At 42.5% G+C, this 144,179-nt stretch overlaps 5 protein-coding genes and 1 non-coding gene across 11 annotated transcripts; 4 read left to right on the top strand and 2 right to left on the bottom strand.

The window, feature by feature from the left end:
• Positions 1-1,105: 1,105 nt before the first annotated feature.
• On the top strand, positions 1,106-25,906 carry sf3b3 (splicing factor 3b, subunit 3). 2 transcript variants are annotated; one of them, XM_034288363.1, is made up of 27 exons: positions 1,106-1,222; positions 1,773-1,898; positions 2,590-2,745; positions 5,440-5,610; positions 5,759-5,931; positions 6,217-6,358; positions 6,618-6,730; positions 6,859-6,996; positions 7,213-7,316; positions 8,441-8,606; positions 10,609-10,704; positions 11,376-11,448; positions 12,084-12,235; positions 12,438-12,593; positions 12,732-12,887; positions 13,143-13,286; positions 14,039-14,161; positions 14,501-14,655; positions 14,949-15,123; positions 15,370-15,575; positions 16,080-16,236; positions 21,386-21,511; positions 22,931-23,143; positions 23,321-23,419; positions 23,802-23,945; positions 24,181-24,285; positions 25,149-25,906. In XM_034288363.1, exons 2-27 carry the CDS (start codon positions 1,829-1,831, stop codon positions 25,287-25,289), a joined length of 3,654 nt encoding a protein of 1,217 aa, XP_034144254.1. In that variant the 5' UTR covers positions 1,106-1,222; positions 1,773-1,828; the 3' UTR covers positions 25,290-25,906. The 2 variants fall into 2 exon arrangements, with proteins under 2 accessions (XP_034144254.1, XP_034144255.1); XM_034288364.1 differs by having other exon boundaries at positions 1,116-1,222; positions 1,776-1,898.
• Positions 25,907-32,909: 7,003 nt separating this feature from the next.
• Positions 32,910-41,803, top strand: il34 (interleukin 34). The gene is made up of 7 exons (XM_013138989.3): positions 32,910-33,570; positions 36,134-36,268; positions 37,551-37,651; positions 37,773-37,850; positions 39,043-39,219; positions 39,550-39,712; positions 40,571-41,803. Exons 2-7 carry the CDS (start codon positions 36,229-36,231, stop codon positions 40,624-40,626), a joined length of 615 nt encoding a protein of 204 aa, XP_012994443.1. The 5' UTR covers positions 32,910-33,570; positions 36,134-36,228; the 3' UTR covers positions 40,627-41,803.
• A 1,837-nt stretch (positions 41,804-43,640) lies between these two features.
• lonp2 (lon peptidase 2, peroxisomal) lies at positions 43,641-68,229 on the top strand. Of its 2 annotated transcripts, none has more exons than XM_013138995.3 (15): positions 43,641-44,019; positions 44,931-45,183; positions 45,544-45,675; positions 45,829-45,951; positions 46,105-46,271; positions 46,460-46,554; positions 49,413-49,671; positions 50,983-51,124; positions 55,717-55,867; positions 57,066-57,192; positions 59,493-59,641; positions 62,397-62,545; positions 64,487-64,694; positions 64,914-65,104; positions 67,241-68,229. In XM_013138995.3, exons 1-15 carry the CDS (start codon positions 43,787-43,789, stop codon positions 67,469-67,471), a joined length of 2,610 nt encoding a protein of 869 aa, XP_012994449.2. In that variant the 5' UTR covers positions 43,641-43,786; the 3' UTR covers positions 67,472-68,229. The 2 variants fall into 2 exon arrangements, with proteins under 2 accessions (XP_012994449.2, XP_012994450.2); XM_013138996.3 differs by having other exon boundaries at positions 62,412-62,545.
• Positions 68,230-69,002: 773 nt separating this feature from the next.
• Positions 69,003-87,599, bottom strand: siah1 (siah E3 ubiquitin protein ligase 1). Of its 4 annotated transcripts, XM_010867684.5 has the most exons (4): positions 87,400-87,599; positions 81,127-81,256; positions 76,562-76,618; positions 69,003-71,128 (listed from the first exon to the last, which is right to left on the bottom strand). In XM_010867684.5, exons 3-4 carry the CDS (start codon positions 76,569-76,571, stop codon positions 70,278-70,280), a joined length of 861 nt encoding a protein of 286 aa, XP_010865986.1. In that variant the 5' UTR covers positions 76,572-76,618; positions 81,127-81,256; positions 87,400-87,599; the 3' UTR covers positions 69,003-70,277. The 4 variants fall into 4 exon arrangements, with proteins under 4 accessions (XP_010865986.1, XP_010865985.1, XP_010865984.1 ...); XM_010867683.5 differs by lacking the exon at positions 81,127-81,256; XM_010867682.4 differs by lacking the exons at positions 81,127-81,256; positions 87,400-87,599 and adding an exon at positions 77,909-78,008.
• A 3,386-nt stretch (positions 87,600-90,985) lies between these two features.
• On the bottom strand, positions 90,986-99,513 carry n4bp1 (nedd4 binding protein 1). Its single transcript, XM_010867681.4, has 7 exons — positions 99,013-99,513; positions 96,076-97,583; positions 94,478-94,608; positions 94,054-94,150; positions 93,453-93,560; positions 93,251-93,352; positions 90,986-92,870 (listed from the first exon to the last, which is right to left on the bottom strand). The coding sequence occupies exons 1-7, from the start codon at positions 99,322-99,324 to the stop codon at positions 92,495-92,497; spliced, it is 2,634 nt and encodes an 877-aa protein (XP_010865983.2). The 5' UTR covers positions 99,325-99,513; the 3' UTR covers positions 90,986-92,494.
• Positions 99,514-106,760: 7,247 nt separating this feature from the next.
• trnal-cag lies at positions 106,761-106,843 on the top strand. The gene has a single exon. It is a non-coding gene; the product is annotated as a tRNA-Leu (tRNA).
• The last annotated feature ends 37,336 nt before the right edge of the window (positions 106,844-144,179 follow it).

The following is a 144,179-nucleotide window of genomic DNA, read 5'->3' on the forward strand; positions in this document are numbered from 1 at the left end:
CTAAGGGTTTTCTGCTTTGGATAAGAGTGCTAAATAACTTAAAAGTAAATGTTTTGTAAGTTTCATGCTCAACCAACTGAACAAAAACTTTTTTTATATAATAACCTTGGTATATAGGGTCTTATAAAATGGGTGGTTTGATTCCTAATCAGCTAATTGGCTGATAACTGTGGTATATGTAAGCAATAAGGCACGAGGGAGTGTGGTATACGACTAATATACCACGGTTAGGAGCTGTTCTTAGTCACAATGAAGACAGCACTTAGTCGTAATATACAGGCAAAATACCATGAACCCCAGACTGGGCTGTGCACAGACTTTTCTAGAGGCATGTGCTGAAACTGGAAAAACAGGTGGAGTTTTCGTCTCACACGGACATATGTGTGTGACACACCTAGTGATGGACTTTGCATTACCATTGGTGTGCGTGACGCATGGAGACGGACGGGCATATGTCAACTGGAAAGGGTTATATATAACACAGGGCATGTGCTCTGCACAGGGTGAGCCATACCTGTGCATATGCCTGACCCCCTAGATGCCTTATGGCTCTTATAAACTGGTTACCAGGGAAAATAGAGCAGTTAAAAGTTTCCAGGGTTATTTGTCAAGTGCACCGAACAACACAGCACCAGCCTGCACAATGAAATTCTTGGGACATGGCACCCGACAGCTACGTAGTGAGAGTAAAGTGATGTGATGTTACAGCCGTGTTATATGGTCTCATATGCCATGGATTTTAGCCGTTCAGTGGCCAAGGTTTGACCCACCCTGTTTAAAATTGCAAGTTCTCTTTCTATCTCTATGGCACAAATTACTTCCATCTGCATCTTTTATCCAATTCAGCCACTTCAATTGAGTAGTGTGCATTGTCGCCCCCTAGTGTTAAAACTTGTTGGCTGTAATCGAATGGGTTGGTCGCCTTTTCATTATAATCTAAAGACAATTAAAGACGAAATTTCAAGTGATACGTAAATTTTATATTTTATATACGTACATTAGATAAAACGTATATGGATTAACTTCTTCTTAATCCTGTTACCCCCTATTATTGTCCAGGTATGTGTCAGGCACAATGTGGACATATTTCTGATGACGTCGTAAATCATGAAGGACCCACAAGCGACACACAGGCGTTTGTCGTCGAAAGTATCAACAAATCTTGAGTGTGAATACAATTCACCATCCACTTTATATCAGCTTCATCCTAACTGCTACACCGGTAAAGCATTATTATACACTATCGGCACAATACATTATGGAAGATAAAATATGTATCTATTGAAACATGATTACGTGTAATGAAATTGTAGAGATGAATGGCTCTGAGTAGGCAGAGTGAATGAATGAAAACATTTGCTAGCGAGTGCTAATGTTAGCAAGTACGCCAAGTATTACGATATTTAGTTTTTTAGTTCGTTTACTATTTCGCAATGATATGTTACTGTTATTCGTGTGTTTATGATGATAAAGTTGAACCTGTCTAGTTTCAGCAGCGACAAGTTGTTTTGTGTACAATATACTTTACCAAGTTCGCTAGTTAGCTAGTTCCATGTAGCGTTAGGTTGAACGCAGCGAGAGAAATTAGTTTGTAGTCAACGTTGATTAACTACCTTGCTAACATTAACTTTTTTTTGCATGTAATCATTAATGTGAGTAGCTAACTAACTCACCAGTTTAGTTATACGACTAAGATACTTGCAGAAAGAAAAGCTAGTAAAACCTTGTTTGTGTGCAAGTGTGTAATGTTACTCTTTCGTTTTTTTCCATAGCAGCTGGTGTTGCTGTGACCTTTTTTACCTGCACCTAATGTTGAGAAACAGCCACCATGTTTCTGTATAACCTGACACTGCAGCGTGCCACTGGCATCACCCATGCAATTCATGGGAACTTCTCAGGTACTTTTCATTTTTTGCCCCCTTTTGGGCTCTTTGTCTACATACAATGCATAGGGTCACCCATTAGATGGAAGGAGGGCTTGTTACTCCATTGAAATAAAGTATGCTGTTCAACTGCAGTTTGACCCATTACTCCAACAGAATGTTGAAGATTGAAAGATGGCAATTTGTCGAAAGCAACCATTTCTGTCCACAAACTAGGTAGCAGCGAAGTACTGCAGCTGTTTTGGTATGCTCAACAAGGGAAAGTTATCAAATCAGGCCCCTTGTTTTTTAATACGACAGGGATTCCAAAATTTGTTTCTAGTGTTTTTCTGCACAGCGTGTGTACATTAAGTGGAACTTTCTGGAAAACTTTCCCATCAGTCAATCTTCTTTCTGTACCAGCCAGTGCTTCATAGGGCAACAGTGTCTAGAACTTGGCGTTAGTGCCAAAAAATATTTCTAGTGTTTTGGTCATTACGTTTATTTATTAATGTAATTTGTGTTATGCATGTTTTTAAATATAACCGGTGACTACAAATCCCAAGTGAAAAAAATCTCTAAAGGACAAGTGATTAAAGCAATGGTGAATACATTACAATTGTGGAAAAACTCAACGTCCAAGAATAGGCCATCTCCCAGATAAGTTCTGTCAGTCTGTATGCTGTTATCTATGGTCTGGTGGGATCCTCATGGTCTTCCCTTGCAGGAACCAAGATGCAGGAGATTGTAGTGTCCAGAGGGAAAATAATTGAGTTGCTGCGTCCAGATGCCAACACCGGGAAGGTTCACACCCTGCTGACTATGGAGGTGTTTGGGATCATCCGCTCCCTGATGGCCTTCAGGCTGACAGGAGGGACTAAAGGTGGGTGATGTTGTGTGCCTTTGTTAGCATATACAGTGATGACAGAGTTTGTGAACTCTTGAATGTTCTGCCTTTCTGTATACATTTGACCAAAGTTCATCAACTAATTTTGACATCAACAGTATTCACCAAATTGTTAATGACCTAATTAAAAAAGCCAACATTATCTAGTACTTTAACTCGTCAGCTCCATGAGTTAACCTTAAATCTGCTGTCCTTTCTGATGGGAGACTGCATTTTTAAGGCTGCCAAACTCACACGGCTAACGTCAATGACTGAAGCCTTACATTGCTAGCTGGTCAGCTCCACCAGCTATTGTTACATCCATATCCTTCCTGGTGGGACAAGGCTGCGAGCTGACGTAAACAGTAACCTCACCATGCCTCCGTGAATCCATGGTTCTGTTTCAAGTCTTTCAGCATTGATGACATGCTCATGAATAATGTTGACTGAAAAAGAAGCTACAGAGAAACATGCTAGTCTCTCGCCAGCGATGTGGATTGTTGTTCCTGTAACCTTTTCACATGATTATTCACAATCCTTTTTTTTTGCACTGTCGTGAGGAAACTGGCAAAGAAATATATTGTTAAAGTGATAGTTTGTCCAAAATCCATATTTTCCAGAAATTATACTTACCAATAGATATTCCAGAAGGCCCATGGAGTCTTTTTATCAAAGAATACATTATTTCCACTGTCGCAGACTGTAATTAGTGTTATTAGCATTATCCAAATTCATTAATGGAAACGTTTCGTGCCGCTATCGCAAAGCTGCACTGCAAGGGGAAAACTACTCCAAAACACTTTCAGTTATCTGTCGCGGGAGCATTGTTTTTTATTTATTTTTTAAACTGTACACTGACGAACACAGCCAGCAGAATTGGCTGAATTCAAATGGGGACTAGCAAACTATTTCCTATAGCCACCTTACATAGCTTCTGTTCTTAGCCAGTGATGTCATTGAGGTGATCGTGAACTTTAACCTCAACAAGCTATATGAAGACAGGTTGCTTTGCCTAGCTTAAAATTCTTTTTTTACTTATCTTTGCTATAATTTTGCCTTATATTTCTTAATTCTTACTACGTAGATGTCGTGCCATGTCACAAGTATTTCATTGTGCAGGATGACATTGTTATTCGGTACATTTGCATTTGCCTGCTTGTGGATCTTGAGTTAATTAAATTCTACCCGTTCTGCAATTGGGACAATACCTCTGCCTCTCCTGAGTCATATCATGGGAGAATCAATGGATCAACTTTGCCGACGAGACATAACATTTTTGCAAGAAACATTTTAATACAGAGGATTGTGACCCTTAGTTCTATTAGAAGAGGTCTAAAGGTGAATGCAATTCCATTAAGTTAACCAGTTCAAACTGTGGAGACCAGACAGAATGTAAGTTATAATACAAAAAGTACACATTGCCTCCGGATATTCTGGGCAAGTGTTGGCGATTGTGTTCACCATTGCAGAGGTGAATATCAGAGACGAAATAGGTAACTTGCTTTCTAGCTAGCGAATACTAACTTTGATATACTGTGTATAAACTTTCTGAACAAACGCATGGATTAATACTGATTGTGAATAAAACTGACCAGTAAACACAGGAAGTACCCGTTAATTTGAAATGAGAATTATATTGCGAAAATGTAAACCTTATTTCAAGGAATACAACATCCTCATGTTCTTTGAGGTAAACAACACCACTTGTCTTAGTTTGCAGTGTTTTCAACAGCTTGCAATGCAGCTTTGTGATAAGGGTATGTATGGTTTCAATTCATTAATTTGTACAATGCAAATTACTGACTGAGACAGAGCTGAATAATGGATGGTTAAAAATAAAAGACTGTCTGAAGGACCAACTGGGAGTAAGGGGACAAAGTCATCCCTTCCATGGCTATCCTGTTCACATGACATAGAATTGCGTGATTTTTCGTAATTACGGTAGCGTTCACGTGAATTTGGTGTTCGGGAAACATTTTATTTATACCTGCAATAAGATACCACGAGTTGCACATGCCGTTATTTGTCATTGAGTTACTATTGGACAAAACAACCCAACGTTGTCAATGCAGAGTTAAGAGGTCCACAGACATCAAGTGCATAGATCCACCAACCATTCAGGCAGTGATAACCGAGCTATAGAGGGCTATCCAGCATTTTGCTGGATATATGATTATTTTTGCCAGACCGCATAAGGGGAGCCGGCCAAGAAGAGGGAATGTCTCTTACTGAGTGACTGACTGACTGAGTACCCTTTGTTAAATAGCGTGGTGGTTAGAGAAGTGGACCTGTAAACTATAGGTTTGTATGCATTATTCCGTATAGACAGCTCTGGCTAAAACCATTCAGTATCTACATTATAGTACCACGGGGGCGACCCGGGTTCGAATCTCGAGAGGGCAGCACTTTTAGGCAGCACTGCCTAACACTACCTTTTTTTATTGCGGGCCGGCTGAACTAGGCTAGCCTGGTTTCTTGTTTTAAATGCAATGGCAAACACAACATGTACTCTCCTGTGTCACTTATTACATTACGCCACTTCCAGGTTGATTTGCTCCTTGAATGTATCAGCTATGAAAATGCTGTCTAATGTTATGTTTAGGTCAAAGAGATAAGACTGAAGCCAAAACATCAGTTGTTGTTTCTAATGCAGATGGAGGTGTTTGAGACGTCTGTGTTTTTCATCCCTAGACTACATTGTGGTGGGCAGTGACTCAGGGCGCATCGTGATCCTGGAGTACCACCCTTCCAAGAACATGTTTGAGAAGATTCACCAAGAGACCTTCGGCAAGAGTGGATGTCGCCGCATCGTCCCTGGACAGTTCCTCGCCGTAGACCCCAAGGGCAGGGCAGTCATGATAGGTAAAAAAAAGACTAGGGAGATGGGAACTGAAAAAATACAGCTGTGCAAAGAGTTCCTCAAAGTTGTCAAGTCCTTGTCTTGATTGAGTCCCCTATTGCAATGGTCAGTTCATGTCTGTGGTAGTTCAATGAGTATCTCTCTGTCCAGGTGCCATTGAGAAGCAGAAGCTGGTGTACATCCTGAACAGAGATGCAGCAGCTCGTCTCACCATCTCCTCTCCTCTGGAGGCACACAAGGCCAACACACTGGTCTACCACGTTGTAGGAGTGGACGTGGGTTTTGAGAACCCCATGTTCGCCTGCTTGGAGATGGACTACGAGGTGAGAGCCCGGCACTGACTCCATGTGTCAAATGACCTGGGTGCACTAGTCACTTACTAAACCAAACCTCTATGCTTCTGTTTTCTCTATTCTCTACAAACCAAAGTGTTGTTGTAATGAATAGTCCTCATGTCTTTTCTCTGACAGACCAATGGAGAGAGTCTGTACATATCTTATCCCAACACAGTTGTCGTTGTAATGACCTCTCTGCTACTGCAGATGTCTTGTAAGTCCTCTTCACGTGCACCAACCCATAATGTGACTTACCCCCTACCCGCATTCCAGGAAGCCGACAACGACCCGACTGGTGAGGCTGCCGCCAACACCCAGCAGACGCTGACCTTCTATGAGCTGGACCTGGGTCTGAACCATGTGGTGCGGAAGTACAGCGAGGCCCTGGAGGAGCATGGCAACTTCCTGATCACAGGTAGTGGCTCCGTTTCTCTCCAGCAGAGGGCAGCCTGAGCCTGGTCCCCAGCTGTCTTCAGCCTTTTTGTCCCCTCTGCTCATTAGGTCGTACTGGCAAGATGCCCCTTTCTTCCACTCATGTTTTTTAGTTTGACAGACTGCTCCTCCATTGGCTGAGCTGTTAGAACACTGATGTCCCCCTCAACACAGATGGCCCGTCTGTCACTGAGCCCTCTGAGAATAAACCTACTTTGACCCTTTCCACTGTTTCTGTCTAGTTCCTGGAGGCTCTGATGGGCCCAGCGGAGTTCTCATCTGTTCAGAGAATTACATCACTTACAAAAACTTTGGAGATCAACCGGACATTCGCTGTCCCATCCCGCGCAGAAGGGTGAGTTTCTGTTATGTTGTGTAACCACTGACCCGAACAGTAATTGGGTTTCTATGGATATATGTTGGTACAGGGATTTGTGCTGTCACACTGTGCCCTTAATAGTTTTTTGTGTGTCCTGAACGCAGAATGACCTAGATGACCCAGAACGAGGCATGATCTTCGTCTGCTCAGCCACCCACAAGACCAAGTCCATGTTCTTCTTCCTGGCCCAGACTGAGCAGGGGGACATCTTCAAGGTCACGCTGGAGACTGATGAGGAGATGGTGAGTGCAGCCTGGGCCGGCAGTGGTCTTCCAGTGTGTGGAAGACCGGTGGACATAGAACAGGACTGTTGAAGTGATGAGTCTACATGTCTCTTCTCTGACAGCCCACATGGAGAGAGCTTTAACACTTCTGATACCAACAGGCGCACACCACTCAGCGTTCACATTATGGGATACTATGGGATTTCTTCTCATTCACTGCTTGGTTCACTGCAGGTTACGGAGATCAGGATGAAGTACTTTGACACCATCCCTGTGGCCACAGCCATGTGTGTGCTGAAGACTGGCTTTCTGTTTGTGTCCTCTGAGTTTGGCAACCAGTAAGTCATTAATTGCACTGTAATCCCTATCAATACCACACATTACCTCAGTAAGTCATTAATTGTACTGTAATCCCTGTCAATACCAAAGACTACATCAGTAAGTCATTAATTGTACTGTAATCCCTGTCAATACCAAAGACTACATCAGTAAGTCATTAATTGCACTGTAATCCCTGTCAATACCACAAATTACATCAGTAAATCATTAATCGCACTGTAATCCCTGGCAATACCACACATTACCTCAGTAAGTCATTAATTGTACTGTAATCCCTATCAATACCACAAATTACATCAGTAAGTCATTAATTGTACTGTAATCCCTGTCAATACCACAAATTACATCAGTAAATCATTAATTGCACTGTAATCCCTGGCAATAACACACATTACCTCAGTAAGTCATTAATCGCACTGTAATCCCTGGCAATACCACACATTACCCCAGTAAGTCATTAATCGCACTGTAATCCCTGGCAATACCACACATTACATTAGTATGTTATTAATCGCACTGTAATCCCTGGCAATACCACACATTACATTAGTATGTTATTAATTGCACTGTAATCCCTGTCAATACCACACATTACATTAGTATGTTACTAATTGCACTGTAATCCCTGGCAATACCACACATTACATTAGTATGTTATTAATTGCACTGTAATCCCTGTCAATACCACACATTACATTAGTATGTTATTAATTGCACTGTAATCCCTGGCAATACCACACATTGCATTAGTATGTTATTAATTGCACTGTAATCCCTTTCAATACCACACATTACATCAGCATGTTTCATCATCGGTTTGCAGTACTCTTTTTCGGTAGTATTTTTTTAAACTCCTGCTAGTGTACAGTGTTATGTCTATTGTTGCTTTTTTTATTATAATTTTTTATCTGGCTATATTTTTGCTTATATATTATTCCTAATTTTCACTACATAGTTGTCGGGTGCCATGTCACAAGAATTTCATTGTGCAGGATGACGCTGTGTTGTTCGGTGCTTTTGACAAAAAAAACCCTGAACCAAGTCTTTAATTGCACTGTAATCCCCATCAATACCACACATTACATCAGCAAGTTTCATTGTGCGCTCTCTCTCCTTCTGCTAGTTACCTGTACCAGATAGCCCACCTGGGAGATGATGATGAGGAGCCAGAATTCTCCTCTGCCATGCCCCTGGAGGAAGGAGATACTTTCTTCTTCCAACCGCGCCCCCTCAAGAACCTGGTGCTGGTGGATGAGCAGGAGAACCTTTCCCCCATCATGTCCTGTCAGGTGTGTGGTTGTGTGTGGGTGGTGCTGGTGGATGAGCTGGAGAACCTTTCCCCCATCATGTCCTGTCAGGTGTGTGGTTGTGTGTGGGTGGTGCTGGTGGATGAGCAGGAGAACCTTTCCCCCATCATGTCCTGTCAAGTGTGTGGTTGTGTGTGGGTGGTGCTGGTGGACGAGCAGGAGAACCTTTCCCCCATCATGTCCTGTCAGGTGTGTGGTTGTGTGTGGGTGGTGCTGGTGGATGAGCTGGAGAACCTTTCCCCCATCATGTCCTGTCAAGTGTGTGGTTGTGTGTGGGTGGTGCTGGTGGATGAGCAGGAGAACCTTTCCCCCATCATGTCCTGTCAAGTGTGTGGTTGTGTGTGGGTGGTGCTGGTGGATGAGCAGGAGAACCTTTCCCCCATCATGTCCTGTCAAGTGTGTGGTTGTGTGTGGGTGGTGCTGGTGGATGAGCAGGAGAACCTTTCCCCCATCATGTCCTGTCAAGTGTGTGGTTGTGTGTGGGTGGTGCTGGTGGATGAGCAGGAGAACCTTTCCCCTGTCAGGTGTGTGGTTGTGTGTGGGTATTGTTGGTGTTTGAAGGTAGTTCAGTAATCAAGGTCAGGTTTACATTCCAGGGGATGAGATGCTTTATTGAAATAGGAATGCGCATGCAACAGCGAGCAGACAAGGCACCTGGAGTTCTATTGTTTTCTCAGTCACAGTATTATGCATCTAAGAATTATAGAGGCATTTTCCCATGTTAAGCAAAACTGTCAACTCAGACAAATCACCACCACTCATTTGTTATTAAAATGAGGTTATGGTGCAGAAAGCTGGTTAAAGGTTTTCGATTGAAATCATGTGACTGGAGTACACAAAGGACCTAGGCTCGATTGGAAAAAACAGTTTGTCCCTGTCAGTGGTTTTATATTTCAAATTCCATGGATTGTGCAGTGGATGAATTGAGTGTAGAGATTCCTCAGTTTTAGTTGGGAGAAAGGAGTTTTTCCACTGTTTTGAAAAGGCTCACCACAATCAGGCCTGCAGGTCTGGACTCCTATTACATAACTTGCATGCCTGTCGAAGTCTAGGAATCCTTGAACAATATCAAGCCTAAGACTACTCAAATTTGTTTGTATGTATATCAACAGTGGCATAATGCAATATTCTTTTTGACAGTCCTAAAATCAGTTTTTCGGGTATTATTTGTTTAAGCCATCTACTCCAGATTGCCAGATCAGCCAGTCAGTGGTAACCAAAATATTCACATTTTTATTAAGTTATTTTGGAAGAATATTGTCTTTGTAGGCATAATTGAACTGCTTAGCATAGTCTAATACAGAAATTGCTGTACATATAGAAATTGAGAATTGCAATAAATGTGTAATCACCTTAGTGTCGTATTGCAAGGGCCCATGCAATTCCCTGCGCTACAGATTTGGAGCCATGCATTTTTTTTTATTTGATTTGGCTGCTGCTCAGTGGTTCTCTTCTGCACTTATCTGAAAGCTTTCGCCTGTGAGCAACAGGTGTGTCTTAACCAATTAGAGTCATAGGACTGGCTGTTGCTGCAGGGTCTGTGTGTCTCTTAACAAATCAGATTCATGGGACAGGCTCTTGCTGCAGGGTCTGCGTGTTTCTTAACCAATCAGATTCACGGGACGGGCTGTTGTAGCTGCCTAAATGATGACTCTTCATGTCCTTACTCTGACTACATCACCCTGATCGCAGAACTATGTGCATGTACACCATCTGTGAGACTAGGACATTTTGCACATCAGTCTCCTACTTCCACATATTCACATATCAGCAGTTACAACTAGCTGTGCAACGAAACCACAATGTAGAAACTACAGGATTAACTTACCACACAGTGCGTGTGCCTAAATGTGACTGTGTGAAACGTGTGGTTTTACCACCTAACCGTCTTAAAGTTCCACGAACTGTGAGTGGCTCTGGGTAAGAGCGTCCGCTATGCGAGTGTATTGTTGTTGTTTTTTTTAAAACATGTCTTCCTGTTTAGATTGCTGACCTGGCCAATGAAGACACACCTCAGTTGTATGTGGCCTGTGGCCGGGGACCCAAATCCACCCTCCGAGTCCTCCGACACGGCCTGGAGGTATGTGCACCAGAGGCACAATACTATAGTAGTATTTCAAGAAGTCATTCCTTTCCTCATCTGTGTTATACAGGGATATGGCTGGCACAAAGCCTCCAGAAACACCCAAAAACCTCCTTTTAGTAATGGAAATGTACTCTGCATCTAGGATTTCTGTAATACACATGAAATATCTTTCTTAACCTAATCCACAACTTGAACAATATGTAACCAATACCTCATCGGCAGGATAAAGACCATGGAACAGCTGGATAGGGAAAACTGATGAATAACCATTCAATATTTAGACATTTCATGTATACTTCATCTAAATACCTTGCGTTACTATACTGAGAGCCTTTACATTTCTAAGAGGACCTATTTGACTGTTATTTTGGAAACTTCTGCTCAATGTAGATGATTGAGTTGCAGGGCGAGTACCCAGAAAAAGAAGTCCAACCCAGAAATATTTTATGCCCTTATGTAACCAGTCTGAGGATGTTTTTTTATTATTCTGTTCCTTTCTGCATTTTACACCAGTTCAAATGAAATTGCTTCGGTATGTAGAAACTATGAAAGGGATAATTTGTCACAATCTGACAGACTCTGACTTTGGCATAGGAAGTGTGTTAATGCAGAGACATCTATGCTAGGGCTGACTAAGTGTTAGTGACACTGCTTCTTTCCCCCAGGTGTCAGAGATGGCTGTGTCTGAGCTGCCCGGAAACCCCAATGCTGTGTGGACTGTGCGCAGACACATTGAAGGTATAATAGCTCATGTAAAAAAAAAAAAGAATAGCTATGAAACAAAGCTCTTTGAATACATATTCTAAGCCCTGCTCCCTTCTACCTCATGGCTCATTTGGCTGAGGTTGTGTGGGATTATGTGCCATGGTTTTAATAATATTGACTTTGGCCTAATCTGACTTCTGCCCTTTTGGTAAGCATCTCACTGCCAGACTTCTCAGAAATCATGTGATTTCTCGTTCCACTGCTGTTGCCTAGCAGAGTGCTGAACAGAGTCTCATTCTCACCCTCCTTACACAAGCCTTGTCACATACAGCTTGTTAACCTGCCAAACTCAGGAATCCCTATTCTCACTGTCTTGCACATGTCGATTATAAAGACGTGCTGTTTCTGTAGGCTTTTGTAGCATATTATGGTATATCCATGTTGACTTGTGTTGGGGTTTGAGGAGAAGGATGTTCTGCTGTTGATGAGCATTATACATGAACACACTTGGATTAAATGTTGTCTATCTTTGTTTCAATTGTTTTGTTTCACGTTAAGAATTGCTTCAGGTATGAAAGGAATACTGTGTGATGGGTATTTTGCACATCATTTACTGTTCATCAGTCCTCTTGGTCTGAAACAAATGTTCCTTTTACCATGTCCTCCAGATGAGTTTGACGCTTACATCATCGTGTCTTTCGTCAACGCCACCCTGGTTCTGTCTATCGGCGAGACTGTGGAGGAGGTGACAGATTCTGGCTTTCTGGGAACCACGCCCACCCTCTCCTGTTCTCTGCTCGGGGAAGATGCCCTGGTTCAGGTCAGTTCAGCAGCCCCACTACACTTGCCCTGTCGAAGGCTTGTACGTGGGCTTTCTGAGGGGGATACAATGCTGATGATAACAGAGATTAAGTCACATGGTAAATGTCACCGGTAAGCGTTCATGTGGAGGCACCATGCCCAGGCATGTCCTGCCTCATTCCTCCACAGATCTGTGTGACCTTAATTACCCTGTCATACAGGTTTATCCTGATGGGATCCGTCACATCCGCGCCGACAAGCGTGTCAATGAGTGGAAGACCCCGGGGAAGAAGACCATTGTGCGCTGTGCTGTCAACCAAAGGCAGGTGGTCATCGCTCTGACCGGAGGGGAGCTGGTCTACTTTGAGATGGACCCCGTGAGTAGTGTGCCTGCATTTCCTGGTGGGGAGGGTATTTCCAGCCTCTCTCGGTTTCACTCTGAATCTTCTGTCTCTGGATATCTGGTAGAGACCTTGGTGATCAGTGTGACATTTGTCCTGTGAATCTCTCCCCAGTCGGGCCAGCTGAATGAGTACACGGAGAGGAAGGAGATGTCTGCTGACGTGGTGTGTATGAGCTTGGCCAATGTCCCACCTGGAGAGCAGCGCTCCCGCTTCCTGGCCGTGGGCCTCGTGGACAACACTGTTCGCATCATCTCCCTGGACCCGTCGGTATGATACAGAGTGTAATGCTATGGGCCTCCTTCATACTGACTCCTCTGAGGCATTAAGAAGCATCGAATGTCCTTGAATCACATCCCCTAACGCTTTTCCCCATCCCAATTCCAGCAACAGCGGGGGAGACGAGTTGAAATCTAAATGACACCATGTCACATTGTTGATTCTGCCCTGTGTTTAGCATGCGTTCCCATTGTCTCTGTAGGCTGTGTGTGTCACCACTAACCCCCTTGTGTATCTGTGGTGCAGGACTGTCTCCAGCCTCTCAGTATGCAGGCCCTGCCCGCCCAGCCAGAGTCTCTCTGTATAGTGGAGATGGGAGGAGTGGAGAAGGAAGACGAGCTGGGAGTGAAGGGCACCATCGGCTTCCTCTACCTCAACATCGGACTGCAGGTAGGAGACATTGGGTGTCTCACGTGCAGGATTTGAATGGAGGAATGCCACGCCGTAGCTGTTGGAGTGATGAGTGTTCATGTCTCTTCTCTGTAGCCAGTCGTATCTGTGTTATGTACACAACCCATCTGAGAGTCGGTTTACTTCTGGCTCTGTTATCTGGGGTGCGTTAGTGAACTCACCATGACACCCTACTCTGATTTCAGGGCATGGGTTTGAGAGTTTCAAAGCTGACATTTTGGAATTCAAATGCCCTTTACTTGGTTATAATGGGTGTGAGTAAACATAGGCAAGAAAAGTGGGTTCAATTGTTGTGGTTCATTTTTGTTATCCCTTGAGAACACGAAAACAGCACATCTTGGTAAGAACAAGTGAAATGGTCTGAGTGAAGTGTTCTCACTTGGCTATTATTAGCAATAACAGCTTGACTGCTGTTGTGAGGTGGGAAGACTCTAAACAGTCATTATACTCCAGGCACTCTGACAGCGCTCAGGCTTTACAAACATCTGCTGTCTCCAGTGGTCCAGCCATCTATATGGCTGCCTTCTGTGCCCATGTACTGGATGGGTTCCAATTCACCAACTGCTTTTTCAGCAAAAACACTTTCACCAATGTCTCTAAAATTAAGAATGCCCCAAATGACATCTTAAAATAAACAAAAAGAGAATTCAGAACATGGCAAAATATTTTTTCCTCCGCTGCGTTCGAGCAAATACCAGAGCTTCGGTTTCTGACTTGATGTCTTTCCTCAGAATGGTGTGTTGCTCCGGACGGTGCTGGATCCGGTGACCGGAGACCTGTCTGACACTCGTACTCGGTACCTGGGGTCGCGACCTGTCAAGCTCTTCCGTGTCAGGATGCAGGGACAGGAAGCTGTAAGTAGAGCGGTGTTCTGTTGGTCTGTTTTGGCAGCTATTGGGAGGGGAAAACATCAATGTTGAGGAAATGGCTGAATTCCAGGTACTTATCTACTCAGGAATGGAACTGGCTTGCCACTATTTGTTCAGGCCTTGATTTTCTTAAGTATAGTCACCATTTCAAAGCCAATGGTTTACAAGGACGTTTGGATGAGGGAGGAAAGGTGGTGGTGGGGGGTGGTTCTGAGCTTTTCCTGGGTTTTGGGGATTTCCCTTTGGGAATATCTTATTTACTTTAGCAATCAGAATGAAATGTGTGCGTACCCTCACTGACCTCTAAGCTGTTATTTTGTTCAGGTTTTGGCCATGTCTAGTCGCTCCTGGCTGAGTTATTCCTACCAGTCTCGCTTCCACCTGACGCCCCTGTCCTATGAGACTCTGGAGTACGCCTCTGGCTTTGCCTCTGAACAGTGTCCTGAGGGCATTGTAGCCATCTCCACTAACACCCTGAGGTACACACACACACCCACGTCATCAGAAACCTCAACACCGCTTTTGCCAGGAAATGACATAATCGACATGATTTGAAGCTTAAGACAGGTGTTGTTGAAGTGATGAGTCTTCATGTCTCTTCTCTGATTAACCAGTGGAGAGTCTAAAACACCTCTGTTTTCTTAGAAAAACCCTGCAACCCGTCCCCATTCTCCATTGTAGCGCTGCATTACCTTTTCTTAAGTGTATTCCTTTTCCCATGATGGTCGTGTTGTGGCTTCTCGTGTTGAACCTACCTTCCCCATCTCCTCAGGATTCTGGCCCTTGAGAAGCTGGGTGCAGTGTTCAATCAGGTGGCTTTCCCACTGCAGTACACACCTCGCAAGTTTGTCATCCACCCAGAGACCAACAACCTGATCCTCATAGAGAGTGATCACAATGCATACACAGAGGCCACCAAGGCCCAGAGGAAGCAGCAGATGGCGGAGGTAAGTCTGGGGGGGGGGGGGGGGGGGTTGTACACTTCTGTCCCAGAATGCTTTTTGGCTGAATGCTTTGTTATATCAGACAGTCTGTATAATAATGCAGAGAAATGGTAAACACCTTTTGATCTCAGCAAATACACTGATGTCAGACTGGGCGTATAGATTGATACAGTGATTAAATGGACTATGTCAACCTCTCATCCCCTTTAGTTTCCCTGCTGACACCCCGTCTTTTGTCTTCCTCTGTAGGAGATGGTTGAGGCAGCTGGCGAGGATGAAAGGGAGCTGGCAGCAGAGATGGCAGCGGCGTTCCTCAACGAGAACCTGCCAGAGGCCATCTTCGGGGCCCCCAAAGCCGGTTCTGGCCAGTGGGCCTCTCTGGTGCGTCTGGTCAACCCCATCCAAGGCAGCACTCTGGACCTGGTCCAGCTTGAGCAGAACGAGGCTGCCTTCAGGTGAGGAGAGGACTGGGGCCGCTGGGGTGGTGGGGGGGTTCGTTTGACCACCTGGCGTAATTGCAGATAGAGGTGATGTGAGAGCGGTGTGCTGCGGTGGAAGGGTAGTGCTACTCATGTCTCTTCTCCAAATACTAACGTCTAATACTGGAGAACCTGAAGGACCAGCAGCACACAGGTCCCCCATCATTTTTTAATGGGAAAGCATTTTTATGCTGTCTCCTTCTCAGAGTGGGTTAAATCTGAAATTTTTCTTTTAACTTTTTTATGTATTAAATAATTTTTATGCCCTTTTTGTGGATTTATTGATTTTTGTAATGTGTTATTGTGCAGAGTTTTTGTGGGGTTGACGGGTGGGTAGGGGAAAGGTATGGAAAGTGGTGACTTGTAAACCCGGCATTGTATTATTTATTTTTTTGCTTATGCTTTTCGCCAGTAAAACCTGTTTTGGGAAAAGCAGTACCTTGTTTATCCATGCTAATTCCTTCTTTTCCCTTTGTCTAGTGTGGCTGTGTGTCGGTTTGCTAGCGGAGGTGATGACTGGTATGTGCTGGTGGGGGTGGCTAGGGATATGATCCTCAACCCCCGCTCTGTTGGAGGAGGTTTTATCTACACCTATCGGCTGGGAGGGGGAGGGGACAAGCTGGAGTTTATGCACAAGGTGAGTGACTGAAAGAGGATGTGACAAATTCTAATTATAAAAGTAGTTTTTTTTGCTTCTTGTTGACCGTAGTGTACACTGGAATTCCCCGTTATTTATTTCATAATCTGCCTGTAAGACTAACATTCTTGCCCCAGCCCCTCACTTTCCTATGAGACAATGGGTTCTTTATAGAAGTAGCCTGTCATTTTCCTGTTCCATTAAATAGCCTACCAGCGAAACACTGCTGAGAATGTGACTTTGTCGTGTGTGTGTGTGTGTGTGTGTGTGTGTGTGTGTGTGTGTGTGTGTGTGTGTGTGTGTGTGTGTGTGTGTGTGTGCAGTGAGGGAAAGTTTTTCATCCCCTGGGGATTTTGTACGTTTGGCCACTGGCAAAGAAATCATCAGTTAATAATTTTAATGGTAGGTTTATTTGAACAGTGAGAGACGGAATAACGACAAAAGAATCCAGAAAAACACATGTCAAAAATGTATAAATTGATTTAGCATTTTAATGAGTGAAATTATTTGATCCCCTGTCAATCAGAAATATTTCTGTCTCTCAGGTTTCTTTTATGAAGGCAATGAGCTGAGATTAGGAGCACTCTCTTAAAGGGGGTGCTCCTAATCTCAGTTTGTTACCTGTATAAAAGACACATGTCAACAGAAGCAATCAATCAGATTCCAAACTCTCCACCATGGCCAAGACCAAAGAGTTGTCCAAGGATCTCAGGGACAAGATTGTAGACCTACATAAGGTTGGAATGGGCTACAAGACCATAGCCAAGCAACTAGGTGAGGTGACAACAGTTGGTGCGATTATTTGTAAATGGAAGAAACACAAAGAACTGTCTCGTTCTGGGGCTCCATGCAAGATCTCACCTCGCGGAGTTGCAATGATCATGAGAACAGTGAGGAATCAGCCCAGAACTACACGGGAGGATCTTGTCAATGTGATCACAAGGCAGCTGGGACCATAGTCATCAAGAAAACAATCGTTAACACACTACGCCGTGAAGGACTGAAATCCTGCAGCGCCCGCAAGGTCCCCCTTGCTCAAGAAAGCACATGTCCATTGGCAAACGTCAGACGGCCTGTACATCTGAATGATTCAGAAGAGAACTGGATGAAAGTGTTGTGGTCAGATGAGCCCAAAATCAAGCTCTTTGGGATCAACTCAACTTGCTGTGTTTGGAGGATGGGCAATGCTGCCTATGACCCCAAGTACACCATCCCCACTGTCAAGCATGGAGGTGGAAACATTATGCTTTGGGGGTGTTTTTCTGCTAAGGCGACAGGACAACTGCACCCCATCAAAGGGATGATGGACGGGGTCATGTACCGTAAAATCTTGGGTGAGAACCTCTGTCCCTCAGCCAGGGCATTGAAAATGGGTCGTGGATGGGTATTCCAGCATGACAATGACCCAAAACACACAGCTAAGGCAACAAAGGAGTGGCTCAAGAAGAAGCACATTAAGGTCCTGGAGTGGCAAACCTTGTGGCCCACTACAAGAAACGTCTGTCCTCTGTGATTGCCAACAAGGGTTTGCCACCAAGTACTTAGTCATGTTTTCCAGAGAGGTCAAACACATTAAAATACAAATAAATTTATAACATTTTTGACATGTGATTTTCTGGATTTTTTTGTTATTCTATCTCTCACTGTTCAAATAAACCTACCATTAAAATCATAGACTGATCATTTCATTGTCAGTTGGCAAATGAACAAAATCAGGATGGGATCAAATACTTTTTCCCTCACTGTATGTATATACAGTGGATATAAAAAGTCTACACACCCCTGTTAAAATGCCAGGTTCTTGTGACGTAAAAGAATGAGACAAAGATAAATCATGTCAGAACTTCTTTCACCTTTAATGTGACCTATAACGTGAACAATTCAATTGAGAAACAAACTGAAGTCTTTGTGGGTGGGGGCTGTGCACTCCTGTGCACAGCCCTCTTCAGATCACCCCACAGATGTTCAATTGGATTCAGGTCTGGGCTCTGGCTGGGCCATTCCAAAATGTTTATCTTCTTCTGGTGCAACCATGCTTTTGTGGATTTGGATGTGTGCTTTGGGTCGTTGTTGAAGGTTTTGTGGCAAAATTGCGTGGTATTTGGAACTGTTCATAATTCCCTCCACCCTGACTAATGCCCCGGTTCCAGCTGAAGAAAAACAGTCCCAAAGCATGTTGCTGTCCCTATGCTTCACTGTGGGTATGGTGTTCTTTGGGTGATGTGCAGTATTGTTTGTGCGCCAAACATACCTTTTGGAATTATGGCCAAGATGTTCAACCTTGGTTTCATCTGACCATAACTCATTTTCCCACTTGCTTTTGGGGGACTTGTTTGTTTTTGCAATCTTCAGCCGGACTTGGATGTTTTTCTTTGTAAGGAAAGGCTTCTGTCTTGCCACCCTACCCCACAGCCCATTCATATGAAGAAAAGGGAGATTGTTGTAGCACACAGCCAGTACTTGCCAGAAATTCCTGCAGTTCCTTTATTGTTGCTGTAGGCCTCTTGGAAGTCTCCCTGACCAGTTTTCTTCTCGTTTTTTCATAAATTTTGGAGGGACGTCCAGTTCTTGGTAATGTCTCTGTGCCATATTTTCTCCACTTGATGATGACTGTCTTCACTGTGTTCCATGGTATATCTAATGCTTTTGAAATTATTTTGTACCCTTCTCCTGACTGATATCTTTCAACAATGAGATCCCTCTGATGCTGTGGAAGCTCTCTGCGGACAATTGTTTTTGATTTGAGATGTAACTTTGTGATTAATCAGTCACTTTAAATGAGGGCAGGTGTATAATGCCTTCTATTTGAATGTGATTTGTTAATTCTGAACACAGCCACACTCTACAGGGTGTGCACACTTATGCAACCAGGTTATTGTAAGGTTTTTCTCTTTTTTTTTTAGATTTAATTGTTCACATTATATGTCACATTAAAGTAGAAAAGTTTCTGACATGATTTCTTTGTCTCATTCTTTTACATCACAAAAACCTGGGGTGTGAAGACTTTTTATATCCTATGTATGTATGTATGTATATTTATATGTAAAAAAAAAACAAACAAAAAAACACACACACACAGGTAAAACCTATACATTTATCAAATATGTAACATGTTAATATGTAGATATAGAATATATTGCTTGTTTTTTGGCTGCTATGAGGGAGCACAATGCATTAGCTGCTGAAGTGGACAACAAGGCAGATTTTACACTATAATTGCTTTCTTTTTTCAAGTGTGTAGCCAGATATTATATATAGTATATCACTGACGGGCGTCAGAGAGCGCAGGGCTTGGGGTACCACATTTGTCTTATTTGGAGCCTGGAAAAACCCAGCCAAAATGTCATAGATGAAGCGGATGTCCGCTGCCCCCGTTAACACTTTAACCACCAAATGCCTACGCCAATTGCTATTTGAGTTTGTTATTAAAATAATAAACTCAAATGCCTACGCCTTAATAGGCGTATATTTAATTGTTCCGTTGTCAGAATTTGAAACTGACAAACGGAAAACTATTTAGAGACTATTTACCTGTTAGCTTTTTTTACAATCATTATTTGACTTAATCCACCATCTGCCCACGCCACTTAGCGTTGGTACCCAAATGGTATTCAGGCGCTAATCACCCCTCACTGAATGCCTGAAGTCAATGGATGAATGTGCGATGCATTGGTGTTGAAATCAACTCGATAGCCCCACTAGAACCCCTTGGAGGGACCTGCAAACATGCGCAGGTCTTATTCATGTCACCTATAGATTGGCTGTGTAATTTTCAATTTGTACATTTGTAGGGCATAATGAACTAATGAAAATATTGCAGCCTGTGTTCTTAGAAATAATTGTTCTTTGTGTTCTTAATCTTTTTTTTCCCCGTATGACAAGACCTTGAATACACAAACCTTTTATTCTTCTAATTCATCAATGATTTTAAACAGTCTGTAATTGATCTGAGTATTCTATATAGTTTGATAACGACCCAGTAGATGAACTGATCCTCTGACTGGACGGTGATGCTGCGGAGGAGAATGTGTATGCTAATAGGGACGTTTCGTATGCTAGTGATGCCAAACGGCCTTCGGCTCTAGCTGATACTGGGGGTCAAAAAGGCCTGGCAGTTCTAGTGTTAAGGGCAGATGATAACTGGTAACAGAGCCAAATGAAGGATTTCTGTCCAGTGGCTAGTGATTTCTGTCCAGTGGCTAGTGGAGTAATCTGACGTCTTTGCTAGCAGCTGCAGTTTAAACTCAAACAAACATTGGAAAACAGCTAAGCATGTGAACAAAACAATGACAATGGCCAAGAAACATGTGGACTGAGCCTCACTTGGACATTTTTGGGTCAAAACTCTTCCGCAGGTCTAACTTGAATCGTTCATCTATCCACTTACCGCTAGGTTACAGTGCTTACAGTCTGCGGTGGCCACTGCTGCTTGTGGTCGGATAAAATTACACCAGACCATGGCCATTGATGTCCCCTGGGAAACTCCGTCCCGGGTGGTCAATCACACAAGAAATGCCGGCCCACACTGACGAACTCGATGAACTTCCCTGAGTTTGCCCTATTCGTTCACGCTATATAGAATCAATTGTTTTTCACTTAGATCAAATCTACATAACATCAGCCACTTTTCAGTGCAACAAAACAAATTGGATAGAGGCAGAGACAGAGTAAAGTTTTTTTTGGAGAGTCGATGAGTGGTCTTTCCTACTCCGTAATTAATGTGCCCATTAGTCTAGAGCTTTGAAAATTGTGATGCAAAGGCACCTTGCAGTGGTGCTCCATTCTCATCCCAGAGGAAGAGTTCAGGTGACTGCCAGATGAGGTTTCTGTGTATCCTCCCCCTTGCAGAAATGAATGTGAATCCCTGTTTGATTCAACACTATCCTGTACAAAATATTTTGACTAATTCCCCTGACCTACAACTTTTCAACTGAAGGTATTTTTTTTAAACATAGTATACTGTCAGACCAACAGTTCAAAGTCCTATTTTTAACCTAGTTTTAAGTGTAAAACTCAAAGTTGCACAGAATTCAAGTTTCTGCTTACAGTACCAGAAATAAGCTCTGTGACTATTATATTTAATAGAGAGTCGCCTGTTAAAGCAGCTGTTGTTGAGATTGTAAAGCAATGTATTTTTCTTTTTTGGCAGACTCCGGTGGAGGATGTTCCCCTGGCCATTGCCCCGTTCCAGGGCCGTGTGCTAGTAGGTGTTGGAAAACTGCTACGAATCTATGACCTGGGCAAGAAGAAGCTGCTCCGGAAGTGTGAGAATAAGGTGAGACCGGAAGCCTGATGTCTCTCACTTACACACATAGAAAGCAGGGGTGTAACGGTACACACCGGCACCGTTCGGTACGCGTGGTGATCTGAGTGAATATAGTCTAGGAGAGGGCAGAACAGCTCCCTATATCTACCAACCAGGAACCCTAAGCTAACATTAGCTAGGCTAAGAATAAGGTCAAACTCTGAGTTAGTGCTTGTTTTTGGAACAGGTAATTCTATTTTTCGTATTATTATTCGGGACTTCTCTATTCTCTATCAGCCATTGGTGTGGAACTGCTTTCTGACCTTTGAGTAAAACGTTATTATTTTATTATTTTTTTACTGAAAACATTCTACTAAATGCAGCTGTAACTAGAGCGGCAATGCGCAAAGTTTGTAACTTTGTAATAAATGAAAAGAAATGTTATGTTTTGCATGTCTTTTTCCACTGGACCGAAATCATACCAAACCATGACTTAACATTTTCGGTACATGCCGAACAGTGACTTTTGCATACTGTTACACCCCTAGAAAGTACTATATTCACCCCTTAATATTCAAATGTTGTTCTGTCCCCTGTGTGTTGTCTCCTGAGATTTTGACAGCAATTACAGCTTTTAGTCTTGGGCATTTCTGTTTTATTTTTGCACATCTGGATTTGGTGATTCTGTTATGTTCCTAGCAGATTTTTTCAAGAATTAAGTTGGATGAGAAGCTGCATTTTTTTAGTCTTTCCACTGATTCTCAGTGGGACTCAACTCTGGCCTTTAGTCAACTCTGGGCCACTCAAGGACTTCTGAGGCCATTCTTGAGTTTCTTTCTATTCTTGGGCTCATTTTCTTGTGTAAATGTAGGTGTTTTCCTATATTTACTTGATAAGGGTCTTATCAAGGATTTGCTGGTATTTAGCTCCATTATTGTTCCTCTCCTTTCAAGTCTCCCAGTCTCTGTTGCTGAAGTGCCATCCCATAAGCATGATGCTGTCTACTGCTGCCACGTGCTTCTCAGGACTGACTTCTGTCTGAAAGCTAGACGAGGATGTAGATGACTATTAACTGTACTAACTATTGACTGCACCAGAATGGCAGGTTGGTAGTTGGCTGGTACAGAAAACATCCAGGCTAAGATTATGAAGTGACAGGTCAGACTCGTGCTTTGGCTGCTGTCTCGTGTTGTAGTTCTATCTTTGGTGGCAGGATTCAGTAATTTACTGTGGTTTAGTGCAGCTGGCAACAATTTCAGAATGTAACATCAGACCTACCAGCCTTTCCAAGTTTTTTTGTTTAGAAAGAAGGCTGCAAATTATTTGCACTTAATTTGCACCCTCTGTAAAGGGCAAACTCCAGGATGAGAGTTGACAGTCCTCTTGCAGGGGAACAGCTTAGATGCAACCTGGTTGTTCAGTAGTTTAACAACAATTTTCTATTTCCAGCATGTTCCCAACCTTGTAACTGGCATCCATACCATTGGCCAACGGGTCATAGTGACTGACGTACAGGAGAGTCTGTTCTGGGTGCGCTACAAGCGCAACGAGAATCAGCTGATCATCTTCGCCGACGACACCCACCCTCGCTGGGTCACCACTGCCTGTTTGCTGGACTACGACACCATGGCTTCAGCTGACAAGTTTGGCAACATCAGCATTGTAGGAGTCCACTTTTATAATTTTGTTCCTCTCTGGCAATTTTCTTTTTTTTTTGATGCTCTATTTCCCTAAATGTTTTGGCAGATACCTCATGGGGTTTTACACAATTTATGTTGGAAAACATCCAGAAGGCTTTAATTGGGGAAGATGTTTACACTACATTATGTATCTTCTCAGGTGCGCCTTCCCCCCAACACCAGTGACGATGTGGATGAGGACCCAACTGGGAACAAGGCATTGTGGGATAGGGGTCTGCTGAACGGTGCCTCACAGAAGGTACAGGCTTGCTGCCCCCTTGTCAAAGCTCTATAGACAGGAGCCTGGGAGAACTGTTGTGTGTCAGTGTTGGTCTGTCTGGACCACTGTGTCTTGTTGGTGTGGTTTGCATCGTCCCTGACCAAGTCTGTACCAGACCTGCTCCCCACCTTGGCAGCTCTCCAGGGCAGTTTGTGGTTAAACATGCCTTTTCCCATATTGATGTTTATTGGAAGCTTTTAAAAGCTAAAAAATGTTTAGGTAGCCAGTGGGAAATTCCCTCCATTTTGAATTGTGTGGGCATTTGGGGGATAAGTGAGCAACATTTTCTGGGTGTGTATCATGAGTGAGGCTTCTGTAATGTCCTGTTTGTTTCTAACCATGTCTGTGCTCCTTGTGTAAGGCTGAAGTGATCATGAACTACCACATTGGAGAGACGGTCCTGTCACTGCAGAAGACCACCCTGATCCCCGGAGGCTCTGAGTCTCTAGTTTACACCACTCTGTCTGGTGGCATCGGCATCCTGGTGCCATTCACCTCCCACGAGGTACCTACTGACACACGTACCGACTCGCTGGAAACCCAATGTACACACCAATCCATATTCAGGACATGCCTTTATTGGCCGGGACCTATGCTGTTGAAATGATGAGTCTTCATGTCTCTTCTCTGACCAACCAATGGAGAGAGTCTAAAACACCTCTGATCACATCATTATATGCCATGTTAACTAGAGAACATCTAATATGATTCATTAATTGTCTTTGACATTGTTTCCTCAGGACCATGACTTCTTCCAGCACTTAGAGATGCACATGCGCTCAGAATTCCCCCCTTTGTGCGGCAGGGACCACCTCAGCTTCCGCTCATACTACTTCCCTGTAAAGGTGCGTACTCACTGATCAGGTTAAATTCCTATTCCAATAGTCTGGCCGGGCCAAGAAACCCACACAATACTTCCTGCTCCTATTGCTTCGGCTGTGTTTTTTTAATTTGCCAGATTTGAAAAATGGCAAGAAATGACTGTCATGTGTCTGTCCAAGTCCAGTAGATTTTTAACAGGTTTCAGTCCTTGCTAAACATTATTACATGGTTGCATAAAGAGCTGTTACAACATTGGGAGAAGAGTGAGATTGGGTGTAATAGGCCTAGTTCAGAAATGATCTGAATGAAGTTGAAAGGGGAAGAAACGCCCAGATTGCTATTTTTAATTAGCCTAGCATTATTTTGCTTCTGTTTGATACAGATTTCTATAGTATAAGAATAGATAAATAACAAGCAATTAGTCGGTGTACTAGGCCAACATGAGTTGACTTGATGGCAGTTTCTATTCTGTTTTCTGCTCCCCTCATCACTCAAACACACTGTGGTTGGCTTGAGATGCTTACTCTGCGTTGCAGCTAATGATCTACAAAAAATGTTTTTGTTCTCTTACTACCATTAAAGTATTGATGCATTGGGTATATTACTTTTTATTTGGGTTATATGGTTTTGTTATTAAGAAAATGGGATCAAGAGATAAGGAACATTGTCCATTTCTCACATACCTTATAACATCTGTGGTTTCACAAGTGGAATATTATTCAACATTTTCAAATTCAAACAGGACCCTTTTTACCATGTTACATAGATTAAGCTGCTATATTTACCATTGTTACCCAGAAATAAATCTGATGCCTGTTTTTTGACCTTCCAGTAGGTGTACCTTCTGTTTCTAACCCCTCCATGTTTCTGGTTGGTGTGTTTGCAGAATGTGATAGATGGAGATCTATGTGAGCAGTTCAACTCCATGGACCCCCATAAGCAGAAGAGTGTTGCCGAGGAGCTGGACCGTACACCCCCTGAGGTGTCAAAGAAACTGGAGGACATCCGCACACGCTATGCCTTCTAAAAAAACTACCAAAAAAAAGTTTTACAAATGCATACTAACTTGGTTAAGGCGAGGACAAGTGGAAAGCTCATGGTTTCCTGCCAAGAAGTAGAATGAACAGTTTTCTGCCTGTTCACCATCTACGGACACTCAGAAACGACCTTTAGTCCCTGGTTCATTAACCCAAATACTTCACCAGTTGTGGCCAATGGTAGTAAGTCTATGGTGAATGTTTACTGAGAGGTTTTCAGTCGCAGGGTGTCATTTAAAGTTTTTTGTAAATTTTTTAACAGTTGATCATGTGTATAGCATCAATCCTACAGCTGAATAAAGGAACTGTCATTTGGTTTGATAGCTTGTATCGTGTGGTCTAGTGAACCCTGTGATAGGTTTAGCTCAACTGTTTTTGCATTGTGTAGTGTTGCAACAATCCGTTTGAGTGTTTTTGCTGTACTTGAGTGCCACAAATTAAATTGACTTTATTTTCTTCACTGTCATAAGAAATGTTATTCTTCAACAGCTGTTTGTGCTTCATTTATTTTTTTTGGGGTTTGAGAAATTGAGTTGACAGGATTGTGTACAATATTTAAGGAATATTGCAGGATTGTGGACCTCAGTGGGGTTTTTTGCCCTAGTCCTGTAAACTCCCAGCATCAGCCACATTTCCCACACTGTAGGAGAGTCATAGCATTCCATATTAGTCATTGGGGCAGGATGTTTTGTAAATAAAGTTTTTTCTTTTTTAAATCTGTTGTACTGCCTTCTGTGTCGCACTAACTCTGTTTAGTTATGTGGGAGGGGCTCCAGATCTCCAAGTTAGGTGACAAGGCCATCTGGCGCTTTCACCATATATACAAAAAGCAAAGTGTGATCAAAGTTCATATTAATTATACTTTTGTGACCTACACAATATTCTTCAATTCCAAAGTAAGCAATTTCTACACTTTGAAATGAATAACTAAAATGGTAGTTGCACCCACCTAAATTAGTTCAAAAATTTATTGTTTCAGATGCCATTTAACACAATTCTATTATAATGACCTGTTTTTTTCATTCGCAACGGGCTGTAATTAGTAGACTGGTAATAACAAATCAGACATTCAGTAGCTCTTCATGAATGGTGAAGTTAATAATTGTACAATGAATGATGTCTTGAACCACCCAGACACAAAATACAGTAATCCTGATATGCACTTTTTGGGCAAAATACAAAGCCTTACTTTTGGGATGGATCAAAAACCATACCTAACTAACTACCTTTTCAAACATGGTGGCGGCTGCATCACGGTCTGTGTCTACTCAGCAAAGACTGTTTTTCAATTAAAAAGAAACGGGATGCAGACAAGCACATGCAAAATTCTACTGGAAAACAATTGTCTGCTTTACACAAATGTACCTTTTAGTATGACAATAACCAACACTGACAGGCTAAATCTACACAGGAGAAAATAATGAAGTGTTGCTGAGTGGATCACTTACAAGTGTTTTTTAACGTTGCAAACAAGACTTCACAATTTCTGTGCAATATAACACTATGACTGTCTCCCAGTACAGTCTCAAGAGCATGGAGGAGATACCAGGAGACGGGCCATTACACAAGGAGAGGTGGATAGGACTGTAGAAGAGCATCAACCCAGCAGTAGGACCGGTATCTGCTTCTTCGTGCGAGGAGGAACAGGAGGAGCACTGCCAGAGCCCTACAAAAAGACCTCCAGTGGGCATGTTTCTGACCAAAGTGTCAGAAACAGACTCCATGAGGGTGGCAGGAGGGCCCAATGTCCTCTAGTGGAACTTGTGCTCACCGTCCAGCACCATGCAGCTCAATTGGCATTCATCAGAAAACACTAGAATTGGCAGGTTTGCCATTGGCGCCCCATTCTCTTTACAAATGAGAGCAGGTTCACACTGAGCATGCGACAGACGTTAATAGCCTGGAGACAGCGTGCTGAATGTTATGCTACCTGCAACACCATCTAGCATGACTGGTTTGGCGGTGGGTCAATGATGGTCTATGGAGGCATATCCTTTGGAGTGTCGCACAGGCCTCCACTTGCTAGTACCCAGACTGCTGTTAGGTGCCGGGATGAAATCCTCAGACCCATCGTCAGAACTTATGTAGTTGCAGGGGGCCCATGATGAAATTCACACAAATTGGAACAGCCTGTGACAATTATTTACAATTATTATTTATAATTTTTTCAATTATTTACTTTGATTTTTGGTGTGACTTAGAATCCAGCCTTCAATCGGTTGGTGATTTTGGTTTCGACTGACTGTTGTTACATCATTTTGTTCTCAACGAATTACAGTGTACTGTGAAGATTTAGATTTTTTATGTATTTTGTTCATCAAGACCCAATGTGTGATTTCAGTTAATTTTGGAGCAGTGCATAAAAAGATGTGTATCCTCTGAAGCACATCTAATGCTGGGATTATGTTTAATATACTCAGGACACAGCTCAAATGCATTTATTCTTCTTTTACAATTTATACTTTAAAAACGTTCACCCGGCACAGCCAGAGAAGGACTTGCCACCCTTCAGAGCTTAGTTCCTTTCTAGGTTTCTTCCTATGTTTAGCCGCTTTTAGGGAGTTTTTCCTAGCCACTGTGCATCAACCCTGTTGTGGCTTGCTCTTTAGGTTTTCAGACTGGGTGTTTTGTGAAAGCACTTCGTAACAACTGCTGATTTAAAAAGGGCTTTATAAAATATATTTGATTAATTGATTGATTGCTGGCATCCTCCCCATGACTCCTGGGTAATCGACGAGCTGGATTCAAACCCTAGTCTCAAAATCTGCTATCTGCAAAGCAATGATTTTACCACTGCACTATTCAGAGCCCCCAGAAAATGTCTTACTGACCTTTCCTGAATGGTAATAGGGCCAACAAAATATAGACTATTCATCATAACATACTGCATCTCTAAATTCATATCTATGTTATTCATATCATATCCAAATCTTTAAGCAAAGAGGGTACTGACCTGCTGACGAGGGTCTGGGCTAACACGGCCCTATGCTTGGGCTTGTCATAAGACCAGATCACAGGTGTGACAGCTTATTCCGAAAAGGCAATGTTCATGTTAGGAATGACTTGGCAAAATCTTACAGACTTGAAATGTGTTTCATACTTAATCATGTTGGTTTAATACTAGTAAGACATATGTTGTTGTGATTCAGGTTTTTGGATATTAAAACCTAATTTCAATATTTGAAAATATTGGGCAAAGATGTACAACATCTGACGCTAACATTGAATGCACCAAGGGTTATGTTGATTCATGTCCTTTTAATTTTTTCAATGTGTCACTAAACAACAGACCATACTATTGTGCCATACTTGAGGTTAGAGTTGTGCCTTTCTTGAGGTTGGTGAAAATGCCAGGAATATAGGTAGGTTTGCGTAGAACATAGAAATGTTTGCAAAGTAATAGTGTGGTATCTTTCTAAGGAACTGTTTATGCATATTTGTGTGATTAGTGTCACACCCCAGTGGATGTTGGTTTGGTTATCAGGGCATAAATAAGACCTTTTTCATTGGAATTCTGAATTCATTGACCACAGTATTTTTTTTACGATAACTCTGAAAGCTGTTGTTTTCAGTGTGCAAGTGAATCTGATAGCTCAGAAGAACATAGGAAAGGAAGTGGGCAGAGCCAAGCACGATCTATCAAGATCCTATAGGAAACCTGTGGCGCACTGTAGCACGTTTAGAAACACTGAAATTGACGTCTACGTAACATGATTCACTCTGTTCATAATAAATTCTAATTTGGGGAAAAGAAAACGGTATCGCGATTAGTTCTGTTTAATCGATATTAGAATAGCTCCATAGCATATATATTTCCTTCACCTGGTCCATCAGTGGTTTAGGGGTGCGGGCCAACATGCTGGCATCAACGACACAAAAGGCTTGATGCCTGAAATGCTAAAATGTCCTCCCTGTTCACCAGTCTCTCTTGATTGTCAACTTGATTTTCTTAACATTATTTGACTATACTGTCTTAAAGTCATTAAAGAGGGTGGGGGGGGTTGGATTTATTACACATTAGATATATTTATTTATATTAGATATATTCTCCACATTAACTTACTTAAACCCTATTTGTCAGTGTGCTCCACTTTATAATATTCTTAACTTTATGTAAAGTATTATTTAAATAGTCAATTGGTTTTGTTTATATTTTTTTCCACATACTTATTTTTTTGAAAATGTTAATACACCCTATATACACCGATCAGCCATGGGGTGGCTGTAGTCTTTTAATACACCGATCAGCCATGGGGTGGCTGTAGTCTTTTAATACACCGATCAGCCATGGGGTGGCTGTAGTCTTTTAATACACCGATCAGCCATGGGGTGGCTGTAGTCTTTTAATACACCGATCAGCCATGGGGTGGCTGTAGTCTTTTAATACACTGATCAGCCATGGGGTGGCTGTAGTCTTTTAATACACCGATCAGCCATGGGGTGGCTGTAGTCTTTTAATACACTGATCAGCCATGGGGTGGCTGTAGTCTTTTAATACACCGATCAGCCATGGGGTGGCTGTAGTCTTTTAATACACCGATCAGCCATTGGGTGGCTGTAGTCTTTCAATACACCGATCAGCCATGGGGTGGCTGTAGTCTTTTAATACACCGATCAGCCATGGGGTGGCTGTATTCTTTTATGATGTTCTGTGCTTTCATAAGGTATCGTGTATACAGTAGATGCCTTGCACGGAGAGGAGATTGCAGCCGATGACTTCACCACCCTCTGGAGGGCCTTGTGATCAGCAGTGGAGCAGTTGCCGTACCAGGCAGTAATGCAGTCTAAGAGGATGATCTCAATGGTGCACCTGTAAACGTTGGTAAGAATTTTTGCAGACATACCAAACTTCTTGGGTCTCCTATAGTTGTTTTAGGGCAGTTTTTACCACCAAGTCTGGACCAAGTGAGGTCATCTTTGATGAACACACAGAGGAACTTGAATTCATAGACTCTCTCCACTTCAGCTCCATCGATGTGTATGGGGGCATGACCCCCCCTCACCTCTTCCTGAAGTCCTCAATCATCTCCTTAGTCTTGCAAACATTGAGAGAGAGGTTGTTGTTCTGGCCCATTGTCAGACCTTACACTGGTGCAGTGGGCCCTGGGTTCCTCCTGGTGCAGGACAATGCCCAGCCTCATGTGACCACAGTGTGTAGGCAGTTCCTAGATGACAAAGGCATTAATGCCATTGACTGGCCCTCACGTTCCCCAGACCTGAATACAATTGAGAACCTCTTGGAAGGTTATGTATTGTGCACCTGATGCCGACAAGTAGCACCACAGACTGTCCAGGAGCTCAGACTGTCCAGATGTTGCCCAGATGTTGTTGGGAGTGCATTCAGGCACATGGGGGCCACACACACTACAGAGTCACATTATGAGTTTGAATCCAACCTTTGATCGGTTGGTAATTTTGGTTTCCATTGACTGTTGTTACATCATTTTGTTTTCAATTAATTACACAATGTACAATAAAAATGTTGATCTTTAATATTTTTCTTTAATTGAGACGTGATATGTGATTTAAGTGTTCCCTTCATTTTTTTGAACAGTGTATATTACAAATATTATATCGTAATACATTTCGGTGTGCAATTGTCACATGTCAATTAGCATTAGCAAGACTGTCTACACAAAATTAATCAACTAATAATACAAAAGCCTGAATGGTAGCATTTTTTGTCTGTTTTGAAATGATCCACCATTTTAATCCACCGTTTTCTGTAAAAAATTGCAAGACATGGAATCCTATTAGAAAAATAGATGTGAAATGGTTGCCTACATAACTAGAATGTACACTAGTCTATGAGAAAGGTCACTTGAACACAAAAGGGCCACAAGGATTCTGTAAATACATTTAATCTTTTTACTTTCACAGGATGTGAAAAATTCATTTTAATATGGGCTTCAAAATACATTTGGTAATGTATTTTCTATACAAAATACATATTGCAATGTGAGCATGTTTTTCAGTGAAATACAAAGGAATAAAATGTGAAATACATTTTGATACCTGAAATGTATTTTGAATAAAGTTAAATGTATTTAATATACAGCTCTGGAAAAAATTAAGAGACCATTGCAACTTTTTCTTTCCTTTCCAAAAAAGTTGTAAAGGAAGGTTTTGAGTGAGAAACCGAAGGGTTAAAATTAAGAGACCAATGCAAATTGAATGCTTCTGTTCCTCACTCAAAACTTTCCCTTTCAACTTTTTTGGAAAGGAAAGAAAATGTTGCAGTGGTCTCTTAATTTTTTCCAGAGCTATATATTCATCATACATTCTACATGCATTTTACATTGCAAAAATATATTTATTTTCCATATAGGGGATATCACCTGAACACAACAGGGTGGTTCCAACTGCCACTTGTTTGAGGGTGTAAGGTAGGAAATCAATGCGGTGGAGATGGACATTTCCGTAATTAAAGAGTCATTGGTCTTCATCTTCTGGGATTTCCCCCCTGACGTCCCTTTGTCTGGACAAGCAGATGGTGTTTGGTTTGAGTATTTGGGGTCTGCATGGAATGCCCCTAGCTTGTGTAATGATGACACAAAGTAGCCTACAATGATTGGAATTTTTTTTAATAAGACTGTAGTATATTTACCCCTGTTTTAGATTTGATCTACTTTTGCACCTCCCCCATAACCCCCCCCCCCCATAAAACCCAATAATTAACATACTGATTTTATGAGTTCTGTGCTGCTCTATTTAGACTAGAATGCCGCCTAAAGAAACTGGTACACCACTACATTACAATGTTACCTATAGATTGGTGCTCTACTACATTACAACGTTGCCTATAGATTGGTACTCCACTACATTGCAATGTTGCCTATAGATTGGTGCTCTATTACATTACAATGTTACCTATAGATTGGTGCTCTACTACATTACAATGTTACCTATAGATTGGTGCTCTACTACATTACAACGTTGCCTATAGATTGGTACTCCACTACATTGCAATGTTGCCTATAGATTGGTGCTCTACTACATTACAATGTTACCTATAGATTGGTGCTCTACTACATTACAATGTTACCTATAGATTGGTGCTCTACTACATTACAATGTTGCCTATAGATTGGTACTCCACTACATTACAGTGTTGCCTATAGATTGGTACTCTAATGCACAGGAATGTATAATAAATATACCGGTAACTGTGGAGCAGACTACAATATTCACTAAAAACATTTATACCCAATAGACTTGAATATTAGCTGAGACTAGTAGCCTAATCTAGTAGACTATGATGTTTGATATCGAGACAGGTACTCTGAAATGTTAATAGCTAAATAGACTGAGTGTTTCAAGTAACTGTTAGCCCAGTGCCCAATCTATACTGGAATGTTAAAGGTGCCTTTAGATGTGAAAACAATATTTTATCAGAGATATAATGGCTTTCACCAGTCAATTGTTTTTTTTACCCTCCTAGGTCAGCTATCGCTCTCTCTGTCTTTGTACCATCAAAACCTCAATATTCTCACAGTAGATCAGCAGCAGATCTGCCTCAAAAATTCGACTAAAATCATCTAACCACACCTGTAACCACTCAGGTATAATTTGCTATTCCTGATATGCCTCAGTACCACAGTAAAAAGCCCAAAGAAAATGGTCATCCACGCAGGCGTTTGTCGCGGGACAGTTTGCTAGAGCAGGCGTGCTTTGTTCACAATGGACTCAGTCCTTAACATATACAAGTAATGTTAATGTCATACGATGATAATAGCCAACGAAAAATGTCTGACATGCCTGAGTGATTGTAGTCCACTAACTTTGAAGCACATCCACGTTTATAAGCCAATGTAGCCTAATGTGACGTCCTCACATTAGGACGACCACGAAAGTGTTCCGTCAAGGACGATATATAATTTGGGAGACGTAGGCTTATGGAAAGTGAAAGTCAAAATCTGACATCATCGTTTGCTAGAAGAGCATGAGCTTGTTCAAGATCGTATCATACGTACCTAGACAAGACGACCACAAGGGCAATTTATAAATATTAGCTCATTTTGGAGAGCTGTCGGCAAAGAAACAAGTTTTTCGAGATTTCATCGACGAAGGCTTTGCTTTGCGTGAATAATCTACGCGATAGAAGACGGACAATTCGTGCAATTTTCATTAACCAGAAACCTACGATCTGTTTCCAAGGCTGGCAAGTTATTTGTGTGACCATGTGTGCTTCTTATATCTGCTGCGCATGGTTATTCTGAAGATACTGGAGTTGTGTCAAGTTTCGGCGGCGTTACAGGTGTGTTGTCGCAGGTGAATATGAAACATTTGTTACAGGTTACACAAATATTGTATATGTGCATAACTCAATTTGCTTAACTCAAACGTTCACCATCGTTCTAAAAAGAAGTTAAAATTATGCATTATTCATCACTAATAAGCATACATCTACAAAATCCTTGTTCAGGTGATTGATATATAGATTAGATAGATATAGATAGACTATATACATAAACTATATGTATATAAACAAAATATATTGTTTAAAGGGTTTAATTTATGTGCATTCATCTTCAATACATTGAATTCATAGTGTTAGTGGAATTTAAAATACGATGGCTCGAATGTGTTATTGATCTCATAGCAGCTTTTTTCTCTAGTAAATTTAGATGGCTTGACTGTTGATTTTACTACTGCAAAGTTAGTGAACTGTTACTAATGACTTAAAATGTGTATGTGAAACTGAATACACTCACTCATTCATTTTAAGTTTATAATGAGGGTTGACATTTTGCATGTACATTGATACTCAGCTACACAAAGATCAAACACATTGTTCTACAATCAAATAATTTAATTATCGTTTTGTTTTTTCACTGCTGAATTCATTGTCCCAATGAAAGACAAAGTTAATCTTGCTGTCAGTGCTAAAGATGTATGAAAACAGGGATTTCCTTTGCAGGCCAGTGATAGTGCAGGTTGGGTTGCACAATTCTGGTAAAGTTCCTGGTTTCCCAGAAATCCCAGTAAATTCTGTAATTATTTTGGAAATCAGGGATTTGGGGGAAAGTTATAAAAAAATTCCACTGTTCCATGCAAATACTTCAAAATAAGGCTTTATAGTGTTTGTAATATATTAAGAGCGAATAATTGATTAATTTATAATGAAGAACCCAGGCATATGTAAACATTTTCTTAAGACTTTACAGGCATGTAGGACTATTATTTGTCAGTGTAAGCCTGCTCCTTTTGCTATGCATTGTTTTAATTTCATATAAATACCAATGTGTATGTGTCATGTCAAATTCTGGCACCGTACTTTACTTTTCTACAAGTTATTACAGCAGTCATGGTGATGAATTTTAGGCCTAGGGCATTAGTCAGTTGTATATTAATTTCCTTAAATATTTTGGGAACTGATCGCTTTACCAGATTTTTAGGTACAAAAATACTATTGAGAAATGGGATTCCATAATTCACCTATGCTTTTGGATATTTTGTGATTTATATCATGTGTGGCTTTTCACACGTCAAGAAACAAGTTGTTTCAAACATTTCTAAAACAATAATAAGCTGTTAAGAAGTAACATCTGAAATGTGACTTTTCTGGCTTTTTGAGCATTATGGAGAGCAATCACTGTGCCTTACAAACAAAACCAATCTGCAAATTATTTTAAATATATTACAAATATTAAACAGAAAATAATTCATTGCATAAGTATTCACCCCTTTGATATGAAACACCTAAATGAGCTGTGGTGAAACCAAATGTCTGTAGAAATCACGTAATTAGTTGAATGGTTCTACCTGTGTGCAGTTAAGGCATTTCACATTATTTCAGATTAAATACACCTGTCTCTGGAAGGTTCCACAGGTGGTCAGTACAATTCCTAAAAAATCTACATCATGAAGACGAAGGCACCAATCAGGGGTAGGATATAAGAACATTTCCAAGGCATTGAATATCCGGACAGTAAAGTATTTTATTAAGAAAAGGAGACAATATGGCAAAACTGTGAATTGGTCTAGCACAAGCCTTGCCATCCTACTGAGTATCTGGCACTAGTTTGGGAGACAACAAAGAGGCCTATGCCATTTCTAAAGGAATTACAGTCTTCCACGGCTGAGATGGGAGCCACTGTGTATAAGGCAAAAATAGCCTGGGTACTTCACAGAGTATTCTTTATGGTGAGAAAGGCAAAAAGAAAGAATAAAACTCAGATAAAATCTCATCAAATTCTAAGACCAAGAGGAAGAAGATTATATGATTTGTTGAGAAGATTTTTTAGATTTTTGGCCTCAATGGTAAGAGTTATGTTTAGCGCAAGTCTAACATCACACATCATCCCTACTCGGGCTGGCGGCATCATGTTGTGGGGATGTTTCTCTGAGTCAAGGCCTGGAAAGCTTGTGTAGGTCGAGGGCAAAATAGATGCAGCAAAGTACAGAGAAATTCTGCAAGAAAGTCTTCTAAAATCTGCCAGAGACCTGGGACTTGGGAAAAGATTAATCTTCCAACAGGACAATGGCTCAAAACATACAGCCAAAGCAGCTCTGGAGTGGCATAAAATCAAAAAGGCCAATGTTCTGGAGTGGCCAAGTCAATGCCTGGACCTCAATCCAATTGATGATATGTAGGAGTAACATTTCTGATGACCAAAGGTCTCCATCCAATGTGACATAGCTTTAGAAATTATATTGAAATCAAAATCAATTTTAACATCATGTCCAGGGGGATGAATACTGTAGCTTTTGATTTCTGTGATACAGCCTAGACTAGGCTTTATGTGGTGTTCACTGGAGGACTATTTATAATTATTAACCAATCTTAATGAAACCAGGGGAGAAAGTGAATGTTGAACTGTCTGTGTTGCAGGTCAACTAGTAGCGAAAAGTTCACTGTCCTCTGAAACAGAGTGTACTCTGAATCCAAGGCCTTCAACGTGTTACAACGGGGACCACAGTTGGAGGATGGTTCAGTCTACAGCCTGGCTCCTAGGGGCCCTATTAGGTAAGAGACGTCTAGGGGTGCATGTGTATTTCTGAAGAATTTAGGCTGGGCTCATGTCACGCTGACCTGCAGCAGCTCCCCTGGGAACTGTGTCAGGCTCAAGGCTCGCATATTATCAGTAAATACTTCCTAATGTAGTTGTGTGAGACCACAACAGAGATCGTTGGTGGGACACAAGTGGTGTTTCTCCCAGTCTTAATAAATTCGGCATGCTTGTGTTGCAATGGACTGAGTGAGAGGCTGTGACATCAGCCACTTATAAGCTCACAGAGCTAAGAGCCCATTAAGAGTTTGAAGAATTGCATCTGTCCACTGACACTGTTCTTAATATAATTGTACATAGTTCCATATATCTAGAAGAACTTTTGAAAAAGAATGTCAAGCTAGAAATTGCCAAAGAGCCGTAGTGTAGAAAACATCTATGGGTTTGATCAGTTCAGGCATTGCGTAAGTCTGTTTCTTGTTGCAAACCAAAGAGCAAGCGGTTTAACCTAGGTATCGTTTTATCTTTCTAACCACATCCTGTAACAGAGAGAGACACACACAGGACTATAAAAGGAGATGAAGAACATACATTGAAAGCAAAAGAGGGGTTGGGGTGACTCAGATATATGGATATCGGATGTTTTAGCTCCCGACTGTAGACTCAGATTGTGCGGTAAGGCGCATTTATAGAGCTTTGGGAAGTGTTTTTAAAAAGTCTTTCGAGACTTTGCTGACTCTGAGTCTCTATACAGTGGTCTCTGTCAAAGCCCTTGACCACAGTATGTAACCACACTGATCAAAAACAGACTGGCCTGGACTGCATGTCACCACTCCACACTTCCAGTCCAGAGGAGGAAAAAAAAACGGCAAAACAACCTCAAATCTGAAGTAGAGGATCTGACGGAATAATCCTGTGTCTCAAAAATGATAGCAACAGTGTTCCAGTGCCGTTGGTGTGTTTTGAAGGTCTCCTGCACTTGACAACATTGTTACTGTGATGAAAATAAGTATTTACTTTGTATGGTAATCCGTCTCGTCGAGATGAGTCCGATGGAAACAGGAGGTAGTGGTTGAGCGTCAGTTATTTTAGCACTGCTGTCAGCCTGCTACCTAGTGGTCTAGCTAGCAGCTACGGCCTTTCTTTTTACTGTGACAGATGTCCCAACATCTGTTTATCATTTGCTTGGTTCTGAAGCCCATATAGCTTTTCTAAACCAGTGCAAAACACCTTCACAATATTCAACAGTGTCAGTGAGAGATTGACATTTCTGATGATGTTGTATGTGTGTTGTCATAGGGTTGATCTGGGTACTGCCTGTGTCAATGACACCTACCACTGCCCAGTGCACGTCTTTGAGGACACTGGAGAGTAAACTCATCTGCAGACGGCGTTACATGGTGAGAAATGGAAAAGAGAGACAGTGACTGGCTAGTCTGGAATATTAATAAAATGATCCATATCTATTAGACGTGACTCTTGTGTGGACAGAGGTGAAAATATTTCCTGTCTTTTTAACAGAAGCACAATTTCCCGATAAATTACACCATCAGAGTTCACTATGAGGAGGTCCTCAGGCTCAGCAACGTCACCAGGCTGGTGAGTGCTTTCCTTTTGTTTCCCAAACTTTAGTGTTATCAGTCAACTTGTACTGCTTTCAGATAGGAAGTATCTAGGCTTTCATACCATTATCCCAGCATACAAATATGGGTACTCCATTGAATATACACCATCTAGAAATTCATGATTATTTTAAGCAGGTATTCATTTACAAGAATACCATATTTTGAGTGTAATTATATTAGGCCTACTATTCTGTACAGTCTAAAGACTACATGGAAGTGCCATGCAAACTATATGAATGGTTTGTAAAAAAAAAAAAAAAAAAACGTTAGAATTCTACAGAACAAAACACTACTGCGTTCTTGATAATGTTATCTTTGAAGTAACTGAGACCGGTTTTGGCATAACAGCAGCGTAGCTTCTGCCCTGGTCCTTCCCCTAACAGTTACACCTGCATAGATTGCATAGGCACTTCATTGGCCCTGCTCTCCCTGATAGGACTCCCACTGGGTTCTTCAGTCCACTGAGTAACTGAAAGCTTAAATTCGTTGTTTTGTTCTTTTAACAAACAAGATAGTACACTTGTGATTTAGGCTATTGCATGCACTGATCATTGATGGACCAGCAAACAAATTAATGGGGTAGGCCTAATTCCCCTACACAGGCTACATATTTGCCCAACCAAAAATGTATTACCAAATATAAGGACATTGATTGTTTATTATGTAGGTTACAGGCATAAGAGTAGGCTACTAAGCAAGTGAAGTGCAAAACTAATACATTTTTCACCTAAACAACAAGTCAGCAAATATAATGTAGTCATTCATATGAGTTAAAAAGCAGTTCAGGGATGTTATATTTAAATCTTAAATTAAGAGGTAAAGGTTACTACCCAGTGATCAAAAATGATCAATTAAGGTCACTGGTTAGTTATTAACTCCCTTTACCCTGGTCATTTACATGTTAATTAGGAACTTCCCATAACTGGTGAACACAGAATGGCAAATTTACTCTGTACCGTTACACATCTGCACAGAGGTTGGTGGGAATTTTAAACACGAGTACAGGAATTGTTGCCAACACTACACCTTGGAAACCTTTCTGATGTACGGAATGTGAAATAGTTGAAACAGGTGTCCTGGTAAAGATGTCGGTATCACCCTATACGCCGACCTGTTCATCTCCAACCATCCCACTATATATCACGTCTTTGTTCTCCTCCCTCCAGAGGGTGAGGGTGGAGGAGGAGAAGGACCTGCAGGATGTGTGGCTGTTGATCAACCAAGAGGTGTTAAAGAGGCTCTTGAGGGTTCTTCCAGAGAGACACCCCTCCTACAAGTACACCGCTGACCTGGAGGATCTCTTCAGGAAGGTCCAGCAGTTGTTCCCGCCGCCGAGTGATGAGGTGTGTATGGGTCAAGCAAAGACAATTTACACAATGCATGCGCCGATGGTGACCGTGCAGCAACTATTACCAGTAAGTAAAAGTATAAAGTACTTAACTGAGGAGTAAAGAAGCCAGAAATTACCCAATTACTGTATTTTACTTTCTGCCAATGCACTTTATAATGGTTGGCAATTTATAGCATTTATTGTCTTGTAGGCAGCAAAGCTGTCAAGACATTAATTTGATGTCACTCCCATTGCTGGTGCAAAATGTTAGAAGAAAGACTGACCGTATTATCACCATCACTACTCTGGTGAACAAAAGTAACAAAATACGTTTATGTTTTAGAGAGAGACACCAGAGCTAATAGAGGAGATCTACAATAGAGTGAAGGACCCCAACTCAAAAGGCTGGAGGTTTGTGACCCCGAAATCCCTGCTGGATAACTGTTATCGGACAATGCACTGTCTCTTTAAAGACTGCTTTCCAAGTCAAGATGGAGAGCAAGACTGTAAGTATATTTTATTCCTTTGCAATGTAAATAACTTGGCCGTACCTATTTGCTTAACCACTTAAAATTCAATTACCCACTGTCCCTCAAGGGTGTACTTTTCCAGGACATTTCTGTATCTCGCCATTGCTACTTTAGCCTTTTCCCCAGAAACACAAACTTACTTAACTGGTTTGACATACTGTGTATGGGCATGTTGTGTTCAAGTGTGTCTTTATAGACAATGGTTTATGGCACAGTTACCTTTGAGGTCTGCGCCCATAAAGGAGAGGTGCTTAGACCTGTACTGTGCATATCAAGTGTTAGGCTATTTATCAGTGTACTTTTCCTAAATATCTAAACAATACTGGGCTATTGCATAATATCTGTATTCAGTCTCTTCGACTGTAATTAAATGCTTAAATTGAGAGAAGCCTCGCTTGCAGATTTCGACACTGTCTTCTAGGGTGAGGTGTTGGATGCTTTCCAAGTGTCTTTGGAAAAGTTTGTTACACAAAATATTGAGTTAGTTTAGGGTGTTGTTTGACAATCCTGTGGTGCATGTTTTAGTTTTTGCCCTAGCACTCAAACACCTGATTCAAATAAAAAACTTGAAGATTGGTTCATTACGTCAGTCAAGTGTCTAAGTGGCGGGGCAACATTTGAATCAGGCGTGGGAGTGCTAGGTCACCCCTTGGGTTCTCTGGACCAGGATTGGGAAACACTGATTGGCTTACTTGATGGCTAAGGTCAAAGAAGGCCAAACGAGTTTCATTTAGTGCCATTGATCATTCAAGGCCGTAATTTATAACAAATATTGACATATGATTTTAAGTGACTGATTATTGATCTTAGTGACTGACACATTTCTCCCTTCAGATTGTAGCTTCTCTTACTGGCGGAAGGGCAGAAAAAGACAACTACAGGACACCTGAGGAGTGCGTTATTTACAAACAGTGCCAGTACATTTCAATATTAAGAGTTCCTGCATGTTAATATCCATTCTTGTGAAGTCTTGATCTAATTGCATGAACCGTATACCCTGAAAAGAGGTACTGGTGATTCAGTGGTATGCAATCTCCACCTGTCATTATGGATTACTGCTGTCCATACATTCTCATCGCAGATTTTTTTTACTCACTTTGAAAGATGCAGTCAAGGTTTTTTAGCCACTGGTTGAAAAAGTGGCACTTGTTGAGCCGAAAAAAATGTGGCCCCTGAAAATTGTGTACCATGTCATCATTGTGTACACGTCAACGTGTGGCCTGTGTGTGCCGATTTGTGACGCCAGTCAAACCACTTGCTTTCCCACTTTCCATTCCATGGCAAACTGATATACGATAGTGATTCTATATGCATATTTAAGCAACACATTAAACATCCAGCCCTGAAAATGGCCGGTTGAAAAACAATTTTTGTTAATTAGAAGTATGCATCTTCAGTGACTTGACCTGCCTACTGTTTTTATTTACACATCATTCATTGCATCCTACCAACCTAGCCTGTCTGTTCGCTGGTGTTTTATTCTAATTTTAATTGTTTTCATGTGTATTTATGATGTACTGTCTGCTCATATTTATTATATCTTCAGATGTTTATGTTCTGAGTTTTGATTGTTGGTATTAAGTGTTTTTAGACAGTTGTATGATATAGGGAAGGTGGTTTATTCTTTTGAGTTATTTGTTTTTTGGAGAACATTTCTAGGTGACATACTGTACATATTACCAATTTATGTATATTTACAAAATAAACAAGAAAACAAGAGCATAGCTACTTTCTTTATAAATATATTGAATGTGTTCAATTGTTAAAACATTTATATTTCTTTGTTCTATGTTTTTATATTTGCTTTAAGGTGTTTTGCTGACTTGCAGGTTTAGTCAGGAAATTCCAACAATGTCCAGCTACTCATGGATTAGGTGTTATTTACATCAATACTGAATTATCTACTTGTGCAAAGCAAATCGAAAGAGTTTATTCTGTTGTATAAAATAATGGATTTTTGGATTTTAATAACAGTCAGATTAAATGAAATTGTTTTTTATATACACGTGTCAAATTATTTATTTTGAAATGTATTATGTGACACCCATTGTGGAGAATAAATCACATTGACTGTCAGCACATTGTGTTCTCATTTTAATATAGTGAAAGATTTTTTGTTTAATATCTGCTAAATAATGAGGCCATTGGGACATGCATTCTAAAAAGAACATTCGATCAATCTCAGTTAATTCGAAACATGAACTGTTCTTTCTAAAATTTCAAATGGCGGGGATTTCGTCACTGCCCAAATTGAATTGATGTCATCACTGTCCTTTAGAGAGCGTCTGTCCCTACCTGCACGCTGTAGTTGTAGTTCATGACGTTTTCAATACTGTTTCCATTACCGTTCTTCCATTCTTGCCGGCTGCTCGATCTTTTTTACATCTTCAAAATAAGAGACCCCTTGCAAAATAATAAAATAAAAATGAGCAAGACTTTGGAAAATACATTTTACACCGTTATTGCAACCACATTTGAATGACTAAATGGGTAATAACCCACATTTATTCAAATATGATATTATTAAAATAGAAACAATATTGAACAATTGACTACAGATATTTTGTATATATATATACACTTTTTATATGAACTGGATTTCTAGGCAGAGAAAAAGCCATACCTCAGACTGGCCAATAAAAATATAAGATTAAGATGGCCAAAAGAACACAGACACTGGACAGAGGTTAATAACTCTGCCTAGAAGGCCAGCATCCCAGAGTCGCCTCTTCACTGTTAATGTCAAAACTGGTGTTTTGCGGGTACTATTTAACGAAGATGTGAGGCATATGTTTCTCAAACTAGACACTTAAATGTATTTGTTCTTCGTGCTTCCCACTCCACTTTCTATTCTGGTTTGAGCCAGTTTGCGCTGTTCTGTGAAAGGAGTAGTACACAATGTTGAACGAGATCTTCAGTTTCTTGCATGGAATATCCTTCCTTTCCCAGAACAAAAAATAGACTGATGAGTTTCAAAAGAAAGTTAATTGTTTCTGGACATTTCTTAGCCTATTGAACCCACAATTGCTGATGCTTCAGATACTCAACTAATCTAAAAAAGGCCAGTTTTATTGTTTCTTTAATCAGCACGAAACAGTTTTCAGGTGTTCTAACATAATTGCATCTAATGATTAATTAGTCTTTTAAAATGATAAACTGGGATTAGGAAACACAACATCCCATTAAAACACAGGAGTGACAGTTGCTGATAGGTTCTGGTAACCTATGTAGATATTCCATTAAAAATCAGCCATCTCCAGCTACAATAGTCATTTACAACATTAACAATGTCTACACTGTATTTCTGATCTTCTCATTGTTATTTTAATGAGAAGAAATTTGCTTTTCTTTTAAAAACAAGGATATTTCTAAGTAACCCAAAATTTTGGAACGTAGTAATAAATGTTAAACAACCCCAACTGAGTATACCGCTTTTAGTGCTGCATATACAGCTCCGGAAAAAATTAAGAGACCACTGAACCTTTTTCTTTCCTTTCCAAAAAAAACTCGAAGAGGATGTTTGGAGTGGGGAACAGAAGTTTACAATTAACAGACGACTGCAAATCGAACGCGTCTGTTCCTCACTCAAAACTTTCCTTTTAAACTTTTTTGGAAAGGAAAGAAAAAGGTGCAGTGGTCTCTTATTTTTCTCTGGAGCTGTAGAATAGTTTTTTTCGCACTACTTTCCAATATTGTAAACATATGTAAACTAACATTGTAATTTCAATAGGATTATTTAAACACTAAGTATGTTTATTATTGTTGTTTCTTATTTTTTCATAAAGTCTTCCTCACATTTGCTTACAAACATAATAAAACCGACACTGATTGAAATGCTCTATACTGTACTTTTGATGTTGTCAACATAAAATGCGAGCTTTTATTTGATGGTTTCCTCATGACCGTCTAACGTTGACGTCATCGTTTGTGCTGCTGGATTGCTCGAAGCTTCCTTTCTAGCTCGTAGAAAGGATCAATCGGTCAACTCGACGAAAGTACATTTTTGGTCAAAACTGACCTGAAGCAGGAAAGCTAGTAAAACGTCAAATAATGTCTTCCAACAGCGGTATCCGAATCCCAAGTCGACTGCCTCTGCTGTTGACCCACGAAGGAGTGTTATTACCGGGCTCTACGATGCGGATCAGTGTTGACACAGCGAGGAACATGCAGCTGGTGAAGACCAGACTGCTGAAAGGCACTTCGCTGAAAAGCACCATCATCGGGGTGATCCCCAACACCCGAGATCCTGAGCTTGATACTGAGGATCTTCCCTCTTTGCATAGGTAGGTAGCAAGCGAGCGAACGTTGATTTTGGTTCTGCATTATTCTATACTTTTATTTGCCGGACAACAAGTTATGTTCTTGACATGCAACTGTTTGCCAAGTGCTGCGTTTATGTTACCTGTGAAGTCGAAGTTTAGTTGGCTGGGGTAACAACCAAGATCATATTGTTATTATTACCTCTTAAATGTCACATTCATTAAGATAACAATAGAAAGCAAGATATGTCCTGCCTATGACATGTTACTTAATGTTCATAATGTTGAGGTATATTATAGCACGATAGCCTCAATAAAGTGGTGTACTTTTTCTTATTCAGAAACATGTTTGATTATTGTAAGACTAACTTAGTAGTCATGCTTCAGAAGTTTTAACTTTTTCTCCACTGATCTCTCCCCTGTTATTTATTAAGGAAAAGTTTGTTTGAACTACAGAGGAACTTTGAACTGCATCCATGTCAACAACTCACTGTAGTTACTGAGGGACAAAGTGGAGTGAACATGTATTTGTCTGGTGCAGAGTTTTACATTTTTTCATATTTTTGACACTGAAAGTTATCAGATTTTCAACAAACACCTAATATTACATGAAAGTGAACCTGGGTGAACAAACAATATGGCTCTGACTGTGGTTTGGTGGAGCCCCAGACCTTTGTAACCTTTTACAGACCGATGTACTGATCTACAACTGTTTTCCACAGCTGTTCTGGAATGGCTTTAGAACCTATGTACAAAAGCCAAAGTTAGGGAGATTTATATTAGGCAGGACTGGACAAAATTAGGCCTGGTAGTTTACCAAGGTATTCTAACCCATATAATGCTTTTCACTGGGTTAAAGTAGCTTGGGGCCAATCACTTTTTCACACGTCAAGATTGCATGTTTGATTACCGTACCGTTATCTCTCCCACGTCAGTATTGGCACTGCAGGACTGGCAGTGCAGGTGGTGGGCAGTAACTGGCCCAAGCCCCACTACACACTGCTCATCACTGGGCTGTGTCGCTTCCGTGTGTCCCAGCTGCTGAAGGAGGTGCCCTTTCCTCTGGCTGAGGTGGAACAGCTGGATAAGCTAGAGCAGTACACCAGCCCTAGAAATACATCTGAGGCAGCTACGCCAGAGGGAGAGCTGGGGGAGCTGTCCCAAAGGTTCTACCAGGCCGCTGTGCAGGTGAGCCAGTCATCAGTACACTACACTAATCTGGGCTATTCGAATATGGAGGATGTTTATTATTTGAAATCCAATGGTTATTAGAATCTCTACAATGTGCACGTATTTTCATGTGAACCTGGGGGAGTTGAACCAAGAACACTGTGGTTGAACTGAGCCACACAGGACCAGAAGCTACTGTACTGTATGATTGATTTAGTTATTTTAGCACAGCCAATTATGATGCTTTCCAATTATGATTCTTGGTAATAAGGGCTGCTCTTCTTTAACTATCATTTTATCCGCTGCGTACTTCCTTTACTTCGGTTTTAGACCACTGTTTCCGCGTCGTGACGTTTTTCCTGTGTGTATGTCTGTTAGCTGGTGGGCATGTTGGACATGTCTGTCCCTGTGGTGGCAAAACTCAGAAGACTCCTGGACAGTCTCCCTAAAGAGACTCTGCCTGATGTCCTGGCTTCTATGATCCACACGTCCAACAAAGAGAAGCTTCAGGTATGGCATTGGGTGTCTGTGGGTGCACATCATCAGGTGAGCTGTAGTCGGTTTTTGAAATGTAAAAGAATTGCGACCTTGTTTGAGGTAGCGAATGATAGTATGTCTCTGTCTTTTTGGTTTCCCCATCACTGCACGTATGTGTATATGAAGGTTCTGGATGCAGTGAGCCTGGAGGAGCGCTTTAAGAAGACTCTCCCTCTGCTTACCAGACAGATTGAGGGTTTAAAATTGCTGCAGAAGACCAGAAAGTCCAGACCTGACGATGACAAAAGGGTAAAGCTAGCCACACTATAGACACTATCCAGACCGACTACTGTTAGAATTTCGAAAAGGAAAACGTCTCGTGCTTGTCGGCATGCTGAGATATCAGATACAATTAACATCAGGATCTTTTGTTTCTTGGTTGTCTCTCTGACTCCCTTTCAGGTGCGTGCTGTAGGTAAAGTCGGGAAGTTTCCCGGACGTCCGTTTTCTTTGGACGAAGACGGCGATGACGATGAGGATGGTGACGACAACACTGTCTTGGAGAGGAAGGTTAAAGGCGCCAACATGCCAGAGGCTGCCTTGCGGGTGTGTCTCAAAGAGCTCAAAAGGTTTGTTTACCTCCTGAGGCATTCAGACTTCCTGGTAATGTGGAAAGCTGGGAACACTTGCAGAGTGTGTGTTTGTAAATACTCAGAATCGAACTGGATGTTGAGGTGCTCACAGCAGTACAACTCACATACTTTAGTTGTCTATAGTTGCAGTGGCATTGACACCAGATGTATGATCATTTACACAGATTGAAGAAGATGCCCCAGTCTATGCCGGAGTACGCTCTGACCCGGAATTACTTGGATCTTATGGTGGAACTGCCCTGGAGCAAAAGTACCACAGGTGCACACAATATGCAGGTGCTAGCAGGCTGTACTGAGAGGCTGTGTGTATGCTCTTGTTTTAATATTTAGTGGTTTATTACTGTGTATTTTTCTAGCAAGGGCCAAATACTGAAGTACTGTCAATCTTCCAAACAGCTTACTACTATTGTGCTGTTATGTGACTCCTTTAGATCTTTTAGCGCAGCTATAACAGTGTGGCAGCATTGTCTCACAACATGAAAGCAAGAATTTCTGGTCTCTGGCAGCATTTAAAAAAGGCCTAGTTTATCTCAGTTTAAGCTCCCCTTTTGACCCTTGACATTTTGCCTCCTGGTGTCTGCCTTTAATTCAAATTCTTTCTTTCCTCCGTTTTCCGGTCTTCTCCCACTCGAAAGGCAGGCCATGTACTTGACCTCATCTTTGATAGATACTGTCTGTCGATCTCCCTGCCACCCATCGGGAGATTCCGGAATAACTACTTCCTGTCTCCTCCTGTCTTTCTGTCTCCTCCAACCCTACCCTCTCAGTGCCTATCTGGATGGTCATGTGCCCCCGCTCTCCCTTACCCATCTCCCACCGTATCATCTCTCCTGTATGCTGAATCCCTTGGTGTCCTCCTTTTCCACATCCTATAAATCTCTCTGGAGACATATTACTCACTTTGCTAATTACTTAATCTCTGGCCACTGGCTGTGTTCACTGGGACTTTGTCTGGGCCAGTCACTCCCTTCCTCATGAAATCAACGCTTGACCTCTCTGACGTCAAAAACTACAGACCGGTTTCCCTTGTCTCGTTCGCTTCCAAAACACTTGAGCGCGCGGTCTCTGACCGTCTTCTCTGTGATCAATTTCACAACTAAAATAACTAAATCTTATATCCCTCAAGACTTGGTCATAGGCCATATCCCACTTCTCTTTATACGCTGTGAACAAGTATTGTCCAAAGGAATTGCATCACCAAGTAATTTGGCTCTGTTAAATCATGGTTGCTCTTATCATTGAAATAACCCCCCCCCCCACACACACAGACACCAATAGGGCAACACATTTTCTTTTCCATGGTTGCATACATGTCAAGCTGAAATTCCCCATAATGCACTGTGATCACTGCCTTTGCCATTCCTATAACTTTACAGAGAATACCAAGCAAACAAGGAAAGTTTAATTTCTTGAGACCAATTGAACCCAAGTAATTATTACTAAGCGGTCCCCTGTAAGACAAGCTGGCTCAGGATTCTACTGCTATCGTTGGCTCAGGATTCTACTGCTATCGTTGGCTCAGGATTCTACTGCCACCGTTGGCTCAAGATTCTACTGCCACCATTGGTTTAGGATTCTACTGCCACCCTTGGCTCAGGATTCTACTACCATCAATGGCTCAAGATTCTGCTGCCACTGTTTGCTTTGGATTCTGCTGCCACCTTTGGCCCAGGATTCTATTGCCACCTGTTGGCTCAGGATTCTACTGCTATCGTTGGCTCAGGATTCTACTGCTATCGTTGGCTCAGGATTCTACTGCCACCGTTGGCTCAGGATTCTACTGCCACCGTTGGCTCAAGATTCTAGTGCCACCATTGGTTTAGGATTCTACTGCCACCCTTGGCTCAGGATTCTACTACCACCAATGGCTCAAGATTCTGCTGCCACTGTTTGCTTTGGATTCTGCTGTCGCCTTTGGCCCAGGATTCTATTGCCACCTGTTGGCTCAGGATTCTATTGCCACCCGTTGGCCCAGGATTCTATTGCCACCCGTTGGCTCAGGATTCTATTGCCACCCGTTGGCCCAGGATTCTATTGCCACCCGTTGGCTCAGGATTCTATTGCCACCCGTTGGCTCAGGATTCTATTGCCACCCGTTGGCTCAGGATTCTATTGCGTAATCGCTCAGAATGCAATGACGACCTTGAGATCAGGGTCCAATAATCCACTTTAGTTTACACACATCAAAGCAAACAGATGGGGTGCGATCCAGGCTTTATGGCTTGTTAGGCTGGTAGATTAGTATGTGGTGAAGGAATGGGCAGAGTTTGGGAGTAATTAGAAGCTTTTTTATGTCATGTTCCACAGGAGGTTGTCTACTGTAGTGGGTTTCTCTTTTCAAAATGCTTTTACTGACTGACTCCAGGAACTGAGACAACCCATTCACTTTTGGTTGAAAAACAGTCCGTTTAGGGCAGGCTATTTGTTTTCAGGTGTGGTTGGGGGAGTAAGCAAACCTAAGGTATTTTTGCTTTCACATTGTCTTTTGCTACATTGTAAAATGCCCTATACTGAACAACACATTTGAACAAAAAGTTGTAAATCATTGACAAACGCTCCTATTCAGTGGGTGTGGTGAAATGTGGGGGTTGAAGGAATGAGTGACATTGACTGTGCTATCCTTTACTTATTTTTGAACCGGTTGATCAGTACAACACTGTTTTTATTCAGCAGAAGGATCCAGCAGATGAGCACAAACCAAATGCAGCTCAGAGTCCCCTTCAGCTCATTCCACATGCACCTCCCTGAATAGAAAAATGTTGCTAGTGAGAAATAACTAAATTAACATTTTCATCTTTGCTTCTACCACAGGAGGGAGCACGGCATGATATTTTTCTTCTGGTTGCCTTGTTTTATCTACTTGGCAGAACCAGCAGAGGGAGCCAGTCGTTAGACACCAGTTTAGGAGTGTTGGTGAAATTGCCTGATATTTTACACATTACCACTTGGGGGAGTCCATAACCAAACATCTGCCTAGTCATAGACATAAGACCTCACTCATCTGTTAGTCAGTGATTATTTAAAAATTTGGTCTAAGTGTTCTTATAATAAGGTCATGACTTGATTAACATTATTTACGGTGTTGTAATGAAACCCTGCACCTCTCTGTCCCTGCAGACTGTCTTGATATCCACTCTGCACGGGTGCTGTTGGACAACGACCACTATGCCATGGAGAAGCTGAAGAGGAGAGTACTGGAGTACCTGGCTGTGAGGCAGCTGAAGAGCACCCTCAAAGGGCCCATCCTCTGCTTCGTAGGACCACCCGGTGTGGGCAAGACCAGTGTGGGCCGCTCCATCGCCCGTACCCTGGGCAGGGAGTTCCACCGCATCGCCCTGGGAGGGGTGTGTGACCAGTCTGACATCCGAGGGCACAGGTACGCAGATGTCCCAGCTGGAAGCTGGAGGGCCAATTATATTCTGCACAAGAAACGAAACAAGCGCTTCCTGGACCTAGCTACTTGATATCCTGACTCAGCAGACTGGGGACCGAAAGGCAGCGTACAGAATGTAGCGGCGGTACTAACATGAAGCTGGCTACGTCCTGATGGGGGAGAGCATGTGTCTGTGAAGTCGCCAGTAGTCATGGATGATGGTGGTGGATGCGGCAGCAGCCGGCGTCCCGTGGATAAGTGCTGCCTGTGTCGAGACCTTACATACTGCCTTCTGCAATGTCAGCAGGCCTGAGAGAGAAGTAGAACTGGGAGCAATGATGTCATGTCTTTATGTCTCTTTGATCTCCTGTCACTATGGAAACGTGGGCAGCAAGACGTTGACATCACTGCCTGCAGGCCCGGGCAGGTCCTTCTTGTGTCTCTCAGCCAGTCTCCCGACTTCATGTATAGCCTGTAGTCTATAGTCTAATGTCTCAAACATGACCCCACTCCATCAACAACTGCGGTTTTGGAAGATGCCTGGTGTGTGTTTTCCATGTTAGGGCCCGGATGGGACCAGGTCAATGGGGTTTGTGCCTGTTAGCATGGTGTAAGTGAAAGTATTGTTAATGGACCTTGAAGCCAGGTACATTTCATTGCAATCCTCTAATCAGGGACTTATTTAGACCTGGGACACCAGGTGGGTGCATTTGATGACGAGGTAGAACAGAAAACCAGCAGGCTCTGGTCCTTGTGTGGTAACAATGGAGTACCCCTGTAGTCATATTCAAATTTGCCCAACAGAACTACCACAGGGTTCATTTTAGATTAATATTTACAATCACTACTGAACCTTTGACCGAAAACAGGCTATCTAGATGTATTACCAAAATAGGTGTTGATTCAAAAACTTGCTGTGTTAGTGTCTGAGTGAAATCTAATCTGCGCTGTGTTGCCCCTGCATGCCTCTAATTACCTTAATGTGCTTCCTGCCTTTCTCCATCCTGTCTGTGGAGCCCCAGGGCCCAACATGTATGGGAAGAGCTCCTTGTGTTACTCTTCCTCTGTGGTTTCCCTCTCACCTCACCGTAGGTGTGGGCACCTTTGTGGTCTGATGCAGCTTTGACCCTTCAGAAATGCTCCTCATGTCAACCTTTAAGAATACCTTCCTCCACGTCTGGTTTTGGTGTTCACCTTTGACTTGGTTCTTTTCTATGTTTCTCTCGTTTTTACCCGCTATTCAGTTTGTTCTTTCTTCCCAATTTGCTTCTCTCATGACACACCGGTCTCTGGTGCGCACGGTTGCGTCTGCAGGAGGACCTACGTGGGCAGCATGCCCGGCCGCATCATCAACGGGCTGAAGGCGGTCGGCGTCAACAACCCGGTGTTTCTGCTGGACGAGGTGGACAAGCTGGGAAAGAGTCTACAGGGAGACCCGGCCGCTGCCCTGTTGGAGGTGAGACACCTGGGTTGGCCAGGTGGTGTCTGATTCAGAACGCATGGGGACGGGGCGGCCTGGTGTTGTCTGGTTCAGAACACATGGGGACGGGGCGGCCTGGTGTTGTCTGGTTCAGAACACATGGGGACGGGGCAGCCTGGTGGTGTCTGATTCAGAACACATGGAGATGGGGCAGCCTGGTGGTGTCTGATTCAGAACACTTGGGGACGGGGCAGCCTGGTGGTGTCTGATTCAGAACACATGGGGACGGGGCAGCCTGGTGGTGTCTGATTCAGAACACTTGGGGACGGGGCAGCCTGGTGGTGTCTGGTTCAGAACACATGGAGACGGGGCAGCCTGGTGGTGTCTGGTTCAGAACACATGGGGACGGGGCAGCCTGGTGGTATCTGATTCAGAACACATGGAGATGGGGCAGCCTGGTGGTGTCTGATTCAGAACACTTGGGGACGGGGCAGCCTGGTGGTGTCTGATTCAGAACACATGGGGACGGGGCAGCCTGGTGGTGTCTGATTCAGAACACTTGGGGACGGGGCAGCCTGGTGGTGTCTGGTTCAGAACACTTGGGGACGGGGCAGCCTGGTGGTGTCTGATTCAGAACACATGGAGGGGACAGGAAGAGAGAGCAGACTCCTGCTAGTAAGAGAAGGGACTGAGAATGACAAGAAGATAGGGCTTATTCACTTTAAGAATTTTATTGAGATTAACAAGGCTTTTGGGGGAGATTTGTGTCAACAAAATTTTTTTGTGATAATCAAAACTATTGCCTGAGTGTTTTGTGCCTGGGAATATTATCACAACCCAATGGCTCTGCACCCATTTCATATTATGTTTGATTCACTGGCTCCGCTCCGCTAGCTAGCTAAGATGACGTTAGCTATCTAGGTAATGTTGGACACATGTTCATTTAAATGGCTGTCAAAACCACACAGCCCCCCCTAGCTTGGCCGACTCTCTGTGCCCTTCCGGTCTCCCTAGGCCCTCCTTCCTACTGTCCTGTCAATACAGATAATAAAATAACCCTTCAAAAATATTGTTAAGCGGAAATATGCTGTCCATTGGTCCACCTGTGGCAGGCAGAGACGCATCATTTTTTCTGTTTGGAGATCGTACTTTGGCAGGGGAAAGCTATGCGCATGTATTGGGCCTGTTGCCAAGCTTTGTTGGTCCAATATGTTCCTGTTGCAAATGTGAATAGAAACATTTATTTCAACATTACTTAAAATTATTCCCAATAACTCTGGTTAATGTGAATAAGATGTGGAGACAGCCCTGCAGGCAGGCAGAGATAATATGCAGAAATACAGATGGAGTTAACAAGGCTTTTCTATTCTAGAAAATACCTAGTAGTCACCTGTCGATAAGTCTGGTTCGCCTGGTGAAATACACACGCTGACTATGTGCAAATCATCTGGGAATCTATTTTTGTAATGGGCCCGAGGAAGGGGGTGGCTTTATTTAGGTGAGAAGTGTAGTGGTGTGACAGCCCCACTGATACCAGGTGAACAAATCTCAGACATCATTACAGTTTGCTCTGATAACCGCTGCTCAAGCCCCAGCTTTATTTTTCTTTCTCCCAACATAAAGCCAATATCACCTGACAACAATTGTTTGAGTTTCAGTGTCTTTTTAGTATTAAATATTAACATAACTTCAGTGTTGCCTTTATAATAAAAAATAATTGAGAATTGGTTATTGGTTTGAAGTCTTTTGCAAGGCACTGCATATACAGTACCCTTCTTTATGGCAGTTGGGTATTAAAACATTATAAAACATCTTAACTCTCCAAGAACATGTCACTCAAGGTCTGTGTCCCTACTTCCAGGCAAAACTATGAAGACCACAATCATTCCTCTTATACTGCCTACTGTGAAAAGGATGTGCAAGTCCAGGGTGCACCTAGCCCAATCAAATTGTAGTGTCATACGAGCACAGAGCCTTTTTTGGTCAACTGTCTGACAGTGAGCCCTTAACAACGTTTTCCCAGAAACATGAGATTGATGTAACCACAAATGATCTGGCCCCGAGAGCACATTTTAGACAGCTGGACTTGGAAAGTGCAGTGACGGAAAGTTAAGGACACTTTCTAATCACCTGACCCAATTAGATTGCCTTTGGGAATGATTCAGACCCCTTTACATTGTCCTCATTTTGTTGTGTTAATGACTTATAATTGATTGAAACTTTGCCATCAAACTACACATAAAACCCCAAAGTTCTCCTTATCTATGCCTAGACACAAATCTATCTTGAAAGTCTATAGGGAGTTCCTTGAACTTAACAGACCTTTTTTTTGGTCTGAATGTGCACTGAAGTGTGGGACCTTACAGTATATAAATCATGTCCAATCAATTGAATGTTGCCACCAGTGGGCTCCCATCGAGGATGGTCACAGGACACAGGATGCATCTGAGTTCAGTTCAGAGGGTCAGAACATGTCTGTACTTCAGTTGTTCATTCTCAGTAAATTGTCACACATTTCTAAAACATTTCTAAAGAAAATCTAAAATGTCTTTCAGTTTGTCATTATGCCATATTGTGTGTAGGTTGATGGCAAAAATATGTATTTAGTCAAATAAATATATGTAATAAATATACATGTCTATAACCCAAAATGTGCAGAAAGTGGAGGCACTGTATACAGGTACTGGTCATAAAATTTGAATATCATCAAAAGTTGATTTATTTCACTAATTCCATTCAAAAAGTGAAACTTGTATAATGTATACATTCATTCCACACAGACTGATATATTTCAAGTGTTTATTTATTTTAATATTGATGATTATAACTGACAACTAATGAAAAACCCAAATTCAGTATCTCAGAAAGTTTCCACAGTCAGTGATGGTTTGGGGTGCCATGTCATCTGCTGGTGTTGGTCCACTGTGTTTTCTGAGGTCCAAGTTCAACGCAGCTGTCTACCAGGAAGTTTTAGAGCACTTCATGCTTCCTGCTGCTGACCAACTTTATGGAGATGCAGATTTCATTTTCCTTCACAGGACTTGGCACCTGCACACAGTGCCAAAGCTACCAGTACCTGGTTTAAGGACCATGGTATCCCTGTTCTTAATTGGCCAGCAAACTTGCCTGACCTTAACCCTATAGAAAATCTATGGGGTATTGTGAAGAGGAAGATGCGATACGCCAGACCCAACAATGCAGAAGAGCTCAAGGCCACTATCAGAGCAACCTGGACTCTCATAACTCCTGAGCAGTGCCACAGACTGATCGACTCCATGCCACGCCGCATTGCTGCAGTAATTCAGGCAAAAGGAGCCCCAACTAAGTATTGAGTGCTGTACATGCTCATACTTTTCATGTTCATACTTTTCAGTTGGCCAACATTTCAAAAAATATTTTTTTTGTATTGGTCTTAAGTAATATTCAAATTTTCTGAGATACTGAATTTGGGATTTTCATTAGTGGTCAGTTATAATCATCACAATTAAAGAAATAAACATTTGAAATATATCCGTCTGTGTGTAATGAATGAATATAAAATACAAGTTTCACTTTTTGAATGGAATTACTGAAATAAATCAACTTTCTGATGATATTCAAATTTTATGACCAGCACCTGTATATTAACTCTTCCCCAAAAGGTCTGGTTACCAAAACAGGGTTAGGGGTTAGGGAACTTGGAGAATCAAGTCCTCATAGAGATAGAAAAACAAATGTGTGTGTGTGTGTGTGTGTGTGTGTACGGTCTTGTTGCAATGGCCATAAAAAAGATTTACATTTCTTTGCGTTTCATGTGTTTTAGTTTGCTCTGGCATCATTGACTAGACATTCATGCCATTAGAAGAGGGAGAGAGTGTGAGTGGGTGAGAGCAAGGTCAAGTCATTTGTATATTACATTTGGTGTAATGAAGTCTGACCCAACAACACACACGTTGTCAGCGTTTCTACGACTGCAGCTGGTAGACATGCAGGTCATTGTGAGGAATTGGTGGCTAATAAGCAGTGTAAAATGAAATATGCTTTCCTTTTGTGTATTCCTATTGTTTATTCCCATGTAGATCATTTAGTCAAGCATGGAGCTTATAACTCCAGGGTTATGGGGTCAGTTTCCACAGCAATGGGAATATGACAGTTTATGACCTCAATACTGTACGACGTTCTGAATCAAATTTAGTTAAATTGAATGTAAATGTAATTTCTAGAAACTGTGATGTAGTCGATTCAATGAAGTCAGACATCAGTCCGGAAAGAAAACAATTAACATGGATAAAGGGTCTTATCTGAATGGTAAGGGATGGAATCAAGCTCTTTTCAGCTTAATCTGGAATTAGGATGCAAATCTAAGACAAATCTAAGGAATAGGGAGATCTGAACATCTAAGTGGACTGTTGTATCATTAACACTCAAGTGTTATTGGTTTTTATTTAATTGAGCAGCTTGTTTCCTAACCAGGCAAAGTATTGCCAAGTTGCCAGCATGAAACCCGGAGACTGGTTAGTTACGTGCATGAGTGTTGTCTGAGGGATTTGTATGGTCAGACCCAGAACCTGTCAGCCCACAGATCCCTGCAGGTCACTAGTCAAACACCCCTTTGTAGTACTAAGGCTGCTCTTTGTCTTGACTCCCAGGTCCTGGACCCAGAACAGAACCACAGCTTCACAGACCACTACCTGAACGTGGCCTTTGACCTCTCGCAAGTCCTGTTCATCGCTACGGCCAACACCACGGCCACCATCCCTCCGGCCCTGCTGGACAGAATGGAGGTCCTCCAAGTGCAAGGTCAGAAGCCAGGGGTCACCTTGCACGGTAAAGGGGTCACCTTGCACGATAAAGGGGTCACCTTGCACGGTAAAGGGGTCACCTTGGTGGTCAGAGAGGTTCACTGAAGAGACACAGTACCCCCAAGACACTTTGGGTTGGTTTTCTCTGAGGTAGATGTTAACTTGGGTAATGATGGTAATGGTCTGTTGTTGGGGGGGGTGTGAGATTGGATCACTGTACATCAAATTCTATACACAACCATTATACATACATTATACACACCCTCAGTTGCCTATTTATTAGGTTCACCAACCCATTCACCTACATGGGTCACTCCTGTGATGGTGTCTCGTCCTCTAAAGCAGGGACACAGGCCTTGAGACATTTAGCTACTGTTTGATTGAACAATAGAATGGGTCAGATGAGTGACCCTAGCTACTTTTAGTGTGATATTGACAGTACCAGTGTCTCTGGTTCCAGTCTCTCAGAAATGGCTGCCTTAGGGTTTTTATGATAGTGGTGCAACAAACATGAACCATCTTGGTCGAAAACTGCACAGGAGAAGGGCAGGAATCGTGCAAGCCTACAAGCAGGCAGCCCACAAGCAAACAAATAACCGTCTCAGAAAGCACAACTTATCTGTCCTTGTCACAGATGCAAACAACCACTGGGTGCCACTCCCATCAGCTAAAAACATGAACAAAAGGCTTTAGTGGGCATGTGATTACCAACACTGGACAATTTGAGAAGCGGATAAATGGCCTGGTCTGACAAGTCTTGTTTGCGTTGACTTGGCTTCCTGCGGTCCCTAGACCTCTACACAATGGAGTGTGTTTGGGGTGATAGGGTATTGGCTGTTAGCAGCATTAATGTCCCGCCTCACAGTCTGCTTTAACACGAGGATGCCGTCGCTTAGTTTGAACCGACATCCCTCCGGAATGTTTCCGACGTCTTGTTGACTCCATGCTGTGAAGGATTCAGGCTGGTTTGGAGGCAAGGCCATTCGACCCAGTACTAGAATGGTGTCCCTAATAAGCCTGCCACTGAATGGTGTGTTTTAATGTATGTGTTTATGTATTAGGGTCATTAAATGTGTAAAAGTTTTAACAACGAGGAAGTTTGTACAGGCATAGGAATATGTCTTGGCATGTGCAAAAGGGTTTTGGCAAATTTGTTTATGGCGTGTGCGTATAATGTGTGTGTAATGTCCACTCAGGGTACACTCAGGAGGAGAAGGTGGAGATAGCCCATCGTCACCTGATTCCACATCAGCTAGAACAGCATGGCCTTACCCCACATCAGCTTCAGATACCTCAGGACACCACACTGGACATAATTAGCAAGTATGCCCACGCACGCACGCATGCAGACAGACTGACAGATATACTTTAGACAAGGTAAGGGAGCAGTAGGTAGCGAAGCTAAGAGGTGTGCTTATTTTTCTAGCAAGACAGAAGAGGGAGATTACCAGAGACAGGCATGTTAAGACAGGTCACAGATGCACACAGACGGATAATTGTACCAAAACAAACTGATAATTGGACAAAAGAAGAATAAACAAATGGACTGAAGCAAATATATTACTGGACCAAAACAAACAGGGCAGTGTGAAAGCTACTATGTCTTCAGACACTGCATTAGACCCAGATGGAATTTATTAAAATAGGCATGTGTGTAATCCAAAAAAATCCAAATAACCTAAACATGTATCATAAAGTATTACAAAGTTACTATAGGAGTTGTCCAAGTTTATACATGAGAACAACAGTCTTGTGTTAAATTACACCTCCTGGAATCCATTTCTGTCACACAGCCCTCCTCAACCAACAGAATGAGTCATACCTTTGAGCTAAATGCCTTCCCTAGTGTTTGAAAGGCAGCTAACCTTCAGTCACTGAACCCCTTAGACCTGAACAAAAGGTCTGTTTCAAAGCCATCAGTGCAAGATTAAATATTGGAAACCCTTTACTTCTTTTATAGTGGAAACCTGTCTTTTTTCTCCATACTGTAAATAAACAACTTTATTTTATATCTGAATGTTTTCCAAAAGGCAAGTCAGCTACAAGGCCAATACATTTGATAAAACAATTTAGAGATCATTTTGTTAAAGTTGCCTTCAGCTGGGTAGAAACAGCCATGATACTGAGGGGGCGTACTGATCACTTGGGTGACCCATCACAAACTTTTATAGAGGTGAAAGTTGTTTTTACTCCTGGACTCTTGGATGTAACTTCAAAATCAACAGGAGTGCTATTAGCTGTGAGTGATGCCCATTCACTGGCAGAATTTGAATTATTCCCCATGCTTGCTTCCAAATAGCAAAATACCAAACTACGTAATAAAACATGATTAATTAATGCCCAGAAGTACATACTACACTTAGCTATGGTGGATGTGAAATGTCTATACCCTTATAACGCCAAAATCAAGTCTTCTTTAAACTATGTTGTTAATGTGCATACTATATTAGGAGAATGATGCCTCAGTTAGATATGAAATTCCAAGTGAAACCGAGTGGTTTTGATAACATGGGGAACATATTACACATACATGACATCGTACACAATTTTCAGGGACCAGTTTTGGATCGACAGCACCACTTTTACCATCAGTAACCAAAAATCTGGGTATGTGTCTTTAAGATCAATGTCGAGCTATGGCCCAATCAGAGACAGGACCTCAATCCAAAAAAAATTGTTGACTGGCCAAAAGTGGTCTGTGCACAGGAGAATCCCCTCGCAATTCAACTTAGCTTCAACACTTCTGTAAAGAGAAAATACATAATTCTCTTCAGTCCAGGTGGGCTAGGTTGGTAGAGACCTATCCAAAAACACTGTAGCTATAATCCAAGCCATATGTCCTTCCACAAAGTATTAATTATGTGGTGTGAACACTTGTGCAACCAGGGCATTGACTGTTTGTATTTTTTATACATAAAATTATATTTAAAAAAAGGTTTTACTGTGAAATAATCCTCTTTTTTTCATTTAAATAATTTGTGTTTCAAGATTAGGTTACAATATTTTGTAATTTAGGTTACAAATTTACTTTACACATTTTTTTTCTTGATTTCAGCATTTACATAAGTTAATGATGTGTATCAATGTTATTCATGCTTGTATAATATAATTTAACATCAGTTGTTATAATAATATTTGCTATTAGCAATCAGTTAGTGGTACCTAGCTAGTACAACTAAGCCAGCATTATGAGGCAGTTACTGGCTCAGTTTTTCATGCACCAGCAACTCATGACAATGAATTGGTGTCAGCTGATTGTGGGAAAAATATACTGCAGCAACAAAAGTTGTGTATGATGTAGTCCTTTATATGTTTTAATGTGTTTTGAGACTGTACTGCTGTTTTGGCCAGACACCCTTGGAAATTCAATCATTAATCTCAATTAGATTAATATAAAACGAATAAACTAATTACATAAGGTGACTTACTGGCTGGCTGGCTGGAGAACAAGGGAGAAGGTCACATCATGTTGCAGAGAGGGCCAGTGCATATCAGACATGGTCTGGGGGAGAGGCTGGTGTTTCGCCTCAAGCGGTTATCTCACACTGAATCGTATGACTCTCAGCCGGCCATTTGAACCATCCTGTTCCCTCCTGACGGTAACTAACCTGTGGGTGTTGCAGGTACACACGTGAGGCCGGTGTTCGCTCCCTGGAGAGGAAGATCGGGGCGATCTGTCGAGCGGTGGCCGTGAAGGTCGCCGAAGGTCACAAGGTCACCAAGTCAGAGGCCGCGCCCCCTGAGAGTGGCCCACAGGGAGCTGAGCAGGGAGGTAGGACCAGAAGGGGAGCAGCACTACTCCTGTCGGTGGGGGTGTAGGGGACTGACCAACTGACACTACTAGCTACAGTACCAGGCCTCCAACCTCCAACACTCTAAAGTGGGAACTAGAGTCTACAGTGTCTCACAGGTCCTGTTATGAGAGACCAGCATTCCCCATGTAAAACACTACCGGCTGGGAAGTCACCACATCTACCCCTGGGTGTATTTGAGCCCCTGGAGGCCATGTTCTAATGCACAGTAGCTTCGTCACCTCACATACTTTCACACATTGCGTACCCTAGTGCCACTGGCCTCTGCACATACCCTTTCACAAATATATAGGCACGCATGCTAAACAGAGTCACCCATACACAGTACACTCACCCACACACATTTGCCCTCTGAATATGGGTCTTTCTCAGGGCTTTGCAGGGGGTTATTAAGCCGGGTATTAAGCCCCCCTCGCCCCTGTGTTCCTCTGCAGCTGCTCTTGTGTAACAGGAGAAATCAGTCTGCCAGTTAACACACCCAGAGCCCAGGGGGAGGACGGGGAGAACAGAGGGGTTTTATTACTGTGTTGCAGTTGGACTGGAACGCTCCGCCCCTCTTTCTGACAGTGTGTTTTGGGAAGTAAATCGGTCACCCATTTAGACGATTTAGCAATGGCTGGCAATAGTGCTTCCAAACCAAAATCTGGTCTGAACCTCCTATTCACAACCTAGTAAATTGCCAAATATTTGTACAAAAGATAAGGTTCCAAAACAATTCTAGTGCCAGTTTGCATCTGGAAATCTAAGTAGCCTACCGAGTCCCCAGACAAGTGGATGGTGACAAATAGGCTTGTTCTGAACACACCTCAAAGTATAATGGAAAGTTTGCTGTTCTGATTGCATCTTTGTTGAGTAGTCTCTTGTGTTTTATAGAATTTCTTTGTGTTTGTTTTTGTGACTGTTTTAAGAACCGTGTCCTCCCACCATCCCCACACACCATTACATTCCCCTGAGGTGTTCCCCACCTTGTCTGCCCCCCGTGGGTCAGGAGTGTAATTGCCTGAATAATATGACACTGTAAGATACAACTAAATTATTAAAGTACTATTAAAGTCACAATGCTGTTAATAGCGGAAAATGCTTATACAGATATCCAGCTTAAAACCCAAGAGCAACCAATAAGATCTTAAATCACAGTGGCTAGTAAAAACATGCTAGAAATGTCGGCAACCTAGAAAAAACCTAGAGAAGAACGGGACTCTGATGGGTGGCCAGTTCTGGAAATTATAAGAATCACCTTTTATGGCCATATCATTCATCAATATAATTACAAAATCAGGTGACCAGCAGGTCAATAAATATATGGGGATAAGATGGTCTTTTGCCAGAGTCTTTAGGTAAAATTCAGATCCGCAAAACACAATAGCTGGAGGACCTGAACATCAGGTCAGGTTGTCCTGAGAAGGGATCCAACCGGACACCAGATAAGTTAGATGGGACATTCCTTAGACCCAACAGTGTGTTAGATACATATTATTTCAGCGTTATTTCAATTGTAATGGTGTCCTGACTTCTGTTAATGTGTGTAGGCCCTTTAAGAGGGTAGTATTCTGGTTGAACATACGTATAGGTGGAGTCAGTTATCACCCAGTGGTTGATGGGAATCGCTTGCATAGAGGAGCAGGGTCAAAGTGCAAAGTCTTGTATGGTGACATAACCTTTTAACAGATGGTGTGATAGCTATGATGCAACCATACACCAAATAATTACATTTTGAGAATGTGTGCATAGTGGACTGACTAGGAAAACATGAGCATATATGTTGTATATGTTGTAACTTTATAGTGGAAGCCCTATACTGTAACACAACAATGTCAAAATATGTGTGGGGAAGATGAGTGTCCATTTGACTTCCAGAACCATGCCCACAGGAGAAGGGTGGGGGGGTGTGGCCTTGTGAGCAGTATTTAATCTGATTGGTGCTGGACCCCCCCACCCTCCCGCTCCACGTGGACACTCCCAGTGAATGAGGAAAAACAGCGGCAGATGAAAAGAGAGTGGGAGAGAATGTCTGGTCGTAACTCATCCTCTGCTCTTTGTGTTAATGTCTGCCTGTTGCCAGGTAACAGTGCCATTATTGGCAGACAGAACAAAGAGTTGTGAGGAGGTGTGCTTTGTGGGCTGGGTGTCTGTCTCTCTGTTCCTCGACCAGCTGCTCCACGACTGGCGGCTGGTGACAGCTGTCACATGACCAGTTAGGAACATGCCTGTTGTTCCTTTGCCCACCTCTCTCCCCTCGTTCTCTCCTCCCTTTCATCTCTCGCTTTGTTTTATCTTTTATGGCAATAAACGCTCCGAGGGAATGGACTGGCAGAGCTGTTTCCTGTTACGCTACACTTTCACCCACACTAATCCTTTGTCAGTCTTTAATGACTGTGTCCTCAGTAATATTAACCAATGGATCTGTTCCTCCCCTCCGCCCCTCTTCTTTTGCTCTTCATTAAGGATCTGTCAAGGGCTGCTGCGCTGTAGGGGAGGGTTAGGATTTAAAGGCCTAGCTCTGTTAAGGAACACCGTGTTCTTTATCCACATGGGATTGATAGTCTGGTCACATGACAACTGGGCAGTAATGGATGTATGCATAATGAACACACACATCTGCTGTATACACGAACAAACATCTTTGTTTTAAGTCCTCCAGCCTTGTGAAGCGAGTAACTCTGATAGAGGTAACGCTGATATTTCTATCGTTCTCTTCCTACTGTGTGCGTGCTGGCGTGCACGCTTCAGAGGGTGAGCAAAGGAGAAGGGGAGAAGAGGCCCAGCGGGTGTCTTCAGACATGGCTTCGCCTCCAGAGATGCCCATTGTCATCGACCACATTGCCCTGAAGGACATCCTGGGGCCACATATCTTTGAGATGGAGGTGAGAGGAGAGTGGTTTGATGACCGATCTGACATGATGATGGGGGGGGGTTGTTATCCTGTTGACGCTGTTGAGTTTAACAAATACAGCAGGTTGATTCTCTGTTGTCAGAGGTACATGCATGAAATACATATTTTTTTATTACTTTAATTACTACAGACCACAAAGGTCTGCAATGATGCAGGTTAGCAACTAGCCGCAAAACATTAATGTGCTTAGCTGAGGCATTTTATAATTAAAGAGTCAATTGAGACTCAATAAAGTGGACTTGAGAAATGACTATATACAATGTATGTGTCACTGTCAGTTAATCTGATCATGCCATTGAATTGGGTTTTATGATCATTTGTTTTTATCATAAAACATATTTGGTAGGGGAATTACATTGAATTACTTGATTACTTCACTAATGTGAAAAAGGGCCATGGGGAAACTGCTTGGTAACCACTGCTCTGTACACTGAAACGGGCCCATGTCTGATTTCAGTGGCGCTCTGCTAACCCTGTTCACTGCAGACTTAAAACAGTGGAGCTGTTACAGAGAAAGTACACACGTATGTTAGTAATGTAGCTTAGCATTCCATTCATACCCATGGGATTTGTGGGTGGAGAGGGGTCGGGTGAGACGGCTCTTGAGCTCTCTCACAGCAGAACGGGAATGTGTCTGTGTTATGTGAACAGCAGGGAGAGGGGGAGGGTTATCTGGACTGGGGACAATCAGGGCTTATGTTGACCACAGCGTTCTGCTAGTCCTCACAAAGTAGGATACTGAGAAGCACAACTACTTTAAAACATAGTAAAGCCCAGTGTGCTAATCCAGTGTTCAGATGACTATAGAAATGGTATGCACAGGAAACTGACATAGCAAAGGACATGCCAACATCACAAGGGGGTTGAAACGATGAAGTGGGACCTGTGTGTTAACCGCTGTATTTTTTGACACGCTACTAACAAGAGATTATACCAAGCTTTGAGATAAAATAACCTAGAAAAATCACGGCAGCTGATCCCGTGCTGTCACTCAGGCTGGCCACATTCTAGTCAGGCACAGTCACTTAATGACAAGACTGATGAAAGTTATAGGGATTGCAGCAACATGTGATTTAAATATCCTCCAACCAAGGGTTTTGAATGTTCCTTTGATAACAAATCCGCCCACCATGAAATAACTGTAGGCCTTCTGGCCTAACCAATGTAGCCCAGTATTAAAACTAGTTTCATTTATTTTAATTTAGTATGTTCTCTCATCTCCTGTGGATGGTGTTATTGTCAACTTGGAAGAGACCACTGTCGTCAGTAATGATTCACCACAGGTTTGCTTCTTTGCGTGTATACACAGTGCCCTGCAGAATTATTGTCACCCTTGGTGAAGATGAGCAAAAAATGCTTTAAGAAATTATCAAGCTTTTGCAATAACCTGTGGGGTGAGCTGAAAGAGAGGAAGTACTCTGAAGGATCTTGGGAGATTCTGTCTGGTTGTCCCAGAACCCTTGTGACTGTATGTGTTCTCCCATCTCATCAGATGTTACAGAAGACTCAGTGCTGTTATCTTGGCAAGGGGAGGCTGCAACAAGCACCTCATGTAGGGTTGCCAGTAATTGGGACACGTTTTGGAGAAATCTGTATTTCTTGATGAAAAAATTTAATTTAACTTCACTTAAAAGGTTAGATTGATAATTTAAAGGCAAAATCAAGCTGCGAAACAAAAATGACTTTTGGCTTAGGGTGTCAAAATGTGGTAAGCTACTATACCTGGCCCAAAGCATAGTAGGAAATGCGTAGCTGCTTAATTAACTCAGCAACCACATTTTTGTGGGAGCACTTGCTTTCCTACTTTGTAGCCCTCATTTTCTCACCTGCATTTTGGCAGTTACATGTATGTGTAAAGGACTGCAGATTCAGACCAGTATCTAGGAGTGTTTCTCTTCCTGGTTGTGTCTAGGTGTCAGAGCGTCTGACGCTCCCAGGCGTGGCCATCGGCCTGGCCTGGACCCCTTTGGGGGGGGAGATCATGTTTGTGGAGGCCAGCCGCATGGAGGGTGAGGGCCAGCTGACCCTGACTGGACAACTAGGCGACGTCATGAAGGAGTCTGCCCACTTGGCCATCAGTTGGCTGCGCAGCAATGCCAAGACCTACCAGCTGACCAACCGTGAGGGATAAAAACACATACAGACACACAGACTTTAAACTTTGGTTATGGGGGTCTGAAATATTATTCCTATTTACAATCCTCTTATTCCTAACCCTAACACAAAATCCTCACCATAGAACTTCAGACCAAAACCAAGTCACGTTCACCATAAATCTAACCCATGTCAAGGCAATGCACCATAACGGCTAAAGGATTGTATCTGTCTGTCTGATCTAGTGGTTGGCGGTTTAGATCCTCTGGAAGGGACAGACATCCATTTGCACTTCCCAGCAGGCGCAGTCACAAAGGACGGGCCGTCTGCTGGCGTCACCATGGTAACGGTTCTGGCCTCCCTGTTTAGTGGGCGCCTGGTTCGGTCCGATGTGGCCATGACTGGAGAGATCACCCTGAGAGGCCTGGTGCTGCCGGTGAGACACAATCAACCACACATCAACATACTCTCAAACCAGCAAACTAACAAACATGTCCACCAGTTGGTTTTCTCTACACCAGGGGTGGGGCAATTTCGGCCTTATAAGGTCCAAAAACGTTTTGCTTCTACCTGCTGGTTTCTACTCACATTGAGAGGTTTTCTAGAAAGCTGAATTAGTGTGAATATAACAGAATTTCCAGTTATATAAAGACAGATCAGAAACCATACTGTCATATACAGGTGCTGGTCATAACATTTGAATATAATCAAAAAGTTGATTCATTTCAGTAATTCCATTCAAAAAGTGAAACTTCTATATTATATTCATTCATTACACACAGACTGATATATTTCAAATGTTTATTTCTTTTAATTGTGATGATTATAACTGACAACTAATGAAAATCCCAAATTTAGTATCTCAGAAAATATGATAATATTACTTAAGACCAATACAAAAAATGAAATGTTGGCCAACTGAAAAGTATGAATATGAAAAGTATAAGCATGTACAGCACTCAATACTTAGTTGGGGCTCCTTTTGCCTGAATTACTGCAGCAATGTGGCGTGGCATGGAGTCGATCAGTCTGTGGCACTGCTCAGGTGTTATGAGAGCCCAGGTTCCTCTGATAGTGGCCTTCAGCTCTTCTGCATTGTTGGGTCTGGCGTATCGCATCTTCACAATACCCCATAGATTTTCTATAGGGTTAAGTTCAGGCGAGTTTGCTGGCCAATTAAGAACAGGAATACCATGGTCCTTAAACCAGGTACTGGTAGCTTTGGCACTGTATGGAAATGAAATCTGCATCTCCATAAAGTTGGTCAGCAGCAGGAAGCAGAAAGTGCTCTAAAACTTCCTGGTAGATGGCTGCGTTGACATTGGACCTCAGAAAACACAGTGGACCAACACCAGCAGATGACATGGCACCCCAAACCATCACTGACTGTGGAAACTTTAAACTGGACTTCAAGCAACGTGGATTCTGTGCCTCTCCTCTCTTCCTCCAGACTCTGGGACCTTGATTTCCAAAGGATATGCAAAATGTACTTTCATCAGAGGACATAACTCCGCAGCAGTCCAGTCCTTTTTTTCTTTAGCCCAGTCGAGACGCTTCTGACGCAGTGTCTTGTTCAAGAGTGGCTTGACACAAGGAATGCGACAGCTGAAACCCATGTCTTGCATACGTCTGTGCGTGGTGGTTCTTGAAGCACTGACTCCAGCTGCAGTCCACTCTTTGTGAATCTCCCCCACATTTTTGAATGGGTTTTGTTTCACAGTCCTCTCCAGGTTATCCCTATTGCTTGTACACTTTTTTCTACCACATCTTTTCCTTCCCTTCGCCTCTCTATTTATGTGCTTGGACAGAGGGCTCTGTGAACAGCCAGTCTCTTTAGCGATGACCTTTTGTGTCTTGCCCTACTTGAGCAAGGTGTCAATGGTCGTCTTTTGGACAGCTGTCAAGTCAGCAGTCTTCCCCATGATTGTGTTGCCTACAGAACTAGACTGAGAGACCATTTAATGGCCTTTGCAGGTGCAGGTTTTGGGTTAATTAGCTGATTAGAGTGTGGCACCACACTCTAATCAGATACTGAATTTGTGGTTTTCATTAGTTGTCAGTTATAATCATCAAAATAATTAAAAAGAAATAAACACTTGATATATATCAGTCTGTGTGGAATGAATGTATACATTATACAAGTTTCACTTTTTGAATGTAATTACTGAAATAAATCAACTTTTTGATGATATTCTAATTTTATGACCAGCGCCTGTATCTGGCCTAGTTTGGCTACTCAACCCCAACATGCTTTTAGTGCTCTACAGGCTTGATTGCTTTGTAATTTTTGCCACTTTCCAATACAATTGTTTGTTGAGCTGTAAGAAGGGTCTCCCCTGTGTTGAAGATTTTCTTTGTTGCATTCAGTGGTTGTCAAGTTACATTTCGGATGACTTCAAGGTGCTACACTTAGGATGATTTACATGAGTGCTACACTTGATTTGTCCTGTGTGTAAAGGGGGTGAATATTTTTAGGTTATATTCTCTACACTGTTTTATGCATATTTTCTCAAACACAAAAGGAAGCCATTTGAACCTAGTGTGTATAAGCTGATGGAGGGTCTTTCTGCAGGTGGGTGGGATTAAAGACAAGGTCCTGGCAGCTCATAGGGCCGGACTGAAGCGTGTTATTATCCCAAAGCGCAACGAGAAAGACCTGGAGGAGATCCCAGCTAATGTCCGGCTGGAGCTGGACTTTGTAGGGGCCAGCAACCTGGACGAGGTCCTCAACGCAGCTTTTGACGGGGGCTTTCCTGGAATCTCCAATCCTGTCACTCTGCCACAAATCACCAGCAAACTATGAGGTCCCTATCACAATACTACTAAGAGACAGTATAGCATGCTAAAACCACTGTGGAAGGACAGGTACTCAGGAATTCTGCCGGACAGAGCTCTTAGCATTTTCTGCCATACAAATGAATGTATGTGGTAGAATCACACTGACCATGTTGTCTTTGAGGTGGATGCATCAATAGGCAAGTTGTCACAACTTTTATTTTGTGACTTATTTTATTTACTACTTCTAATAACATTTCCCTAACTTCGAGTTAATGACTGAGATTTAATAACTGAAATTCAGAGATTTTACAACTTGTAGCACCTGTTGCCTTTCTTTGATGCGGAAGATCTGGATCTGAAATGTTAGTTGTATGACCCAACAGAGCTGATATTTGTGCAGTTCAGACCCCGTGTTTAGGCCATCAGTCGCTTCTTCTGACTGCAGCCCACTGGGCTGTTCTGGCACCTGTCTGAACGATCCACATAACCAGAACCATTGGTAGTACTAGCCAGTGATAATGTTGTTGTAAAGGAACCATAAAGTAGCTGTGTGGTTCTGGCTAAACACAATTTACTTGCATGTAACATGATGACAGAGTTAAAAAGCTATCAGCAACCCAAATCAATATTGCTGGTATCTCGCTTCACTAGTGTGAGTAAATACAGGATAGTCATGAATGCACAATAGTGTCATGTAAAAAAGATGGCGTAGTTTTGCAATGTTCACATGCCTATCCGAAACTGGAGACCTCAGTTAAAATAAACTATTATTTCTGTAAGCTTCCTATTGGTTGACTGTGATACTTTGAACTCAGAGGTCACTTATCTGTTTGGAAATGTCAGCTTCCTAGTTCAGACTTCCAAGTGGATGTTGCGTGTCATAACCCTTCGATCACAGGCGTCAAACTCCTTCCATGGAGGACCAAGTGGCAGCAGGTTTTCACTCCGGTATTGTGTAATAGCTACATCAGTACTTGAAACATGGTCCCCTGAACGGCATCATCTGCATATTTGGCGTACTTAAGTCTCACGACCGTTCCACTGCTTAACAGATGTCATGTCACACTAATTCCAATTGCTGCTTTCACTGAAGCCTGGAAAGAGAACAGAACCAGCAGCCAACGTGACATGAACATGGGACAGTAAATAAAGAGACGGAATGGAATTGGCCTGGGGAGTGACGTCAAAGCAGCAATGTCAGAGAAAGACTGGTCCTTCTTCCCCAGTGGTGGGCTGGAAGGGGGGCTAACGTCCCCTGGTCTGCCCTTGCTCGGGGCCTCTGGTGATTAGTTGTACAGAGCGAATCCTAATGCCCCACAGCCTCCACCCCATACAGGGCTTCAGCTGGGGCCTGGTGGGACAGCTTGGAGCAAGGAAAGACAGGCACACACCCACACACACCCACACCCAACCCTAAGCCTGTCTAATCAGCCATGTTCTGTATGTTTACACCAGTAAATCCAGCTGATGAGCTTCTCATGCTTAGCCAGGAAGATGAAGTACAACTACACCAAGAAGGATGTTGTCTACAGTAAATAACATGGAGGGAGAGATTGCACAAGGTATGAAAAAGATAGATTTATTTAATGACAAAATAAAACAAAAAATAAAATGGAGATGGGAACCAGCAACAGTACTATGTATCCACAGAGATGTTTGGCTTTGCTTCGCCCACTCCTGACAAACAGAATGTAGACAAAGACAGACAAAGACAAAAAAAAAAAGACAAAAAAAATCAAACTTACAAAATAATACAATGAAGTATTCAAAAGAACGACAATTTATCTACAAACACTGAAGATTAGACACAAGGTTACAACAGCCTTTTTCATTCATTAAAATTCATTACAAAAATGATAATTATGATAACAATCTCCATTTAATAATAACAATAATATTATAACTGTAGAAACTGTCCCCATTCCTGGTCAGATATTCAGTGGTTTAGGCTGAAACTGTTGGCCTCTAGAGAGAGACCAAAATAGCTTCTTCTCAGCCAATGTCCGTGCACACAGTACCCGGACCTTCTCTTCACATCCGAGGAGGGGAAAAAACGACGGAACTAAAACCCAGAACTTAAAACAATAATAAATGGAACTAAACTTATTCACTTTGACAACTGAAACGCAATCTCCTTTCTCTTTCTCAAAAAAGAAAATAGATTTGCAGTTGTGTTTGGATGCCCCAGCCTTGCTCAAACAGACTCCTTCCTTCCACTCCGTTTCCCAAGTACCATTTCTCACCTGAGTCACAGTAGTCACCTTTTTGCAAAAACAGATAACAACTGAGCCCACTTGAGGTGTTCACTCCATAGGTGTTCACTCCATAGGTGTTCACTCCATAGGTGTTCACTCCATAGGTGTTCACTCCATAGGTGTTCACTCCATAGGTGTTCACTCCATAGGTGTTCACTCCATAGGTGTTCACTCCATAGGTGTTCACTCCATAGGTGTTCACTCCATAGGTGTTCACTCCATAGGTGTTCACTCCATAGGTGTGTGCTCTGGGCAATGCTGGGTACTTTCTTGAAAAACATGGATACCTGCAATTGAACTAATATTGTATTGAAGCCTAAAATGTATTCCCAGGTACAAAATGCCATTGTTTTCAATTCAGCTTTAACCAATCCGTGACCGTTCTAAATAAACGTACAATGGCAACAGGTTCCCTAGGACAGATCTTACCCCATGCCCCCCCCCGAATCCTCCAGGTCCAACTTCAGGTGTCCTGTAGTGTCTGAAATGTGTGTGCGCGCGTGAGAGAGTGTGTAAGTGTAAGGGTGTGTGTGTGTGTGTGTGTGTGGGTGTGTATTGCTGTCCACCTGACAGTCCTCAGCACATTGATATAGTGACATTGATGCCCAGGTTTCCATTCTCAGCGAACAGTTGCGCAATGGAGGTATCGAACACCAGGCAGTCGCTATTCATAATGGCCGTGGCGATGCCCTCGTGGATCGAGCGAGGCGTGGCCTCCCAAGTTAGCCGTCGCCGGTGCCCATTTAACTCCAGGCGGTAAGCAAAGTTTTCCGCCTGCTTCCGCGTGCCAATCAGCTGCACGATGGCAAAGAACTGCTGGTGGCCGTCGTACTTCTCCTGCTTCTCCAGGACCAGCATGAAGTGGAAGCCGAAGCAGGACTGCATCATGACCCAGTCCACTGCCCCAGGCAGGTTAATGTCCGTGGCCAGGAAGACGATGTCTTCTCCCTGCAGCGTGGTGATGGATTTGTGCTGGTGCATGAGGTGGGGCATGACGGCGTCCAGGGAGCCCTGCCACTTGCAGGAGGCCCCTGGGCAGGGGCAGGAGTACGGCCGGAACTCGCACAGCTCCTCGTGCTCCGCCTTGTCTGTGTGGGGCAGCGTCACCTCGCAGCCCGACGACGCGTACTTGCACGGGAACAGAACAGAGTTGGCCACCTTCTCCATGGCCAGGTTCCGGATGGAGCCAAGCGGGCCCCGGCATGTGGGGCAGCAGGTGAGTTTGGGACGGCAGTTGCTGCAGACCAGGTGGCCACTCTGGCACTGAAGAATGGGGGGCAACACATAGTCGAAACAGACGGGGCACTCAAACAGGCTGGCCAGGTCGCTGTTGGAGGCCGTGGTGCCGGACAGGGTGGGGACGCGCTGGGAGGGGGCGCACTTGGAGGTTCCTGTGGGCAGCGCTGTGGCGGTCTGGCGACTCATTTCTGTAGAGACAGCAGGAGAACACAGAAGTTAGAGGGACACCAGGAAAATACTGAAACATTTGGTGGGGAGAAGGGAGAACAGCAGATAGCAGGATGAGGAGCATGTCAGGACAGCCTGCAGGGTCTAGACCAAACAAGGACTACAAATGTCCTACTGACAATTTAAAAAGGAATTGTTTGGATAGAACAATCTGATAAATTAGTACGAAGGGTATTCAACTCTTACCCTAGGTCTGGACTACTGCTGGTTTTCTGTTCTACCTGGTCATTAGCTGAACCCACCTGGTGTCCCAGGTCTACATTAGTCTCTGATTAGAGGGTTACAATAAAAGACAATTAAGAACGGTCTTCAAGGTCCAGTCTATTATGTTAATAAATGATTTTAAAAAAATAATAATGTGATACTGTAAATGTTTAGGGGTAGTTTACTGGCAACAATCTTCTATTTAAACAGATTTAACCTTTTAAATATGTCCAATCGTTAACAAAAATGCCACTGATTGATTGTAATGTACAAATTGAAGTAATTTTGTAGAGAAAGAAAAACGGGAACTATAAGAACAAGCAAGACAGCTGTCCTTGTAACATTAACTTCTGACAGGATCAGGTGTACGTCAGGAACTAGAAAATTATTCTCAACGTACATCAAGTGACTACGTTAATTTGATTTTTGTAACATAGCTGCCAATCTTGGCGTGACCAGATGCTTTGTGTGACTGTAGTCAGAGCAACACCCATGGTTCTGTTGGTAGCAGTAGATGAGCAGACCACTAAAGCCAACTATCTACACCTTCAACACTGCTGAGAAAAGGGTAATTCTGTTTTGCAATATGTTTTTGCAGTTCTTAATGACTTGTTAAACGGTGATTTACATTATAAAAATAAAATTAAAAAAGTCCTAAATAATAATGCTCAATCTGTGTGGGCGTTAGACACCTAATTTGAAAATGTCAGCACAAAATGTTTTCTTGTTAACTTGAAATCTACTGGTGGATACAGCTTACTTTTTCCTTTTGGCTACTTGTCCATCAAATATTGCAATACTCTATGAAGATCTAAATCTATGAACTGACAGTAATTTGTGTTTGTATTGTCAATAAAATGATATAATGCATTATAATAATGGTTGTTCACTTATGCCATCTAAAGTTGACAGATGAGATATTCATGTTCAGCTGGTATAAAGAGTAACCTTTCTAACACAGGGTTTTCCAACCCCCTTAAAGGATAAAAACACCCAATAGCAAACCTTTTATTTAACAGAGCTAAAGCAGGACCGCAGTCCGTAATGATATTTTATACTTCATCGAAAAACCTACTTGGTTCAAAATTGTGAATTCCTTTAACGTGACACAAGTAGGAGGGTTTCTGCATTTCACTGGTAGAAACTGCCATTTACACACTTCCTGGTTGTAAGCAAACAACATCCAGAATTCATAGCAATGTCCAACTATTCACGTAATTGTTTCTCAATATGAAAAAGACTACCTAGTGAGGACCAGTAAAAACTAGTATCGCCCCAGTTTAGAAAAGCCTACCTTTGAGGATGGAAACAGGACTTCTGTTTGGCCGCAGTCTTTACAAAGCCAGAGAAAATGAGTCAACCTGGCTATCCTTAAATGTCGGGGCCAATAGAAACATGAGAAGTCCATGTCCATCAAGTCAAATCATCTACCCGCAACTAGTGTGATCAAGAAGTTAAAACAAAGGCCACAATAATTGCTTCAAATCAGGACTACATTTTTTTGGTCAGACAGCAGGCACATTCATCCAATGACATGACTGGTTGAACGATCCAGGCACAGAATTTTATAAATACTGCTGCGGAGCATAATCAAGTCAGAAACACCTTAAGTCACTCAACTATGTAGGGGAACTGGGGAAAAACACCCAAAATACAGTGGATTTTCCCTTTAAGCAAAGACAACAGCAGTTGCCGTATTACATTGCATCTACATGTCAATCCCCTGCCATGTCAATGAACAGAGAAATATCACATGGTCAGGCTGCACAGCCTTTAGGGAGTTGTGTCTTCATCCACAGAGAACAGCATGTTCCTCCCCCAGCACAGCTTGAGTGGTCCTGGTGCCCTTGGGCAGTCTCTTTACCTTCTCTCCCTGTTTGAGGGCCAGTCTAGAGGCTCTGACATACACCTATCGGTCTGTTTGCTTAGATAAAGGCTGACCAGCACAGAGCAGTGCAGGGCAAGCACAAACAGCTCAGGGTCTATTTTTGGCCTGGTAGAGCAGCACAGATTTTCATGGTCGCATAAAAGATTCCAGAGAGCAAAGTGGAATGGGATGGATCTCAGAGCAGAGCGCTAGCTTGCTTCCTGTCAGCTGTTCCCATGGTAACAGGCTGCGGTTGAGGGCTTTGTGGACGGGACGGCCCGTCGAGGGAGTGGAGGGAGGGAGGGCCGGAGGAGCTGGGTGTGACCCACCCCATGGCCCTGCTGCTGCTTTATATAACCCACAGCCATAAGACACCATACAACTCGGAGACAGACAGGCAGGAACACAAGCCATGAGGAGGCATCATGCTCCGGCCAAACAGACCAATGATGAGTACAGACTGAGAGGAGGCTTAAGGGAGAGGAAGATGGGTGGTGACACGTTGGGCAGCAGGGCTGTGTGTGTGTGTGTGTGTGTGTGTAGGTGTCACTGAGGCTGCTTGTAAACATCTGCTCTGATAAAGCTCCACCTATTTATAGACCCCTTAGCAACTCTAGAGGTTGGACACAGGCAGCAACTGTGGACTAAATTAGCACAGAAGACAACAGGGACAAAAGCAGAACGAGGTGTGTGGGTGCTGAGAATGCATGTTGTTCAGATGATCGGTGCACCTGGTGGGTGTGTGTGAGGTATGTGAGCCCTATAGCTGGAACGCTCCAGTAGTGACCATAGTGTGTTGCGAAGAAATGCCCTCCAGCTCAGTGTCTCCCAGAGACCTTCCTGGTCCGAGAGTCTCTGTCCTATGCTTTCTGGCCCTGCCTGCCACAGTGTCTGGCTGGACGCAGACAGCTATGGGACTGGCTTCATAATAGCATAATGTTGCTGCTCTAAGAGTATATATACACTATACAGGATATATGGATGAAGCCAAAGACACATGGCATGGTGCAGTTTGGACTCGTCTTGGAAGTGACCCTGAAGGCATGCTTAGGACTGTCCCCCCTCTCTCACACTGACGGCCAATAGGGATTTAGCAGGCTGCCATTAGCAACTAGCTTAAAATCATCCCTGCAACATTGCATGTGCGATTTTCAAGTAAAATTGGTTCAAGGGCATACATCTGGTGAAACAGATGAAAGTATTGGTAGGTCACTGTTAAGATGAGATTTTTTTCTGGAAACACTGCATGCAGTATCACAGTGAGTTTGACAACCCCAACTAACAGTGGCAGTCATACCACAGGGTTTGCTGCAGTGATGCCCGTGTGAGGAACTGGCAACATTACAGTGGTCTCTCTGAAGAATGATTTAGAGCCAAAAGGGGTTTCTAAATACCCATACTGTCTGGCTGAATGCGCACACACACTGGAGCATGGAATGAAGTTCAAATAAATTATGCAAAAACAGTCCACATACAGCAGTTCAGATGAATACTTTGTACGCATTTTGAAGTATATATCTACACAAATCTCAGCTGAAATATTTCCAAGATTGTTGATGGAATGTGACAGGAACATTAAACAGAAACATTCTGTAAAACAGTGGCGTTTGGTTTTGTGCTGAAATTAGGAAGTTATTTTGACTTTGGAATAAGAGGGTGCCCATTCATAACAAATTTTGCCTGACTACCAAATGTTATCTTAGTGTTAAAAAAAGAGCATTCTTTTTGGCAAATTCATCAATACCAGGCTAACTGACAAATTATTGGATGCTAGCTAGCTACCGCCACCTACTAAGAATTCATATTTGGGCCCCCGAGTGTCACCAGGGTCTAAAACACTGCCTCACAGTACAGCTATATTATGTGCCCAGGGTCCCATAGAGTGTGCAAACTGGGGCAGCGGAGTCTGGGGTTGAGTAGTGTGATCTCCAATAGGGCTGCTTTGTCTCATTGTGCGACTACTGGTTGAGCACTATGACAGGCATGATGGTTGGACAAGATGCGCATCCGACATCTAACCCTTCCACACAAGGGCAAGGCTTTAATCGCAAATTGGACATCACAGAATTTGGGAGATAATTGAGAAAAATAGGGGTTATAGTGTATAATTTATAGTGTTGATCATAGTTTGCATTGGCATGACGGTTTGCATAAATCTACACTATAACTGTACTGCCAATTTAATAGCTTGATGTAGCCAGCTCTAGTAAATGGAGAGCTGAAGTGTTAGAATACAATGTGTGCTTGTGGAAGTACCGTTAAGTAACTTAGAGAATGAACTCAGGGCTTAGGTGTGTAGCATGGTTGTATGCACCCAAAGCGTTGTAGGCCAGAGAGTGAGGGAGCAGGTGAGCCAAACCACTGCAAACATCCAAACAAAGCAGTTTCACCATAAATAGTGGAAACCTTCCCAAGGCTTTAGCCCAATGAACTCTTGAATCAGTCAAGCCTTGTGCCTCATTAAAAGGAAATTATCTCCAGAGGACCATTTGACATTATAATGATCCTTCCCTCAAGCTAATGGTTAAGAGGGCAGGGGGACTAAGGCTGGTGAGGGGAGGTGGTGTCTCAGCTGAATATGCAACTACAGTACTTTCTGGTAGGAGGAGCAGCAAGCGCATGTCCAATGTGGTCACTGGTCTATGCAGGGGGTAAGTTGTGGTGCTGTGCCAGTGGACCCTCTAGAGGCATGTAAGTACCTGCTTCACTTCAAGTGGTGGATCTATTTTCATATATTTACATTGAAGGGTTAGAATCAGGTTATGGCCTGGCTGGTACATTTGAAAAATTCTATGCAAATTAGGGCATTTTTATATTAGGAGAATCTCCATGATTTGCACAAGTCACACTTATTCAGCAGGAAAATAAGGTCCTAATTATACTAGTCCATTCATATCCTTGCAGCAAGAAAACTATTACAGATTTGAAAAAAATGTAATGTTACATAACCCCATCTGGTGGGATATTTCAATATCAACTGAAAGTAAAAGAAATAATTTGTTTTTCTCTCTCCAAGTATAAAACAGCCCTTAGATTATGAATGACCAAACAGTAGATTGGGATTAGGTTGTGTTAGCGTTCTATCCCCTTCCGCTGCATGTTGGGAAACTACAAGGAAATTAAACAAGAAGGGGCTCAAGGAAGAGAGTTGACTACACCAACTCAGGACAGTGGCCTCTACCATTCACAGACTGGGCCTTCATTACTACTTCTACAACCCTACAAACACCGTCCCAGAGTTTTCCAACAAAGCTGTTTCCCCGGGTTAAACTAAAATAACACACATTCAGCTCCCAAACACAAAGAAAGAAAGGGTGCTTGCCTTCGTCCATAAGATTCCCAAATAAGGCTTTCTTCTTCTCTTGAAATGTGGGGACCTCTGTAAGGGGAAACAAAACAGAGGTTAACTAGTGGAGTAAAAACAGTCAGATAGCGCAGAGGTGAGGTCTCCTGAGAAACATCAATGAGTATCAGTGCTGACACAGATTTATGGAAAGGCCCATATGCCTACCTTCTGTTCCCGCAGGACAACCATTCAGCTTGGACCAGGGTCAACTGATCAAGCTATAGTAGGCCTATACACAAAGTCTCAGGACCTCTGACCTGCTCAAACTTCATGGAACCAACCTAGTCTTGTTGTACCAGTGAGCTGTAGAGACTGTATTAGCACATGGCTATATTCTGCTCAAAAAAAGCTTCCATTATGCAATGGGTTAACAACACTAATGCAAAATACATTACATGAAACATTGATTTTCCCCTTCAGGGTTCTTCCTCAAATAAAAACTGTAAAATCAATACATTTTCCATCTGAAGGTCAGAGCCACGTATAATTTCACAATATCACACAGTGTCCAGCACTTACGATGATAATACCACAGCTATTCCTTACATACTAGCTAAGTGACAATAAGACAAATATTTACCAAGAAGTGTTCTTCTACAAACCTTATGCTATATAGCATTATTAAATCAAATTTTTTGTACAGCACTGATGCCACATTTCTAACCAACAAAATATAGCCACTGCTACAAGGCTCCCCAGCTAAATCATAGGTTGAATCATGATATTCTGAGGGTAAACATAGGACCAAGTCACTCACTAGCCAGTTAAAATATCGAGGACGACGTCTGGGAAGGAGCACAAAATGGGCAGATGTAAGCTAAACCCAAAACAAAACACACCCTATCATGTTCATCAGCAGGCTCCCCCATGCAGGCGCCTGGCTTAGAGTTTGCCTGGCCTAGGAGAGGACCGGAGAGCCAGTCCCTGCCTGCCCTGGCCCCTTACTGTAAACCCATGCGGCGGTTTACTACCACACACACACACACACACACACACACACACACGGGAAAAACAAAAGCATTTCTTCAACACAAACAAAATGCCATTGTTTGTTCTCCGCTCATGTCCAGTCCCTCGTGCTCCTGCATGCACAGACAAAGACAGACACACAGGATTAGACACTCCCTGCCCATCTTAGGATCTGCCTTGCCGAAACCAAAACCATGACGGGACAGAAGTGAACACTGACAGGTTATTTATGACACCCCAGTTGCACCCCAGGTACAGGAGCAGCCTGGGAAACATTCCATTGTGAGAAGGTTTGTCACAGACACCGATGAGGGGCTTATTGATGAGCCACCGATTGGAAAATAAGACTTTTACCTTTGGGTTTGTTGGCCGTTGTTCTAGCAGCTATGCATGTGAAGAGCTGGAGCACCCCCTTCCATGAGTTCACAGGCTGCACATTCGCTCTGCCCGACATAGGGAGAAAGTGAGGGAACTCTTCATTGCGGTTTTTCCATAGAAACAAAACAGCCCATAACAGTGGGCCGCTCCTTTCCTGTCACTCTCTCTCTTTCTCTGGGTCTCTGCCTAAACCTCCATCTGAAAGCAGTGGTACTGCTGCCCTCAGAGCCTGGGGGTCCAGGACCAGACACCGAGGGGGGCTGGAAGCCACATAGCCACCGATAATCAGTCCCCAGTAGGGCAGAGAGCAGCAGGCAGCAATCTGAAGAGTCCACTATCCTCCAGGGCAACCCAAGGAAAAGGCAAGGAAAGTTGCAGCCCGGGGAAAGCAAATGGAGAGAAATCTAAATAATAAGTGTGCTATAATCCATAAATATATCCAGCTCCCAGAACCTGGTAGGCAGCGGGAGGCCAGGCCAGGGTGGAGTGGAAAGAAAGGGAGAAGGTTTTAGAGGAAGCCAAAGGAAACACTGGCGTTTCTTTCCTTCTCAAAGAGTAGCAGTGCCCTGGCGAATGTAACCACTCCCAGTTCTGTCCCCGTATGCTCTAGTAGATGCAGTCAGCCGGGGGAGAAGGCAGCTGCTCCCAGGCAGGGATCTTCTAGGCGGCTGGGTGAAACAGCCCTGGCTGGAGTCCCTCTCGCCTGATGCCTGCACCGTCACTGCTGCTCCCTGTAGGCCAAAGTCATACAGGAGAGCCTTGCTCATGCTCTCCCTCTCTTTGTCCCTTCTGAGGCATGGGGCCCTTCTCCAGGGCTCAGCCCTTCTCAGATTACACAGGCTGCTCTAACAGCTCCTCCTCTAGCCGGGATGACACCTTCCTGCTCCCGCCCTCCCTCCGATCAGACACACTGGAAAGGGTGATGAGGCTGAAGAACACAACTACCATTACAGACCCTATTGACCCCCAGCCCATAACAGCCTCATAGCAGAGTAGACACCACAGGGCACAAGCCAGACACTATATTGAATATCAAAATCCTCTACACACACACACACACACACACACACACACACACACACACACACACACACACACACACACACACACACACACACACACACACACACACACACACACACACACACACACACACACACACACACACACACACACACACACACACACACACACACACACACACACCTAACTGCTGTATTAAATCTAAATTAGACTTCCCACAAGGAATGTGTGATAAAGCAACGTGAAACTAATACAGCAGCAGAATCAAGTCCAGGAAAAACAAAAATCCAAGTCACTGTTTTTGATAGACAGGTTTCAGCAACCAGCCTAATTCTCATATTAAGTGTTAAAATATAAACAACACTTGAACGTCTGGCCTCATTAACAACCTAATATACTCCCTCTTCCTCCAAAAGACTTGCAAACAAATGGTTACTCTAGCATGCAGAAGCCACACAGAGCATTATAACAGTAGCTGCAGTAGCAACTCACAAAAGAGTATTGCAGCCACAGTGAGTCATTGAGAAAGCCTCTCAATTGGAAGAATGACAACAACAAAAAAGTCAAGCTAATTGTTAAAAGGGAAGGAAGGGCTAAAGCAGTGCATTTCCACCTGAATTACAGAAGCATCATAATATTTAGGCTACATCCAATCTGTAGACAGGATGCATAGAACTCACAGCCAGCAGGAAGCAAAACAGCTTTCCAAGTGGAAATGTACCAAGAACCCATGTTGACAACAATAGAGACACAAAGACAGACAATGACAAAGGCCTTGTGGAAGATGTCTTACGCAGGGATTAATTGGTTGTTTTTAAAAAATAAAACAATGGAGCTTCAAGCTATATTTTAAAGAGAAGATACCAAAATCCAGAAAGTCCCATGTAATTCCATATCTTTCCCCTAGTTCAGTGGAGTTTCATGTAGCTCACTTAGTGGGAACATGGTGCTTGGAATGCCAGGGTTGTGGGTTCCAAGTCCATGGGGAGCCAGTAAGAACACACACGCACCCAGTACTTTAAGGATAAGTGCATCCGCTAAATTACTGAAAAGTTAAACATTTTGCCAGACCCCCCCTTCAATTCAATTAAAGACAGATTTATTGGCATGGAAAACATTGGTTTACATTTTGTGTGAACTGAAAAAGCGGTCACGGCTACCCCAAGAGGAGCACTGGTCTGAGGCAATGCCTTGCATTACAGCTGCGTCACTGCGGCCGGGTGTTAGAATCCTGGTTTCAACATACCCCCCCCCCGACATGGCTGCCTAGAAAGCAAAAATGTAGGACCCTGTGATTTCCTACTGTTTTACTTGAAACAACACTGCAGAGCTCAATGCCAACTGTGTATTTTTAACAATCTGGGCAAACACAGGTATGCTAAATGGTATTGGATATATAATATGAACATAGCTCTAATCCTTGAGGTCAGTGTTTCCAATAGGATGCTATTTTAGCAGCAGGGCCATTGATAGTCTCAGGAGGGGTTTAGGGCAATTATATTTTGTACAGGTCAATAATACAGATATTCGCATGCAAATCGGCATCCCAATGCCGAAAACTGGTCCAGACATTCACATTTGTGGTTCTGAACAACCACAGACAACCTATATGAATGATGCTCTTTCAGAATCCCTTATGCTGAAAAACCATCATGCACCACCAACCCCCCCGATAGACTGGGACATACCTGTGGATTTCACAATCATCCACTCATTATTCCAATAGTCTCTCTGAAGAAAATACATCACTTTTACCACTAAACTATAAAAAAATATATATTGGTCTACCAAAAGCTCAACCACCAAACAATCAACGAGCCAACAAAATGGAGTCAAGCCCGAATGGAAACACCTTCCACGTATACGACTGCAGTGACATCCCCTCCTAGAAACAGGCACAGTCCACTTCTCTACCACAGCAGAGCAAAACCAAGGCCCTACTCTCATCTCACACCAGGGAAAACAACTACCGTAGGAGCGAGAATAAGAAACTAGACCCACTTGTTATACTGACGGAGCATGCAAATGCATCCCTTATAAAACAGGGCTAATAACACACATTACAGAAAAATGCTAAACAGAGCCTAGTTTTCAACTACAAAAGATTCCTGCTTTTTTCAAAAATGTAATAGTTTGCTAGATGACAACAGAAGCAGTAGTCAGTCACTCACATCTTAGTAGACAAGCACAGCATGGAGACTCGGCCAGCTCAGAAAAGCATTATCATCAGCAGCATCAACAACATGTGTTGCCATGGAGAAGATACACTGGGAGATGGAATCTAAAGGCAGAAACACACACCTTCAAAAACACACACACACACACACACACACACACACACACACACACACACACACACACACACACACACACACACACACACACACACACACACACACACACACACGTTAATTCAGCCAGTCTATGCTGCAGAAGAAAACTGACTGATGAAGAAAATGACTGAGGTACACAGACAAGAGACTTGTTAATGATCTAGAATTACCGCTCAGCCTGAAAGCCAGTGAGTGAGTCCCCAAACTGGACCTCCCACTGCCAGAGACGCAGCTGTCACTATCTGGGGGTCACCATGTGCCATTAACTATGCAACTGCCAGCCAGCCAAGGAGGGACAGAGGACAGGCTACTAGTCATGAACCATGCATTTAGCCATTTCACTTCCTAAAGGCCATTCCACCACCAACACTTCCAGTGTGTGGTGTTGTTTCCATGCACCTCGACAGACAGTGCTATGAAAGTCCAGCCCGAGAAGATAAAATACAAACAATACAGGGACATGGTTCTTTGTGGTAGCTAATTACAAATGGACCTGGGATTGATACAATGCACAATACTAAATATGAAAAACCACTGGCAGGACTCCCTCAACAAACCATAGCATACTGAAACACACCAGCTGCATTCACAGATAGATTGGCTGTATCACATGTAGCCTTAGTTGCATTCTTTTTTTATTATTTAAAGCAGCAGGCAGGTAAGGTGAAAACCTGGAAATGTATTAGTTTTGCTGAAGCCCATAAAGGGGTGTGTCTTTAGGTCAGCTTCCTGTTCATCCATCACACCAACTGAGTTTGCAGACGACACCACTGTTCTAGGCCAACAAGGAGGAGTCAGCCTACAGGAAGGGGGTAGGCTTACTGGCACATTAATGCCAGGATAATGTCTCAACGTCAGCAAAACAAAGAGGAGGATTGTTGACTTTAGGAAGCAGACGAGGGAACGTGCCCCAATCCACCTCAGTAGAGAGTCAGCAGTTTTCAGTTCCTTTGCGTCCAGATAACTAATGTCTCATGCTAAGAGGCTATCTTTCTATCTGCTAAACACTTGACCCGTCGGACCACCTACACTTTCATGTTCAATTCAGCACACACACCCACACCCACCTGTAGAATTACAGGAGTCCTTGGTAAAGACAAGCCAAAAAAGGGCTATAAAATATTGTTTATCGGCTTCAATTTTACAGTCAATAAGAGAAATTTAACTTTAAACTTAAAAATCAACTACTATGTATTTTCCTCAGAAATGCGTCAAATCTAACAGATCCATCTTTGCCCTGATTATTTAAGTACCTTTAAATCATTAGAAACTCTTAAGTGATCATCCAAGACTTCCTGTTTCACTAAGGTATACGAGAGGGCACGTGCCAAACTTCCATGTTGATCTACGAACATGAACACAGTCAGAGAACTCGAACTGAAACAGAAAAGTTGATGAAATTCAAATTCAGCAATCTATAAAATATTTTAAAAAATGAATGAACTATCATTCAAAAGTTTGGGGTCACATTTCCTTGGTTTAGAAAGGCAATTCTGTCCATTAAAATAACATCAAATTGATCAGAAATTATCAGCAACCATCACTCTTGTGTTGTAATGGCACGTTGTGCTAGTCCAAGATTATCATTTTAAAAGGCTAACTGTTCATAAAGGATATTCCATTCGAGAAAATGCTAAGAAATTGAAGATCTCGTACAACCCTGAATGAATGAATTCCATGTACAGTATAGTGGGTTGCATTAGTGGTTAAAAGATTGTGTAAATCCAGCAAAACTGAGACCCATGATTTCACATTATATACTTTAAAACTCCTGAGTATTTCGTACAAAACATTCACAGCAGCAATGAATAGTTTTTCCACAAAAAGTATCCCTTGTAAATTATAGTGGGGGGGTGGAAAATAGCATGGTGGGAATTATAACACAACCCCTCTCCAAAGCTAATGAGGACAAGCAAATTAACAACAATGACATAATAGGATATTTTATATTTCATGTTCTCTAAACTTAAGCTCTAACCATTTCTCACTGTTCTCAACATTATAAGTATTATTTAAATAGTCATTTTGTTTCCTTTATAGTTTTCCCTTTGAAAGTTTACACAACACACACTATAGACACACCAGAGAATTATTTTGAAGGCAAAATACAAAAACTTGGTCTTACTGTTGCTGCCGAATCACTAATGTTTCCAGCATGACGCTAATCTATTGTAGCCGATGGTAGCCATTGAGTTATGACAGTTGGTTAGCAACCTTGCTTATCTTTGGTTGTTGCTCAGACGATGGCTACCTTCGTTATATCAATGTCACTGCCACTTACTGACAGTTCAACAACTGACTTCAACAGGCAAATCCTCACTTTTGATGGCCAATTACAAGATAGAGCCTGGTTCCAATCAAAATTCCAATGATGTTTACCAAACCCCAAGGCCTGAAGTTTATCTAGATAAGAATAGAGGCTGTTCTTGTAATATATGTTGCTTGATAGCATCCAATTGACTCAAAGGATTCCACTGACTTGTCGCAGTTAGCCCAGTGAAAACAATAATTTAAGTTATTATATAATATTTGAATATAAGCTCCAATCACCAAGAAGCCAATTACATTTTTAATAAATTCCTTCTGCATTGGCATGCTAGGTTTCAATAGGACTAGTGGTCAATAAGGACTACTGATGGAAAGTTAAACTCTTTACTGACTCTGATCTTTGAATCATTCAGTGAAAAGCACAAATCTTTCAACTGATTTCATTTGAGTAATTAACACCCAGAACAGCCCATGACCCACAGCCGGCAAACAAAATGAAAACTAAAGTCATGATCCTACAGACAAGCCTCTTGTTTAGAATAGAGGTCTTAAATATTTTAAACGGTGGTTTAAACTAGATACATTTATAACTACTGGGCATACATTTATTTTTTTATTTAAACGCATTTGAAATGACAGAAGCTTTTAGCAGCTTTAAAAATAGATTGAAATTATTCACTTGACAGCTGAGGCCGATGAGTGAAGTTTGCGAACTGATGAGCATTATTTACTAACTGTACATCAATAGTAGAGCAACTGACAGGGTTCCCTTAACTTATGATCTACAACTTGTCTGCTATATATTTTTCACTACCATGCCAATAAACTAAGCACACTGTGTTTAGCATACGGTGGACCTAAATAAATTGCGGTAGAATAATTTCTGATTTGAACTTCAAATGGTATATAAGAGGTGTGTTGAATTTCACTGTGATCAGCATCCTTGTTCAGTTTGCGGTTTTGTTCTGCCTCTTATGATGCATAATTTTTTTATTAGCTTGAAAACTTTCATATCTGAAGTTTGCGCTGGTGCAACCAATTTAAAGTAACTTGAAAAAACATGAAAAAGGTTACAAAATTGGTTGCCGTCAGGAGCCCTAATGGATTGACAGGTTATTGCCATCTTATGATCCATTTGTCTCACATTGGTTTGAGAGATATTTCAGTATGTACGGGACGAAACAACTCTATGATGTTTTTAATTGCCCGCTATGATGCCATGACACCAAGCGCATAATGTGTCTTTAACATGTTGGATTAAAAGGGAGTCTGATTTCTTTGAAAAATGGCATGTCTTAACTGGCAATGAAGGCTGTTGCTGAATGTTTGATATCTGCTTAATCGAATAGGTTTGCTCTTTTGTTCTGCCTGTTGTTACTTCATTTATAACATTTTGAATGTGTAAAGAAGATGTTGCCTACCTAGTACGAGTGTCCCACACCAACATCACTCTGTTGTCGCAGTTATTACCCGTTTTGGTGGCAGGACGGAGAGGACATGTCGCTCACACACAGAGACAACTTCTGTGCGAGAAACTCAGGACAAGTGCAGAAGTTGATATATGGACAAGAATGATTCATATTACCTTTTGACCAATTGTTGGAGAAAAGAAATTTTTCTAAAAGTGACAATGATGCAGCCAAATTAAAATTAAACTCAAAAAGCCAAGTAAAAGGGTCACAAAAGACAACCATTAGGTCCCAGTCTGGCGCTAAGACATTAGCAGCAGATCCTTCAAGTCTGCTAAGTTGTGAAGTGGAGCCATCGTGGATCGTACATGCTGGTCCAGCAAACCCACAGATGCCCAAACAGATTGACCTTGAAGTCATGATCCTCAAACCATTCCCAAACAATGTGTGCAGTGTCCACAGTTTGGGCGCATTATCCTGTTGAAAGAGGCCAATGCCATCAGGGAATACCATTGCCATGAAGGGATGTACCTGGCCTACAATGATGTTTAGGTAGGTGGCATGTGTCAAATTGACATCCACATGAATGCCCAGGGTTTCCCAACAGAACATTTCCCAGAGCATCACACTCCCTCTCCCTCATTGGCTTGTCTTCCCACAGTGCATCCTGGAGCCCCAGGTAAACGGCTCACGCATTAATGGCCGTACACGTGATGTAAAAGAAAACAGGACTTACTGAACCAGACGACCTTCCACTGCCCCAAGGTCCAGTTCATGACACTCGTGTGTCCATTGTTTGGGCTTTCGACAGTGGACAGGGGTCATCGTGAGAACTCTGACCGGTCTGTGGCTATGCAGCCCCATATGCAAGGCGAGGCACTGCATGTTGTGACACATTCCTCCTGTAACCATCATTAAAATGTTCTATGACTTCTGCCACAGTAGACCTTCTGTCAGTTCGAACTAGACGGGATAGCCCTCTCACGTCAATGAGCCTTGGGCAATTGTGGTGTGTCCCTCCTTGGACCACCACGGTTGGAAGCAACCCACAAGCCTTGTTATTTCGAAGATGCTCTGACCCAGTCGTCTGGCCATAACAATTTGGCTTATGTCAAAGTCACTCAGGTCTTTACTCCTGCCCATTTCTCCAACATGTTGACTACAAGAACTGTTTGTTCGTTTACCATCTAATCTACCCAGACCTTGACATGTGGCGTTGTTAGTAATGATAAACCTGATTCACCTCACTTGTGAGTCATCATAATGTTTTGGCTCATCAGTGCCTACAACTGTCTACATGTTTACAAGCTTTATAGAACTACTGTAGCTAGAAACCAACAGTGTGTGATCGGCTAATTTACCCAGCCTCTCATGTGTTGACTGTCCTTTCAGTTCTCAAACTTACTAAGGAAAACATACCTTGTTTGTTTGTAAAGATAAATTGTAAACTAATCAGCAGCGGCAATGAGTATTGTTATGTTTGAAGCATGGGGTAAACATCAAGTTAAAAAAGGCTCATAGGCAATAGTTTTATATTATAGACCAAGTAGAAATAGAAACTACAGGACAGACTTACTGCCCTTTAAAGCTAACATTGACAAGTGTTGGTACACCTGCCATACCGGATTGCCACGAACTGGTTCACAAAGTCTAAAACAAACCCATTCAACATTAGCGTCGCAGTAGCATTTGAATGTAGATCGCTAAAATTACATTTTCGAAATATAAATCAGCACATTAGCAAAGAAGTGGAAGGTGTAGTCCATGTACACTCGCTTTCAACCAGCGCCCACACTATGCAAGCAAAGGTTCTGAAAAACGATGTCATCACCATGGCAAACGGGTGCGCTATCTTGCATACAACGTAAACAAATCAATGAAGCGCATACATTTGACGTGCCTAGTTACCGAGCCAACATTATTTAACAAATATACATCACAAAACCGCAGCATGTTAACATGTTGCATCAAAAGTTGGATAACATTAGCTGACAAACTCGATAATGGTATGCCATGAGTTTAATGAGAGATAATGTTGGTATGGGTGCCAGTGGCTCGAGCGCGGCCTAGTGTAACTACTTAGCTAAGAAGCTCAGGCTAGGCAAGGTAGCGCGGCTAGGTCATACATAGAGCTAGTTAGCTGTAATAAGGCCTCCTCTGTAGAGTTATCACATATTACCAACAGGCTAATTAACAAGGCCTGTCTAGCTAGACAACATCATTAAATTAAGATTAGCCCGTAGCTAGGTAACGTTAAATGAACGTGATAGCAAGATGACTACCTATCTAACTGGCTAGTCGGTAGTTACCTAGCCAACTCACAAGCTAGTTGACGACGTTAGCCTAGTGCTTTGGCTTTAGCACTGATGGGGCCGTGTTGTTTATCCGAATACATTATTGTAAAACACCAGCACTCAATTATATACCTCCTTACCTTGGAATAATTATCCGTTTGATATTGTAGCTAGCTAGCTACCGCGACGTAATCCACAAGGGATCCCGCTCCAACTTTACCGTCCTTCACTCGTTAGCTAGCTATAGTGTTTCCACATTCGCGATTTCGCGCTGTAACGTTAGCTAGCTACTTGTCTGGAGACAAGGCTCGCCCTCGTCCAAGTACTCGCCGGTCTTGTGACCGCGCACAGTTGTTGAAAATAGTTTCTCACGGGAGCGCGCGCTTTAGCTACACGAAAACTATAATTAAAAAAAATGCAATGTATATAGACTTCGTTTATTTTTATCTGGCTATATGGCTAAAGTAAGCAGTACTGCAGGCACACAGTCATGAGTAGGCGGCATGAAGAAAAATACAAACATTTCCGAACCGTATATTATGTACGTTTGTGGGTTAACAAATTCCTAGCTAGAGTTTCTACCACACTGCATTTACTAAGCGACCATTCGGCTGTAATGTAATGATGGTAATAAAACATGGACATTTCCATTTGAAAAATGCCAGTATCCTGCAAGGACTGTAAATACAGTTTTTCTTACAATATCCTAAAATGTTCAATCTATTTCTTAAAAGTATGTTAATAATTCATCACCTGTACAAGTTCAGCGAAACAGGTATACCCTTACCGGCCATGTGCAGCTGCTTGAATACCATTACAATTTACAAAGAAATAGTCTCGCAAACACAGGGCAAATTGTCTGTTGGTACAGTTTGTTGCTGTGGATGGACCTGCTGACTGTGTATTTTGTGCATGTGCTGTACTTGAACAGTAGACATTGGAATTTATTTTGAGATGGGAAAGCGTTTGAATTTGCACTGCTGTATACTTGAAAGTGTTCAATGCTCCAACATTTAAAATAATATCTAAATCCATGTGTCATTATCAATATCGATACATTTGTTTACTGTATTCTTCATGATTAAAATGAATTACTGTTATTTGCCGTAAGTGATAACAATACATGATTGATATTAGTCATCTCATCTTCTGTGGTGACTGAAACCTGATCATACTCCGATCAGAACAATCATTTGCATTGTGTAGAAACAATCTCCCTCAGCCCTCTCCAACTGAAGCTTATGCTGTGTGTAATTTAATTGTTCTGGATGGATATCAGTCAGTTAGATTTCTATGACTCAGCTCACCTTGATAAAACCTATATGTTCTCAACACAAAGGACACTATTCCAATCCAAGGTTAACAGAGATAGTTGGTGATGTCCCAATAAAGGTAAACAGTCCGAACATCTCCCTCTGTCTCTGTCTTGTTTACTTGGTTTCAAGTAGATGCAAATGACCAGCAGGGTTAACACAAACAAAACAATCATTTGCATGTGCCATACAAGTTCTGTTGGGAAATGAAAGTTGGAACTCTTGCATCTGGAATTCGTATCACACTATTTTAATATCTTATTTGTGTGTCTCCTTCCAGATAAAGAATGTACCTGACAGGATATTACATCAGTTTTAGCAGATTTGCAGCAGGTTATGGACTGTGGGTGGAGAATGTAAGCCTTCATTTGGCCTTGGCTTGGAAACCATGATATAAAGTAAGAAGAACTCTCTGAAAAGTTAGATCAGTGGTACAGTTCATAGCACCTGTAAATTAAGTATTGTGTGACACAACTTAGCTACACCACTGACTATCTGCAGAAACGACTGCTGCACATATCCTTAGTTGTCTACAACACACTAAACTGTAATGTTACCCTCTGTACCCAATTTAATCTAATGCCACAAAAGCTCTGACCAAACAATGATCTATGTAGCTCACCATGATCCCTATCAGTGTCTGTGATGGTAAGACTGTTTATGTCAGAGAATCATTGTCAAGGATGTCCTTTCATAACTTTAAAACATTTTACATGTTTGTCTTAGAAAGAACTAGTCCAGCAGCCTGTGTTTGTTTGTGTCAGGGTTGGTGGGATAGGCGGCGTAGACTGAAGAGTTGCAGAGAAATGTTTGACTGTTCCGGAATGTAGATGGTATTTGAACATTCCTCCCTGGACAGACCAACATTATTTTCTTGCCACGATCAGAGAAGAATGGGAAGGAAGGAGTGGGGAGGTGTTTTAGTGAGTGAAATAATGGTATTTTTCTTTCCCTTATCCAATGTGCCTATTAGAAAATTCACCAGCCATCAGCAATTGGGTGGTGGCTAGTGTTAATTTCATAGCCTACTCATACCTGTTAGGAACTGGAGAGATAAGGTACTGAACGTGAGTGGTTACAATCAACATCATGAATAATGTTTGGTTGTCTTCCAATCATGTTTAGACATTAGGGCTGTCAAGCAATAAATACTTTAAGTTGAAGTTAAGTTGAAGATTTAATTTAAGATGTATGTTACAAAAATGTTGATGCCAGCCTGATACTAATATTCATATTGACTACTAAACCTCTAGACCTACTTGTAACTAGATAACGCCTTGCACAATAATACCAAAGTCAATAGTCAAATTGGCATGTAAGGTAGATATATAGCAGTACAACTGCTCAAAAAGCAGCACTGTCAAATCAAACTTTCCATGTTCAACTTGCTCAAATCTGTGGTTAACAGGTAGCTGCGGCAACTCGCTAGTCAGATAAAATTCAGCTGAAATGTCCCCAAAAGGCCTTAAGTAGCCACATTTAACTGGATCAGACATGGCAACATGCTGGGGAGACCAATGAAACGCAAACTGCTTTTAGGGCAGTTGGTGAAAGTTAATTGATCTGATACATTCAGTACTCTTTGTGATAATGACACGTGTGTTCTACACATATATGCCCATACCATAGAATTTGTGTATATTCCCCTTTAAGTGATTAGCTGACAGTGCAAGATGATGTCTTCCTTCCAAAGTTCTGCAGGGATCAGCTTGAAAACACAAACCACCAAGTGGTTTGTATAATAAAGTTGCTGATTGCATAATTAAGAGAGGTGAGTTGAAAAGGTTTCGTTACATAACACCTTAGGAGAAAATGGCTTTCCTGAATAACTAGCCGATGTGTAAACCTCTACAGCTCATGACATTCAAAACAGGATGTTGTGGATTTAGTATCTTGGCCACCAAAAGCTTGTAGTGATTTTGTTGTCTTTTCAAAAGAATGGCAGAGATACATCTTGGCTCTCTGACCTAAACACAACTGTTGCTTGTGGGAGCAATTAATTAATTAGACACACCAACACTCACAGCATGGTTCTCACCCAATTATAATAGCAGAATTTCTACCCCATGACCAAACTCTGCAGTTTCGAGAAACCCCAGGCTCACTGAATCAGAGTGATTGAATTAACATTTAAATTAAGATATGCTTTTTAGAAAATAAATTGAACTTATTTCATTGACTATTTCCTGATCGGTTAGTAAAGGATGCTGGACATGAATTGTCTCCCCTTCAGATGTTTGGCAAGTTATTCAGCCTGAATAAATGGTTTAAGCAAATACCTCTACATTCACTGATGGTTATACCCCTGTAAATAATGTTTTTAGTTCCTTCTATGTCTACACACCCCAATAAAATGGCTTACACGTGTATGGTCAGAACAAAGAAAGCAAGATAAAGCATAACACAATTTCTTGTTTATGACAAACACATGGCCTTTATTATCTTTACCAGCCTGTGGAAATCAATATACAGTACACCCTGTCTTTCAAGTAACTGTGAGATACCCACAGTATGCCTGCACCCTCAATGGTGATACCACAGAATTTCCCTTCTTGTTGAAATCTAAAAAGGAAAATGTACATGTAAACCAAATGTCAGTGACTGACATCCTTTGCATTTCGAAGAAACAACAAAAAAAGTACTTGGAGACAGACCAAAACTTTACCTCACTGGTTAAATACACTGACAAACGTCTCCGGTGTTGAATATTACTGTAATAAACAACAGTATCACTGTAATAAACAACTGTATCACTGTAATAAACCACAGAAGCTACTTGTTATATACAATTTAAGTAAATAGATTTCCAAACTCTGATAAAGATTTGTTGGATATAAGAAATCCAACTACAATCACACCCTTAAAACTTGGTGCACAGTGACCTCTGGTGGCCATTGCTGGTGATTGACTTATTTTTCTATTGCCTAATCTTGAATTCAGAGTTTGCAGTGTGTGTGGCAATTAAGGTAGTAACTTGCACAAGAGCGTTGCCAGGCAGGGTGTGCCAAATCATTGAGTAACATGGGTAAGTATTCTCATCTCTGAGTCAACCTGGGAAGCCTTGGTAGATAGAATGTGTTTTTTAGATTCAGTGTAGTGCACATTCATTATCAGAATATAGGAGGGACTGGAGCCAAACTCCTTAAAATAATATTTGTGGTATTACAAGAAATATAATTCCATCAGATATTGTTGATATAATGTCTTCAGCACATTAGTCAGCTAGGCCAGAGAACTATGGCTTTTTGCCTGTATAGCTACAGGTAGGCCTAGCCTTCTCTCCTGCAAAACTACTGAATCACTGGGAGGAAATAGTCCGATTCAAGTAGCTTGTTTAAAAGAAAAAGAAAAACTTAATAGGATGCTGTATATATATATATTTTTGAAGTTGTTTACATAAAACCACATCTGGCACATCTCAAAATGTTTGTATTTACAAAATCAAAAGGAAACTAATTATTTTACAACATCAATAAAAAAAAATCCTTCAGCAGTTATTACAGCAACAGCAATTTCAACACAATTTGGTTTGACACTTTAAAGACTTGTGCAGATAAATTACAGGAAATAAGTATTTAGGACAAATATGTGCACATTAAATATATGCCAGCTGGACAAGTTCTTCCCACATTCCATGGATTCACTCAAAAGCAAACTATTTAGAAATAGAAGTGCATTTGTGCTAGTGGATACGTTCCATGGACTTTGTTGAACTTAAACAAGATGTGTAGAAAAAGGAGAGCGATGCCTTCCAAACAAATGACCACCCCCAACAGCAGTGCAGCGGCTCACAAACTTTAATACAAAACTCAAAATAGCTCCATTCTCTGTACATAGGCTTACTCAGGACATCCTCCCTCGACAGACGGACAAACCTGTAGGTGTATCTGTGAGAGTGGCTGAGTACTGTGTGTGCTTCATGTCATCCTAGTAGAAGGCCTGACAGCGCATTCAGGTCCCTCATGTAAGGGTTGTCACTCAGGATGCGGTCAATACGCTGCTTCTGATCAGGGAAGATGTCGTACAACCTTTTCTTGAGCTCCACGGTTTCCGATGGTGACCGCTGGGGAGGGGAGGAAGGTGTTGGGCGAGGGGGATGCGACCGCTGAAGCGGAGGGGAGGGGCGTGATCTCGGCAGCGGGGGTGAGATTGTTGGGCAAGGGGGGTGCCATCCAGGGGATCCAGAATGTGGCCAGTGGGAAGGTGGCCTTATCTGGGGGGCAGACTGCAGAGCTTGGACATACACCGGCTGAGGGCTGGCTCGGGGATCTGGCCTCAGAGGTGTGACTGGGCTCCGTCTGAGAGAAACACACACGCTCAGTATTCACCACACACACAAATGCATGCACATACACGCGTTTGTTTTTCCCATTCTCATAGGTGCCAGATTAATGATAACCATAACCCCTGCCCCTAAAGCCGTCCCTTATTGCCGAAACCTAAAACTCAAGTAAACTCTAAAACTAAACCCTAAATTAAAACTAAACCCTATAGTATATTACTTTAAACCAAACCCCCAAAATAGCCTTTTTCCTTCAGGACTGGCTAAAATAATCTTTGGACCCTATGTTCATGTCCCTATGTTATGGCCCTACATGTGTAGTAAACCAGAATCAAATACAAACACACAACATACTGTTTAACAAGCTACACTAACATTATTATCTCAAAAACATACCTGCTGTCCTTCCGTAAAAACAACTCCAGGTGGGGGCCATGCCTTCCCAGGGGGTCATCTGGGATCATGAAGTGGTCCTCTACAAAGGTAAACTGCAGGAGCCTGTAAAGAAGGGGACAGTCAGTTCTGGGGAACAGGGGCTCTAAATGTGTCCATGGATTGTAGCCATGTCTGACCACTGATAGGTTTAAAAGGACCTCACCTCTCCTGGATGATCCTCATCCATGCCTCGGAAGTATTTACAAAGTCCCGCAGGTTGTCGTTGGTTACAATAACACCTCCGGTCTTCTCTGCTAGGTGGAGTAGAAACCTGCAGGTGAGAGAGAGATAAGGCTATGTCAGCTGATGTAGAGTCGGTGTGGATGAGGTGTCAATCAGGAATGCGGGCGAGGCTCTGGGACATAGCTGAGTACAAGGCACAGAAATATGTCGGCGCAAGAATATGACAATAAGCAACCCGACTGGGGATTGTCTTTGTATGCCGGTCTATGAGAGTTAGGTTTTTGCTACATGAGCCTCATCTAATCAAATCAAACATTCAGTAATGTTACAGTTGTTACAAATCTACTGAAACTGATGCACAGGGCATTCTGGTTACCCTGAGAAAAGAGTTGGGCCAGTTGTTAGCACAAATCATCTGCCTTTTTACTGGCTAGAATAGCCCGCTTCATCTCACTTCGGGCCTGCCTTCAGTCTTTTGGGACTATCTTGTCACAATATTATAAATACTCTTTGGTATGGATGAGGTGGTTGCTGACTACAGCTGGCTGTGTGACGAGGTGAGATGTGCGACTCAGCAGTACCGGTCATCGTGTGAGGAGATCCTCTGTCCACAGACCTCCCTAGAAGGCGTGAAGGAGAGCAGACGCAGGTCTTCCAGTTGATTCAGGTAATGTTGTTCTGTAAAATCCAATTGCCATTTGTTAAGTACATTTACACAAACAGATTTGTGCTTGGTGTTGATAAACTGGATAGGGAAGAGAAGACAATGAAGGGATATGATTGGCAAGTCTGTCCTATACATTAACTGATCTACATGGAGCAATTATACACATTGACAAAACATCCCTAACAGAGCACCCCTTAACAAACATGTGGAGCACATTGTCACCATTCCCAGTTCGAACAAGTACTTGACAAAACACAATCATCTGTCCACTGAAAACCTTTTAGGAATGAGATTGTGGCCAGTTGGGGTGGCCTGTGTGTGTGTGTGTCTGTTCAGACCTGTGGTGTATCGGTCTCTCTTCTGCCTCCACTGCGGGACAAAAACAGTGATCTCCCGATGGCCTCGCCTCCAGAAGGCCTCCACAGCGATGGCTATCCCCCGGCAGGAGAAGAAGCGGTGGAGACCGTGACTAGAGAGGAACAGGAAGACATGGATGATGGGGGGCCACAGAGTTAGGGAATCCCTTATGTTAGGCTAACTAACAGGTCAAGTGATTGTTGTATTTCATATTCATCCAGACAGAAGGCCTGAGAGTGTTTAGGGTCCCTGTGGGGTTGTTTAAGGTTCACGGTTGTTACTCAGGATACACTGCTTTTAACACAGCGTTGGGTAACAAACACGCACAAGGAGAAAAAGAAAAGCTACCTAGAAAAACAACATGACGCATTAAAGGCATTGATAAAAGTCAAGAGAAACCACAATGCAAACAACAATATATAAGGCGTAGCCTTGCAACAATTAGAAAATTCCCCTGTGAGAGCCAACTCTGGGCAGGAAGTTCTACAGTCCAAAAATAAAGATGGAGAGTCAAAAAAAGAGTCTTTGTAAAGTTTTACTTCGAATTCTAGGCCGAGATGCTAATCCATCCCAATAAACGAATCACATGAAATGATTTGGTTGTGTTTTATATAAGACTGAGCTGTGAGGCTGGTCAAAGGAAACTGCTAGATGAATGGGCAGACATGGGGTCAGGTAAATCTCATAATAGGCATTACAACCAAACGGGCAGAAAACAATATGAATAAACACACAAGCTTAAAAATAAAGGTCTAATTTTCTGGAGCAATTCAAAGTCACAGGGAAGTTCCCTCCTAAAGAGAAAGTTACTTTGAACAGGATGTGCAACTAGGCCTAACCCCAGCACCATTGACGTGAATAGTAAAATCACCTCGCCAACCTGGAAATGTAAATCACACAATATGCAAAAACGTTTAATTTCCCCATCGTAATTTTCTAAAATAAACCCCCATTCTTGTTCGTACTAGGATGTCACTAAAGTCTATGAACTAAGATGGGATTTTCTGACCTCTTTCTAATGAGGCAGCTACATAGGTATGGCTTAACTGCTGATCAGACCACAGCAAACCGACGTTAGCTATGCCAGTCCAATTCGCCTGACTATCAAAAGGCTTTACTTCCATCACAGTTGTTCCAACTGCAGCAAACCTCCAGGAATGACTTCAGTGGACAAAAAAAAACTGAGAGAAGAAAGAAAAACCCAGGAGAAATGACAAAAGGGGAGAGGGATCCATGGTTGGTGGAGATTACTACTGATCATTATTGAATAGTCAAACAAAGACTCTCCCATGTGGAAAGTCATTGGCCTCGCCAGAGTCCTCCCACAACCGCAAGGTCCGCCTACTCACACACTCATGCATTTACAGAGGGTTACTGGAAGAGCTCTCAGCTGTTACTTTTAAGAAAGTCCAAAGTTGCGAGTAATACTCCCGCTTTCTCACACACACACACACACACACACACACACACACACACACACGGTTGCCGACAGTCATATCTGACCATGACAGAATGAGTGTGGGCCTTGGTGTAGTTCCACATCCTCCTATAGAGGGGCACAGTAGTGGAAGGGACTCACGCCATGGCCACATTGCTGCCGTCGATGATCACGTGGCGCAGGTCAGGGCGCCCCGGCTCGTTCTGCAGCGTCAGGACGTGGGGCGTCTTCAGGGACTCGTGGAAGCGGGTGGTGGTGGTCAGCGGTGGTGGCGGGGGCTCGGCGCGGGGTGGGGGAACCCGGGCCGACAGGGTCTGGTAGGAGCAGCCGGGCCGCGTGTCTCCCGGCTGAGCGGAGCGCTGGGACGTGCTCCTCAGCGACGTCACGCTCTCCACGCGCACCGGCCCTATGGTCTGAGCCCCCCCCCGGGCCAGGTAGTCCATCCGGGACCCAGGCGGAGGGTCTGGCTGATCTGCTGTCCTGGCCCTGGTGCCAGTCAGAGCCTCCGGACTGTCCTCCTCGTCGTCAATGGTAATAACATCGTAGGCAGCTCCCTGAGCGCTGCTCCTCTTTAGTGTCACTGTCTGCAGCAGGCTGCCACACTGTTCCCTCAGGCTAACACTGTTACTGCTGAGCGGCTTAATGTTCTCCTTGGACTTGACGTCCAGGCCTCGCTTTGGCACTTTATCGGGCCCTCTGTCCTTCTCCCTGGAGAACGGAGACGAGGAGGACTCAGGGTTGTGGCTTAATGACGAGTCTCCTCGCAGCCCCTCCGTCTTCTGGCTCTCCTCCACGATGCGCTCCAGCAGCAGGAAGGTGTCCTCCGTCTGGCCGGTCTCCCGGACCACCCGTTCCACCACCTCCTGCTGGTAGCCCATGGTCCTGAAGAAGTTGACCAGGCAGCGCAGGTTGGTCTCGGGGCTCACCGCCTCGCCGTCGTCCACACCGTCGCTGGATTCCAGCCCCATCAGCCCCGTGTTGGCCTTGGAGGGGGTCTTGGCTCGGCTGTCGCACGCCCCGCTGTGGCGCTCTCTCTCCTTCGACTCTTCCCTCCTCTCCAGGGAGTACTGCCTCTTGGTGTCCCTCAGCTCGCTCTCCGACGAGCGCCTCTTATGGGAAGGCCGGGCCCCATTCAGCAGCCCGGCCTCGCCTGCAGCCCCAGACGTCTTCTCCTCAAAGCTAGTGTCCAGGATGCGGTTGGAGAGGTCAGTGACCGGGGTGCTGCTCTGGGAGCGGTCCTGATCTAAATGCAGGACTCCCCCAGTCTGGGTGGGGCTCTGGGCCAGACCAAGCAGCTCCTCCTTCAGGGCGCTAGGCAGCAGGAGCAGCTCCATGGTGTACTTATCATGGCGCTCCTCCACGAACGTCTTGAAGGTGCGCTTGACCGACGGCTCTCTGTCTCCCGGCAGGCTGCGCTTCTCTTGAAAGAGAGCGACAAACTGCTGCACGCGACTCTGTGCCATGACGACGGACTCAACGCAGCCCAGCAGGCGTAGTCGGCCCGGCTCCAGCACCAGAACCTCTGCGCTGGTGTCTCGCAGCAGACGGTCCAGGAAGAGACCCCTGGCGCCGGCGAAGATGCAGTGCATGTCCACGGGGTAGCGCTCCACCTGCTGCAGCTCAGGGTCACACAGGCCCTTCAGGTACTCCTGCAACAACACAGAGTCAGCACCAGGCTGCATCATATCGACTAACACACACAATCTGAGTTGCAAAACCGTTTTGTCACTGTTGCTAATTGTTCTGTTTCCACTGGACAAATTCAGGAACTTTCGATGAATCATTCTGCAACTAAAGCCTTTTGTTGGGGGGCAGAGTGAAGGCTCCACGGTTTGAGAAATAGACACATTGACAATATTAATGTTTCCAACATTAACTCACACAAATGTGGGCAAGAAAACTTTATCAGGAACTACAAAGGATATGATTCAAGGTTACACTGGACAATGTAATGGTAAACACCTTCCTTGGAACAACTGAAATATTACCGGTTACTTAATTGCCTGTTAATTCAATTAATAAGTAAAGCTCCCATCTTGGACAAATAGCTGTAATTGTGTAAAAGCCAGTACTATATGGCATTCATACAAGTTTTGCCAAAACTGGGCCGGGGGGGGGTTAAGATATGGTCCTAACTAACTCATGGGAACCCATCAAAAAAGCCTCTCAACCTTATTTATGGGGAACAATAACTTCACATGAGGTCTACATTCAAAGCTTACAGGGGTAACAAGCTATTTGAAACTGATAGCAGGGTGAACTCCGCCTACCCAAGAAAACCACTCGTCATCCTGAATGACAACTTTCAGTCAACTGTGTCATCACCGGGAAATTAGTGTGACTAAAACCTAGATGGGAAGTTGTAAGAAACCAACTCAATGAGGAAATCTTTCCTGAAATCTTTGAGGAATCAGACTCAAGTCTCAAGACTCAAGACCCACCTATCACAATTCCTGTCCATGCAGCGTATGATTTCCTGATGACTACACACTGGCGGGAGACATGATGGGGCAAGACATAGCCTAAATGTGGTGGAGTTTCCATTTTCTATGTTGTTAATGGGGTGGAAGGGGATTCCAAGTTTACTGGCACCAATAGTAACTATTTCCGTGTCACACAGCGACATTAATATGATCAATTCTGTGTGCTTTGTACATTGAACTCTTTCTGCACTGTACACAATGTTGGGCAGGGAAAACTCCAGATAAAAAAAGAGTCAAAGAGGTAGCTAAAACTGGTCTTGTTAGAGTAACAACATGAACACCAAGGACCGCTTGTCTGTCTGTCATTGCATCTCATGCTGTCTGGATCAAGACAGAATTAGATAGTAAACGTTGCCTCTAAATGGACTACAGTAGAACACATCATTGGTCTTGACTGGTAGGTTGATGAGACAGAGCCTTAACAGTATGAAACCCAAAGAGCTTAACAGCATTGCTACCCTCAAATGACAGACTGTACCTTTGCTCTATCAAAGGCCTTTGCTGTAGTACAGCATACTGGCTAAATTAATGTAGAAAACATAACAATTGTTCTTTCCAAGCCTCAAAACCGTTTCCAACAGTCAGTCAGTTTTACCTTTGCTTTTGATACGTCGTCTCTCTTTCCTTTCAGCTGAAGCCATATCTGTCTCGATGCTGTACTACTGTGGGCTCCAGTGTGGTCCAAAAGGCCGATAATTGTGAAAGCTACCTGGAAAACCTGTTCTACTCTGGGCTTAGCGCATTTAAGTTCTTCTTGCTTGTCCTCAAGGACAGCAAATTCGTCCACGGTCAGGTTCTGTTGTTGTTGCTTGCTTGCTGCTGGTGACAGCCTGTTTCCAGGGGGTTCCGAACAGGTTACGTCCTCCGTTACTCTCTTCATGCCGAGGAGGGGCCTCATTGTTGACATTCTGATTTCGAATATATATGTCCGTTTTCACTATAGGGTGATTTATTATTTCGACCACACGGTATAATTTAGATCTTTGCCCTCCTTCATGGTCCCCCTTGATCTGTCTTCCTCCTCCCTACAGTAAAATATTAGCAAGCGTATTTTTTAAGCCAACTTTTTACATGACAACCCCCGACGCATCCGGAAAGTCCCAGTGATGATGTCATCAAAAGACGACAGAGTGTTTATTTTTTCATCTCAACCGAAGAGATCTTACCGATATGTTTGACTATTTGATATATTGCAACAGCCAAAACACATTTTTTTTTTTTTTTGGGGGGGGGGGGGGGCTGTAGCAAAATACATTTTATTTATTTATTATTAAATAATAATGGATTCTAGCTTCATATGTAAAATAATAGACAACCAATGGGAAATGGTAACACGCAATTGCATTGTAAATGACAACGGGGAAATTAATTGGACGTACTTCTATCTTCCAAATATGAATAAGGATTAGGAATTGAAAAAAATCGAGATGATTTCACCCAAGTGCATTTTTCAAGCAAAACCCTAAATACCCATATTTCGACATCTGTATGATTCGTCTATAGATAATCTTATACAGTTGCACCACCTACAGGTTATGAAGCTACATAAAAAAATGAAATAACGATAGGCCTCACTGGTCTAGTCTTGTTCCGTAACACATAGGCAGCAGACAAATAAGACATAAATTATGAAACGGATACATTATTTTTGTAAAGCTGATTATTGCAACTACAGTATTCTATTGTGAATGTTATCCAATACAAATTTCATCCAACCTACAGTGATAAATGTTATTTAGAAGAGCCTAAATAATTTATCATTTAAAGGTAGTTATTATTGAACAGGTTTAAACAGGTTCAGATTAAATAAGGATCACGCAGACACAAAAATGGGTCCTTACACACACACACACCACACACAGCTGAGCAGCTTCATCAAGCAAGATTTCATATTATACACACATGCCAAAAAAAATAAAGAAGATAATCAATCATTAACAAACAAAGCGAAAATCAATTACATATAATACAATCAATCATATTTATTTTAAAAAGCAATTTTACATCAGCCTTTGTCACAAAGTACTTATACAGATACCCACCCTAAAACCCCAAAAGAGCAAGCAACAACAAAAAAATGATTCACATAATAAGCTAAGAAAAACATGTAAACTAGTAGGGTTAGACCTAGAAAGAAACCTAGAGAGGAGCCAGAATCTAACAGGCGGCCAGTCCACTTCTAGCTTTTCCAGGTGAAAATTATAAGAGAACATGAGCTACATAAAAATGTTTGCATGTTCAGATGTCCAGCAGACCAATAAATACAGGAGGGCTGTGTCCAGAGTCTTCAGGCAGATTCCACATCAGCTGCACAACCAGGTGAACAAGGACAATAACAACCAGATGGCCTGTGTGCAGTGACTGCAAAAATCATCAGGCAGAAACTACAGCTCTGGAATGAATTATGAGACCACTGCAAAATTATCAGTTTCTCTGGTTTCACTATTCATAGGTATGTGTTTGAGTAAAATGGAAATTTTTGTTTCATTCTATAAACTACTGACAACATTACACCCATATTCCAAATAAAAATATTGTCATTTAGAGTATTTATTTGTAGAAAATAACAACTGATCAAAATAACCAAAAGAATACGCAATGCTTTCAGACCACAAATAATGCAAAGAAAACAAATTAATATTCATTTTTAAGAGTTCAGAAATCAATATTTTGTGGAATAACCCTGATTTTTTATCCCAGCTTTCATGCGTCTTGGCATGCTCTCTACTAGGGTGTCACATTTCTGACTTTATGCCACTCCTGGCACAAAAATTCAAGTAGCTCAGCTTTGTTTGATGTCTTGTGACCATCCACCTTCCTCTTGATCAAATTCCAGAGGTTTTCAATGGGGTTCAGATCTGGAGATTGGGCCGGCCATGACAGGGTCATGATGTGGTGGTCCACCATCCAGACCTTGATTGACTTGGCTGTGTGGCATGGAGCATGGAAAAAACTATTTTCAGAGTTGGGGAACATTGTCAGAGCAGAAGCAAACAAGTGTTCCTCCGGGATATCCTTGTACTTGATTTGATTAATGCGTCCTTCACAAAGACAAATTTGCCTGATTTCAGCCTTGCTGAAGCATCCCCAGATCATCACCAATCCTCCACCAAATGTCACAGTGGGTGGGAGACACTGTGGCTTGTAGGCCTCTCCAGGTCTCTGTCTAACCATTAGATGACCAGGTGTTGGGCAAAGCTCAAAATGTATCTTTTCAGAAAAGATGACCTTACTCCATTCCTCTACGGTCCAATCCTTATGGTCTTTTGCAAACTTCAGCCTGGCTCTTCTTTGCTTCTCATTGATGAAGGGCTTTTTTTTAGCTTTGCACGACTTCAGCTTTGCCTCTAGCCTGTTTTGAACTGTCTTCGCCATGCACTTCACCCCAGCTGCTGTTTGCCATTCTTTTTGTAGGTCACTTGATGTCATCCTATGAGTAACATTCAAATGAGTTGATGGTCATCTCGGTCAGTTGACAGTCATTTTTGACTTCTGCCAGTCTGTAGATTTGTTGTCCCCAATGTCTGTTGCTTGACCTTGTTCTTATGAACTGCTGTCTTTCAAATGTTCAGGATGGAAGCAACCTGATGCTCACTGTATCCCTCTGCCAGTAAAGCCAGAATTGAACCCTTCTTTTCCTCACTCACAGCTTTTCTTTTCAACTCTTTTGTTATGCTAAATAGTCATTTTATTATTCAAATTACCTTTGAGGTACTACTTGCACTGTTTTTGTCATCCAGCTGGATCTATTGCAAGAGGATAGTGATGACCACAGCAGTGGTTTTTATACCTTTCCTTGTTAAATTAGATTTGGTTCAGGTAATCACGTAATCAGTACCTCATTAAGTAAAATGCGCTGTGCCTGTGTTGGAATTTAACAGACACTGGAATGGAATGGCTGCCATACATCTAGAGATGCTGATTTAAGACCTTTTTTTCTAGAGCTGTATATCTGCAAAACAACCAAGTGGACTTATGACAGGGACAGCTAAGTGTCATCGGGTCAGGTCATCCTGTGACGTGATCCAAGGGCACAGGTCATCCTAAGGTTCAACAGGATACCAGAGACATCAGAGGGAGCCAGAAGTATATAATTCAGACAGATCCTAGTCGCCTGCCTCAAACAATTGCAGTGTAAATCTAGGAACTTTCTTCAACAATGGCTTTCTTTTCAACACTCTCCCACAAAGGTCACTTTTATTATTGTTGCAGTATGCACAGTGTATCCCATCTCAGCCATGGAAGACTGTAACTCCTTTGGAGTTGCCATAGGCCTCTTGATGGACTTGTTCCCTTCTTGCCTGGATACTCCGATGTTCTAGACAGATTCACAGTTGTGGTTTATTCTGTCCATTTCTAAGTAATGCTTTACTGTGCATGGGGGAATATTCAATGCATTGGTACTATTCCTACATCCTAACCCTGATTGGTGCTTTTAAATTAATGTTAATGTTAGGAATTGTTTTAACATACTGTGGGAACTCCCATAGACATGTATTTAAAATTACGTTATATTAGGTGCTCCTTAACATAGACTACAAGGAGAAACTACATCCCCAACATTGCCATTTATTCCAAAATGACCATGTTTTCCCAGTACATAACATACATTTCAGGAAACTTCAAAAGCTACTTTGAATAAATTGCATAGATGGATGAAAACCTTTCTCTACGTTGAGGGGATTGCCTGCCCTTAGTATAATGTATGTAAAAATAGAAACAGACGGTGACAGTTACCTAAAGTGCCAGAATTCAGCATTTTGACAAGTTATTCTGTATACGCACTGTGATTTCTAAGGCTGTAGCTCATCTGATTTAGCTGTATTCTGTATTTTTCTAAGTGTGAAACTGCATGGGATGTCATTGGGAACAGCTCATACCTCACATAACCGCTAGGGGGAACTAACAAGCAATGGCCCACTGTGTTTGAGGACTAATCGATCTTTTCCAATGTTATGGAGAAGCTTTTCTACAAACCAGCTACAATAGTCCTATTTTATTATTTATCCTGTCTTTACATGTTTGTGAAGTGTCAAACACTATTTCTGAACATTCAATAGTTATATAACATTTAGTTGATGACAATGATCTTATGGCAGGCATTGAATTACAAATTATACAGTATACCTTTTATTGAGTTTGGGTGTCCTAGCCTGGTCATGCTAACAGAAAAGCTATAGCTTTGCTAATGTAAAAATATCAAATTCAAGGGTGCATGTCAGTTGTATATTACATTAATATTTTGCTCAGAAATGACTGTGAGGATGTAGCTTAACATGATTAGTTTACTACTGTAAATAGACTTAAGAATGAATACACATAATTACATGTTTTGAGAATGTTTGTATTAATATTAAAGTTTATTAATTCAGGATGATTACATTTTTATTTTATTTAAAGCTGTAAAGTAAATACAGTTTAATTGCAGTCAGTTAATGTACAGTAAGGCCTCCAGATATTTGTAGCATATAAGCTAAAGTTAATGTATGAATAGGGAATGTTGACCTGTGTCTGTAGGATTATTGAGGTATCTTTATTGGGACATTAATTTCCTAAGTGCATTTTTATTTGTATGCTTGACTACAAATGTGTTCACATTCTACAGCCAGAATATGTATTTGTACAGCAGATAGTGAGATTGTGTTTGTAAGTGTCAGTTTAGGATTTATGATTAAATAAATCCTAAACAATTGCCCTTACTTATTGTTTATCCTGTTTTTACAGGTCGTATAATCTGCCTACATGGTCACATGCCTGGGACCTGTAACACAAATAAAAATGACTTTCATAACAACACAAGATGGCTGAGGAAAGTCAGGATATTTGAGTGCTTATAGCGCATTCAAAATGAAATAAAGGCTTTCTTAGCACTACTCAAGTGTGAGAAGGCAACATATTTTTTATGAGAGTGAAATGGATATTGCTTCTTTACTGGTAGACATCACATCCATCTTAATGAACTCACTTTAAAGCTATAGGTATAGAACAATTCTGCATGTGATTTGAAAACAGCTGTTCTCTCCTAGAGGAAACTAGAAGTGTTCAAGAAATATCTTCAAGGAGGCTGTACACACCAAATAACATGAGAGAGATCTTTCTCCTTATGTTATCTTCATAGATAAGCTGATTGGAAGCTTTCGGAAATGCTTTGACAGCTTCAGCCTTGGACAGCAACCCCTTGTACTTATTCAGAATCCATTCCTCATCAAATGTGTCATGGGATTTTCAGAGCGGACACAGAGCTTCAAGTGGGCACATGCTGGATCTCTCTCGATGAAACTGATTGATCTGGAAGCAAATGTTGCACTAAGAAAGCATTTTGGAGTAACTGACACTGCCATTTTCTGGCTACAGACTGTGTCTGAGACTGTTTTCCCAGGTCTAACCAAAGCAGCACTACACACCTTGACCATGTTTGTCTTCACATACATATGAGTGAGTGTGCATTTTCCACTATGAACATAATTAAAACTAAATAAAGTTCTAGAATTAACGATAAAATGCAAATTAATTATATAAAAATCATACAATGTGACTTTCTGGATATTTGTTTTTGATTCCGTCTCTCACAGTTGAAGTGTACCTATGATAAGAATTACAGACCTCTACATGCTTTGTAAGTAGGAAAACCTGCAAAATAGGCAGTGTATCAAATACTTGTTCTCCCCACTGTATGTGCTCAAAAATGGCACTGACTCACATCTAGCCAAGGTTCAAATTACTGGCAAGACAAGCAAAAGCCTATTTCCCCCAGTGAACATGTGAGTGTGGTGAATTGTGCGTAGTGAGGTGAATTGGTAGAGAAGTGGAAGAAAAGGGGAAAGATACTGTTAGAAAGATGGGACATTGTTAAAAGGAGTGTTTTAATGTACATGTCTTATTTTTTTTTCATTCAAGCACTTCTTTCAGTCAGCAAAACTGATCTATGTTCTTCATTATTAGACCTAATGTCACCTGTTTTATAAAAATAGACACTTCAGGCATTTTAGTAAGATTCCTTACTCAAGACAAAATTGTCTTTAGCTAGAAATGATAAACTCTGTGATTATTTTATTTATGATTACTTTGTTATTTAAGTTCCTGCATGGCTGAGGAAAATAATTTGAACATTTAGAATAATTATTGTTTTTTCTTAGTTTTATTTGATTGGGACAGTGCATGTTAATGAACAAGACATGGAGTACATGCATGTAAACATGCCGGATTATAGCCAAGGGCTAATTTCCATCCATAGTCCCACGGGCTAAGATCACACAGCTCACAAAAACATTGCAAAATAAAATGTACATCTACAGTCAGGTCATAAATTAGCTAAATCCAATATACAATATTCACACGAGACTACATTCAACTTCACAAACACTAATCCATATACACATTACAAAGTAAAACAATTTAAAAAAGGATAAAACATACATACTAATGTGTGCAACTTTGATTTGCCCATAGCCATTTCTTCAACTGGACTTTAAACGAGCTATATGTAGTACATTCTCTTAGTGTTAGAGGAAGACTATTCCACAGGTTCCCACCCCGGACAGACAGGACCGTCTGACTGAAGGTGGTACACCTGTGAGGTATTATCAAGTCTCCTCTGGTAGAGGCTCGCGTGATCCTCAAAGAATTTTCTTTGGATTTAATAAAGTCCTTCAGAGGTGGCGGAGCGAGGGAGTGAAGGACCTTGTATATCAGACAGGCCATTTTCAAATTAATCATATTTTGAAAATCCAATAGTCTATGTTTTTTTTAGAACTTGACAGTGGTGGTGGGATAGCGGTTTTTTATCGAATGTTTTTAATGACATTTTTTATTGAAAAAAAATTCAAATACTAAATTTGATTTGATATATAAGAACTATCCTACATGATATGCCCCTGAACCAGCGCAAGTTAGATGTTATGATGGTTTGGATCATCATACAGATGTGCGTCTGCATACTCACATTCTCAAGATGTGTGCCTGCGTTATGATGTTTTGGACTATTATAGTATATTTGCTGGGGAGGACATTTGTGTGACTGGACCACTTCGAATTTCAACACCCTTGTGCTATGTATTACATATTTCTATTTTTTTATTTCCCATATTGTCAGTTCATTTTGGTATGATTAATAATAAAAAACAAATTTGAGAGCGCGTTAAACAAGTTTGAGCCAACGTTAACTTGGAATTATGCATTATTCAACGGCGTTATACAGCTAGGTCATTAGTTGATATCTCGCGCGTCTTCCATGTTTTAGTATCATGTAAACTCAATTGACAATTTGGTGCAATTAGCAATATCAATGGACAGTGAATAATACTTTGATAAAACTTTCACTAGAATAACAACACTTGAATGTAAGTCAGGATGGCCGAGCGGTCTAAGGCGCTGCGTTCAGGTCGCAGTCTCCCCTGGAGGCGTGGGTTCGAATCCCACTTCTGACAGTTGGTTTTAGTTAGGCCAAGGAATTACTTTCTGTAAGTACTGTGAACTCAACATAAAAATAGGAGGGAAGTAATTTTAGGCAGTGAAATCACTGTAGCATTTTCAAACTAACGTTAAATTAATTTAGTGATATTCTAAAAGTAACAAACAATGTATATAAAGCATGGATGTGTTTGTGAATATTTGTATTTTACTTGCAACTTAATGTTAAAACACCATGGTTGTCTTACTTAGATTGCTCCATTCTGATTTATAGGGGTTCTGTGACATCAGCCTATCAACTGTGCTATTATCTATGTTCTTACTAGCTTGTTTGTGATGGATTGGAGTGGCACGTTTATGATGTCATATTGAGTGATATGCTGACAACATGAAAAGCAACATACATTTGTTTAGAATGTTAGACTTTGTGAAAGTATAAGTGGATATTTTTACATGTTATAGGTTATTATTGCAATTTAAACATTTTGTTGTGCTCGAAGTGGGCAGAGTTGTATACCCTGCTGTGTGAGTGTGAAGACAAGTATAGCCTGTTTTAATCTAATCTTTGAATTTTAGAAATTTTGAGTAATGACAAATTACAGGTGAGTAATACTTTTAATACCTGTAAATGGACAATAATCATGACACTAATAGGATGTATTTGGCAGTTTTTCAAGCCATGGTTTTACAATGAGGAATTAGATTTCTCCTATGATAAAGTATGTTTCTGAAAAGCTTTTCAGTAAATTGTTATTTATTGAATGTTATAAGAGATTAATACAGCTGTCCTTTATTTTAAGTAAACATGTGACCTTTAAGAGTAAAATGGTAATGATAGACTCTGCTAAATGACATAGATGCTTAAAGAGCACACTAGGTACATTTATACAACAACCTAATGACGTTGATGTGTAATGGTAAACTTTTCACCTGCAAAGTGGACAAGGCTTTTAGCATGAAGAAGCAAGACAACGATGCTCTGTGGGGGGAGCCCAGAAAGATCCAGAGGAAAAAGTTGGTAAAGGAAACTCAGACTGAGAAGACCAACAAACAAACGTTTTCAGAGCACAGAAGTCTGAAAGACATTACGGCACCGGTGAGACGACTGTTGAATCATTAAGGGCCTTCAGGAAATATTCAGAACACTTCACTTTCTCCACATTTGATTGTGTTATTGGCACAATTTATAATTGATTACAAAAATGTTTTGCTATCAATCTACAACCCCGTTTCCAAGTTGGGACGCTCCGTAAAAGGCAAATAAAAACAGTATGCAATGATGTGCAAATCCTTTAACGGTGTGTCTATTGGCACCCGGGTGAGAATAGCCACATGGTAGCAAATCGGCTATTTACACTCACCCAAATAAATGACAGATAGCTACGTACATCAACGGCAGCAGACGCAAAGGATACTGGTCATGGGGGCATGGCGGCTGACTTTTAGCGCAGTAGGTAGGGTGTCAGTTATCTAATTTCTAGATCGTGAGTTAGAGCCTCGCAGGGCGCGTGGCTTATTCACATTACGTTGTTCTGTGCTTGTACTTGTGAATTACATAGATACAGTATCTATCAATATACTGTCACCTATTTATAGGTGACAATAACTACTGATGATGCTATGGTTAGCTATGCCCAGCCCAATTTAGCAAATGTTCAACGTTAGCCAAGTAATTTAGCAAACGTTAGCCAGCAATGATGAAGGCATACAGTAATTTTGCTAACTAGTACTAGCTAGCTAGCTCTAACTGGCTAAAGCTGAACATCCTTGGGCAAAATGTTTCCTGCAGTTAATCAAAATACTCTGCTTTGTTGCCATGTAGCTATATTACGTTTTTAACCACCAAAAATATGGCTAATGGCTCGATTTTAGACTAGTAACATATTTGTCTAAGGTCAAGATGTTAGCTAGCTAATGTTAGATGGGGACATTGGGGAATGGGGTAATTTACATACATATTATCAAAGTTTAAAAGGTGAAATGGATTACCTGAATTTGACTTTATAATTATACATTGGTTCTTGTGACATATGATTAATAATTCCAAGGCTCAGCACAGATATGCATGTTTTGTGCAAGCCGTGTGAATATAGTGTACTTAGCTATTGCGCAATACCGTATGCTTTTCCCGCTCTCCTGACATCGTTCTTGGTAACTTGCTTTCTTTGGATTGGAACTGTACTTGGGCCACGAAAGATGACGTCAAACGAGTTCATAAGAACATAAGTAAGGACAAAAACGTGGAATGATAAACGGCTTATGTCTCTTACTGACTGGCCAAGAGGCCTATGGTAAATAGATACATGGGCTATTTCCTCCCCGGGTGCAAATATCATTGTTGGCTACGGACACATGGGTGCAAATGGCATTGTTAGCTATGGACACCTGGGTACAAATAGCATTTGCCATCATTTAATCCCAAAAATAGTACAAAGCCAACATGTCAAATTTTGAATGAGAGAAATGTTTTTTACCTTTTGTTTATTTGCACCAATGTTTTGAGAAAACTAAGTTACCTCATGTAGATAAGTATTGAGACTATTCAGGACTTTGCAGAAGTTTGGCAGAAATCAAAGCTTTGAGTCGTCTTGGGTACCAGCTTTACACATGGTTTTGGGCTGTTTTTCCCACTCCTGTTTGTAGATCCTCTCAAGCTGTGTCAGATTGGATCATCTTTGAACTGCGATCTTCATGGCTTCCCACAGATATTCAATTAAGTTCTAGTTTGGGCTTTGGTTGGGCCTCTTAAGGACATTCTCAGACTTGTCTTGAAGCCAATTCAGCATTGTCTTGGCTGTGTGCAATGCCCCAGTTTTAGTTCTGATGCACTCTGGATTAGGACCTCCCTGTATTTTGCTCCATTCATCCTTCCCTAAATCCTGTCCAGTCTCCCAGTCCCTGCCATTGAGAAGCAACCCAATAGCCTGAAGCTCCCACCACCATTTCTCCTCATAGTGATGGTATTAGCCAGGTGATCAGTGTTACCTTGTTTTCGGCATACCACCGATTCACAGCCAAATATGTTGCTGTGGTTGGGGCTGTCCATGATAGTTTTTGGTTTGTCTGCGGGTGTGTGTCTGTGTGAGGTGAGTGTGTGTGGGGGAGTAAGTGTGCCAGGTATAAAGAAAGTTGAAATAGTTGATAGTTATATTATGCTAATATAGATAGTTTACAGATAGATAATGCCTGCTTACTCATGGCTGATCTACACACCTCTCCCCCGCCAAAAAATATTTTTTAATAACCTTTCCCAGATCCATGCCATCATCTCTGATCAATAAATTGATCACTTTTATTTTATAATGCCCTGTTTCTGTCAGCAGTTGTCACAAACTGTTTTTACAAAACACCCAGCCTGAAACCCCAAAGAGCAAGTAACAACAGGGTTGATGCACAGTGGCTTGGAAAAACTCCCTAAAAGGGGCAAAACTTCGGAAGAAACCTAGAGAATAACCAGGCTCTCAGGGGTGGCCAGTTCTTTTCTGGCTGTGCCGGGGGAACATTTTAAGTGTACATATTCTAATAAATAATGAATGCATGTGGGCTGTGTCCAGAGTCTGTAAAACAGAGAGAGTTCTGCTGCTGATATCTACAGAGAGTTCCTTGGACGTAATTGCATGTTTTGTTCTCTGACATGCACTGTGTGGGACCTTATATACCCACTTGTGAGCCTTTCTATTATGTCCAGTGAACTGAAATCGCAACTGGCGGCCTATAATAAAATTATAGAGACATCTGAAGGATGATCTAAGGACACAGGTTGTATCTGAGCTCAATTTGGAGTGTACGGTAAAGGGTCTGAATACTTTTGATTATTTTTTATATTCAAGGATTTGGCACACATTTCTAAAAGCGTTGTCATTATGAGGTACTGTATGCAGATTGATGGCAAATTTCTTTCACTCAGTTATCAATTGAGTTTATAACACCAAATAAGTTGGAGAAAAAGGGACTGAATACTTTCCATGGCACTGTAACTGATATAAACACTGTTAAATAATCCATAATCCGTACCACAGTAAACTGCAACAGGCATGTTTTAAACCATTATACTTTTACCTTCACAGAATCAGAGTGGAGTGCAGCTGAACAGGCCAAAGTCCTCCTCTACCTCCCAACCCCAGAACTCCTTTCCAGGCTCTGTTCTGCCTCCACTGACTATCAGAGGCTCTTCCAGGGATACAGGTGTGAGAGAGCCACCGATCAAGGGGCTCAATGCGATTGGTCTCGGAGAAGACGTTATCAGAATCAAAGAGAAACAGGTTTCTAGGGATGCCAAGAGGGATCAGTCAGCCACCACTCTACTCAAGACCACCACAAAGTTTCCAGACATTTACCCACACAAGGTAAGCATCCCAAACACATGTAAAAGGGCATTTCACAAATGTCATTATAAGTACAATTATTTTTATCGCAGAAAGCTTAGGAATATATCATTCAGTAGTGTAGACTTTTTATTTTCAATAATTTCACACAAATTTGTAATGCTTTGTCATTATGGTGTATAGTTTGTAGATTGATGACACCTTTTCTTTTACTTAATTATGAATTTAGTCTATAAAACAACAAAATATGGAGAAATTAAAGGGGTCTGAATTAGGGCTTGGAATTGCAAGGGACCGTGCTATACAATATTCTCGCGATAAACGACGATAAACAGAGTGTAACTGATATAAACACTGTTTATTAATCCGTAACAGTGTAAACTGCAACAGGCATGTTTTAAACCATTGTGCTTTTACCTTCACAGAATCAGAGTGGAGTGCAGCTGAACAGGACAAAGTCCTCCTCTACCTCCCAACCCCAGAACTCCTTTCCAGGCTCTGTTCTGCCTCCACTGACTATCGGAGGCTCTTCCAGGGATACAGGTGTGAGAGAGCCACCGATCAAGGGGCTCAATGCGATTGGTCTCGGAGAAGACGTTATCAGAATCAAAGAGAAACAGGTTTCTAGGAATGCCAAGAGGGAACAGTCAGCCACCACTCTAGTTAAGACCACCACAAAGTTTCCAGACATTTACCCACACAAGGTAAGCATCCCAAACACAGTTAAATGGACATCTCACAAATGTCATTATAAGTACCATTGTTTTTATCACAGAAAGCTTAGGAATATATCATTCAGTAGTGTAGACTTTTTATTTTCAATAATTTCACACAAATTTTTAATGCTTTGTCATTATGGTGCATAGTTTGTTGTTTGATGACACCTTTTCTTTTACTTAATTATGAATTTAGTCTATAAAACAACAAAATATGGAGAAATTAAAGTGGTCTGAATTAGGGCTTGGAATTGCAAGGGACCGTGCTATACAATATTCTTGCGATAAACGACGATAAACAGAGTGTAACTGATATAAACACAGTTTAAATTAATCTGTACCACAGTAAACTGCAACAGGCATGTTTTAAACCATTATGCTTTTACCTTCACAGAATCAGAGTGGAGTGCAGCTGAACAGGCCAAAGTCCTCCTCTACCTCCCAACCCCAGAACTCCTTTCCAGGCTCTGTTCTGCCTCCACTGACTATCAGAGGCTCTTCCAGGGATACAGGTGTGAGAGAGCCACCGATCAAGGGGCTCAATGCGATTGGTCTCGGAGAAGACGTTGTCAGAATCAAAGAGAAACAGGTTTCTAGGAATGCCAAGAGGGAACAGTCAGCCACCACTCTAGTTAAGACCACCACAAAGTTTCCAGACATTTACCCACACAAGGTAAGTATCCTAAACAGATTAAAATGGACATCTCACAGATGTTATTTTTAAGTACAATTGTTTTTTTTCCTCATAGAAAGCTTGGGAATGTATCATTCACTGATGTATGTCAGTAGCAATAGTACATTTGTGCTCATAAGTTTGCATACCCTGGCAGAAATTGTAAAATGTTGGCATTGATGTTGAAAATATTACTGGTCATGCAAAAAAATTGTCTTTTATTTAAGGGTAGTGATTATGTGAAGCCATTTATTATCACAGTTGTTTGGCTCCTTTTAAAATAACAGAAATCACCCCAATGGCCCTGATCAAAGGCTTTCATTCCCTTGGCCTTGTTACAGACACACAAGGTGACACACAGGTGAAAATGGCAATTAAAGGTGAATTTCCTATACCTGTGGCTTTTTAAATTGCATTTAGTGTCTGTGTATGAATTGGCAATGAGTTTGTTAGCTCTCACGTGGATGCACTAAGCAGGCTAGAAACCGAGCCATGGGGAGCAGAAAAGAACTGTCAAAAGACCTGCAAAACAAGGTAATGGTGGAAAAGGATATAAAAAGATATCCAAAGCATTGCAAATGCCTGTCAGTACTGTTCAATCACATATTAAGAAGTGGAAAATTCTAGGATCTATTGACACCAAGCCAAGGTCAGGTAGACCAAGAAAGATTTCAGCCAAAACTACCAGAAGAATTGTTCGGGATACAAAAAAACCCCACAGGTAACCTAAATAGAAATACAGGCTGCTTTGCCTGTGTGGTTGTTTCAAAAAGCACAGTACGACGATAATTGATGGCAAGATAAATGGATCATGTTATCAGAAAATACTGGCAGACAATTTGCATTCTTCTGCACGAAAGACTCTTGGACTTTCCAGCATGACAATGACCATAAGCACAAGGTCAAGTTGTCCCTCCAGTAGTTACAGCAGAAAATGGTGAAGGTTCTGGAGAGGCCATCACAGTCTCCTGACCTAAATATCATTGAGCCACTCTGGGGAGATCTCAAACGTGCGGTTCATGCAAGAGTACCAAAGACTTCACATGACCTAGAGGCATTTTGCCAGGACAAATGTGCAGCTATACCACCTGCAAGAATTCGGGGCCTCATAGACAACTATTACAAAAGTCTGCGCTCTGTCATTGATGCTAAAGGAGGCAATACATAGTATGAAGAACTAAGGGTATGCAAACTTTTGAGCAGGGGTCAGTTCATTTCTTTCTTTGTTGCCATGTTTTGTTTTATGATTGTGACATTCTGTTCTATTGTTTGATGTGAATCCCATAAGAAATAAAAGACGTGTTCTGCCTGCTCACTCATGTTTTCTTTAAAAAATGGTACATATATTATCAATTCTCCAAGGGTATGCAAACTTTTGAGCACAACAGTATTAACCATTTATTCTCCCTGTTTCACATAGACTTGTTTGCCTACTGTTGGAACTGACCCAGCTGAAATTGAGAAAAGTCAGGGCAGAATAGAGAAATTGAGCAAGAGAGAGACAGAGGCATTGAGGAGAGAAACAAAGAGGAGGGAGAGAGAGGAAGAGGAGAGGAGGAAGAAAATGACTACTAGAAGTAAAATTGCAGAAATTGAGTCAAAAATTGAAGAAGCTAACAGAATTTCAATGGAAATTGCAAAAAATCTAAACTTTGAATGTGATGCCCTAAAAATGTTAGAGAAGGAATGTAAAACATCTGAAAAGCAAGAGATGGAACAGAACAAAAGAGAACAAAAGGGAAGAGAAGAAGAGGAGAAGAGGCAAATGAAGAAGAGAAAGAAAATCGTTGAGAAAGAGAAGAAAAGCAAAGAAAACGAGGAGAAAAATCGGAAAAAGCAGGCATTATAAAAAGAGAAACTGAGAAAAAAGGAAGGTTAAGGGAGATAGAGAAGAGGAAAGTGAAACATTTAGAAATAAGAGAAATTACATAAAAAGGAATAGAAAAATAAATAAAAAGGGCCACTATAAATATTTTAATGCACTTCAGGGATAGATATCACGAAGATGGGGTTTGGAGAATGAAGTGGAGGCAAATAGGCTAAGTAAAGGAGTAGAGAAGCTAAGGAGTCCTGCGTAACCCTGTTCCTGAAGAGCTACAATCATCTAGGTTATTGGTCCAACCCCAGTTATAACTAACCTGCTAGATTTTCATCCATCTTATTATTGTAATCAGGGGTGATTGATTAGGGTTGGAGGGGACCTAGACTTCAACTCTTTGGGAAAAGGGTTGGGCAGGCCCACGCTGCTCTCCAGACACCACCCCTACGCTCTTCTGCAAGTTCCACTCTATTTTCCAATCCCAGCCTCCTATGCAAACTCCACTCGAGCCACAACTTCAGGATCCTCTACAAGTTCCACTCCATTCTCCATACCTAACCTCCTCTTCAAGCACCACTTCAGCCTCTACTCCTTCCTGCTCTGCAAGTTCCTCTCTATTCTCCTTTCCCAGCCTCTTATGCAAGCTCCAGTCCAGCATATACTTCAGCCTCCTCTGCAAGTCTCACTAAAATCTCCACTCCCAGCATGCGCATTAGGCTCCACTCCAGCCTCCACCATTCTCCAAAACCAGCATCCTCTGCAAGTTCCACTACAGCCTCTGGGCTCAGCCTTCTCTACATGCTCCTCTCCGGACTCCACTCCCAGCTAACCCTTGCAAGCTCCATTCCATTCTCGACTCCAATCCAGCTCTTCAAACTCCAGTCTGGCCTCCTCTATAAGCTCCACTCCGGTCTCCACTTACAACCTCCTCTGCAAGCTCCACTTCAGCCTCAACAGAAAATGTGGGTGTTACCAGTCCTGTACAGCTGCAAGAGGTCCGCTCCAATCCAGTAGCCTACAAGTCCACTATTATCCAGGGAGTACCAGTCTGCTCCTATCCAGTTGGCCTCCACCTGCCTCCTATCCTGTGGGCCACCAGTCCGGCTCCTATCTAGTTTGCCACCAGTCTGCTCCTATCTAGTACGCCACCAGTCCGCTCCTATCTAGCACGCCCCCAGTCTGCTCCTATCTAGTACACCACCAATCCGCTGATATGTAGTACACCACCAGTCTGCTCCTATCTATTACGGCACCAGTCCGACTCCTATCCAGTAGATCACCAGTCTGGCTCCAATCCAGTGGGCCATCAGTCCTGCTCCTATTTAGCGTGCCACCAGTCAAGCTCCTTTCTGGTAGGCCACCAGTCCAGCTCCTTTCCAGTAGGCCACCAGTCCAGCTCCTTTCCGGTGGGCCACCAGTCCAGCTTCTTTCCGGTGGGCCACCAGTCCAGCTCCTTTCCAGTGGGCCACCAGTCCGGCTCTTATCTAGTACACCACCCGTCCAGCTCTTATCTAGTACACCACCCGTCCAGCTCTTATCTAGTACACCACCCGTCCAGCTCAAATCCAGTAATCTACAAGTCCGCTCCTACCCAGTCGGCCACCAGTCCACTCTTATCAACTACGCCACCAGTCCGCTCCTATCTAGTACGCCACCAGTCTGCTCCTATCTAGCACGGCACCAGTCCGGCTCCTATCCAGTAGATCACCAGTCTGGCTCCAATCCAGTGGGCCACCAGTCCAGGTCCTTTCCAGTGGGCCACCAGTCCAGCTCCTTTCCGGTGGGCCTCCAGTCCAGCTCCTTTCTGGTGGGCCACCAGTCCAGCTCCTTTCCGGTCAGCCACCAGTCCAGCTCCTTTCCAGTGGGCCACCAGTCCGGCTCTTATCTAGTACTCCACCCGTCCAGCTCAAATCCAGTAACCTACAAGTCCGCTCCTACCCAGTCGGCCACCAGTCCACTCTTATCTACTACGCCACCAGTCCGCTCCTATCTAGTACGCCACCAGTCTCCTCCTATCTAGCACGGCACCAGTCCGGCTCCTATCCAGTAGATCACCAGTCCAGCTCCTATCTAGCGTGCCACCAGTCCAGCTCCTATCCAGTAGGCCACCAGTCCAGCTCCTTTCCGGTGGGCCTCCAGTCCAGCTCCTATCAATTAGGCCACCAGTCCAGCTCCTTTCCAGTGGGGAACCAGTCCAGCTCCTTTCCAGTGGGCAACCAGTCCAGCTCCTTTCCGGTGGGCCTCCAGTTCATCTCCTTTCCGGTGGGCCACCAGTCCAGCTCCTTTCCAGTGGGCCACCAGTCCAGCTCCTATCCAGTGGGCCACCAGTCCAGCTCCTTTCCGGTGGGCCTCCAGTCCAGCTCCTTTCCAGTGGGACACCAGTCCGGCTCTTATCTAGTACTCCACCCGTCCAGCTCAAATCCAGTAACCTACAAGTCCGCTCCTACCCAGTCGGCCACCAGTCCACTCTTATCTACTACGCCACCAGTCCACTCCTATCTAGTACGCCACCAGTCTGCTCCCATCTAGCACGGCACCAGTCCGGCTCCTATCCAGTAGATCACCAGTCCAGCTCCTATCTAGCGTGCCACCAGTCCAGCTCCTATCCAGTAGGCCACCAGTCCAGCTCCTTTCCGGTGGGCCTCCAGTCCAGCTCCTATCAATTAGGCCACCAGTCCAGCTCCTTTCCAGTGGGCAACCAGTCCAGCTCCTTTCCAGTGGGCAACCAGTCCAGCTCCTTTCCGGTGGGCCTCCAGTTCATCTCCTTTCCGGTGGGCCACCAGTCCAGCTCCTTTCCAGTGGGCCACCAGTCCAGCTCCTATCTAGCGTGCCACCAGTCCAGCTCCTATCTAGCGTGCCACCAGTCCAGCTCCTATCCGGTGGGCCACCAGTCCAGCTCCTATCCGGTGGGCCACCAGTCCAGCTCCTATCCGGTGGGCCACCAGTCCTGCTCCTTTCCGGTGGACCACCAGTCCAGCTCCTATCCGGTGGGCCACCAGTCCAGCTCCTAACCGGTGGGCCACCAGTCCAGGTCCTATCCGGTGGGCCACCAGTCCAGGTCCTATCCGGTGGGCCACCAGTCCAGCACCTATCCGGTGGACCACCAGTCCAGCTCCTTTCCAGTGGACCACCAGGCCATCTCCTATTTAGTACGCCACCAGTCCGGCTCCAATCCAGTGGGCCACCAGTCCCCGCTCCTATCTAGCGTGGCACCAGTCCAGCTCCTTTCCGGTGGGCCTCCAGTCCAGCTCCTTTCCGGTGGGCCTCCAGTCCAGCTCCTTTCCGGTGGGCCTCCAGTCCAGCTCCTTTCCGGTGGGCCTCCAGTCCAGCTCCTATCCAGTGGGCCACCAGTCCAGCTCCTATCTAGCGTGCCACCAGTCCAGCTCCTATCCGGTGGGCCACCAGTCCAGCTCCTTTCCTGTGGACCACCAGTCCAGCTCCTATCCGGTGGGCCACCAGTCCAGGTCCTATCCGGTGGACCACCAGTCCAGCTCCTTTCCAGTGGACCACCAGGCCATCTCCTATTTAGTACGCCACCAGTCCAGCTCCAATCCAGTGGGCCACCAGTCCCCGCTCCTATCTAGCGTGCCACCAGTCCAGCTCCTTTCCGGTGGGCCTCCAGTCCAGCTCCTTTCCGGTGGGCCTCCAGTCCAGCTCCTTTCCGGTGGGCCTCCAGTCCAGCTCCTTTCCGGTGGGCCTCCAGTCCAGCTCTTATCCAGTGGGCCACTGGTCCAGCTCCTATCCGGTGGGCCATCAGTCCAGCTCCTATCCGGTGGACCACCAGTCCAGCTCCTTTCCAGTGGACCACCAGTCCATCTCCTATTTAGTACGCCACCAGTCCGGCTCCAATCCAGTGGGCCATCAGTCCCCGCTCCTATCTAGCGTGCCACCAGTCCAGCTCCTTTCCGGTGGGCCTCCAGTCCAGCTCCTATCCAGTCGGCCACCAGTCCAGCTCCTATCCGGTGGGCCTCCAGTCCAGCTCCTTTCCGGTGGGCCACTGGTCCAGCTCCTATCCGGTGGGCCACCAGTCCAGCTCCTATCCGGTGGACCACCAGTCCAGCTCCTTTCCAGTGGACCACCAGTCCATCTCCTATTTAGTACGCCACCAGTCCGGCTCCAAACCAGTGGGCCATCAGTCCCCGCTCCTATCTAGCGTGCCACCAGTCCAGCTCCTTTCCGGTGGGCCTCCAGTCCAGCTCCTTTCCGGTGGGCCACCAGTCCAGCTCCTATCCAGTGGGCCACCAGTCCAGCTCCTATCCAGTGGGCCACCAGTCCAGCTCCTATCGAGTGGGCCACCAGTCCGGCACGGCTCCCAAGAGGCCCCTTTCAACTAAAATGTAAAAGCTAAATACAACATAAAATTATCTTAAATAATACTTTGGTCAGATGAGATTTTGTATCCTTGATATAATTTAGAGGGACCGTTACAAACCCTGTGGCTCTAGAAGTCTATGGTAAAGAGACCCGTAACATGAATATCATCCAAAGTGTAATAGTGTAAAGGAACAGCGAGAACAAAAGACACATACAAACAGAGCTACTGTCAAACACAAAATGTTTATTATAAACACATAGTAAATGGTTTGGGGAAAGGGGCTGAGCTGGACCCAAGGAATTAAAGAAACCCCTAAACTGAACTTGCCTGCCTCAAGAACCACTTAGCTAACTACTATACACTCCATAAAAATACAGTGGCTTGTCCGCTCAGTTCTACCTAGTGTTGGGATGTGTAACTTTCCAGGTACAAAGGAAACGCACAGGTTAAACAGGGACAATACAGTAAATAAGTGACTAGACAACAGGCAACAAAACACAGCAATACATACTCACATGAAACAGAACAAAGTGAGATGTATACGCTGTATATCCAGTAGGCCACCAGTCCAGCTCCTTTCCGGTGGGCCTCCAGTCCAGCTCCTATCAATTAGGCCACCAGTCCAGCTCCTTTCCAGTGGGGAACCAGTCCAGCTCCTTTCCAGTGGGCAACCAGTCCAGCTCCTTTCCGGTGGGCCTCCAGTTAATCTCCTTTCCGGTGGGCCACCAGTCCAGCTCCTTTCCAGTGGGCCACCAGTCCAGCTCCTATCCAGTGGGCCACCAGTCCAGCTCCTTTCCGGTGGGCCTCCAGTCCAGCTCCTTTCCAGTGGGACACCATTCCGACTATTCATTTTTGCCTATTCATCTGGTTATTAACCCAAAGGAATCTATGGATGCCACTAGGATTGATTTAAAAATGAAACATAGTTACATTTACTTTATATACATTTAATATCTGAATGTCTTCCAGCACCTGTGAACACTTTAGACACACTAGAGTTGTTAAGGGGGTTTACTAATACCAAAGCAAACATAGTATTTACATAAGAATGGTACATGTGTGGCTATTTATAAAAAAGGCCAGACGAGAGATTCCGACTTGCCAGTCAGCAACAAGTAAACAGAGCAAATTACAACTGTATCTTCCTAATCACACAATATCAGAATGTACCCCAACAAGCAAATAACTTCTGTACCATGTTTGAGTTTTTGGCATTTATTTATATACCAGTGGTGCTGACTGCCAATTTCACTGTATACTTTTTGAAATGTCTTAATTTCACATTTGTTTAACCAGGTAACCCGATTGAAAACCAGTTACCATGTACAATCATGACCTGGCCAAAGTAATAATGGTTTGAAGACTCATGTATGTAGATTACACAGGTTGTGCTTTCTTATGAAGGGAAAACTATATGTAATTCAAATTATTACAAACAAATGTCTGAGATTAAAAATAAAATAGAATACCAGTTTATGCTAATCGCTCAGGACTAGTTTGTTTACATGGGTTATTGCAAATTAGGGTATATTTTATTCAATCATATATACATTATAACCAACGTTAGTTGAATGCAATCACAGTCATTACCAAATTGTATGCAATGCCGAATTATGTGACTAACTATTGTATGATTTTATGATTTATTTTCATGAGATGGAGTTGTGTTCTTTTTAGGGTTGGCCTTAAGTAATTTTAATTCAGTTATTTCACCCTGCATATTAAATTAGGCTTAATTGATTCCAATACAGTTATCACTGCGTGTATATTAAATTGAATTAAATTGATAGAAAGAAGAGAAAAACAAATAACATTTCAAGCATTAGTTCACAGAGCTTTCAGAGTGATGTATTATGTGTAAATGTACAGCATTTCTATTCAGAAAGCCTAGCTATACTGAACATAAAGAAACATTAGTTCATTGAAGTATTGAAGTAAAAACTGTTATATATTTTATCCAATACAAGAACACAATTAACTGGGAATTTTTGGAATACGGAATTCAAATTACGTTTATTAAAAATGTTTGAAACTTTGAATAATTTGGAAATGTTAATTTAGTTGAACATACATTCTCCAAAGTGAATTCACAAACTGAACTGGAATTTCCAATTTAATTTGAATTGACCCCAACCTAGCTTTTCATTTTAATTTCAGTTTTCTATGGAGTTAGACGAGAGTGAAAGGTTTGTTGTCACTGGATGAGCTGGGGGAATGGAGAGAGAGGAGTGGGAACAAAGGCAACACTGTTGTCAGGCGCTGAAGCCTTGAGATGGAGGACAACACAAAGCACGGTGGCAGCAGCATACGCTGTACAGACCATTCAGAACAACAGTGTCTCACCCACACTGATTGAAATGGCATCGTGTTCTCTCGGTCTTTCAGGAAGATTGATTTGGGCGTTGAGTAGACACCCACAAAGATACAAATAGTGAGATAGATAGAAGCACTGTATCAGGGGCATATGCAGGTTCTTTTGCATGATCACACACAAGGCAGCCTCATGCAGTTCACTGCTGATAGAAAAATTGCTCCATAAGTTTATTAAGTATCTCAAGGTTGTTGTGATCACCATTACAAAATAATAAAACCAGCAATTGTGACCGTGACAGAACCAATCATTTTGTGTTTTTGCTTAGTGATTAAACTCTATTTTGTCATGGAAGTTGTGGGTTAAAGGAAATTGTACCAGGCAGTCCATCGCATTGTTGGTTCATTTTGTTACCACTAGATGGTGCTCTCATCCTCCAGACCACAATCAGTCTCTAAACCATGCTCCTGCCTCTTGCCATGGCCGAGGGTAATGTTGACTAAAAAAGGATTCAGATCGATATTTTTCATTATTTGAAGTCCAGACGCACATATCAGGGGAATAAAGTCTTTATTAAAGTTCATTGAGGAGAAGTGTTGTGTTGAACAAGAGAGGAGAGCGTGCTGAGAACCGTCAACGTACAAATGACAGTCATGTCAGCAGAGATATCTGGCCTGCCTCTTTGTTTCTGGCTGCATCACAATGCACCAAGCCCACTGCCACTGTTGTTGGATGGACCACAAAATTACCACACCTCAATCATCTCACATTCTCCTCATGTTGGGTTTTCCGCTGCCTGCCAATCAACTCGTTTCTTATCTCTTATCTCTCACTCACTCACACACACACACACACACACACACATTACAGTCCATTGGGAATAGACAGTCAGCATGTCAATCAGTAGTTATTTTATTCTTCTCTCGTTTGAGCCTTTATAATTTCTATGTGCCGTGATGAAATCACAGCTATGCACAAAAAAGTTATGTTCTAAATGCCAGGAGAAATATGGATAACATCGCTCAAGGAATGAATGGTTGAATATTTCCATTGTAAGCCTGAGTTGTTTGAGTTGTAGGGACATAGGATGGAATGCCACAGTGGAGCCATTAATTCAGTAATATAAGTATTCAGGATTGTCCAACTTTTTTGGGGGGGGGGGGTAACTTGGCTCTTTGGGTTAATTGAGCTGTCAATGAGCCTGCTCTGCCCTACTCTGAAGTCTGGAATATTACTGCAGGGTAACTCAAAATGTAAATTACATGATGATAGCTAGATATCTATCTAGCTTCAAAAAGCATTTGTGAAACAAAAATGTTTGTGACTGACTGACTACTGACTAAAAATAGATTAGACTGCATTGTAATGCTGTAAAGGTTAGGCCCTGTCTAAATTTCCAGCAAACATGTTTCATTTCACAAACTGAGTTCGGACTGAACTAGCCAGTAGGCCTCTTTCAGTTGGCAGATATTACTGGGACTAAACCAACCAGTAGACCTGTTTCAGTGGGCAGATATGACTGGGACTAAACCAGGCAGTAGACCTGTTTCAGTGGGCAGATATGACTGGGACTAAACCAGGCAGTAGTACTGTTTCAGTGGGCAGTGGCAGCACATGAGTACACAGCTGTGAGGTGGAAAGCAACACTGAGACCTGTGACACATACTTCACATACTTCAGTTGGTCAGCTAAAGCTGGGATGACCGAACACCACCAGCCAGTGCTGCATGATGATGTTGAGGGACACATCTGAGCATGCTTTGTATATTCCTCACACTCACAAATACTCCCCAAGCCATCTGCTTGTGTCTGTAACTGTAAATGAAACACCTTTTCACTTGCTTGATTGCAGCCAAGTGAAAAGGTGTTTGTGATAATCTACACACCACTCAGTAATTGACATGAATCACACCTCTCCACCCTGACTCCTCACCACACCTCTCCACCCTGACTCCTCACCACACCTCTCCACCCTGACTCCTCACCACACCTCTCCACCCTGACTCCTCACCACACCACACCTCTCCTCTCTGACTCCTCAACTCTCCACCCTGAGTCCTCACCTCTCTGACTCAACTCTCCTCCCTGAGTCCTCAACTCTCTGACTCAACTCTCCTCCCTGAGTCCTCACCTCTCCTCCCTAACTCCTCACCTCTCCACCCTGAGTCCTCACCTCTCCGCCCTGAGTCCTCACCTCTCCACCCTGACTCCTCACCTCTCCACCCTGACTCCTCACCTCCCCACCATGAAAGCTGATGTATGGTAAGTGTTCTGGAACAAATGGCACAGTCCAAGTAGTTGTAAAAGTAAGTCGAACACATTGATGGTGGATAAGGTGAGATTCATAATTGAGTCTCTAGAGTTATTCAGAGAATGAATCTCTACAGCTGTCTGGAACAATCCTGAAATGTTGGGGTTGTGTGGAGCAGGAAGCAAACAAGGCTGGATTGGTTGGTTGGGAAAGACATGCTGTGTGTATTTGCCACATGGCACCTAATAGCCAGAATGGAATGAATCAAATGTAAATGAATGACAAATCACATAAAGTAAAGGATAGACGACATCTCATTCTGGCTTTCTGTAGGAGCAGTGCAGAGTTAGAAGACTGTAGCCAGATGTGGGAGGAGTTCTTGGCTTGAGGTGCAGAACAATAGTCGTTGTTGATAACACGTGTCATATAGAGATGTGTTAATGGCTGTGGCCGGCTTGGGTATGGCAGGCTCCACACAGCTCCAGCTAGCAGGTCATGTGGAGGGGGAAATAAATATAAAACCGGATAAAAGGCAGATCATGAATAATAAAACGGTCATAAATTCCATAATCTGGCCTGATGATTTATGAATTTACAGTGTGTGATGGCCCCGACCACACTGTAAATATTCATGTGACAAGCGCTAAGCTCTCTTTAATTGTGATTAATGGTAATGCGTCTGAGCGGACCCCATAACTGCCAGGCTTTATTACAGGCAGCTGGCTGAATGCAAATGTTATTTTGTGTAAGATTAGGGAGACAAATTGGGCTTTTCCGGTGCTCTACAGAACATAAGACAATGATCAGTCTCTCAGGATTCAGCACTTTGATTATTACAGCGGGTTATAGACTGGAAGGATCCATCAAAGTTTAGACAATACTGACAGCTACTGCATGAAAACATGGGTACGTTTAAACACACCGGAACACACTCACACAATTCTGTGAAAGTGTGTACGAGCCAAGGTGTGTCACTGTGTTTGGAAAGGGATATGTCAGAACAAAGCGCCACTGAGTCACAAGTACCTGGAACACTGTGGACATTGTTGTATTATGTTTTTTTGCGGGATTATGATATGTAATGTACTTTTTGATAGAACTTCATTTATTACTAAATATCCAACATCCAAACTGGCTCTGAGAATGTGGTTTGCAGGCCACCGCAGAGGAAAGAAAGGTGACAGTCCTTACAGAATGACAAAAGATATGACCTTGGGATGGAAAACACACAAGATCTCTTATTCTCCACCATCATCACGGTTTTACAGACCGAATTCCTCCCTGCCTTCTATTCCTCCCATGTCTGTGTCTGTCCCGCTCCACTCCTCTCTAACTCTGCTTTCTATTCTCTCTCCACCTCCTCCTTCTTTGTTATAAAACCGCCTGCTCTTCAGGGGTGGGAGATGGGGACTGAGTCAGGAAGGGAGGTAGTTGGAGGAGGATGTTGTATGCGATGTTGAATCCAGAGGTTCAGTCAATCTTTTCATTTCTTGAGCCGGAGCCCGTAGTATCGGGTGACCTCTCTATGGAAATGACAACTCACACACTGCACATCCCGCTCTGGCGTTAGCCGAATTGCACTCAACGGGACAGTGCCATTTGAGGCGCGGCTAAAATCCCAGAGTAACATTTATGTAACGTTTGTGACTGGAGGATGAGCTGAACATCTGTTCTCCCCACTGCAACCGACAGACTGGGAACCTGTGAGAACGAGGCACAACACGTTAACCATCAGGGAATACGCTCCGAGGCACTGAAAGGCATTTACAACACACATTTTCACCAGCACGCCAAAAAAACGCACGCGCGCGCGCACACATCCAAGCACCTTATCCATCTTCGACTGATCGTCCTTCAGCCAGGCCTCCCGCAGTCCCGTCAGACTGTGGTGAGTCTGTCTCCTCTCCACAGGACAGCATGGGCAGACATGCCTCTCCAGCTCAACCACAGATTTAGGGCCTGGTTCTGCACTGGCCCAGTAATTGGTGCTAGCGTGGGGACAGGCACACAGAGAAGGGGGGGGGGGGGGACTAGAAAGGGAGATGAGGAACTAAGGAGGGGCTACTGGTGTGTGCCTCTGTGCCTCTTTCGCCAATTGCAGTAGTTATGTAGAAAACACAAGAGGAGGAGGAGAAAGCCTGGTACCCTGAGAGGAGGCAGGGCATTCGCCAGTGAAGCCTCTGTTGGTCATTCTTCTGTGTGTGATCTCGAAGCATGTCCATAAACCAAGTAATTATACGCACAGAGGAATAAATAGATTATTGCATTCATACATTGGCCAGTGGTGTGGACAAATCACATGACTGACTGCTTTACCACTAGGCTTTAAAACATCTTGGAAAATGATGGTCGATTTGTGATTCTCAGCTATGAAGAAAATCACAGTAAAAGCCATATTCCTATAAAATGGTCCATGTTCTCTGGTCCAGCACCGAACCAGCTTTGGTCTGGTTACCTCACCTCCCCAAACAAACCTGCCGCCATCCCTCTACCTCCTCACCTCCCCAAACAAACCTGCTCCCATCCCTCTACCTCCTCACCTCCCCAAACAAACCTGCTACCACCACTTTACCTCCTCACCTCCCCAAACAAATCTGCTCCCATCACTTTACCTTCTCACCTCCCCAAACAAATCTGCTCCCATCCCTCTACCTCCTCATCTCCCCAAACAAACCTGCTCCCATCACTTTACCTTCTCACCTCCCCAAACAAATCTGCTCCAATCCCTCTACCTCCTCATCTCCCCAAATACACCTGCTCCCACCCCTCTACCTCCTCATCTCCCCAAACAAACCTGCTCCCATCCCTCTACCTCTCTGCCGGCACCCCCCAGCTCTCTCCCCCACTCCCGGTCCACCACAGCGGGAGAGCTCAGCCACTGAAGCCAATTAGCTGAAGCACTACAGAGCGCCTTTACTCAAGGGCTGATGGGCTCATTAAACATTAAGAATTCATGACATTTAACTCCTTAAATGCAAGCATTGAGGTCCATGATTGGCTGAGGTAAAATATATATATATATATATCCAAATAAATATATTTTTCAGGACACGGCAAGAAGAAAATAAACAGTATGAGTGCTTGTAGCTCCTTGGAAAACTTAGTTTTGCCATTCCTTCTAAAAAGAAAGTTGTCTATTTACCTAAGAGGATCTGCCAATCTGTGTCTTCAAAACAGCCTATTGTCACCTTTTTGTTACAGAAAGATATGGACTCACAATCTGATTTGTTCAAACACATTAGCACAGGTTCCAAAGCGTGGAGATGGGTGAAATATATTTACTTGCAAGTGTCCACATGTGTGCGACAGTATCTGGCTTTTGATTGGTCCAATGTGTAAGACGTTTGAAAGGGGAGATCACATGTCTTCGTGAGGAAAATTTCCTGTGCTTTCACGCCAGGCATGTGCTGAATCGCGAGGAAGCGGTACTTGCTAAACAGGCAGCATGACATCCTTTACAAACGCACACAAAAAAAGCGTAAAAAAACATTTCCTGTGAGTCATTAGAAAGAAAACCATTGGACTGTGTGTGTTTGGGAGGGGAGGCAAGTAAAACAATAACCTGACAGAGATGGACTGCCAAATTTACCTGTGCAGACACAGTCTCTGTTAATTATGTTACTTGCATCCAGGGGGGTGGGGCATACACTGTTACCATGGCAACATGCAGATCTTAGCCCCCCAGTGGTTGAAATATGGGTAAGATCAAGAGGCCCAATTATTAACTTGGTAACGTGGAATGCCCCCTCCCTTTTAAAACAAGCCTTTACAAGGTAATTCCACACATAAGAAAGGCATCCTGTAGAGTGCCACCAGAGAAAGAGCAGCTGGGGGAAGTAGTGGAGAAATATGTTAAGCCAAGAGATACCTGGCAGCTGCAGAGAGGCCAGAGAGAACAAAGCATAGGGCTTATTCACACTATGAGAGGTTCATTGAGGTTAACAAGACTTTTCACAAGGTTTGCATCTTCAATCCTTTTTTTGGTAATGTCAATATGATCAAATCTAAATTGACACATGTTATAGTGAACTCTAAAAGTATTTGGGCAGTGACCTTTTTTTCAGGGCTCTTTATTCCATCACTATGGATTTAAAGGTGCACTCTGGTCACATCATCTATCCGAAATCACTTACTAGCTGAAAATTCACACCATTCGCAAACAAATCATTGGTTTAAAGGACAAAAGGAGATCTGATTTCTAGCAGCACAAAACGTCCTGCGAATATGATTTGAATTGTGATTGGTTGTTAGGTCTTGGAAAAGGTGAAGTCACTTTTGTAAAACAGTGTGGTGTTAGAGAAGCTTGGCAATTTCAGTTTATCCATATCAAATTGCACACCATTATAGAATTATAACACATTTCTGTCCATAGTCTCCCCATGTTTGGATGCCAAAATTACATGGACAATTGACTTTATCTTTTTAGGCAAGCGTGTTAGTTTGCATTGTTAAAGTATGCACAAGATGTTGATGTCTATTTTTGATTCTAAGCATGTAATATAGAATATTATGCTAGTGCCTGACAACATGAGGACCAAAGAAGTGTCAATCAATGTCAGGTTGGTCATTCTGACGCAGATAAATGACAGAATTAATCAGAGACATCGGCAAATCATTAGCTGTTCCAAAATCAACGGTTTGGTTCATTAATTGTTAGCATAGCCACAGCAAATGAGCTAGTAAGCCAAGTAAGACCCCTAGCGTTGGAAGACCCAAGAATGCTTATCATAATGAAGAAGCAAAAAAAACAACAGTCAGAAAGATCAGGAACACTCTCGAGGTAAGCATGGGTGGTTCAGCCTCTACCACCCACAGAAAACTTCAGCTGCTAAACTACAGAGGGACAAAAACAGGATAGTCTAAAAAGTACCTAAAAAAGCCTGCAGTGTTCTGAAACAGGTACTTTTGGACAAATGAGAGAAATGTGGAGAAAAAAACAAGTAACATATTACCTCACCTGTGACACATGATGGAAGGGGTATGACGTTATTGACATGAATAGCTGCCAGTGGAATTAGCTCACTTGTCTTCATTGATGATAACTTCTGAAAGCATCAGCTGAATTCTGATTTGTAAAATAAACATCTTGTCACCTCAGATACAACAAAATGCCTGGGAAGATACCCGGTGTCTAGTAATGTCTATGTGATAGTGAATTCATGCAGTCATTGCAAAGGATATGCAATCAAACACTAAACAGTCCAAATATTTTTGGCACCCTAAAGTGGGTGGACCATGTATAAAAAATGCTGTAATTTCAAAATGGTTCATATGAGATTAATAAAAATGTCTTCTAATAAAAGCGAACAGTCTTCACTTAACACCACCGTCATTATATCATTTTAAATACAGTGTTGGAATACAGAACATAAAAAACACAAAACATTTGTCCTTGTCCAGATCATTTCGGACAATGACAACTGTTCTTTTTGAGGAAATGGGCAACCCTTTTTGTGAGTGACACCCCCAGTGTTTTTGCCTCTTCATCTGTATTGGATTCAGAAGTCAAAGGACGCTTCTGGCCCCAACAGATAAAGACAGACATTCACTTCTAAGTCATTTACACATTTAGCAGACATTCTTACTCAGATCGACTTAAATGTGTGTGAGTGCATCCATTTTAGATACTTCTTTGTAACATTGACGCTAATGACTCTAGGTTCAGAATTACTTCCAGATCCATTTTATATGATTTTAATGATGGAATTGGAGTGGCCCGCTTACTCTACCTCTTATGACCTAAATGGCTTGCTCAGTTTGTTTCATTTACCATAAAGCCCAATAATAACAGCAACGTCTATTCAAAATTAATCTATAGAAAATGATATAGACTAAACCCCTTGAAATTCATCCTTATGTTTAGCTATCCTGATCTGCCAAAATTTGAAATAAACAAAGCCATGTTAGCTAGCTAGTTAACAACTGCAGCTTTTGCTGGAATGTATTTTACTTCATGTATGCTGCACTGGTTGGACTGGCTAACTCAGCTGACGTATGCTATCTAGATTAACTGATGTAGCAAGTTAACACATTTTGGACAAATTATGCCCGTTTCAGTGATTATCAAACTTCAGAAATACAGGTAATTGGTGCACAAAACAGCTTAGCTAGATGAAAAATTATCTGTTAAATGTGTTGATCATGGCAAACAACAGTTTATGTATCTAGTCCCCTGAAGAAGAAAAAATTCTGATCTTGGCAAAATCATGATGCTTAACGCACAAGTGGGCCTATTGTCAGCAACTGTCGTCTGATACCTTCCCACTGCAAATCTGAATAAAAAAGTGTAATTATTACTTACATTTTATTTAAATGCAAATTGTTGTCCTGATCTCATTAATGTGATTAGGCCCAAAAAGGGAAGAATACAATCAGTCTGATTGTGGTCAGCACTGTCTGGGACCCACTACAGAGCTGAGAACAAACTAACTGATTAGCTAAAGGGCAATTCCACTGTACAGCTGTGTAGATAGAAAGACAGAAACAAATTATTTAGGAACAGTATATCATCCTCCTGAAAATGTCTACATTACCACATAGAGTCCTTATGGGATGCAAAGAGAGAGGGAGGAAGAACAGGCATCAGAAGAGAGAGAGAGAGAGAATGCAAGAGAGGGGTGGGGGCAGTTGATCAGGATACACAAGTTATGTATGTACCATTCAGTTTCATTGGACTCTATTAAGCACAGCAGGCAACACAACACAGCATTGTGGATTGTGGGGCTGAGGACACAGTAAGTGTGAAACAGCAACAGTTGCCCCTTTCCTGGACATGTATTGTGTGTTGTGTGATGGCTGCTATGGTGTGCAATGTGTAGTGTATGTAGTGTAGTCTGAACACAGGGTGAAGTGAATCCAGATGCAAAAAACCAAGCCAACCTCTGACCTCGTACAGAGAAAGATCCGCCCCTCCTCACCCCCACCAATCACTTTGTTACCCCCTCAGAATGACTCTTTTCATCTAATTTCAGTTTTCAGCCCTCGCTCGCTTTGATCCGTTCCCACTCACCTGTTATTTTCATATCCTTCTCACCTCCTCCTCCCCCTCCTCATGCTCGTCCTCCTCCTCCATTCAGTGGCTCGGTCTCTGTTATTACTTTCTGTTTGTTTAAAGGATTTTCTCCACTCGCTCTCTTCCTTGCTGCTCTTCTGTTTTGTCTCTCACCCACACCCGTCATTCAAGCCTATCCCTTTTCTCCCAAATCCACATTTCAAAGTAAAATAACATCACTGGCATGGCAAATAGGACATCTGCAGTGCCAAATCATTTCACACATTGGCATCTAGATCAAAACAGAGACAAAGAAAAAGAATACAATGCAAACATGATTGATATGTCCCTCTTGCCACCTTTCCTTCCATCTCTTTCCCTCAGTATATCTCCTACCTAGGGTGCCCAGGTGTTGAGGAAGACAACCAGTAATTGCGCAGTTGAGGGAGATGAGTAAGGAAGGGTTTGCTGTCCACCTACTGGTTACATGAACAAGCTGAATATTCCCCCATCCCACCGGTGACTGGCTCACTCTCTCTCACAGGTTTTCCACCGACCAACCTTGTGTTCAAGTGTTTTGATGTGGCAGCACATCACTCAGTATCACAGTACAAGATGGGTAAGAGGACAAAGGGTCTTGCCTCCATCAAACTAGAGAGTACAATACATGTTTGTGTTAGCATTTTTCAAAGGGGTGGTTGTGTTTACTCCCTATAAGCAAACACTGATTTTGTGTGTGGTAAATGTATATTTCCCTCTTGAAGCCGCAGTTAGAATTGAAACCAAACCTGGTATGTTCAGACTTAATGACGCTGACCTCACCCCAAACCCCCTTGACTGTACATCTATTTATGGTTTCCACTTATATTCAAGTACCACAGAGGGAACACTGTGCTACCTTAAAAATATGTTCTGGCTTAGGATGTCAGGCTAGGAATTTAAAGGACGTTGACCTGTGTCTCTGTGGCATCAATAGCCAATCATCACTGATAAATGGGACAAGGATCAATACAGCCAGAAAGAAAAGAAGAAAGAAAAAAGAGGGAGAGACAAAGATAGATAGAAAATGTGGGATAAATATATATATAGATATAGAGAGAGAAGGACACAGAGAGGAGAGATAGAGATAGAGAGACAGGAGCAGTTGTTGTTGAGTTGTGGTTAAGTGGTTTTCTCCGGTTGCTCAGTCTGATTATTGACCTGCCTGTGGTCTAGTACAGAGTCTCCTGCCTGCTCCTCCCATGGGACAGATGTTTATATCCAACACAGCATCAGTCTCTGAGCAGACGGATGGAAGTACACAAGAACCCATTGGAATATAACATGCTAAATAACTACAACGCAAGTGTAAAATATGAACTCTGTACATGACAAACTGAGTAGTGTACATACCTGTTTGGGAGGCACAATACCAACATCATCAATCAGTACATTCACGACACCCGGTTAATCAAGGGATATTCTGGTATTCACTATATACCCACTACAGCTTCAACATAGATTCATAGATTTACTGTTACCCTGAACAGGAGAGGTGAGGTTGTCTGTAGGATGCTGAAAGCAAGTGCTCCCTGTAACTAAAAAGTATTTTGTCACCAGTGGCGTTTTTATATGTAAATAATTTGTGGGGCACAAACTATTTCAAAATATAGGATACATACCAGTAAAACTACAAAACTCCCTCTTGCTACTGATGTGTTTATTTTACACATCAACAAACAGCGTGGCTCCACAGCTTCTGCCAGGTGTTGTAGTACACATACTGGAGAGAGAGAGAGAGAGAGAGACCTTCTTCTGTAATTGCTCTCCTTCTCTTTCACACACATGTAAAATTACCACTGTCACGTTTACAAATCTAAATTAGGAATGCAACCAAGCTCAGAACAGGGCCATACGTGAACAGCAATGAGCTCAACACCACTGAAGGCCACAATGAAGCGGAAAGACAACATTTTAGGGATACAGATCCATTCTATGAAAACAACCTTAATAGATAAGCATGGACTCACTGACACTCATCACCACCTATATCAATCGATCCATCACAAAAATATGACCAATGCACGGACCAGCACCACAAAGGCAGGATGATAAAATATGCTTTCACTCACCAAGGCTGAGGGCTCACTTGAAGAGAAAGGTGGCATGGCGGTTCTTCCTCTGGGAAAACTTTTCGATGACTTTGGGAATTAAATAATGTAGCTGCTGAATCAGCTGGCTTTCGATGGACAACATGGCCAATGCATTGAGTCGCCAAGTCCCATGGTATTGCGAGTGAAGGTTTTTACCACCTTCAAGGTGGAAAAGTTCCTATCTGACTCGGATGTTGTCATAGTTGTTGTTATGAGTGACGGTCTGAGAAAAAGCCTCCTCTAGGTTGTTCTCATGGATGGATCTTAACAGAGACAGGGCCGTCTTACCAGTGTGAAGCTCAGTGTGGCGGTACAGAGTGGTCAGCTCAGACTTCAACATTGTTACCAGAGAAAAAGGTGGCAAAAGCAGTTAAAGCTGCAAAAAACACCTTCAGGATGCTCATCCTTGCTCAACAAAGTTGCTGCAAGGTCAGGTTCAGCTGGTGAGCATAGCAGTGAACAAACTGGGCATGTGGGTATGTCTCTTTCATTAACGTTTCCACTCATTACAGCCGCACCATCATAAGTCTGAGCGATCAGCTTTTCTCCCAGCTTAAGTGGTTCTAGCACATCCTTGATGCTATTAGAGAGGCCGAGTCCAGTTTTATCTTTGACTTCCACAAACTCCAAAAACGTCCCTGTCACAGTATTGTCAGGCAACATGTATTGCAACACAACCACCATTTGTGATTTACAGGAGACATCAGTTGTCTCATCTGCCTGTATGGCAACAAATGATGTCTTGTCCACTTGCTTGGCTATCTCCTCCCTGTACACTTCATATATACAATCTAACAGTTCTGTTTTGTACAGTGCTAGATGTCCCTTTGAAGATGGGCTAAGCGTCATAGTGCCTCTGAAGTCTTGAATCGCCCTCACACATAGTCTCGAAAATGCATCTGAATATTCCAGGATTCAGGGAGTCCACCGACTCGTCGTGTCTCGACAGTGCGGTTTCACATTTTCCACACAGTTTAATACGTTATGATCCGACTGAGAACGTACCTGTTTTCCTCCACCTGTTTGTTATGCTGCTCAATGGAGCGCCTGTATGCACTGTCAACTTGGGCTGTGACATTTAACCTTCCAAGTCAGCTTAATTACACAGCATTGTCCAGATGACTACCGCTGCTCTCATGTTTTGCAATCCTCTCAGAAAGATGTTTCAAATCTTTGTAACCCGTCCTCGACTAAGTACCATCTCACCAAATAACAGAAATGGATAACAGACGAGTGCCATCTTTTGTATGCTAACCGTTAGCCACTTTTTCTTCAAAAACCACTTCATGTTAAACCCGCGGTTACATTTACCAGCAGTTTGAATGATGACAATATCCCGTGGCTGATGGGCACCAAGTCGCTGTACTTCAAGTTTCTCCTCCAAATTAAGGGTTTCAAACTGGTGCTCGAGTATGAAATCCACTATATTCATTTGTGAAGTTTGTGAAGCTAACAAGCTAGCTAAGACAATCTACCCTCCTCGCTCTTCTTGCCGACTAATTTTTGTGCCAGTCAGACAGCCAATCAGGTCTGAAATACAAAATTATGCTGTAGGGGGCTACCGGCTGTCAGCCCCTCTTGGCATCAAATTTTTGTGATCTACATTGATCACAATAACATTCTGAGCATGCGTATTAATATTTTCACACGTACAATGTACATTGCATTGTGAGAGAGGGGCTAGCCCCACATTCATGCTTAGCCTATGGCCTACTACTGTGAATTGGCAGAACGCAGTCTGAAGCAACAAGGCAGGGACCAATGAACAGGAAATAAAATCCTAACACAAATGATAAGCAATTTAGGAAGATGCTAAATTCATAGATAATACATTATAGGATAATAATTTTAAATAATTTTTTTTTGTTGCAGTTCTTTCTGTTGACAACAGGTGTGCCACCTGCCCCTAATGACCTGTCGCCCCTGTATGTCCGTAAGAATGTGCAAAAATAGGAGCAACAATTATGACAGGAGAAGGCCTTTCCTTATTTGAATACAAATTAGTCTGTTGAGACCAGAAAAGCCTTGGTAATAGAAATGCAGTACCTATAGCATCATGGGAAGCAGTTTTCCCACCCTGTGCTGAACCCATGGTAAACACAATTGTCTTGTCTGCAATGTTAGCATGATGGCATTAGAAAGGTGACAATGCTCAGATTTCAACATTGCATGTCACAGAGGCAGAAACTCCATTAAAACAACATTTAAAGTCATTTTAAACCAGTACGCAGAATTATCTCAGCATGCATTATGCAAAAATAGCACCACCTAATTATACGTTTGTGGCCCATTACCTATCATGTTATTTTAATATTGTCAGAATAATACAAGGTTATTACAACCGATACACCATTTTAATTAAATGGCACATTGGCCTGTCACTATAGGACTGGTTTCTAAGAACAGATTAAGCCTAGTCAAAGACAGACTTTTGGCTTTATCAATGGAGAACTTGACCTTCCTTTTAGTATACAACTTTATCTATGTGTAGGAAATAAGTAATAAGAATGGATCATTTGATTGGCATGTTAGAAGCCTTGCGTTGTGTTAAATTATTGGTAGTAACCTTCAAATCTTAGCTGCCTGTTCTTTCATGTTGCTTTAAAAAAAAAAAAACTGCTTACATGTAAACATGCAATCTTTCATTTATTTTGTACATCAAATGTTTCCATCTAATTATGTGAAAAAGGCCATGCTTCATCCCAGCAACGAAGTTGGGACAGTCGATGTCAAGGTATGTGTCCTTCGTAGAATATCTGCTGACTTTTCACACTGCCGACTCAATCAGTAATTCAGGAATTAAATTCTGATGCACCGAGGGAAGACATTCTCCAATCCTTTTCCTTGATTGAGCTCCCTGGTGCCCAAGCCGTTACAATGTGTCACTACACAACAGAAAAGGCAATGCAGCCATATTTAATTACTAACCCACCAAACCTGGACTGTAGGCCTACTGGCCAATTGGCCCCGGTCTCTGATGGACCTTGGTATAATCCGTGAGAAGGACACGGTCCCTGTGACAAAGTTATCTGTTAGACAGGTTTCTTAATGCTGAGCCACTCGGGGCCCTGTAAGCTTTAAGTTTGCTGCACCCTATTTGACCTTGATGTGGATACTCACTTCCTGCCTGTTTCATTGTGGGAAATCACAATGACACATGCATAACCATGATTGATATGTGTTGTCATGAAGATCAATTGAAGGCCGATAGCAGGTGTATTGGCTTCAGCTCCCACATCAGCATACCTGTTCTTACATGTACGCCGGTCACACCACCAGACAATTCACTGTTGTTAGGACCTAGTGGTATATACTTCTCAGTTCAGAGTTCAACGCTGACAAATTAAGATAGGATCAAGGCCAGGGAGTAGATCATTGGTAAATCCCAATTGGACCCCTCCATAACTCCCCTTCCCCCTTGACCCTCCATTTTCCCTAGTGTACCAAAGCTAAGGGAACAAAACGGATCAAGGGTCTAAACTGGACCCTCAAGTGGCCCCTTCGAACATGTGTGCAACGATGTAGCCTCCACAAGCAAAGTAGAACCCGATTAGGCACCATGTTATTTTTGAACGCAAGTACACACAAAAATGGATCGCCATGCCTAATGATATGATGTGCATCTGATTTTGAAACCTGACACTCAAAACAACATTTTCAATTGTTAATTTTGTTCATTTGATGTTTAACAATAGGAGGGATATTTGCATTTGAATTTCATGCTTGTGTTATTGACTAAAATTGGACTGTGAGTTATACCATTCAAGTCACGACTGTGTCCCCAGCGACATTGAGGAAGGTGCCTAAGTTTCGTCAACAGTGCCCGACCTTAGAGGGTCAAGTACGTTGTGGACAGGGGTTGTCTTAAGTTTCATGGGAAGTAAGTCTCAGCTGAGATTGTCATCAAAGTGAGGCAGGTAGTGATGGGTCGTTTGTGAAAAAACAGCTCTTCATCACCTTGAGACGATCTAGAAAGAAAAATCCTATGGAACCGGCATGTCGAGTTAACAGTCCTGGAAGGATCAAACCTTGGGAGAAGCTCTGATGACGGCGGGGCCATCCTTCTCTGTTTGGTTGGATAGAGCTCCAACTACCTGCTAGTTCATCATTGTTAATGTGGAAAAGATATAGCCAGTTCAGTGGCACAAAGAGAAACAGTCACCTAGACAGTATAGGGGGCAGAGCCAGGGAGGGAAGAAGAGAACATATAGAGCAGTCCAGAGGTAGACGCTTTGATAGGCTGGCCAGCGATGGGAGTGGCTCAGGAGAAACAGGAACAGGTTTGACCAATAGAATAAGCTGGGGGGTATTGCTGGACAATCACAATGCGGCACATTTTGCCTAACTGGAAACAAGACAATCCAAAATAAACGACTTAAGTTCACAGAAAGGGAGGCGTATTAAACTTGTTAACTTGTTGAAAGGGAGGGTTATTGAATTAGTTAAGAAGCAGAAGGGGATGAGTCTTAATCTAGTTCAGTAGTTGAAAAGAAGAAGTATTGAACTAGTTTAGTAATTGAAGAGGAGGTGTATTGAACTAATTAAGTAGCAGAAAGGGAGGAGTTGTAGATTGTTTGATTGTTGAATGGGAGGAGTAATACATGTTTTGAGTGTGATTTTTCCAGAACTTTAGTTAAATAACACCTAACTTATGACAGGCCAAAGTATTGCTACTGCGACCAAAACCTCAGACGTTTGTGTCAATCGGCAGTGTCCTTACAGCCAATACATCCTCTATGGCTTTGGATTGACAGTGTATTGGTTTTTCTAAAGTAAACAAGTCATTAAGGGTAGTTTTGGCACATACAGTAATTATCCTTTGATGATCAGATTCTTAATGACTGCTGTGTGTGGATGAAACGATTAGTCACTCAGAAGAGAGGTGTATATTATAAATAGGTAAAAATGAGGTTTTAATGGTGCTCTGGGCTCCAGGGAGAGAAGACTTCAATTGTGCTCGGAGAAATCACACGTTGTTTCCCAGGTCTGATTCTATCCCGGCCTCCTTCATTTAATCTCCGTCTTTATATTGTCCTCTATCTCAGTGAACAAAAGAAAAATGGCTGTTCTGGCTAGCAGAGCCGTTGAGGGTCAAGCTATTATTGGGTGTGATATTTCCATCCATGGCGTAAATGTCTCATGTCAACCAATTTAACCGTGGCCATGGAAGGAGGCAGACAGCAACAGAGATGCCAAAAAGTAATATAAGAAAGTGGGGAGGAGGATGAGGATGACAGGATAAAAAACTAGAAAGGTAAAGACGTACATGAATAGAATGCAACATCAATGGTACTGTATAATGGTGTAATAATAGTACTAGTTCATTCATTATAGTAACACAATGTCTGTGTGTGTGTCAGAAAAGAACACATTACCATCAACCAGGCAGAAAGCCACCTGGAAAAGTACAGTGCATTATTACTCCAGCAAATATTGTAATAGACAATCAATGGGCTTTTTATAGGCAAGAAACCAATAACTTAACCAGGGTCCTGTTTTATTTAATAGTGAATCAATATGTAATTGATAGCATTTAGACAGATTGATAGCACTTAAAAATAGTAGACAGAATTAGAGCTAATCAGGCGGCCTGTGTCTGTTGTGGCTGAACATGGATGCTCAGGGAAGAGCAGACGAGAGTGTGAACATAATATCCGTAGAATGAGAAGGGATGCAGTAATAGAGAAGGAGAGAGCAGCACAAGTGGCAGTGCTACGGTAGATGAGATGCTGCAAGACTCTCAGTGGTAATAGAGAAAGGGCTCTGGAGGGGGGAATGGGGGTTTGACTCAGTCTCGGAAAGCGCAGAGCAGCCATAAATTAGCTTGTGTACCGTTGAAGGGGTCCCCAGCTGGCTCCCAAACACGCCACGAATAATTACACTGTTTTCCCCTTTCCTTTCCCTCTGCTTCACAGAGAAGAGACAGCCCAATCACTATGCTGAAAATAAAACTCTGTGATCCCCTCGCCCTCGCTCACCTGAGTCACATAGTGAAAGAACAAATGGACAGATGCACGTATGCACACACGCAAGTGTGCATGCGCGCACACACCCTTTGTCTATCCAACATCTTTTCCTTTCCAATGAGCAGAGTAAAAAATAAAGGGATCATGATTAGATGAGGTTTTGATCTGATGAGGTTCGAGCTGTGATTTCCACACATGAATAAAGCACAGAATAAGGCACTGCCTGTCTGTCTCCAAAACCTTCCATTGTAGCTCTTTCCAAGTGTCATAATGATCTTTCATACATTTTATTTCACATTTTAGGAAACAGTAATAACTGCAATCTTTCTGTATATTTACACCCTTTTTCTTCCTTGCCCAACGTCCTAACCAATTGTTACCTAGTTTCATAGTAACAATGCATCAAATTGATTTGGGAAAGTTGAATATTGGGGCCAGCATTCCTCATAGGGATCTGTTCCAAGCCATTCAGATTTTTTTCCCACTGCTCTTCTAACCAGGAAGTTGTGTGGGTCAACATGTGTGACCAGCTCAGTTGAGCTGCTTGAGGGAGTTGCGAAAGCATGATGCCACCAGGAAATCCAGTCCTGTGTAAGACTATTTGCATCGCCCATTGGGCCTCCCAGCCAATTGTAAGTTAGAAGCAGGGTGAAGGCTTGAACTTGGACTGTGGTGGTCAGTTTGAGGTTACTAAAGACCAACTAATACTGCAATGCCACATGGGAGTGCCTGACAACTTTTTATAACAAATTTGGTTTGTGTGTTATATAAGCACCACAACATGATTCTGTTCTCTGTGGGAAGGAGAGCGGGAGTTTGAAGGGGGTGACCCCGGGATGAGGGTGAAGGAGTGAGGAACGAGCAGAGGAAAAGGGTTACAGGTAGAAAAAGGGTGAAAGGAGACAGAGACAGGAAGAGTTAGGACAGGCTGCCCTCTCTTTTCTCATCACTTCCTCTGCTGCATTAATGTTATTTATGCCTTTTCTCCTTCTCCATTTTTTTACGTTACCTCTGTCTCCTCATTATCCTACCCGGCACAGCGGGATGACAGGGAAGGATACCCTAAAAACGCAGAGGAAACTGACCTTGCCCTCCTCCTCCTCCCTCTTTCTTCACAAAGCTGGGCTAAATTGCCTATTATTTCTCCATTCCTCCCCGTCCTGTCTCTGTGTTAATGATGGCAGGCAGAGACAGAGATGCTGATGGCCGTGTGGCTCTTTGTGTGAACGCTCATTAAGTCGGAGGATGCTTAAACACATTTAGAGTCTCTGTGTTTTAAGGATACACTGTCTCATTCCTGTCAAAAGCTGCCATCTGACGGAACCTGATGAGTCCTCTATTTTCTCAAGAGCAGCTAGGATTTATACACCTTGTCTGCTGTGGGGCTAACTCCTTCCACTATCCACAGGGAATATGCAAACAACAGCAGATAACTGCGTGAAGCTACAAGCCCACTTTTAAAATGAAGTACTTTGAAACACCAAACTGAGGCAACTGAGTTGCCACCAACTTAAAGCAGACAAAACCTAAAAACTTTGCTGGAGCATTAAAACGCATCATCCTGAGATCTTCTAAACCTTTCAATAATGTATTGTAACACCAGTTAATTAGGAACTGAGAGTAGAACCAGAAAAGGTTGAAAACACTATTTAGGTGTTTTGAGTTCTACAACCACGTTTCCAAAAATTGTTGGGACGCTGCATAAAATATAAATAAAACAGAATGCGATGATTTGCAAATCATTTATACCTATATTTATTTAAAAATACATGACAATATTGAATTTGATGCCAGCAACACGTTTAAAATTTTTTTGGGACAGGGGCATGTTTACCGCTGTATTGCATCACCTCACCTTTTAACAATACTCTGTAAGTGTTTGGAAACTGAGGAGGCCAATTGCTGTAGTTTTGAAAGTGAAATGTATTTCCATTCTTTCAGCTGCTCAATAGTTCGGGGTCTCCTTTTTTCGTTTCATAAAGCGCCAAATGTTTTTAATGGGTGACCATGCTTTTGTAATACATGCAGAATGTGGTTTGGCATTGTATAGCGTAAATAAGCAAGGACTTCCCTGAAAGAAGATGTTGTCTAGATGGCAGCACATGTTGCTCTCTTTGTACTAATTTCTATTGAATATAGGGTTTAAATTATTTGCAAATCATTGCATTCTGTTTTTATTAACATTTGACGCAGTAACTTGGGGAAATGGGGTTGTATTTAGTGCAGAATTAAATTACTTCTTATGGACAATTTTAGCAACATATTTCATTGCATTTATTCTTAACCTTTTTTTGCTACATGTATTTTACAAATTAATGAATGTGTTTATATATTTGTATTAATTATGCATGTTTCTGTTTAAATGTACATCTCACTACACCAGAATTCAGGGGTTTAATTCCCTCTTGGGTAAATATTTTACATAAGCTCTTATCATCAATCAGTTATCCTGTAAACCATTTCCACTCAACCATTTGATCATACAGTATGAGAGACATGTTTTGTTGTTTTGAAGCTGCCTTTTACAAGCCCATAACATTTTTCAGAACCTTCTTAAAAAAATGCTTTGTGTTTCAGAAAAACGTGTACTGTGTATCATAACATTGGGGTTTACATTCAGACTCCAGATCTCAGGTTCTGTACACTACTCTGTCGTCTCATGCTTCCTAAACAATGAACTGCTAACAACTTGTAGGCCCTGTTAAAGTTTGTGAAATGTGCCCAATTGTCCCAAATAGTAAAACAGTCCTTCTGTTGCAATCCCAGACATCCCGGGTGTGTGCGTTTTTGTCACTGTTCGTCCGGAGACCGGGCCTTAACTGACCGCTCCATGGTGACCTCTGACACCCAGAGAGTGGTGGCTTGGTGTGTCAGTCATCAATGTCAGGACTGCAGGATGAAGATGACTCCAAAGGGGGACAAGGGAGGGACAGTTGGCTCACTGGGGTCGCTCACCCATTAACTCATCCAACTACACACCTATCCTTCCATCTAACCATGGCTACTGAACATGCTGTGTAAATGCCAGTCTAGCAGAAACAGTAACCTATTAAACATTCTGAATATGATATTATAAGACAATGAATGAGGAAAGTATTTTGAAATCATAATCATCTGTGGCATAACAGTCGGGGGCTAGGTTAAGCTTAATGCTTTATTTAACCGCTGGAAAAAGTACAGTTTTGTTCAGATCACAAATCATTCTTAATTATTATTCTGCAGATTCAAAACAAAGGGAAAATATTGTAATGAGTTGCTAGTTTTCTCTGTACCTTGCAAAGAGGTGAATGCTCATTTTTCAGCCATATATTTGCATAAATTCTTGTCTTTTTAAGTATGCACTGCCAAAAGTGATGAAGTGCACCCAGTACAAAGTATGGAGTGAGGAAGAGGAAGAAGGGGGAGTTGGGGGAGCATGAGGGTACAGAGATAAGTGGCAGAAGGATAACAGCGAAAAATATATTGAAAAATAAAACCAGTTTACACACAGTTCATACACAGGTGTGTTGTGTAAATTTTGTCCACACTTTGATTGTTGACACATTTGTTGACAGGTGTGGACAAAAACTGTTTTACACAGACTGTGTTTTGATCTCCCTGGACATCTTCAGAAGCAGTTTAAATGCTTTTGTATGGATATCCACAAATTGTAAATGGGTAATAACTACATAATTTAGCCAACATCGTGGTATTCCCACATTTCTGTTTACACCTGCTTCTAAAATACATCCTCATCCTGATCTTGTCCTAAACTTGTCTGGAGGAAATACATAAATCAGTTGAACAGTTACCTTTGAAATACATACAGTATTACTCCTAGCAAGCTTTACAATCCTCTATTAAGAAGGCAATCCCTCCCTAGCTAGCTATCTGAAGCTAATGATTTTAATGACAAAACTATTTACTAGCTAGACTAACTAGCTGGGTAACTACATTTTCGGACATAAAAAGCTTGCTTAACTTGTTTTATTTAACATAATTTTAGAAATGCCTCCCCAAAATCTGAAGTGTGTGCTATCACAAATCCGATTTAAAGCAGCTGTTTGCAGCAGCAACTGTCGCAAGGGTGTACCTGAATTATGTTAACGTCGTAGGCATCCCAGCAACAACAGAGGGCTGGTTTAAAACAAGAAACCAGGCAAGCCTAATTCAGCCGGCCCGCAATGGAAAGTGATGACACCATGAAGCATTGTGTTAAACTGACTAATGTTTCTTATGAAGTTTACCTCCACCACAAATAGCATCTATGAACTGTATGACTTTTGCCACTGGCTGTTTTAAAAGCTTACTAGCCAGTAATATGTTGCTGGAGACCATTAAGCATTGTGTTAAACTGATTAACGTTTCTTATTAAGTTTACCTCCACCACAAATAGCAAATCCTCTTTTGCCATTGGCCGTTTTAACAGCTAATTAGCCATTCGTGAATGACCTTGATACAGTATCTTTCAATATCGTTGACGATAATTGACTTTTTCCTCAAGTGAAAAGACGACAGAATCATGTAGCCAGCGAAGAGTTTGTCTATCCTGAACAAATTCTAATATCCACCAGAACTGTTTTATTTTAGGCGTCCAATTACGTAGCTACTGAAGGTTGTAGCTAGCAAAGCTTTTGTCTGTCCCGAACAAATCCTAACAGTGCGTGCACACTGTTCGCTCGCAAGAGCTACAAAGAGACACGGGCTTAATCTCAAATCGCATACTAGCATACTACCTTGTATGCCAAATTAGTATGCGAGAAAAGTAGTATGTCTCAAACAATAATATGCTGAAAACAGTAAGCCAAAATTTCCCGGATGGTTTACTATTTCTCATGGATTTTTGAAGTACACATCCGTGCATGCTTTTTGGGGTAATATAAAAAACATTGACAAGGGTGGAACTTTTGCGGTGTTTGATTTCTGCATTATTTATGATGCTCATCTGGCTTCATAAAGAGATATTATTCTAAAACACTGATGCATGGAAGGTTTCAGAGATCGTTGGGATCACGGGTGAGTGATACATGCATAATGTAAAACAAAGTAAATTGCTATTTTAACATTGACAAATCATTGACTTGGCATCGTCATAATAAGGGTAGTGGAGTCACGCAAATACTAAATACTTATTCATATTTACAGAGATGGATGTTTCCCGAATACTGGTTGTCGCTGGCATAGATTAGGAAGATACGCCCTGCCCTAGCGGCAGGTGTCCAAGCTAGCTTCGGCTCACGGTGGATGTCCACTGTTCCGGGGCGAATTCGCCTGCAAACGTGCTGCCTTGCCCTAGATGGCCGCTTATGGGCGTATCTACTATGGGTGTTTGTTTTTTGGTGGGGGAGGGATGTGTTGACATCCATTTATAACTTTTTTTTATTTAACATGAAACCGACCAAAATTATTTTGCTCACTCATTGGCCAAAAAATTTGCACTATGCTAGCAGGCAACTTATTTCTGTGGTGCTGCCCTATAAAACGAACAATTCAATGCTAAATAAACACAGCACATTTACAACACAGAGCTAACTTATAAAACTGACCTGAGTCACTAACAATTTACACCATCCTCCAATCCTTATTTTGCTTGTCCCCACTATAACTTGCTTTTCCTCCAGTTGGAAGCAGAACATTGCACATGAAGTAAAAATATTTCACATGTGCCGTTGCAGTGCAACGATGGACCAACAAGGAAGACCATCTCTTGTTTATGAAAGACTCTACTTCCGTTGGATAAACACCTGGCGTAAACCGGATTCATTTGCATAATATTGACAATAGCCTGGTCAATGCTATTGGACTGACAATTGACAAGGGGAGAGCGGATACTTGACCAGGGGAGGGGTGACGTTTGACCGGGGGAGGGGTGATG

Source organism: Esox lucius, chromosome 19, assembly GCF_011004845.1.
Source record: "Esox lucius isolate fEsoLuc1 chromosome 19, fEsoLuc1.pri, whole genome shotgun sequence".
Lineage (NCBI taxonomy): Eukaryota > Metazoa > Chordata > Actinopteri > Esociformes > Esocidae > Esox > Esox lucius.

Bases quoted from the DNA above. Each gene is read 5' to 3' on its own strand.
- n4bp1 (XM_010867681.4), bottom strand. From the start codon at position 99,324: ATGTCAACAATGAGGCCCCTCCTCGGCATGAAGAGAGTAACGGAGGAC. The intron at 94,609-96,075 runs GTGAGTCCCTTC...GTTCCTCTCTAG, and splicing joins GGCAGCAATGTGGCCATGGC to TCACGGTCTCCACCGCTTCT. The intron at 92,871-93,250 runs GTATGTTTTTGA...TGTTTCTCTCAG, and splicing joins TTTTTACGGAAGGACAGCAG to ACGGAGCCCAGTCACACCTC.
- lonp2 (XM_013138995.3), top strand. From the start codon at position 43,787: ATGTCTTCCAACAGCGGTATCCGAATCCCAAGTCGACTGCCTCTGCTG. The intron at 55,868-57,065 runs GTCAGAAGCCAG...ATGTCCACTCAG, and splicing joins GGAGGTCCTCCAAGTGCAAG to GGTACACTCAGGAGGAGAAG. The intron at 65,105-67,240 runs GTGAGACACAAT...GTCTTTCTGCAG, and splicing joins TGAGAGGCCTGGTGCTGCCG to GTGGGTGGGATTAAAGACAA.
- sf3b3 (XM_034288363.1), top strand. From the start codon at position 1,829: ATGTTTCTGTATAACCTGACACTGCAGCGTGCCACTGGCATCACCCAT. The intron at 7,317-8,440 runs GTAAGTCATTAA...TCCTTCTGCTAG, and splicing joins TCCTCTGAGTTTGGCAACCA to TTACCTGTACCAGATAGCCC. The intron at 13,287-14,038 runs GTAGGAGACATT...GTCTTTCCTCAG, and splicing joins ACCTCAACATCGGACTGCAG to AATGGTGTGTTGCTCCGGAC.
- siah1 (XM_010867682.4), bottom strand. From the start codon at position 78,008: ATGTCGGGCAGAGCGAATGTGCAGCCTGTGAACTCATGGAAGGGGGTG. The intron at 76,619-77,908 runs GTAAAAGTCTTA...TTCCCCTTACAG, and splicing joins AACGGCCAACAAACCCAAAG to AGGTCCCCACATTTCAAGAG. The intron at 71,129-76,561 runs GCAAGCACCCTT...CTGTCTCTACAG, and splicing joins TGGGAATCTTATGGACGAAG to AAATGAGTCGCCAGACCGCC.
- il34 (XM_013138989.3), top strand. From the start codon at position 36,229: ATGGTTCAGTCTACAGCCTGGCTCCTAGGGGCCCTATTAG. The intron at 36,269-37,550 runs GTAAGAGACGTC...GTGTTGTCATAG, and splicing joins GCTCCTAGGGGCCCTATTAG to GGTTGATCTGGGTACTGCCT. The intron at 37,851-39,042 runs GTGAGTGCTTTC...TCCTCCCTCCAG, and splicing joins TCAGCAACGTCACCAGGCTG to AGGGTGAGGGTGGAGGAGGA.